Source organism: Pieris brassicae, chromosome 4, assembly GCF_905147105.1.
Source record: "Pieris brassicae chromosome 4, ilPieBrab1.1, whole genome shotgun sequence".
NCBI lineage: Eukaryota > Metazoa > Arthropoda > Insecta > Lepidoptera > Pieridae > Pieris > Pieris brassicae.
Genome location: NC_059668.1, coordinates 11,780,171 through 11,901,954, shown reverse-complemented (window position 1 = coordinate 11,901,954; position 121,784 = coordinate 11,780,171). Strand labels below are relative to the sequence as shown.

General features: G+C 34.1%; 15 protein-coding genes, 1 long non-coding RNA gene and 2 pseudogenes across 24 annotated transcripts; 5 read left to right on the top strand and 13 right to left on the bottom strand.

Annotated features, from left to right (window-relative positions):
- Positions 1-339: 339 nt before the first annotated feature.
- Positions 340-21,329, bottom strand: LOC123708480 (START domain-containing protein 10-like). The gene is made up of 6 exons (XM_045659210.1): positions 21,143-21,329; positions 11,760-11,907; positions 5,923-6,055; positions 4,145-4,264; positions 3,627-3,777; positions 340-2,080 (listed from the first exon to the last, which is right to left on the bottom strand). Exons 1-6 carry the CDS (start codon positions 21,311-21,313, stop codon positions 1,712-1,714), a joined length of 1,092 nt encoding a protein of 363 aa, XP_045515166.1. The 5' UTR covers positions 21,314-21,329; the 3' UTR covers positions 340-1,711.
- A 3,849-nt stretch (positions 21,330-25,178) lies between these two features.
- On the bottom strand, positions 25,179-26,834 carry LOC123708353 (lysozyme-like). Its single transcript, XM_045659030.1, is given in 3 exon segments — positions 25,179-25,309; positions 25,611-25,769; positions 26,711-26,834. Coding segments are annotated over 3 exon segments (414 nt in total).
- Positions 26,835-28,107: 1,273 nt separating this feature from the next.
- Positions 28,108-29,565, bottom strand: LOC123708889 (lysozyme-like). Its single transcript, XM_045659886.1, has 3 exons — positions 29,402-29,565; positions 29,045-29,203; positions 28,108-28,352 (listed from the first exon to the last, which is right to left on the bottom strand). The coding sequence occupies exons 1-3, from the start codon at positions 29,526-29,528 to the stop codon at positions 28,222-28,224; spliced, it is 417 nt and encodes a 138-aa protein (XP_045515842.1). The 5' UTR covers positions 29,529-29,565; the 3' UTR covers positions 28,108-28,221.
- Positions 29,566-33,465: 3,900 nt separating this feature from the next.
- LOC123708294 (golgin subfamily A member 6-like protein 22) lies at positions 33,466-36,052 on the bottom strand. Its single transcript, XM_045658955.1, has 8 exons — positions 35,827-36,052; positions 35,592-35,743; positions 35,093-35,356; positions 34,899-34,991; positions 34,409-34,791; positions 34,097-34,276; positions 33,795-33,957; positions 33,466-33,590 (listed from the first exon to the last, which is right to left on the bottom strand). Exons 1-8 carry the CDS (start codon positions 35,834-35,836, stop codon positions 33,516-33,518), a joined length of 1,320 nt encoding a protein of 439 aa, XP_045514911.1. The 5' UTR covers positions 35,837-36,052; the 3' UTR covers positions 33,466-33,515.
- Positions 36,053-36,307: 255 nt separating this feature from the next.
- On the top strand, positions 36,308-41,917 carry LOC123709065 (N-acetylgalactosaminyltransferase 7). Of its 2 annotated transcripts, XM_045660163.1 has the most exons (7): positions 36,308-36,617; positions 37,097-37,256; positions 37,432-37,603; positions 37,872-38,808; positions 40,025-40,175; positions 40,244-40,414; positions 41,506-41,917. In XM_045660163.1, exons 1-6 carry the CDS (start codon positions 36,422-36,424, stop codon positions 40,392-40,394), a joined length of 1,767 nt encoding a protein of 588 aa, XP_045516119.1. In that variant the 5' UTR covers positions 36,308-36,421; the 3' UTR covers positions 40,395-40,414; positions 41,506-41,917. The 2 variants fall into 2 exon arrangements, with proteins under 2 accessions (XP_045516119.1, XP_045516118.1); XM_045660162.1 differs by lacking the exon at positions 41,506-41,917 and having other exon boundaries at positions 40,244-40,988.
- Positions 41,918-42,046: 129 nt separating this feature from the next.
- LOC123709068 (tubulin-specific chaperone C) lies at positions 42,047-44,566 on the bottom strand. Of its 2 annotated transcripts, XM_045660167.1 has the most exons (4): positions 44,301-44,566; positions 43,865-44,105; positions 43,308-43,398; positions 42,047-43,248 (listed from the first exon to the last, which is right to left on the bottom strand). In XM_045660167.1, exons 2-4 carry the CDS (start codon positions 43,964-43,966, stop codon positions 42,260-42,262), a joined length of 1,182 nt encoding a protein of 393 aa, XP_045516123.1. In that variant the 5' UTR covers positions 43,967-44,105; positions 44,301-44,566; the 3' UTR covers positions 42,047-42,259. The 2 variants fall into 2 exon arrangements, with proteins under 2 accessions (XP_045516123.1, XP_045516122.1); XM_045660166.1 differs by having other exon boundaries at positions 42,047-43,398; positions 43,972-44,105; positions 44,301-44,563.
- Positions 44,567-46,015: 1,449 nt separating this feature from the next.
- On the top strand, positions 46,016-48,664 carry LOC123709069 (annotated as a pseudogene).
- Positions 48,665-48,751: 87 nt separating this feature from the next.
- LOC123709066 (spondin-2-like) lies at positions 48,752-53,628 on the bottom strand. 2 transcript variants are annotated; one of them, XM_045660164.1, is made up of 10 exons: positions 53,566-53,628; positions 53,191-53,364; positions 52,470-52,678; positions 51,539-51,730; positions 50,715-50,921; positions 50,265-50,519; positions 49,553-49,718; positions 49,347-49,401; positions 49,109-49,280; positions 48,752-48,913 (listed from the first exon to the last, which is right to left on the bottom strand). In XM_045660164.1, the coding sequence occupies exons 1-10, from the start codon at positions 53,588-53,590 to the stop codon at positions 48,806-48,808; spliced, it is 1,563 nt and encodes a 520-aa protein (XP_045516120.1). In that variant the 5' UTR covers positions 53,591-53,628; the 3' UTR covers positions 48,752-48,805. The 2 variants fall into 2 exon arrangements, with proteins under 2 accessions (XP_045516120.1, XP_045516121.1); XM_045660165.1 differs by having other exon boundaries at positions 49,347-49,398.
- A 200-nt stretch (positions 53,629-53,828) lies between these two features.
- LOC123708785 (spondin-2-like) lies at positions 53,829-63,434 on the bottom strand. Of its 4 annotated transcripts, none has more exons than XM_045659669.1 (9): positions 63,072-63,434; positions 62,219-62,430; positions 61,667-61,858; positions 61,345-61,551; positions 60,786-61,040; positions 60,031-60,229; positions 59,637-59,736; positions 59,010-59,181; positions 53,829-54,089 (listed from the first exon to the last, which is right to left on the bottom strand). In XM_045659669.1, exons 1-9 carry the CDS (start codon positions 63,244-63,246, stop codon positions 53,973-53,975), a joined length of 1,629 nt encoding a protein of 542 aa, XP_045515625.1. In that variant the 5' UTR covers positions 63,247-63,434; the 3' UTR covers positions 53,829-53,972. The 4 variants fall into 4 exon arrangements, with proteins under 4 accessions (XP_045515625.1, XP_045515626.1, XP_045515627.1 ...); XM_045659670.1 differs by having other exon boundaries at positions 59,661-59,736; XM_045659671.1 differs by lacking the exon at positions 63,072-63,434 and having other exon boundaries at positions 61,667-61,866; positions 62,219-62,359.
- Positions 63,435-70,431: 6,997 nt separating this feature from the next.
- LOC123708231 (engulfment and cell motility protein 1) lies at positions 70,432-72,990 on the top strand. Its single transcript, XM_045658830.1, has one exon. The coding sequence runs from the start codon at positions 70,543-70,545 to the stop codon at positions 72,739-72,741; it is 2,199 nt and encodes a 732-aa protein (XP_045514786.1). The 5' UTR covers positions 70,432-70,542; the 3' UTR covers positions 72,742-72,990.
- A 99-nt stretch (positions 72,991-73,089) lies between these two features.
- Positions 73,090-77,121, bottom strand: LOC123708232 (transmembrane protein 87A). Its single transcript, XM_045658831.1, has 10 exons — positions 76,841-77,121; positions 76,537-76,597; positions 76,285-76,373; positions 75,569-75,733; positions 75,067-75,216; positions 74,782-74,957; positions 74,374-74,700; positions 74,182-74,302; positions 73,608-73,755; positions 73,090-73,341 (listed from the first exon to the last, which is right to left on the bottom strand). The coding sequence occupies exons 1-10, from the start codon at positions 76,940-76,942 to the stop codon at positions 73,127-73,129; spliced, it is 1,554 nt and encodes a 517-aa protein (XP_045514787.1). The 5' UTR covers positions 76,943-77,121; the 3' UTR covers positions 73,090-73,126.
- A 4,012-nt stretch (positions 77,122-81,133) lies between these two features.
- On the bottom strand, positions 81,134-85,106 carry LOC123708867. Of its 2 annotated transcripts, none has more exons than XR_006753663.1 (2): positions 85,076-85,106; positions 81,134-84,113 (listed from the first exon to the last, which is right to left on the bottom strand). It is a non-coding gene; the product is annotated as an uncharacterized LOC123708867 (long non-coding RNA). The 2 variants fall into 2 exon arrangements; XR_006753662.1 differs by lacking the exon at positions 85,076-85,106 and adding an exon at positions 84,424-84,524.
- Positions 85,107-85,506: 400 nt separating this feature from the next.
- On the top strand, positions 85,507-89,003 carry LOC123708866 (mesoderm induction early response protein 1-like). The gene has a single exon (XM_045659805.1). It carries the CDS (start codon positions 86,519-86,521, stop codon positions 87,695-87,697), a length of 1,179 nt encoding a protein of 392 aa, XP_045515761.1. The 5' UTR covers positions 85,507-86,518; the 3' UTR covers positions 87,698-89,003.
- A 698-nt stretch (positions 89,004-89,701) lies between these two features.
- LOC123708865 (KIF-binding protein-like) lies at positions 89,702-92,727 on the top strand. The gene is made up of 2 exons (XM_045659804.1): positions 89,702-91,006; positions 91,295-92,727. Exons 1-2 carry the CDS (start codon positions 90,052-90,054, stop codon positions 92,125-92,127), a joined length of 1,788 nt encoding a protein of 595 aa, XP_045515760.1. The 5' UTR covers positions 89,702-90,051; the 3' UTR covers positions 92,128-92,727.
- Positions 92,728-92,861: 134 nt separating this feature from the next.
- On the bottom strand, positions 92,862-101,305 carry LOC123708352 (UDP-glycosyltransferase UGT5-like). The gene is made up of 4 exons (XM_045659028.1): positions 101,045-101,305; positions 94,636-94,864; positions 94,075-94,291; positions 92,862-93,138 (listed from the first exon to the last, which is right to left on the bottom strand). Exons 1-4 carry the CDS (start codon positions 101,303-101,305, stop codon positions 92,862-92,864), a joined length of 984 nt encoding a protein of 327 aa, XP_045514984.1.
- Positions 101,306-102,999: 1,694 nt separating this feature from the next.
- LOC123707999 (UDP-glycosyltransferase UGT5-like) lies at positions 103,000-114,043 on the bottom strand. 2 transcript variants are annotated; one of them, XM_045658411.1, is made up of 4 exons: positions 113,167-114,043; positions 108,018-108,243; positions 106,327-106,543; positions 103,000-104,957 (listed from the first exon to the last, which is right to left on the bottom strand). In XM_045658411.1, exons 1-4 carry the CDS (start codon positions 114,019-114,021, stop codon positions 104,681-104,683), a joined length of 1,575 nt encoding a protein of 524 aa, XP_045514367.1. In that variant the 5' UTR covers positions 114,022-114,043; the 3' UTR covers positions 103,000-104,680. The 2 variants fall into 2 exon arrangements, with proteins under 2 accessions (XP_045514367.1, XP_045514368.1); XM_045658412.1 differs by lacking the exon at positions 113,167-114,043 and adding an exon at positions 110,466-111,401.
- A 2,186-nt stretch (positions 114,044-116,229) lies between these two features.
- On the bottom strand, positions 116,230-117,240 carry LOC123708000 (annotated as a pseudogene).
- A 1,564-nt stretch (positions 117,241-118,804) lies between these two features.
- Positions 118,805-119,760, bottom strand: LOC123708580 (UDP-glucosyltransferase 2-like). The gene has a single exon (XM_045659360.1). The coding sequence runs from the start codon at positions 119,711-119,713 to the stop codon at positions 118,850-118,852; it is 864 nt and encodes a 287-aa protein (XP_045515316.1). The 5' UTR covers positions 119,714-119,760; the 3' UTR covers positions 118,805-118,849.
- Between the last annotated feature and the right edge of the window lie 2,024 nt (positions 119,761-121,784).

The following is a 121,784-nucleotide window of genomic DNA, read 5'->3' as shown; positions in this document are numbered from 1 at the left end:
TAAATAAATATGTCTCAGTTTAAGAATACTGATCGAAAACTTTGTAAGTAGAAATAGTTAGTACATAGCTTACAATTTTTTTTTATAGAACAGAGGGCAAATGGGCAGACCTGAAGTTACCTGAAGTTAAGTGGTCCCGCTGCCAAAGGACCCTCAAGGCCAGAAGGCTCGCGAGTGCGTGGCTGGCCATTTATTTATTTAATAACTATTTGTTCGTGGTACAGCATTCATCATATAATAAGTGAAATTCATGATTTATTAAGAATTTCTTTAACACCACATTAACTTAACCAAATTTATTTCAATTATTTTTATAAAGCAAAAGAAGTGACTTGTACCGTACGACTGGCTAAGTGTTTAAAATTGAATTAATTAATATACATGATAAAATAATACAACGGAAGTTCGTGGAAGCTTTACTTAATTTAATAAAAAGAGTTAAGGTAAAATGTAAATACTTTTACACCCGCTATAGCTATTTCACGTCTTGAAGTATAAAAAGAATATAACTTTATAAAGCTCATTACAAAAGCCTTTATACATTTAAGCTACATCCACTGGTCTTATGAGTTTGGTATAGTTTTTACTTATAAACACCTTTTAAGTAAGTTTTAATTTATCTACAATATTTAAATGTAGAAATAACAAACTTACAATCTTTGTACCTAGTTACCACGGCCAATGTCTGATGCGCAGACTTGTAACATTGGAAAAAATTTACCAAATTGTATATAGATATGTTTCTCAAGATTTAGGTTTAAAGATGATGCATACTATGGTGAAATTGTAAATAGTAGGGAATTATCAGAATAGGTTTCGTTAAGTTCCTCAATTTTAAAAGAAACAAAACACACCATAAATTCATTAGCTTTTTTGCAATAATGAGAATCAGCCGACATTCCCCTTGATTTCTGAAGGTTCACTAAGCTTAATCATAATATAGATATGTTGCTAGATAAAGAGTGAAGATAGTATATTTTCAGCCAACCACGTCACTGAACACCTATAACTCTACAAAGATGGAGAATTGCACTTATAAGTGCGTTCCAATCCAAAATGTTAAGGCGCTAAGCGATAAATCATATTTTGGTTAAAAGTAGACAAGCCAGAAATTTTGCTAAAGATGGCATTTAATAACTTTAATGCATTAAATACTCAGTTCACAATGTTAAGCCATCCTCACAGAAGAATACGTGTGAAACTTTGTATAAAATGTAATATATAACTTTTACACATCCAAACAACATCACTACATCAACATCAAGTAGGGCGTATAAAACCGGCTACAACGAACAATTCACTTAAATATTCCTTTAACATATACGATCACAGTAAATGGTAGCAATTCTACTATTCGGTACTCATGAACAAGTTTATGTAATGACGTGGGAAGTAATAAATTTAAACATTTTTATGAGTTATAAAATATCAAGCTAATAACAAAATAGTTTGTTTAAATTAAATATTAAATTAAAATTCCAAAAAAACAAAACACAAATATATCATGTGCTCTTTACGTTCCCGTAGTTCGTAGCAATGCCGGGTACCTGAATGCTACGCTTTTGCTACGAGACCCATCACTAAACCATTTCATTACATATACGACCTTAAATGAGTACCCATATATAACCACGAGCTCAATACACAACCGAAACATTTCTTTACTTAGAATTCATACCATTATTTATTACTTGACTCTTAACGAACAATATCAATCTTCCCGACCCCTACTCAAACTGAACCTACGATGAAACTTAAACGGCTTTTTCTTTTCCTGCTTTTCCTCTGGCTTCCCATCAACTAGATTATCTGTGCTCTTTGTCACTTGAACGCTTTTCCGCCTATTCTTCATTGATTTGACTAGTCTATAGAATTTTCCTTTTTTCTTCGTAGGGTCTATGTTGAGGTCGGAAAGTTCTTCAACTTCTACGCTGAACTCTGATGATATGTCTCCCAAGTCTTCGACACTCTGACTCTCTACTTCCTTGACTTGTACTTGTGGGACCGAGAGTTTCTTGGATGTATTTGGTTTTGGTTCCTGCGGAGGAGCTGGCGGAGGCGGAGCATCCGGGTCAATGCACTGAAAATATTCAAAAATACTATTATAATCTATTAGTTTTCATCTGGCATTTATTAATCACAAGTTCTCGACATCTCAATTGGAAAGTGAATCTCACATAATATAAGGGATATTATTAGCCATTTAGACACATAATAAAAGTTGTTAGCGGGTATAAAACATACTAAAAGACTATATATAACATACTGTACATACACGTATAAAGTTTATAATATGAATGTATATAATAAAATACTATACAGAGTATAAATAAAAGATTATTATTATTATTTGTTATTTTTTATTGCCAATGGCAGTGGCCTTTTCACTAGTACTTATATTAGAAGATTTGAATGTTTGTTTGTATTTTTATATTGAATAGACCCTTAATAAGAAAATTAGTTCACCATTAGAACCCTTCGTTATTACTGATGAACATAGGTTGTTGTAATTTTGGAGTTAAGGCTCTGTATGAAATTACGAGGTGTGAAAAATAATCATTGTTTTTAATCACTTACGCTGCGGTAACTATTGTAAATAGAGCAATGTTATGTACTACACATTTTATAGAAGACATCAACATCTACAAGTCCTCGATACCATGTGTCTAACAAAAAATATTTTTGCATTTAAAAGCCTTTTTAGCGACAAAAACTTTAAACATCTATAGACTACGACCGAATTAATTCAGGTGGAACCGCAGAACACAAAAAGTTAAATATAAATTTATAACAGGCGATGTAAATTGTTTACAAACCATTTACAGATAATTATCTCAATTCAAATGCTGTTTATTTTATCAAAAGCAAACATTAAAAGCAAAACCCTTTCAAAGGCCTCCACTCTTTTCGATAGCTCAAGATCTCTTGAAATGTCGACAACAATCGAAGCGTACAAAAAAATAATGGATAAAGCTTGGAAAGCCGATTCTCCAAATGAGATACTTCGTAAGTCTGCAAACTGCGGTTGTGATACAAGGAACTCCTCAAAGAGAAGGAAATAAACCAATAAAGGCTTATTTCCGAAAAACGATTACTTTAAAAGACGATGCTAACTTATGTGAAGTTAGTGTAACCGGGACTCGTAAAACAGCTTTTGTTTTGTAACTCACTCGATCACTAATATTTCTTTGGAAACTTTTCCTTTGAGTACAAAACGTATTTATTTACATTTTTAATGATTCTTAGGTTGCAAGTATGACAATTCTTACACCTCCCAATATAGAAGAAACATTTCCCCCTAAATTAAAGAAAAGAAATAGGGACATAGCTTTTTGCAAATAAAGACTCAATTAAATGTCTCCCGACATTTGCGCGTTCTGTGTAACACGCACAAAACGCGCATATCTTAAAACGTTGATATGCTATGCCCCACTATTAGTTATTACTAACCATTACATAGCAACTAAGATCGAATTGTTACTAACTCTAACTAAAACTACATATCGGTATAATCTGAAATCAGAAATGATTATTATTTGTGCGTACCACCAGTCAAGTGGTTTAGGTTAATGCATATAAAAACAGCTTGGAATAACTGCTATTGCTAATATCGCCAAAGCACTTACATCTTCAAGTTTAATTCTATATGAGGGAACCTGTTCAGGGTGTCGCCAGGGCTTGTGGTAAGGGTGATCAGTTAGTGCCTTCCACCCGGGATAGCGACGGGCAGCTGCTTGTAATTGATGAACTAATCTTGGAGCGAGCTGTGCTGTTACCCTGAAGAAGATAATATTATTTTTATGAATTTTCTTATATATTACGACATTTAATTAACTGTCTAGAGATTCAATTAACTCTCTGATTTAACTACTTTACTGCGACAAATCAACTACTTATACACTCACTAATATTATTAAATCTCTGACAGGTTTATTTTATTATTTGTCATGATTAGTAAGAAATATTTTTGTCTAAAGAAAAAATATTACCAATTTAAATTCTTGTTATTTTCTAGAATAGGACTACAAAGTCATTATGACATTTTGGTTAAAATAATCTCGGCTCGATGATGTCAGCCAGTGTTTGAACACGTAAGAGACCTACATAAGTAAGTAAGTAATATAAACATTGCAATAACAAGGACCTGTTGACAAGCCAAGCGGGCAACGCGCCTCTCGGATCAGACCGAGACACATAGCCCAGCCAACTACCCGGACCGACTGTTCTCGAACGAACAACGAACCCGGTCAGCAACGATAAGGCCCTGGAATTAAAGATGAACTTATTATTACTAAAATTATTTAATATGAACTATTGTTGGCCTAGTAGCGTACGACTCTTAAAAGTAATCCAACAATGAAATTTTCTGTCTATGTGTGCATTTAACACTCGCTCATATGGTGAAAGAAAACATCGTGAGGAAACCACGCACAAGGCACGCCTCAAAAAATTCGATTTCAAGTGTCGGATACAGAAAGATCACCTACTTACTTGCCTATTAAAAAAGCAAATGATCGCAAAACAAATTCAGAAATCTGACGAATGGTTGTGGCGCCACTGGTTTTTTATATAATTTTTTTATTTAGAATAAGTTTGTATTAATACTCATACTTGGATTTATCCAATTATTTTAATAATTTATACCATTTCTAGTGTACTCTTCATATTTATTTCTTTAACACAAGATGGTTAAAACCAAAACTATGAAGTTATATCAAAAAATATTCAGCTCGTTTTGTTAGACGTCATAGACAACGTCATAGTAAATAATGTTTAATGTAAACAAGTGATTGACGATGTAATCGTATATATTAGTTGCCTTTTCACAATAACTTATAATTATAGGTAATCATAAGATAAAGCCAACAACAATTTGCACGGTTTCATTTTATTACCTTAATCTCCATAAAATACTGTCCATTATAATTTATACTTCCATGTAATGTTCATGTCACGTAAAATATTTATTCATCAATGATGATATAATATTTTGTGTACACTTAAAAATGCCTAGTCTACATAAATTGAAAAGTTTGCTAAACCTAGTTTGTGAAACTTTTTTAATAAAAAGTTAAGAGTGTCAGAGGAAATGAATATTTAAGCCAGCTTTTATCCCAAGTAACGGAACTGACAAAATTTCCTTTCTATTTTTTTTCAAACTTTTATACTAAATTGCATTTTTTACTTCAACATCTTTAGGTTTATTCTGGACTGTACTTGTTTTATTACGCTGTATAGTACTTGATTGATATATCAGTCACTTTCCTGTTTAACGTTGAAATTAACCATATTTAACAATGTAAAGTCAATGAAGTCTGTGAAAAATTTGAATCTATCGGGTACAAGGTGTACCTTGTGCTGGTTGACCTAATAATGCTAAACATATGGCACTTTAATAATAATAGACTACACGTAGATATTATGTTAGTTCATTAGCATACATTTCTAAATTTCTTATTTCTATTTTTAAGATAAATTTCACTCTTCCTTCCTGAAGAATAGTACAAAAAGTGACATCAAACAATCATTCACTCGCGCACACCACGGGATCTATCATTCGGAGTGTTGTGTAATTACTATATATTGAGAGATATAAATTAATCATCGGGTATATTAAACTGGCAAATAGTAATGAGATTTACAGAAGGAAAACGAATCTAAATAATTACAACGCCAATGTCATGAACTCCACAGTACATTCACCAAGGCCGATACGGATTGAGGCATATCTTATCTAGAGTGGCATAATGAGATGCGATCGAATTTGCCACGCTTTTTTGTATTATCTAACAATCTATTAAATATAGTGCCTTGAAGCATGTTTACTATTTGAAATATTTCAAATCAAACTTAGGCTTTAATAGGGAATAAGCATATCTTTTCATCAAAGTCAAACTAGAAGGAAGAGAATAATAGCCTTACCTAACAAATCCTTTTCTTGGTGGATAGTCCTTGTGGTACACAGAATGGTTAAGGATCATCTTCTCGTCACCCGTGTCAAGCCAGGAGCGCTGCAGCACGAAATCACGGTTCTTGAGCGGCGCTGGACATGACACTGAAGAGAAATGTTCATCATCACATTGGTTTCTAAACTAAAACCATTCTGTTTTGATCCAAATGTTTATTTTCTTTACGTATAAAGTAGTGTTTTCGTTTATTATTTTTACTTAAATAAAAAATGATGAATGATAATGAAATAATTTATATTTTAGAGACTTGTCAGTTTGTTGACTTTTTACACTGTATGTGAGTGTTTTATAGGAATGAGACAGAATAAGAAAATCTGCCTTGCTGCCACTGCCTTATAAAAAAATATTTATAATGTATTATTATCCCTTATACTATAAATAAACCTTAGCAAATTTTTCAATCTTATATACCTATCACTCGAGAATACCTACTGTGTTTATAAAAAAATTAAGTTAAAATAAAGTGAGTAATCACGAAAGGATTTTACAATCATAAAATGAATATTAAATCACCTCGCGTTCCACATTAAATAGGTCAAACCACATAATTGGAAATGTAATTATCGAAAGCATCTATTGTAAAATAATCTCTTGAAATAACCACTGATATTTTATTATTCATAACCATTGTATAATGTGGACTGAATACTTATATTACGAATATAACGACTTTACAACACAATATCAGTACTGTAGAACATATTTCAACTATCGGATACTTTTGTTTATTTCGCAATAAATATTTATAACATGAATTGTAGAGTTATTGTGTATATTTCATTAAATTTTTTGGACATTATCGAATTGGAATTATAACTGTAAGGATTTACTGTATTACTGTACTTTTGTGAATAAATAAATAAACATTATTTCAGTTAGCAACTTGTATTTTGTAACTCCTACACACTATTTTTGAAATCAGTGCAATTTTTTAAACAATAATTCCGTCTCTTTATGATATCGTTAACACCATTTGTCAGCAAGAAAATACTTAGTATTTTAGTTCAAACGTCGTTACGTTTGAGAAACGCAATTTTCTGACAGGTTTCTATGTTTCCAATATTGATTTTACGTAAAATTTACCTATCCCAAGTAATTCACATTTTTCCACCACCGTCCTTATTCATGATATTAAATTTTAGTTTGTTATATAAAGTGTATAATATGAAATTGCGATAAACGCGGTTAATACATACGTAAACTCCCTTTGATGTAATTTGGATATAAAGTAAATCCCCGACCTTTACGTATATTGTTTATAGCCGAATGATCAGCGGATTGGTTTTGAAAATGCAATTAATAGGAATTGCTACTGCTGTATTAAAGATTTCCTCACAAGGGAGGTAGAATAGTAGTTTATGCAGCTGTCATGTGATAGAGGGTATTAAAACATAAATGAAGTTGAAAATAAGAGTACACGAGTGTTTTAATACCTAATTATATGGAGTTGCGTACACTACTTTATTTAATCTCATGGCTATCGGTAGCTTCATTATATAAAATGCAATATAAAAGAAACAGATTATTTATTATAATAATTATTCACATTTTGAATATTGCAATTATGAACCTGAATACCAGGTTGGGAGGCGCTATAAGAGCTAGTCGTTGTCGGGGTTGACAACGGAACGTTTATATTAATTTAATTTTTATTATTTTCTATGGAATTGAGTATCGAATTGGATATTAAGATTTTGTTAGTTATAGAATCGTCTATGTAGCCTTCTGCAGCTGCTGTTGACTGCCACCCTTCGTGACGCTTTAGTGCTGTTATGTCTCCGCCAGCATCAATAAGGTCGTAAAAGTTCTGCGGAAGCAATGTCCCGTGTACGAATCTGAGTTTGGAAGATTAAGATAACTGGTTGTCGTTTTACCCAACATTCCAAATTTGTTAATACCAACTCTTTGTTGGGTGCATTTCCCAGAAATGTCATTCAAAAAGAAGGAAGGATTGCTACATAAATTTGGTCGCAGTTCTATGTATTGTTTACATAATTGCTAATATTTGCCCGTTATGGTATATATTATTATATATTAGTGCAATCTGTTACAATAGTATAAGTACTTAAGTTATATGAAGCCAGTAAAAATCTATGTATAAAGCAATTACTTAGTGAGATGGCGTTTAGTAACTACTATATTCTATTTAAATTTCATATATATCTAATAAATCAATACTTATTACCTTCGTTGGAAGATATAATTTATCGGGCACTTTCTTACCTTTATATCCTTGTGATTAACGTTTCAAAAATGATACAAGTTTTGAATATTTGGTAATATCAATTTCGCTGTAAATACTCAGTGTACTTTCAATCTTAGAATATTTAGACCATAAGGACGAACACTTAAAGTTATCCGATAACTCTTGAAAGTAGGCTAACAAAACGGAACATTTCGGAAAATGAGTTAGCCTTTTTGTTAATTTTCCAAGTTATAAAGTCTTGGAAACATTTGTCGTACGCCTTTCTTGGTTTTTCTGGCAAAAGACTATTCGTCAGTTTCGTAGCTGTTTCTAGAATGTCAGGTGGAGTTAAATTATAAACAGTATCGTCGGTGTTGCTTGACATTTTTGCCACTAAAGTTTTATCCAACAACATATTACTCAAATTCGTATGTACGAAATAGCGCTAAAATGGAAAAAGTTTGTTATTGGTCTGGAACCAGCACGTTGCGCGCGCAGCGCGCTCCCCACATTTAATGTGTACTTAAATTGAATTGAATCCTCCTTGGTCGGCACATTGTACTTTAATAATTAAAAAATTGTTTTAAAGCATTGTTTTGTTAGGAGAATAATGCATTCATTTAATTTGTTTCTTAAAGAAGTATGTTAATAATATGCCAATAAAAGTCTGTATTTCATTTCATAATTAGAATATTATGTAAGAATTAGATTATATAAAAGTCATTATAGAAAATAAGCTTTATTAGTTTTAAAGGATAGGGGGAAACTGACTAAAGGCTCATCCGACGTTAAGTGAAACTACTCATAGATACTTACAATGTTAAAAGGATCTCGAGTGTGTCGCTCTTTTAAGAGGTGGTACGATGGTGGTGATTTTTTAATACTAAATGAAACGACGACTCCACTGACGCGTTTAAAGCGAAAAATGTGTTCATTATAGAAAAATATACACATACAGGAATGATTAAATAAAATAACTATAAATAACTAGGTGTTCCGTGCATTTTTATCCGCTTTATGTCGTAAAAATGTTAAAGATAACCTATCAAATGTACTAAATAAATGTCGTTAAATTCAAATACCGTATGAGATAAACTTTACTAAATTTGGTATGATTCCCAGAAAATGTTACAAATTGCACTTATGGCTGTCATAAATACATAAATCAACATCCTTTGTTATATTTATTATCGCATATGAAACATGTTAGACAAATCATTTAAAATATGCGATACTCTAAATTGTGTGCAATTTTTATTTCGGTCGTATGATTTGGGTTGGAATTATTGGCAACTGTACTGAATCCAACCAGTCTTTTGTTCCGGGTCACTCTTGCGTGTTGCAGTTAACGTATTGAAGTTTTTCAAACGTCAAAAAATCAGCCTTCTATGGCTGAGTTACAAAGCAATTAAACGCTTAAAGCTATTTATAAAATTGACAGTCTTAAAATCATTTGCGACTGGTATTCTAAAGTATTAGCTAAACGGAGGCTCATATGATGTTAAGTGATACCGTCGTACGTACAACTACATCACTGGTATGCTCTTTTCTTGACGGAAAGACTATCTTACAAAGATATAAGAATCAGATATAAATAACATTTTTATTCCAATAAACATTAACACTACCTTTGATTACGTCCAAACATGCTATATTTTAATAAATGTATGAATATATTTTATAAAAAAAGAGCTTTTTTCTGTCAAGTACACCAGCTGTATTTCGCATAAAGCTAGGAAGCCCGCATTGCAACAGGGTCGCATTCACTACCTAGAGTAATTAATATTTATGAATCTCGTGCATTACTTTTCACTCTAATTTAAAAGCTCTTTTTGTTGTAAATAATACAAGTTTATATTTATTTTAATTTTCGTCTAACATCCTCTTAAAAACTGAAATACGTTCTGTGTTTATCTATCTACCACATTTCTTCACCGAGACATCGTGGAATTTGGGCTCATACATAAATATATATATATATACAGAATTTGGTACAATTTATTGTATGCACTTACACACTACGGCAAGCCATGGAGCTAACTTTTGTTTAGTCAAACATTTAACGCAAAATTTGTAAATATGATTATAGTGCGTAAGTATAAAGATTTGACTTAAACATTATAAAACATACGTGCATGATTTTAAAACGCGAAACGTAACATATATGTTAAAATGAATTAAATTCACTGTAGATATTGTATATGTTTCTTTTAAACTTTAAATATAGTTCCTTTCATGTTAACCATTGTCACAAAATTTAATATTCTCTTAAAAACAATATTATTATTGAGATAGACATACCAACTCCTCCAACGTTTTTTCTAGAAAATATTTTTGATTAAAATAAATTTCATGATCATAAATTTTAATGTGTCTCTCAGTTCGACTCTGTAACTCGCATTCCTGAATCACAACGCTATCACGTTTCATACCTGCAGTGGTATTCATGCCTTGATGCTTTTCATGCCTTCACGTCGCCTATTTACATTCATGCCAACGTTGGCTATTTGCATTGTCATCTGCGTTTAGCCGCGCTTCGAGACTAACTCATATTGTTATCTGATGGTCTTTCTGGGCTTACCTAACCTTTTGATGTGTAGATAATTTGGCATACAATAAACTTCGTATATAATTTAAAATTTTATAAATATGCCCTAATATCTAATGAAACAAGTTAAACTAATCCACTTTTAGAATACATAAATTGGAACATTGTCATTGACACGAGATATAACAGTGATTGTAGATTGTCCTTATTTATATTTTCTAAATTTAGTCATAGAATTTGAGCAAGCATTAGCTGAGCTTGCTTCTATTTAGGTCTGAACTGAGTGTGTATTTGCGTTATAATGTTGGCTGTCTTCCTTAGAATCGAAAGAATATTTGTTTTGTGTCAACACAGTGCTTCTGTTTATATTGACATAATAAATATAACTCAGCAATGTGCCTGTGGATGTATTATATTTTTATCTCAATTTTTAGTAATAAAAAGAACATGAATATTTCGAGCAAAAGACATTGGTTGATTAACTATGACAATTGATAAAATATGACTTTTGCAAAGATTTAATATAAAATTAAGAAAATCGAATTAAAAAAAATGTATTGTTTATGGAAAAAAATCTTATCTTTTATAGGAATACTTGAAAACATTGCGTTCCTGTGAGTAGATGCATAAAAGGTTGTAGGACTAAGGGGGATTGACAAAGCCGCGTGTCTAAAATTGCACCCTTTCTCCTCATCCAGCTCTGTAGCATGCTCAGGGGACAATAACCTCACCCTCCTTCGAGATAAAACTGATACCACCCTTAAAACTTACGTCGTTAAATAAAAATGGCCTATAAACTTACTGTTCACCACAGAATATGAATTGTAATCTGACACCTCATAGCTACGTCAAATTACGTCATAATATTTTTATTGTTTCTGTTTGTTTTACTGTTAATGTCATTATATATATAACCGAGAATGAATCGAAAGACGAATGTCAGGACCATACCAAGTGGAGATCCGTGGTCTCTGCCAATGCCTTCGGGAAAAAGGCATGATAATATAAATGAATATAAATTGGGGAAATTTTTCGGTATACAAGTCTTGTTACTCACTGGCATAGTACCCAACGTCGTTGTTGACATTGATGTGGCCGGCGTCCTCGGCCGCCAACATATGCGTGTCCCACACTGACCGGTACTCTGGGTCATGGAGCACGTCGTAAAGTGCATCCGGTTCCACGTCTTCGAAATCCGCAACCACCTGAAATAATAAAAAAATCAAAATCTGCGAATGTAAGAAAGAACACAAAAATAGCTATTATGTATTATGTAATAGCTATTTTTGTAATTCACTAAAGAATTAAAAGAGATATTGTTGAAATAAAAACCTTTCGTATTACGTATTGGTTAGTTGTGTTTCTGCACCATTGAAAAATATTAAAAATAATAAATAAAACACAGTAGGTTTTTATGATTGTTTTAAACCTTTTAACTAGAAAAAACCTAGGAATATCAAAATACACCTCCTTAAATAAACCAAATATATATATATAAAGATATAAATATAGCTACCATAAAAGTGGATAATGTGAATTTAATGAACGTGTATCAATGATTACCCTATCAAAAACTCTTTAAAGGTAAGTGATACATGCTAACTACCGTCATAAATAAACACATTTTTTTAAATATGAAACGCCAAAAAGGGCGTCATCGCAGACCATGAACACCCATTTTAATGGATGCATTCACTGCCTTCGCGGAAGGAGTATTTTTTCTAAACAATTAAAGGTCGCCCAGGGATTACTCCCACCGGGAGTCGTTTTCACGGTTCGCTCGTACACAAAAAATAGCATTATCTCTCTCTTTCTCAGATTACACATATTATACCAAACTGTATAAAAGGAATTAAATGACAAAAAGTGTATACTAGTAACCTTAATAATGTTGTATATTGGGCCTAAAGTTGAAACGACACTTATTATATACGTTTATCGATATCTAGAAGAGGGAAATGGCTCACAAATTGCGGTAAACCTTCTCCACTATCGATCTGCGTTTAGACCATCGGCTCTATAGTCGACATAATTAAAACTTTGCCACTTCCTCACATGGCGTGACGTGAAAAGTTTATAATTATTTCACATGATTTATTTGTCTATATTTTTAGTTAACATTTTAATGAAAGCCTCTATTTTTTAATTAGTTTTAAAATTATTGAGTTTTCGCATGTTGAGACTTGGAATGAAGCCTCGAAGGAATAGACCACTGTATAAATTGAAATGGAATTAATGGTTTTCCATATATATATAGACCGATATATATCCTATTATTAAATATATAAGACTACATGGTTATAGAGTACAGTTTTAAAAGCTTGCTTATTGAACCCTACTAACCCTTAGATTTAAGTTATTAAGTTGTAATTACTAACATAATTATGGAACCATGTTTTCCGAAATAAACAATTGTATTTATTATTATGATTTATTTTATTCTTGCCAAATCGACGGAGATAGTTTGCTGATCACGATGTTTATAATAATATCATCATCTTAGTTAATAATTAATTTTGAAAAATTATTACTACTGACGCCTATTAAATTCTAACTTTTCTTAATAAAGCAACATTTGGGTATATTCTTCGTAAAATAGCAGTAAAAATATCTGTACACGGTAATAGATAAAATATATCTTCAACCCGATATTTTCTCCTGTATAGCCGAAGTGGAAAATGCTTAACGCAGTGCTACTGAATATTTTATAATTTCTCACAACCCATAAACGTTTTAGTTTTTTAGACTTAATAAATATAAATTTGTTATATGTATACCAATTTAATTTAATTTACATGAATGTCTCTGTATAATATGTCCATTATAAAAAAAAATATTTGAACATCTTTCAATTGTTTCTAAAATATATATAATCAACATATATATTTTATATGAAAAAGCAGAAAAGAAACTGTTACAAGAAAACTGTGTTTGTAAAATATCAAAAAGCAGGAAACTCATTTCTGGACTATTTCCCTGGCGAGTAAGTGTTCATAAACAAAACTACAATGCTACGTCGCAACGTAGCGTTATATCTACGAGTTCTGAGTTTGTCAGATGACATTATGAAGTGTATGGTTACTAGAACAAATTAAGTATATATAACAATATGATTTTCTTCCGGTTCCAGCTAGTTTTCGAGGAAAAGACTTAATACTCATAGAGGAAGTAAACCTTCTTGTGTTTATATTACATTTTCTTGCTTTTTTTCTCTTGAATTGTTACTTGGCTCAATCTATTTGTAAAACTTTGATTGTAGAATTAAATTAATTTATGTATATTTTGTATGTATAATACGAATAGTAACCTCGCCTAATAATCCTTCAATCGTAAATATAATAAAGTTTCTTAATTGATATCTGGCCTAGTGTATGTGGACGTTTTAGTTTGCAGGACATACTTAGGTAACACTGGAAATGTTTAGAAAATGAAAAATGTCTTAATGTAGACTGTTGCCAATACTTTTTTTTTTTCGAAGTAATCTCCGTTCCTCTCTATACATCGTTGCATTCGATGGAAAATTCTTCCTCTTCAATGCCATTTTCGTACGCTTACGCCACATTTTCAGGGCTGGTAAAGCGACGCCACGAAATTTATTTTTAGTTCTTGGGAATAAATGAAAGTCGCAGGGCGCCAGGTCAGGACTGTATGGCGGATGACTCATTATCTCGACACCTGCCATAGTAAAATATTCAACAGTCCGTTTTGCGGAGTGCGCTGAATCATTGTCGTAGTAAAGAAGGATACTGCTTCGAGGGCGCTGCTGTCGAATTTTTTCAAAGACAACAGACAAACAGTGATTGACATACCAGTCTGTAGTAACGGTCCTTCCATCTTCTGGAACTGTCACGTAATGACCTTTCTTCCTTAGTTTTTTCCTTGTTTACCTTAGTTGGCCAATCCTCTAGAGGAAACACTCACTGAGCTGATTGTCTTTTGGTTTCGGGTTCGTAGAAATATATCCAGCTTTCATCACCTCTGATGATGTCAAATACAGCATTTGAGGTGTTTCTGGTCGTCAGTAAAAGTATAGGGAATCCATCTGGGACAAAGCTTCCTGACTTCCTGACGAAATGTTCGTGTAATATTTTTTTACTTGACTCATACCAATGCCTATGCTTGCCCATATCTACTGATAGGTCACTCTCTTATCTTCCTTTATTATGCGTCAAACAGCACTGATGTTATCTTCAGTAGTCGCTTTTAAAGGACGTCCATCACGGGAATCATCATTGAGATTGCTAAGTCCACGCTTAAACTCGTTAAACAACTTGTAAATAGTGCCACGAGATGGAGCTTCATTAAGAAATGCTAATCGCAGCCTATCATAGCTTTGTTGTTGGGAAAGCCCACAACGAAAGCCATTATAAATCATTGACAGAAAATTATCTCGCATTAGGTTCATTTCACGTGTAACAAGAGTTTTAGTTTTGCCGCCAATTCACAAAAAGAAATAACAAATTATACAGTAGGTTAAAAAAGCGTTCTAAAATTGAAATTCAAAAAAAGTTTTCATTAACAATGTTTCTAAGTGGCCAGTTCTAAATATTTTCAGTGTTACCGACGTACTAGTTCCATTGGAGAGTAGACGCATACTCATCTAGTACTAGATAAGTATCTATATACCAGACGATCTTTATTGTTAACACTAAACCAGTAAAAGCAGCGCTTAAAGAAGAAAAATATTTGCCGATATTTACCACCCATTTTTTTAGAGCTTGGAAATATATATAAAATAATTAAATAAAAAAATCTTCTGTCGCAATTTGATTTCATCATTAATTCCAGAAAGTGTTCAGTTGAATAAACAAAAAGAATAGCGAATCGTGAGTTCATTGACACGACACGAGTTATAAAAGGCTGTATTACTTGAGGTTTCTGGGTTTTTGGATTTTATCCAATCCAACAGTGCATTATATTTATTTACAGCTATTCGTTTATATTGATCTAATTATATGGCACAGTTTAAAATAATAGAATAACTTATTGCTGAGAATATTGTCATCTGGAGTAATTTCAATGTAAACGTCTAAACTAGCAACATAAACCAAGCATATTTGATACATACCGAAGCACAGTAAAGCTTCATGTCTTAAAAGCAATCGAATAAATTTGACAGTCTGGCCAAACATTACCAGGAGTAAGAGTTTTTTTACTATTCACATCAAAAATAAGACCATAATTTAATAACAGCACACGCTACAATAGTCTGCCAAGTTATTAGGAAATCTTTTCTTGATTTCGACCGCAGAGAATATGTTGACTCACTTAGGGCTACCAAAGTAAAGGTCAAATAAATTTAGACTTGGGGCTTATTTAAGATAACAAATACTATAAATATATAGCGATGTGCGCATGTAATATAAGATAAAAAGATATCTACCCAATAGTAATAGGAGGACGGTACAACATTTATTCTCACAAACCTTACGCTTTGCTTGACTTAGTTCGTTTTGTTCGCCTCAATTAGCCGGAAGATCACAATCCCATGAAATAATTATTATTGCTTTGCACAAAAGATAAATTAGGACAGTAGTAGATGCAAGATGCATAAAAAAACGGTACCGGTAACGGTAACGGCGGTATCGCGTAACATCAGGTGAGCCTCTTGCCAGTTTGCCTCCTATTACATAAAAAAAATGTTTACTTCATACATCATTTAGTAAACTTAACTAACTGTTAACACGATCTTTCAGGTTTAAAAAATATATGATTTTTAAGATTGTAAATCAAAATAATGAGATTGAGATCCCAGAAACACCGAAAGTATTGTCATGTTAATGAAAGGAAACCACTTCAGCCATTCAATCACTTAGAATCATTAATTTCCTTGTAAATTAGAAGTGGTAGCCCTACGGTTGATGGCCGGGCAAAATTGATTCAAGTTCTTTTAAAGGCAATCTTCTCCTCGCCCCCAACGGATGCGACCTCGACTAGTGACTATTACATTATGGGATAAAATTATTGACACAGCCTTCGCTGACATTTTTAATAGTTTCAAAAGTCCTATATATTTTCAAATTAGGCCATTTGAGTTATACACTATACTTTATGCATTTATATTTCCAGTAAATATTTCCAGTAAATAAAAAAGGTTAAATAAAAGATTAATATTATATTCGAATTAGTTATAAAATGGCGCAAGTTTTATCTTGGCCTGCGGGCTGGATGCTGAAATATTACACTCGTTGCGAAGCCGGTGTGAGCTGCTAATTTAGTACTGAATGGACAAATTTAAATGTGGTGTAATGTATTTCATTTAGTTGTCTATAAATTTATAAGCTAAGTAAACTAAATAAATGATACGAAGGCAGACTTTATGAATGAACATTGTAATTTATGGTATATATAATCAAAGCAGCTTCTCACTGTTAATCTCGTCTTTAAACTCACTTAGTGGTGTACTCGTCAGTCTAAAAAAGTCTAATCGACCATTTACTTAAGTGCTAATGTAATGTTTTTGCTACATTACTTATATAACCTAACATTAGCTAACTTACATGTGTATTTCAGTTAAGAATAAAGAGCGATTTATACGTAATAAATAACCTCATTTGTTTTCATACATCCATATAGTTTGAGATAACATTCCTATTCTCCGTAATTTAAAATATGTTAACATGTCTTACATTCGTTGCAGGATCACTTAGTTTTTTGAAACAATAAAAACCTTAAGTTACAGTTTTGTTAATCCAGCGTCGCAATACCTAATTTTATGTTGGTTATCAGGTTTGTTCTACACCATTAAAGATAGTTAACACTTAGCTACGAGCACTGTGTTTCATTTTGAAAGTTCACCACCTAACTTATTTCGCGTAAAAAAAATTTTCCTCTTGTATCTTTATACTAAAATTAAGCATTAGTAAAGGGTCAAAAAACCCCACCTTTGACAACACCACAGTCTCATGTGTTTATTATATTGGAATAATTAAGTAAATAGATATTATAAATTCTTTAACGAATATAAATACAATTTCTTCACAGCAGTCGCGGCCTTAAAATAAAAGTAGTTTATACCATCTAAAGTTTTAAACATAAATATATATTACAGAGTTTTCAAGAAAGATTAAAATTAAATATCTTAAATGTGATTAGAATAGAAAATGCAGATGCACGTTTAACGAGAGCAATGAAAATTTAATTTTCATACATTTGCGTTAAAATCAAATGCATTTTCCTAGAAACTCGTCGTATTCAACAGATCGTATTTAATTACGCTTCGTCGGTAAGACAAGAATTGTACAGCACAGTAACGGCTGCTTCGAAATAATTCTCGCTATTGCAGAATATAACAATGTCAGTTATTAAAAACATAAAATATTTAATAGAAAAAGTTTGTGACATTAAGTAGAGTTTACTTATTAAGTGGTGTATATAATTTTATTTCTATTCATGAGTCTACTATTCTCAAATAAAAATTATCATATTTTATTAACAAGTAAATTATTCAAAAAATTATATATTAGAACTTGAATTCGAACCTTGTGTTAGTTACCATAATTAAATAAATAACGACACTAAATTATATCTATTCCAGAGGTTCTCATCCACAAGACTTAAAATTCTTTATCGAAGTTAACATTTACTACGGTCTAACCAATTGCAAACACTTAAATAGATTCTACCTTCTTTTAGTTTAAAAAACAATAAACATCTAATGACAAACAACTTAGCCAATTTATTAATAAACTGGAAGGCGTTTAAGATACAGGTTAGGCATAGGTAAAACGCTAGTTCTCATAAAATTATATTATGTACAAGGTTAACCAAAATGAATAGTGTATCTCAACGATTCGTTGCCTATTGTATGTTCACAACCTTTAGAATGTCACTACAAAATGTAATTGTTTTTTTTGTTTGGATTTTGATTTGTTTTTTAATTTAAAGTATTTGTAAGAGTGTTCAGTCATAAAACGTCCCTATAATGCGTTTATTTATTTACTCAGCATGTTTATACTTTTTCCTAACTTTGGCGCTTAATTCCCAAAACAAGCCCTAACTAACTACTGAGAGTAAGTTACAAAAAAAGCTTTATCTTTCATTTATTTAGTAAACACTAATTTAGGCATGTAAATGAACCCTCCGGAAGTGATGTCATAAAGTAGAATTATGGGGTCAAATTTCCCCTTAATATTCAGTGGTCGATTTCATTTGTGAAACGTTTGAAGAATGTGTTGAAGTAAAGGGACTATTTTCTACTAAACGTATTTTTCATGTTTAATATGGACGGTCTCCTATATATTGGCGATGAAAACTGCTATGATGCCATTAATAATACTTTGATTAATATACTAACTAGATACGCATATTACTTTTATATTGATAACAAAAACTCAATAAAATATAATATCAGATACAGCATTTTATAAAATATATTTATGTAACTTAGTTATTTTTATCATTATTTCTTAATTATATTTTATGCAACTTCATAACTGAGTTTGTTCAACGCACTTAACGTTCACAAGAAGAATTTAATGAATTTTCAAATAAATGAATACACAATTAGCGATAGTTATAAATTTTGTTTGCTTTGAAGACAAAATCGCAACAGCAAACGAATTCTCTGCATAGTTTGACTTCGGAAGTTATGACAACAAACTCGTGGTCTGCATATAATATGAGATAATTCTATGAGAAGATTAGTTGGAAGATGTTGATATTTTGTTCGAAGTTTGTTTTCAGCATAGCTCTGAAATTGTACACGAATCAAACTTCTTGACAGAAGTCAATTTAAGGTTCAAGTTAAGACAATTTCATATTCCTATTAGTTAAATAGTGTAAGTAATTCACTATCTTCATATAAAAATGGGCATGTTATTTACTTCGGTAAATTACAGGAATATAATGTAAAGTTCTGCAGTACCGCATGCGGTAGCCAGATTGATGGTGTGTTAGTGATAATCCTTAATGTAGTAACATAATGTTAAATCAAACTATAGATTTCTTTTCCCTTCTTGTAGAATGTCAGATCTAAGTCAATAAATAAGACAACTTGACCCTTGAAGATTTCTAGATTATGGAAGCCGTTTTGCTTCATAATATTTAATAAAATTTCGGCTAGTAATTATATATTAGCCTCAAAATAAATGTACGTGATTTAATATTTAGTAAAAAGTTATTTACATTTTGTTGTAACGTTTTTTTTTCAGCAGAAAATTGATTATACATTTGCCCAAATATGTTTGTAGCTTATGTGAATATTTTTATTCTGAGCTTTAAATTATAGATATCTTTCCGATCCTTAATAGACTAATAAGAATAAATTCGCCTTATGAGAAAACAAGTACAATAATTAGCTATTGCGCTTAGAATGTTGCTCAAAGTGCCAATTTTTTAAACCTAAGAAATGGGATAAGCAATAACTTGGTCTGAGTTGAATTTCTCGTATCGCAGAATTAAACGCTTGGTTAGTGTTTAAATTGCCACTTAAGAAAGAAAGTACTATTTTGTATTCAGATTTTTTTGTACATTTATAACATCCCTTTTTCTTAGTAAAGTAATGTGAATTTAAAACGATTATTTCATAAATTGGAGGAGTGTTGGCTTCGTAGCTTAAGCGTACACCCCTCAACCCAAAGGTCCTGCGTTCGAATCACGGCTGTACACCAATACTTTACTTTTTAGGTGCGTACTTATTCTTACGGTGAAGGAAAATATTGTGAAGGAACCAGCATGCCTTAGAGCTAAAAATCGACTGCGTGTGTTAGCCACAAAAACCTTCCTTCAAGTAGGTGATAGAGGCGCGGCCTATCTTGTACCGATGCTTTATTTTCTGCTGCTCCTACTTAATGTACACTCGTTTTAATAGATAACTCGAAAACAAAAGTTGTCTATTACTACTTTTAACAAGAGTCATTACAAGTGGGTGAAGTTAGAGACGTGAGGAAACTTTCACATTTTGGCTCCGCTAAGTGTCGGCTCGTACCAAGCGAGTTGCCCTCAATTAAAATTAGTTTTCTCTTATCACATGACACTCTCAACATACTTGTGTCATAGTTAGACTCGTAATGCCTTAGCGTAATTTACGGGTTAAAATAAAAACGTTTCATGACTAAAAATGTGTGTGGCTTTCCAGATAAATCTCATGACATTTTTAATAGAAGATTCACTACGAAACTAAAATATTTTAGTCCTTAAGGACAGAAGTAACCATTCTAAATTCCGTCAGTTTAAATTTAATGCTCACTTCTTTTTAATAGATTTGTCAACTTTTGTCAACACATTCATAATTAAATTGCTACTATATTACTTGCATGGTTAAGGAATATTTTTTTTATAGCTGACAATTGAAGATCCCTTTACGCTAAATACATACATAACATAGGAAATACGAAACTCAAATAAGAGTAATCGTAATATTAGCTCAATATACATATTGATTATGCTAAAAGCTTTTCACCATTATCATTTAAACACTTGTAACATTATTAAACAAACCTTGACGGTCCGAAGCGCGCCATGGGCGGCATCTTCGGCCCAAACTTTGACGCCGTCCCTCTCATACTCCAGATTCCAGCCGATGTCAGAAGCAAGGAGGTTCTTTAAGGTTTGGAAATCAGAGTCGTCTGCCACTCGCGCCTCACCACGCACCCAGCCAGTACCGCCCATTCGCGCGACATCACAGTACGCGGTCCAAATGACACACTACTACCGGCCGCGCGGGACTCGGCAAGGCACGCATGCGCAGGGTAGCTTTTTTCGACCGCGTCCTAAAAGCGCTATTTGTTTGCATATTAACAGTGGGGTTTAAAACTGTTTAGCTTTTATGGAGTTTAATTTTATTACATTGTCTTGGACAGCGTTTTGGATTTGTCGAACTTCCAAATCTGTATTTATATGCAATTTATGCATATATACAAATTAAGGTATAAATATAGATAATAAAGTTAAAATAAAAATAACTTTATATATCCGAGTAAAGAGTTATGCTTGTCGTTTTTCAGTTTCCGTAGTGCAGTCAAACGCACTGCGTAATGCGGAAATTGCCTTTGACACCCCGAGGAAAATTGGTTAATAAACTTGGATTCTTGGACCTTTAATCATATTCCAAACATATTAAGAAGACATGATACAAAAAAGGAGTCATAACCAGATATTTGTATGATCCTGTACTTAACAGTGGGAGATGTAGCATTACATTATATGATATATAGTTTTAATGTTTAAAGAACTTTAGTAGAAATGTTTTTTATTACATGAGAACCTTATTATATACAAACGATATACATGTCGCTAAAAGCCGTCCTAAGTACTGCAGGCATTGTCTGATATGTATCTATGATGCCATTTTTAATTGATTAAACTCGCTAATATTACGAATTTTAGACGTAGATATAATATACAAGATTTTCCTTCATATGCCATATAAAATCAATAATTAAAAATAACCAAAATATTTTTTTTCTGATCAAATAAACAAACCTTTAAATAGTTATTATATAATAATTTAGGTTCGGATCTCTGCTCAAGATAGATATCGCTAAGTTCTATTCTCTAACCACAGTTAATATTATAGGACGGACGGAATGGCATTGCAATGTCAGTTGTCTCACCGCTCGTCACTACCACAGACCACAAATAGATAGTTCAATCGAAACGGAATTGATTTACTGGAGTATAACTAATTCTGTGTATTTCTAAATTTTGACGCCTTCGATTGTAATTTAGCAATATATTTGAAAACAATAGTATTTATTACATATCTACTTCAACTTACGTCTTAGTTCTTAATTACGAGCCACTGTTTCCTTAAATAACATCTTTTTGTCCTCTCTAGGCACGACAGTCATTCCATCGTGCATAGCCGGTTTCAGCGCGAGAACTCAATCACCCTCGTAGTCTTGGAATGCAAGGCTGTGGCTTCCCGACGAACAGAAATCCTTGGAGAAGTGAGGTCACTTCGTGAAGCCTGTGCACTTTACGGGTAATTTTTGATCTTCTGGATGGAGCTAAGCTGGTATAATATATAAAGCAGGTCTTTACGCACAACCAAATGGGCGTCCACACAGCATACATACATACATTTCCAGCATCCTCTATTACTATTACTATTCGCGATGCCTGGAATACATTAGGCCGCCCGTTGTACAATGTATTTTAAGCTAAGAGAAAGAAAATATTTCCTCTTTTGATATATATATTATAATAAATGTAGTTAACTTTGAAGCAAGCAATAAAGAATAATTGGAAACACATTTATCATAGAAACTAATGATAGACCACACCTTTAGTGCTGACAAACCCAATTTCGACTTTCACGCCTCGTAATGCTCTTATACGCGTAGCAACTAGATACGACCTTCCGACCTCCCTCTCACTTCGTTAAGAATGTAATTAATCAATGGTGTCCACTGTTTATGTCAAGAAATTTAGTATGAACGATATCATTTAAATCGTATCGGGTGGCCTTAATTGAGGAGATTTGTTTTAAGAGGTTTTTTCTTTTCTATTCAGTTAATACGAATACCTATATACATTTATATCTCTATCCTGTTTTCACCTTAACATAATTTGTATACAACATAACATGTTGAATTTGGTTTTTAGTATCGGTTAAATGGTAACGAGCAAAGTACAATCTAACTGCAATTTTCTTATGTAGCCAAGTTCACATTTCAAGGATCGTCATGCTCGCTTAAATGTCATTACTTGTGGCGGCGTCCATGCGTCGGGCTGTCTCGCGAAGGGGCCGATGGTTGGCCATGCGTCATACTCGTGAACGGGTGCTACTTGTGGTGACTGGTCGTAGTTGAATTCGTATATGCGGTGATGTTAGTAATTTCGCCTATGTATTTGCGTGTTGTTCCCACGAGAATGTAAGTACGTGCTCCTATTTCACCATACCTTCTGCTGATAGAGGATCTTTGACAATCTGAGACAAAGCTTTGTTTTCAATTTATTTTGTTCTTATTTATTACTTACGATGTCATGTGGAACATGGTGTAATGGTTGCAGCTCCTTACAAACGTTGTGTAATACAAAAAAAAACAGTTTATTGCCTGTTCTTCTCTTCGGTTCTACGCCCTTGATTTGAGAACTGGCAGTAAATGTAAAATTTACTAAAAAGCATTTAATGTATACGTCTTTCTCTTTAACGTTCATAAGTGTACATTGTGTTACCTATATGAATAAACTATTTTTGACTTTGACTTTTACTAAAAGTTAAAATCCAGTGACATTACAACCCTTGGGTATTTATTGGCTTCAGATTTCTGGCTCTCTTCAATTCAAATCTTTACTTAATAGGCAAGTAGGGGATTAGCCTTTTGTGCGTGATACTCATCCTTGCCGTAAAAAAGTCCTTGGATTTTTTTCTCCTTGGGATATTTCCAACGGGATCCAAACGGGAATGTTTCCAATTGCTTACCCTATTGTTTCGAGGTCCTTCACAACTCCATCCCACCAACGTAGCCTCGGTCTACCGGGTTTTCTCTTGTCACGGGTTGTGAGTTTAGTAGGGACCTTGGGGTTCTGTCGTTCGCCATTCGGTGCACATGTCCCATCCACTTGAGCCTGTTGCATTTTATGAATTGGACGATGTTGGCGTCGTCTAGGACGATATAAAGTTCCTCATTATAGCGAATACGCAAAACACCGTCGTCGCAAACAGGACCAAAGATTCTTCGAAGAATCATCCGCTCGAAAATTAGGAGTGAAGTCTCGTCTTTCTTGCTAAGGGGCCAGGTTTCAGAACCATAAGTGAGCACTGGTCGCAGAAGAGTTTTGTACAGAACAAGCTTGGTATTCTTCTTAAGAAGTCGTGATCAAAAATATCTACGAAGGCCAAAGTAGCAGCGACTTGCCATCATGATGTGTCATTATCACTAGTTAAGCTTACGTCGTCCACGACAAGGAGATTCCTTGTTCCAAACAGATTACAGGCCTGTATAAAAGCCAAAAGTGGCCATTTCGTATAGAATATATTTTTTATTTTTTTCTGTGACTTTAATAAATATGTAGGTATACATTTTAATAATATTACATTACTTCATTAAAATGCATTTTCATTTGTAACAGAACTTATGCCTGGTCTACGTAGAATTTATTTTTATAGAACATGTATTTTAATTACAAACTAGTATTTGTCTGATCGTTTAAAATGTCCTATGTAACGAATTCCAAAACACAGTATGTAGTCTCGAATAACTACCGTTTTAGCCCCTATGAACAACCACGCAAAGCCCGAAGGACTTTTGTTTTGTATCTTAATTAAAACTTCTTTTGTTACAGAATATATTTATTAACAAATGATCGAAAATAATTATACCTAATTCATATAATATGATGTAGTTTGATAAAGTCAAAAGCATTGTAAATAATTAATGTTCTTAGATATTAACAAACGGCTATAAGGAAGCTAGTTATTAAAATTTTATTGGTTTTACGCACTCAGAGTTAACTCGAAGATTTCAACTAACTCTTTACACTTATATACTTAAGCTAAGTACTCGAAAGATTAATTTATATATTGTAGTTAACAATGGCCGATCTGCGGCAGGGTGCCCTAGCAATGATCACGCCAGGCGTACCAAGCGGAAAGACCGTGGCGAGCGAATATTAACTTAGCACATCTCGCTGCTGGTCCTATGTCTTCACTTCTTAGTTCTGAAACATTGTATACTTTAATACAAATCCACGAATTATATCATATTTCACCCATACAATTCGCAGAGGCGATGAGAACTTGAGGAACCTCTTTGTTGTTGGTAAAACAGAAGGCAAAAGATAAACGTGGCCGTTCAATACTCATTGTCCTTAAAACTATGCACTGTTATAAGAGAGGCACTGGACAGAAACCTGTGGAAACAGATTGTCGACTCCTGATGTTTCCTTGCTGCCACGTCGCTCAGACATGAGCTACCGACTGAAGAGAGAGAGATTTTTAATAAATTCAAGTTATACTCACGATCACAGGTGACATGGCATTCTTTACCAGGCCAGTTACTTTTGTTGCATCAATAGCGATCATTTATCTGAAACAAGCCATGATCCCAGGAGCCATCTGTATTCATGATACCCATGGCATCATTTCTTCGACTGCTCTCTTTTTCGATAATACAGACCCCTATGAAAATAATAAAAAATCATTCAAATAAAACTTACGACATTACAAATATAAAACCAGGTAGGCCTGTGTATCTAAAAAAAGTCCATCGGTGCATAGCCGAGGGGATCGAACCTACGACCTCACTGATGAGAATCGCACTCAGCAGCTACTAGGCCAACACTGTTCATTACTAAGATATATGCTGCAATTTTTATAAATTTTTTTATAGTTGCTAGTTGTATTAGCACTTAATTTTTATAGTAATAAAGCACAAATAGTTGGTTGCGGCGCTCTCTTGCCTCCGTCAATGTGCCAGCCATTTTGGAGGGATCGCAAGAGAAGATGGCAAGCGGCCCAATGAGATGTCGTTGATCCCTTGGAAGATGGGCTTTGGTATGGACGCTACTTGTGTGGACACGTTAGCCCCGTTCTACCTCCTTCGGACGAGCAAAAAGCTGAAGCGGCCGCACAGCAGACGGAAACTGCCACAGGGACCAAACTTTTTAAATTTACTTTTTATTAATTTTAAATTATTTTTATTATTACTATGTAGGTTAAGAAAATGGTATACAGTATATTTGGTATAATGAAACGTTATTAATTACTGAAACGAATAAATTGGTATTTCGATGGCACATTAATAATGCAACAGTATTCATATGCGAGGAGGTTATTGAACTTATAAACCCAAATGACAAGAATGTATTATTTTAACACGCGTTGAATGATAACAGTTTAAGATTTATTCAAGATATATAAATAAAAGGTTTTTCGAATAACAAATTAAAGCTAAAAACGTCATTCGACGAACTCGACGTAAACTATCATTTACTAAAACTTATTCAGCCATAGGATATCCTTTAGGTCAGGACTATAACTCTCCTCCAAAAAATCCCAAAGCTCTTTAGAACTCTCTAGATCTTAAGGTGAAAAGTTAAAAATTTACAAAATATACTCACAATCCCGCATTTTGCTTTTAGGAAAACCATGGTGTCTTAATTGTCTCACTAATTCACATTTCGAAAATTCTCGAGCGGATACCAAATTTAAGACAGAAAAAATTGTAAATAAAAATAATTTCATTTTGCAATAAAATACCCTACTGTTGAGAAATAAAGTGTACAACTTTTGTGGATACAAGTGTCTTATATAGCCAGATTCGGATAAAATAAACCGATACACATGAGGATAACTTTATCCATACGTAATAGAGAGGAAAAAATTAATGTCACAAATTTGTTTCAAATAATAACAAGACTTTGTATGACAAATTTGTAAGATTTTACAGTTTATTATAGATAAAAATAAAATTACCTTATATATAACAACACCTCATTCAAAAATCGTAATACAAATAATAATAATATATCATTAATAATATAATACATATATATGTACAAAATGTTTTAAATGTATATGATGAATGTATATAATTTATTCTCAATTATATTTTCAAAATGTTTATTGTCTTATGGGCGTCCAAATTTTTTTACTATGATAACATTTAAGTTTGTAAATAAAATATATATTTCATATGTGTATGGTACGTATGTTTTTGTATAAATTATATTATTAAAAAAATTAGTTAAATGCCATATTTCGAAGACGGAATAGGCTTGTATTAGATAAATTCAAACGTTTTCCCGTTAAGATCATAAATTAATGTAAAAGGAAATGTCTGTTTAATCAATTTTAAGGAAAAAGGCTTGAGCTAAAACTCAACGGAGAGCAGTAATTAAGAATGCGACTCCCAATCCCGTGGTTGTGTGTTCAAATCCCAAATAAATTATTGGGTACATTGAAAAAAATATTACGATTTTCTCGGAAGGTGAAGGTAACTTATTGAAGAAAGCATGACTTAGACCTAATAATCGATGGCATTTTTCGGATACAGAAGGCTCATCACAAGCTTGTTCATTTAAGAAGTTATTAAAATACAGATACGAGACTATGAGATTTCTTACTATTATTAATTCTTCGGTTTTTAAGAATACTGATAGATGCACGAACACGGAAATACCGTGAACTTGAACGCAAGCTACACACTTATACACCTGTATTTCTGTCAATTACCTAATTGACATCAATTTGTTGATTGACAGTTTGATTTCTTTATCCTTCACCTTTCCAATAGTTGAAAAGACCACAAATTCGCGAGGCGACATTGACTGACACAGATTGATTTACAATAATTATTATATTACGAAACTCCGACTCTGATCTGAACCTATGTAATATAAACTAATCTACTATATATAACACACTCTAGTATTTTTTAAAAATGTATTATTTACATATGACTACTGTAAGTTGTAACCAAGAATGCAATTAATAAGAATGAAGTAAAAAGTCAAAAAAATTGCTAAATTATTTTTTATTTAATTAAGATAATACTAATTACATATATTATTTCACAATATTCTATATACGATCGTGTTTTACATAATATTGTATAAATAGAGTAGAGCTTTTAACAAGAACTTATGTCAGGGAGAGAGCCTTGGCAGTGGTTCTTCCAACCATACCAAGCGTTGAATCCATGGCGCTTGAAGATCTTTTTGGCGCAGGTTGCAGCTTTTGTGATGTCGTTGGTTGTCACCTCTGGAAAGGAATTTATAATGACATTATTTAAAGTAACGCCCAATTTAAATCGGAACATTAACCATGTAGGAAAGCAAATTTATGTTAATGGAAGAACTAGTTCTTATACAGTACACTGAGAAAATTCTGTGCCAATGTAAAAAGAAATAGCGCCTAAAGAAATGTTTATCAATATCTATAATTTAAGTTACTGACTAGCATAGGTTATTCTCGTATTTTTACAGAAGGGTTTCTTTAATAAGTCAAAGTCGTAAACACATAAGAAACTTTCAAATGGTACAATAAAAAGCCAGTCCTACCGATACCGAACCAATGGATATATTATATGTTACGTCTCTTAAACATGTGACGAAAGCCATAATACAAAGTGATGGTTAGTGAGTCATGGCGGAAGAGTAGGAGATTTAACTGCGTGTTACGGAGTCGCTAAGAAATGAGACTTAGAGCGAAAATTTAAATATTGGTCACGTCCTATCTCCCGACCTTAAAGATAATAGCAATATTGAGTGAGAACGAGCCGTCTCCCACGATTTAGTGACGCTAAATTAATAATATGTGTGATGTTCAATTACATTTATCAGAGCAACATGGACAACCTATACATATAGTGCCTGGGCACTGGATTGGTTTATGGGAATGGGGGTTTGAAGGATAAGTATTATTCTTAAAATGTAGGTACTAATGACACTTACGCGCACATGTAACATTGCAGTCTTTTCCGGCAGTGTTACTATTGCTGCACCAGTACTTGTCGTTAATTTGGAAGAGACCGTAGTCCCTAGAACCATTCTTGTTCACTTTTCCCACTTTGGCTGTGTTACGGCTACTCTCGTTTTCAACAAGACACACCCCTGAAGCATAAATAAGATCGATTAATCTTTCACATAACATAGACTCTTATTGAAAAAAATCAAAATCATTTATTCATATAGGTAACACAATGTACACTTATGAACGTCAAAAAAGAAATGTATATGCCAGCCAGCCAGTTCTTTAATCAAGGGCGTAGAACGGAAGGGAAGATGTAAAAATAATAAAAAACTACTTACAATCCCTCAGTTTATTTTCTGGAAAGCCTTGATTCCTTAATTCGCGCACCAATTGACATCTTGTAAACGTAACGGCTTCTGCTCCGAACAGAGCGGCAAGTGCAAAAATGAATACTGCTAACTTCATACTTGTGTTCTGTACTCTTGACCAAAGGCGTATGAAGAATAACCGATGTATGGAGGTATATATACCACGCTCTGGGATGTTAACGTAAAAGGGGATTCCTAGGGCTTATCGTACGTGTAATTAATGTCGATAGCGCTGACCATTAATTATAAATAATGTATAATTTTTAGTAGGCCTTTTTGCACAAAAAATAAAAGAGTACCATCTTAAAGTAAAATTGTTTTAAGCTTTTTGCATTTATATTCGGAATCAATAACCATAACTTCTTCCGGATAAAACTAAGGCAATAGTAGGAAGTCGATGATAGTTTGTTAAGACTTATAACCCATAACCTACCAAACCTATTGAAAATTCTTTTGGTTTTAAGTTAAGTAAACCTTTATACATAGAGCTGTGTTGGCCTAGTGGCTTCAGCTTGCGACTCTCATCCCTGGGGTCGTAGGTTCGGTCCCAGTGGTCCCAGCCATTAAACATTAGCTCGAACGGTGAAGGAAAACTTGGTGAGGAAACCGGCTTGCCTTAGACCCAAAAAGTCGACGGCGTGCGTCAGGCACAGAATGCTGATCTCCTACTTGCCTATATTCGATTAACAAATGATCATGATCATCATGAACAGATACAGCGGCCCAGACCTAAAAACGTTGTAGTGCCATTGACTTATTTATTTTTTTAAACCTTCATACAATATTGCCTAGTTCATTACACCCTAAGTAAAACTGTATAATTAGCATAATTACAATTTTCAATTCAAATATTCAGCCCTCATAACTCATTCACGGGGAATTCCCAACATATTTATCAATAATGTTGATAACTTTGCGTTTTTATGTTCTCGTTGACCTAATGAACTGTATATCACCAGACACATTCTGCATCCGTTTTACTGATTTTTAGCATCATCATCATCAACCCGTAACAATTAATGCACAGGACAATTCAGATTTCGTACTTATTGAAGTATTTTCTTTACACAAAGGAAAATAATGTATTTGTTCAATCTAGCCGAGATTACGACGTTAGTAATGGATAATATTGTTTCATTTATAGTATTGTTTTATGAAATCAAGCGTAATATAGAAAAAATGCACGACGTTAATACGTACACGTACGTAAAACGTAATATACAATAATAGTGTTTAGGTATTTCGTAGGTAAATTAATTGGATAAGCAATGTTCACTTTTACATGTACTTTCATAAAGGTATGTTATATTTAACTGCATATAACAATAATTTTGTAATGCGTTGATAACGCTCAGGTCAACAAGCGATAAGATTTGCTTAACGAAGGGGCAATATTACTTAAGATAAAATGAAATAAGAATAAAAAGAAATACTATTACAAAATCTAAATTGAAATTTAAAGTTAATACTAAACCTGCTTGAACTTGTAACAATGATTTCTTTACAACATACTGGAAGTGTAAATAGTTTAAATATACATTTTGTTTTAATTGTCCGTTGTAGTATGTGAGTGTGAAGTCAGAACACTCGATTATAACGTTAATAAAAGTGCGTAGTATACGCTGAAGCAAAAAAAATAGTGTAGGTCAATAAAATGAATGTAAAAAGATTTTTTACTTACTTCGACATAAGGTTTACTCGCATAACTAACCTTTTTTTGAAATTTTCCAAAGTCATGGTAGAGCTGTAGTTAAAGTTAAAGTTACGGGTTTAATTTATTATTTCTTAATTGACGGTCATAAGTGTACGTAGTCGTTCCCAAAGTTCTGTCATAAATGGAAATAATGATAAAAACAAAAGTACTGACGAAACAAAAGCATAAAATTACTCGAAATGATCTCCCTTATTTTTAATACAGGCCCTTAAGCGCCGCTGCCAGTCGTCTATCGCAGCACGCACCATATTCATGTCGATTTTAGTGACTGATTTTTTTAATGACGACCTCTCCAAATTTTTATGGGGGGTTATGACCCGTAATAGGACACTCCTAACCAGACCATTACTAAGAATGGATGATGTCCATGTTGCACCCTCGGAACTTTTTTTCCAGCTTCTTCAGAACTCCTACCGTACACTCTATCATTTATTGCACTTCTCTTCATTATCGATTTTTTTCTCACAAATCAGCAAAGCAGACACCCATCTGCAAAGCCATCAACTTCTGTTTTCGGACAGGATTTCTTTCTATCCGCGCCGTGATAACTTTGATTACTGCTGGTGTTCTTGAGGAGTGGTGTTCTTGTCCTCAACACTGCAGACTTCATTGTACCTATCAATAGTACGGTACACAAACCGAAGCGTTATATTCAAATTTTTGAGCAACTTGAAAATGGTACTCGGCGAGTGCCCACAGCGTTGCAACGCAATAACAACTATTCGGTTTTCTTTCAATGTCGACTCCATCGTGAACAATTACGGAAAGTGATGGTTTTTTGTTTTAAAACCAGTCAAATATTCAAAAATAGAATGCAATATTTTTTTTATAAAATCATGTTCGTAATTTAAAAATAATGTGCCAGTGACAGAACTTTAGGAGTTGGTCCTACAGTTGTATTACCTAAATGAATAAATTATTTTGACTTTGACTTTAAACCCTTGAGTTTCAAATTTTTATATAGCTATAAGTAGATAAAACTAGCATTCATCCTAATACGTGTACGTACTACACTCACAAGTCAATTACAAGACGTATAAAAAAGGTTTTCTTATTTAAAGGTATTTAATTTAAAAAAAACACTGTTAATTTACACATTAGGTATACTAAGACCGAGTAACACTAACTCGTATCTAAAAGTACATAGGAATATAATCTGAAAGAAATAAATTAATAAACACAATTCTTCTACGTCCATTTAGCATCGGGCGGTAGCAGTTCTTTCTTGAATTTAATATTGAGTTTAATAAAAGCCAGAGCACCTGTCATCATGGCAGTGTCAACGACGGATTAAATTAAACATTATGATGGCACGTTTGTCCCACATACTTAAGTCTTGTTATAAAGCTTTGTTCGAATTTTTTAATCTAAAACTGATTTTTTATACGTTTATTAAATTACTTGTTGTTTTATAGTCTTCCTAGATTTAAAGTATTTTACGTGTATAGCGCGGTCAACCATATAAACTCTTCAGCTTTATTTAAACTAGGGCTGTCCCGGGCCCCATTGCAATGCGGACAAAGCTACGCTGTTACCGTGTCCTGCCTCGTGCGATTTTTGGTGGCGCCGTGGGGTTTTAGTTGTATGCACAGTAGCGAGTCCCACATAACCATCCACCACAAGGCAGTCGTGCCCCATTGCAAGACTTCAAAGGCATTTAATGACAGCAGCAAGTATACTAATGAAAATTGAGAATTTGAAGCACCAATTGTGCCAAAAAACTTGGCGAGGTCATAAACAACCGTATATTAGTGTGTACGTATACATGGTGACGTCCCCAACGTTTCTTATTTCCTAGAATGATTCAAAGTCTACTGGACGAATTGAGAACGTGTAATGCATACAATATTCGCAATAACAATATTTACGTTTGCTTATTTTATTAATAGTCTTTTTACCACTATTCGTACCTACAGAGGAACGTGTTTAATCATGGTAGGAACGTCTCGGCGAAAGCGAAAATTTTCACAACTTACATTACATACACCTTACCTTACCATGACTTTTTTTCTAGTCTTGCGGGTGAATCATAGTTAAAACTCATGTTCAAAATATTTTTTTAACGGTGAGCCGTCACAACGTAGTTATAGTATACTCGTCGCCGCTTACTGTTACCACTTACGTTTTGGCCCGTTTTAAATTCTTTTGTTTGATACCAAGGTAGATGCAGTTGGCAGTTGCCGAGGCCAGAGGCGTTTGAGTTTTAGGAACTATCGAAACATATATTACTGTAGTTGTACCTAGTCTTTAGCAAGATAAAGAAGAAACTTAAGATATATTATATATATTGTTACATTGATAGATGTATTATATTATATTATCATTTATTTATGATACAAGGAAACTTAATAAATAACTCGTATGTGAATTTCATGTAAACTTAGATTTAATTTCAACTCCAAATGTCTTCAACGCTTCCATTAATTCTTCAGAGAGTGATGTGATCTGAAGAGAAATTTGAACAGTTAAATATAATTGGGAATATACCTAATAAAATAATATTATAATTGCAAAAGATAATTGATAAAATGGAAAAAATGCAATGAGATCTCATCGTAATATCAAAAAAGGCATGACTACTGGAAGTACTAAAAACTCGTTTTAATAGGCATTATTTTAGCTTTTAAAATTATTAATTACAAGACATACTTGTCTTATTAACTGCTCTTTGATGTTAGCCGGTTCTTGCTGATATAAGGATTCATTCTGTTTGTCATTTGTCATATCCTCTTCTATCTTCTTAAACTGTGACATCTCTTTCTGTGCCTTATCCTTCCATTCTTTTCTTCTCTCATCGAGCTCATGCACTTCCCTATAATTTATAAAATATACAATTGTATATATGAACTATGAGATTAGTTTAAGCGAATAGGTGATTGCCGATGGAAGTCCTAGTAGCGGTAAGGATAACTCTTTATTGAATTAAGGAAATAACAAGCAGTTAAATTGACCTCTCCATGAAAGCTATAATCTGTTGCCTCATTTCGTGATCGTTTTGTCTCTTGTTCTTCGCGTCGCGCCTTGCCACAGATATCTCCGAGAGCTGAGACATCAGCTCCGACAATTCTGAGCTCAAAATCTTTAGTTCTCCCTCTTCACTATCTGCATCGAAGTCACCCGTTTCAGATTCCCTGTAATGAAACGGCTTATGGTAATGTCATACAAAAATTATGTTTGTCCAACTGAGAGCCAATCTCTAATTATTTTCGATAGTCAAAATACATTTTGTTAAAAATGTAATTATTGTGTAAGTATAGACTCACCTCAACCTTTCCACGATTATCATGATCTCTTGCAAGCACTCATTTGCACTTTCAAATATCTGTTTGATTGTTTGCAAATTCATCAGTCTGTTTTCTTTTTGGGTGAGTGCTTCTGACTGCGTATTGCACAATTTCTCAGCGTCTGCCATTTCTTGAGCCATCTTTTTCTCTTGCTCCTTAATATTGTCGGCATCTAGTACTATCTGTGCTTTGCATTTTTCTATATCAACAACTAATGCATCCCTCTGAGATGTTAGTTGTTCAACAAATTTCTGCTCTTTTTGATTTTTCTGCAATATTGGCTGGAGTTCAATGCTCTCAGAGTTAAGAGCTGCCTTTTCTCTTCTTAATTCTTCTTCTAAGGCTACTATTTCTTTTTCCATCTGTAAAAATTGTGTTAATATGTATATTCCTTAATTCCCGTTTTGGTTACATAAAAAACATATAGTTAAATATTTGAATTAAAAAAAACTGAAGACAAGTAGAGTACTTTTTGCATTCTCTGCTCTCTTTCTCCCTTTTCCATAGCATGATTGTTAAGACTCTGTATCACTTCATTTCTATAATCCTCCAAGCGTGAAATCTGAAAAATATTATATTATAGGATTTAAATATTTTAGTATTAAATGTGATGTCATGTACCTATTTAATAGGATAAGATTTCCAAATGGAAATAACAGATACCTTTTCTTGATTTCCTAAAATTTCATCTTCATATGGCTGTAATGTATCCATCTGTTGCTCAATAAATAACAAATAATTGAAAAGGTACATAAGTATTGCGAATGATGTTTGTGGTGTCGGTTGCAAAAGAGATAATAGAGTGACATCAGTTTGCAATGTTTGAGGCTTTATCATTATATAGTTAATTATCTTTGTTACATTAATTATTGGTATTAGATCCCAATAATAACTGGTGTTTTCAGTTCTCTCTTCTTCAGGAGGTGGCTGAAAATAATAAGAATTATTTCAGTGTGTATCAATATTAGAGTGCCTAATCATGAAATTTGAATTATGTTATTAACTCCAACACAACTACCATACTACAAATGTATAACTAATATATTAATTACCGAAAAAAAACGAAATAAGAATTATAACTATTATTGACGATTACTAAGCTATATGTACCTACGTAGACTTAAAATTTTATGTTAAGATATCAACACTTCAAAACTCATACCTTTACCAGCACTTCTGAATCAATATCTAATCTTTTAAACATTAACAATATACAGTTAACAACAGATTGAGGTTGTTTCAAATTATTAGCTGTTATAGTATTCGCAGGAAACATTGTATTCCACATCTCAATAAACTTGTCATACGTAAAAGCTGTAAAAAATATATTTGAAACATAACTTCAATGAAGCCTTAAAAATAGTAATAAATAATAACAAAGCATTTATTAAACTTACGTTGAGCCATTTTTGAGAAATTTACAGGAACACGGTAAAAAACAATTGTAATTGACAAAATAAAGCAAATTATGCAGTAAAATAACAAAATTATTAGTTGTATCTAACTTTATTTTTCTGTAATCCTAATTTAATTGTGGTTTTATTATAAACATCATAAAAATGCAGCTGAGCAACGATTCGTTAAATTTTTGAACTTCTACAAGTTTTAAAGTCACAAACGAACTTTAATTTTTTTTTAATCCATTGTGTACATATACATTACACAAAGTCACAGATAAAAAAATATAAAATTCTGTTTAAAATTTATGAATTTTGTTTTGCCAACATTATGTAAAATAAAATCATAACTATCGAGTGACAATAAAAACATTTAATAGCAATTAAAACACCTAATTTCGATAACCATAGTGTAAATTTTTACATTACTAATGTAGTATAACTGTCATAGTCAATTAGTTTGTCATAACACAAACGTCACCAAAGTTTGTGCTTGTACTTGTAAAATCGGCTTTCGTGGCTACATTTAAAAATATAAAACTATATTAAATATAAGTTTTCTTTGTTATGCGGTAAAATAGTTTTTTTTTCGAAAATGAGAATTACTAACATAAGACGTGGAAGAATTTATCGTGTGGGTGGCTTATGCGCAATTCTAGTAATGGTATTGTATGCTCTTCAAAAATACGTTCGAGCGAACGTTTCAAATGATACTAATGAGATATTGGATATAAATTCAGCTGCTGGGTTTTATAAATCTCACAAGGAAGTATACCCCACTTTAAAAACGGGTAAGGTGTAATAATATTAACTACACGATGTTCTAAAAAATAAGTACAGTTATATGGTCTAGACCGGCGTCTATTATGTTTTGTCACCAGCAATATTATAGTTATTCTAGATTCAACAATGTATCAATTCTTAGTTGAATGAAATATAATAGTTATCTATCTATTAATAGTATCTTATATCTTTGTAGTTATTTTATTTCTATAATATCAATTTCAATGGTTCCTAGTAGTCATTATCAGTTGAAACTTGTTTCATGTTATTATAATCTAATTGTAATAATATCACAATTAATTTTAAGTATCAAAGTTGTTCATATAGTTATTAAAAATGTTCAGGGCTGAATTCCTTTTATAATTTTTCCATGAATAAATTAATTGATAATATTTTTCTGCAGTGGAAAGAAGTTATTATTTTCATAAAATCATCCAAAATGGTTGTTATTATCTGTTAATTCCTGATTTATATTTATTAATTTTAGAGCTAGGTAATTTTGAGCCTAAAATAAAGAAGAATGTGAAAGGGCCTGGTGAGGGTGGGGAGCCCTATCACATGTCTCAGGACAGGGCAAATGACATTGCCGAGTCTGAAAGTGACTATGGGATGAATATTGCTGCTTCAGATGATATAGCAATGAACCGGTATGATCAAAATTATTATTTTACTCATATAGGAGTAATTCAATTCCATTCAACAGAAATCTTGATCATCATTTATTGATAGATTTTACACTTTTGTAATCATATGTTGCTCTTTTGTGTATAATGAACATTATCAAAGTAAATTTGATTTATATTACGTTCTATTGTTTTATAGAACTGTACCTGATACAAGATTGGATGAGTGTAAATATTGGCATTATCCTGAAGAATTGCCATCAACCTCAGTCATTATAGTGTTCCATAATGAAGGCTTCTCTGTTCTTATGAGAACGGTTCACTCAGTAATAGACCGCTCCCCACCAAATATTCTTCATGAAATTGTATTGGTAAGTGATAATTAAAAAAAAAGTATTTTTTCACAATTTCAGATTTTAATGTTTATTTTTCAAGTGTTTATTGAAACAATATCTAATTACAACAATACATTTATTGACAACCTTATGATGATATTTTTAAACATACAACCAGAAGGTTGCCTAAAAGATTCAGTCACAAAATATTGTAAACAATCGAAAACACAAACTATATAAAACACTAATGTCTGTACTAACAGTTTGATAAAAATCTTAACAAATTCTTCTATTACATATACAGGTTGATGATTTCTCTGACAAAGACAATTTAAAAATGAACCTGGAGGTCTACATCAGACGTTGGAATGGTAAAGTGCGTTTGATTAGAAATTCCCAAAGAGAGGGGCTGATTAGAACTAGATCTAGGGGTGCACAAGAAGCCACAGGCGATGTCATCGTATTTCTGGATGCACATTGTGAAGTTAATGTCAACTGGCTACCACCATTACTAGCACCTATATACAGAGACTATAGAATTATGACCGTACCTGTCATAGATGGTGTAGACCACAGGACCTTTGAATATAGACCAGTCTACCAACATGGCACAAATTACAGAGGAATATTTGAGTGGGGAATGTTGTATAAAGAAAACGAAGTGCCAGACAGAGAAGCGAGTCTTCACAAACATAAGTCTGAACCATATAAGAGTCCGACTCACGCTGGGGGTCTTTTCGCAATTAACAGAAGGTATTTCCTCGAAATTGGAGCATATGATCCAGGATTACTGGTATGGGGGGGAGAAAATTTCGAATTGAGTTTCAAAATATGGCAGTGCGGAGGAAGCATCGAATGGGTACCGTGCTCGCGGGTGGGTCACGTGTATCGGGCGTTCATGCCCTACTCCTTCGGAAACTTAGCGAAGAACCGGAAAGGATCGCTAATCACAATAAACTATAAAAGAGTTATAGAAACCTGGTTCGACGAGGAACATAAAGAATACTTCTACACGAGAGAACCCATGGCCAGATTTTTGGATATGGGTGATATCACCGACCAAATCGCTTTAAGAGATAAGTTGAAGTGCAAAAGCTTTAGCTGGTTTATGGAGAATGTGGCGTATGACGTGTACGACAAGTTCCCGAGGTTGCCGAAGAATACACATTGGGGAATGGTCAAAAATAAGGCGACTGGTGTTTGTCTGGATACTATGGGGAAAGCGGCTCCTGCTTATATAGGTAAGCTATCAATACACTCTTGAACGGTTACCTACACCTCGTGTCACTTAAACACACTTTATACACAGAACAGAACAGCCGACACTCAGTAATGGTAATGATCTAATTTGTTTATATAGGGTGAATAATTCTTATTAAAATTACAAAAATATTACACCTATATCTTTTTCATAATTTTCACTAGATTGGTACTGCTGAGTCCTTGTGTTACACATGCTATTCGTAATAATAATACTGAAAAGTGACCCTGTAACTGACAAGTTTTGGCGCATTTAATAAGTATTCTGAAAAGGTGGCCACACATGGCCCTGAGTGACTCTAATGTCTTTCTAGGATCTAAAAAACAAAAACAACAATTGTGAAATAGTAGGAATTTATTAGACAGTGCAGATTACATTCAGAGAGAGGAATTTTGACCGTGTATTGTAAAATGATTTGTTTTTTATACAATCAATTATTTCAGTATTGAGGTGTAGATTTTTTCGAATGTTAAAAAGAATTAGTAAAAAAATAAAAATTTCTTGTATTAACGCAAAATAAATATAACTCTGCAGGGATTGAACTTAAGGACCTCCCGTAGAACATTTTTTTGCAGCTGAGGACCCCATCTATCCCCTAGTTGCCTTTCATCCACGACTTTTTGTCCAACCTGTTTATACCTATTCTGTTAAAAATAATAGTTATAGCATCAGTAACATCGGTAACGGAAGTATTATTGAAATTAGCAATATAATATAATAGTTGACAAATATAGACACAACTGTCGAAATAAAATATTGATTCAACTGAGTTGATTGACTACTCATGCTTTTTGCTCACAATTTATGCATTATATATTATGCACAGCCATCTGAATTGTACAATAAGTAGCTTCTATACAAATAAAAACATTCCTAAAACACTTATTGTTTATAAATTTTGGCTAATTCTGTTAGATTGAAAACGAATGATGCTCATAAAATACGAAAAAAATCTATAATTTCGTGTTACACTTTTGTCATGTTACCTCTCATATTTATATTTAAAATAACAGATTTCAGAAACTTTGTGATCAGTAGTAGTGATTATTTGCATAGTTTAGTTCCCAACGACTGTTAAAAAACTTGTCGAGCACACATAAGTGACAGAAATATGTTGTATTCCCACACCATCACCGTAAGAAGAAAGATCGGTTCTTGCATAAATACAATTTGTTTTAGTATATTTTATATTGCAGGTACATCCTCCTGCCACGGCGCCGGTAATAACCAATTATTCAGGTTAAACGAAGCCGGTCAATTAGGTGTGGGGGAGAGATGTGTGGAAGCCGACTCGGACAGTGTCAAACAGGCCATTTGCAGACTCGGCACTGTCGACGGGCCGTGGAGGTGAGGCTCGCGTTAAAGATATCACAAGTGCGATAATCGATGCTTAAAACGCAATTTATGAATTCCAGATACGACGAAGAACATAAGCAAATAGTGCATCGCCTGCACAGCCACTGCCTCACCCTTCAGCCTCACTCGCGGACTCTGGGGCTGGCTCCTTGCGACGCCAACAATACCTATCAACAGTGGACCATCTCTCACAAGAAACCCAACTGGTGACGGCGGTCGTAGTGTTTGACGTAAGATTGCTCATGTCGGCTGTTGTAAATGCGAAAGTCAATGTCAGTGGTGATGTCCGTTTGCGATATACTTAAAAATGTCAGTTTTGACGAGGATTAGTGATCGGATCCCGTGCGAAGTCGTGACGGGTCGCCAGTATAGGACTAATGATACGAGTTAAAACTTTATAGAACGAACCTTTGGAATTTGTTTTTTTATCATTTTTAATTCCGCCCTACTCCCCTGGGGTGATACGTGGTGAGGTTTAAGACTATTAATGGACAGACCCTTATATGAAGCATAATTGTTTACTGCCATTTAAATTAAATCGTAATGGAAGAATGTACATTTGTATCTATTTATAATTTTGTGGTCAATGAACTTTGTACCATTCAATATGCAAGGAAATACTCTCGCATTTACAACATAAGTTAGGAATATCATCAGATGTGTTGTTCGTTGAGAAGTGTCTTTAACGCGATGTGTTCGTTATGTTACTTTTTAGTGGTAAAAATAAGTATAGAAAAAAATCTCTTCATGTACGATAAAACCTGACGAAATTAAATGAGAATTAAATAAATGACGTTATATTGCTATCTAGTTATAATTTACCTTTCAAATTATTTCCGCCTTCATTCTCTCAGAATTAGTAAGTTATATAGTGAATTCCCTATTTATTCGGACAATAGATGAATGATGATTCCACCTAGATTCAAATATGTACTTAATTATATCAGTATTACTTTTAATATTAGGGTCATTCACCTACGCAAACCTCAGCTGTTTACCTATAGGTGTTCATTGTTGAATATTGTTTAGTCAATATTTCAAAAATAAATATTTGTTACATGATATAGCATACTATGGAACTTTTTTAACTTCCAACAGCTTCCTTTTTCCAAATGACTTTGATTAGATTATTATGATTTTTCTTATATTTATAAGAGGTCGCTTTTGAGAATTACAGATCACACATTGATACATTTTTCCTCACATTTGACCCAAATCAATTTTACACATATATACATTTTATTTATATGTATGATAATATTACTATGAGAGTATTTGGCTTGTAAATTTTACTATTTCAAATCTCATCTGGTTATTTCAGAAGAACTTGTAATATTTCGCTGCCAGTCACGTGAACCCAATCTCTATTCTATGACAGCCACTACTATAAGATATGTCTAATTATGCAGCCATTTGATAAGTTTTTTTAATATAAAATATGTAAATATAATTTATTCACTTACCTAATAATTAACAAATACTCTTTCCAGCTTTTCAATTAAATTTGTCAGAAATTGTACCTTTCTTTGTACACTGACACTTAAGACATTGCCCAAAAGTTTTATGTATAGATTTTCCACAAAAACTTTCATATTTAAGTAATGCTATACTTTTATTTCTGACATCAAATATGTTGATGTTCCAATGTTCTCACTTCTGTGTACTTTAGATAATATAAATATTAGATGTAAGCACTGTGATGTTATTTGAATTTTATGTATTTTCTATTACAGTAGAAATAAACTCTTATACATTGTTAAAGGAACTTTAATTTGTTACCCGAACACAATGCAATATATTAATGGAATTGCTATTCATTAATAAACATTATTCAATGATAATTCATTAATTAAAATAGCATATAATATATAAAATCATTTTATTTGTCATTAGTTGATTTAATAAAGCTAACTAAGATTAACAAGGCTGTTACAACAAATTTTCTACATCTACTCATATGAAACTACCAAATTAGCTGTTAAGACTCAAGCACCTCGAAATAAAAATGCATTTATAAATTATAGTATTAATTTGTATCAAAGAAGCAAAAAAGGGAGGCATCAGCTGTTACTTTGTTAATGAAAATATACTGAGGGCAGCTCGGACCACAGTTCTGTCCAATTAGAAATACGTCGGGTTGACTCTAATATTGACCAATTTGGAGATGGTACATCTGGAGCCAGCCAATTGAAGTCATCTAAAGTATTCCAATTATTACTGTTTTTATCCAAAGATGACATGCTGAAATGCTTTTCTAAATTGTCATAATTGAAGTTATATGGAGCCGCCCGTATTTGTGTACAATCTTCAATAATTCCTTTGCTCGTTACGTGTAAGTATATGTCACATTTAGTCGAAGTGTGCATACGAAGCTGTTGACAGGCAGTCACAATTTTACAATTATTGCATTTATCCACAAACACAGATGAAGTCACTGGACCCGAAAGAATAATGCAGCTCTCCAAATTTGTCAAATGTAAAGTTGCCATAACCCCACACAAAACTACAGTACAATTCTTTAAATTACGTAATGCCACATCTCTCTGATACAGCTCTTCATTGCCTATAGATAAAACTTCATTTTCCTTGGAATCGAAACCAAATAATTTTTCATCCCATTTATTACTGTCAATTTTACCAGTTCCATCATTTTCATCCAGGGAATCTTGCTTTCCTGTGTGAGATTTGGGCAATTTTTTTCTTGAAAACCCAAACTTCTTCCGGGGAACATATCTGTCTTCCAGTTCATAACATTTGGTTTGCAGGTTTTGGACAATACCAAGATATTTACGCAAATTAAATTCTTTAAGAAAAAAGGATGAAGTGACAACAAATTTTTGCAATTCATTAACTTCTCTTTTAATATTATCAAAGTGGGCTGGTAGAATTGTTATTTCCAAAGTGGGGACTTGGGAAAGTAAATGCTCGACAATTTCTGCACGAATTTTAAATGCTCCTGAAAAATATTCTTCATTTTCATTTGATGCATCTACATCCTCCTTTGCTTTGTGTGCTTTTTGTAGTTTCTCAATACGCTGTGCTTCCCTTCTACTGAGCCTTTCTAAAACAGCCGATTTTTCATTCATTTTCCCTTTTTTAATAATTCATTCACTTTCTTAGATATGTCCGAGTCTGGGTTTAGGGCTTCTTGAAGAACTGACACAGTGTCTCGACTGACTTGTCTTGCAGTTGTATGTTTTGAGTCTTTATCAAACTAAAATATTGAATAAATATTAATTAACAAACCAACAAATTATTGACATAGATAATGATATTTAATGAAATTGTTCTAATCTACATATTATTAGAATTAAGCTTAAAGGTTATCTATTGATCAAACATGATGATAATGTAAATTTTCATTATGTTTTACTTTAAATTAATGATGATTTTAACAACCTTGACCACTGATTTTGATACTGTGTATAAATTAGTAGTAACCACAAACATAGAGATTATCCTAGAAAAACAAAATATAGCCCTGATGTTCATTAAGAATACCACAACAAATAAATTTTAAAACAAAAATATCCTCTGATGTAAACAAAGAAATTTCAATGATTGTTTAGTTCATTCCAAATAAATAAAGACAACACAAATTATGTTAAAAATATAAATAAATAACACAAAGTTATAACAAAAAATCAGTGACCAAACAAAGATAATTAAAATTTAATGACCTGCTTAATTAAGTCATCATCAGGTTTGACAAATGTGAAGAGGCCATAACTGATTGTGCCAATGGAGATAATCCAGAAGAGAGACCTAGCAGCAATATTCATCTCACCAGTTATAGTTTCCCTTCGTTTTCCCAAATTTTCTTGTCCTGTTCTCTAGTTTTTAACCCACCCACAGTTTCACCCACGGAATAGTAACCCTCTATTATCCAATTGTAATTTTTGTACATATACAAACGAAAATCTGGAAAGAAACATGTAAATATAATTTTTCTACAATTTATTGAAATATAAAAAAAACATATTGGGAGCTGACACAGATACGAATGTCGCCCTATCGACCCATTCTTCATGTCATGCAAATTGAAATAAAGTCATAAAACACATGATATCAACATTATCTTATTGTTCTTTAATCATAAAAAGTTCAAAAACTCACCTCTTTCAGTATTTAATTTGTACCAGAGCCCGTAAGTAACAGCTACACCGGCAACTTCAAAGACTATTATACTAGCCGCAGCTGCACCAAAAATACGTCTTAACTTTGATTTAGGTTTGTTAGGAAGCATAATATGATTAAACAAAACCGTACAATAATAATTTTTACGTATCAAAACTCATGGAAAATCACGAGAAAGAAAAGAATCAATCAAATTGTTAATCAAATCACAAAATGAAAATGTCGAAGGAATAAGGATGTTTAAAATTTGATGACGTAAGGTAACCACAGACTTAAAAAGACTTAAAAAATTAGTCTGAAATGTATTTTAATTATGCTATTTTACAGATTACTAATATACTTATTTTAAACATCTTTGAAACTGTTATAACTAAACTTTTATTTTATTTATTTATTATTTCGACATTACCTTAATATATAAATATAAGTATTTTAAATATATATAATAAAAACTTAAATAAATAATAATAGCTAATAATGAGAAGATATAACGGAGAAAAAAAAAGCCGAGTCAAGTTTTCCTAGCAATTCCATTATAATATATCTATGTACACATATAATTACCTAAAATATATATAAATATAATATACAAAGTTATGTAATAATATGAGTTATAATTATTATAAGAGTATTCCCATTTTATGAAAGTTAATATTGACCAGTGTATATGTAATATATCTATACCAATATCCTACGTCATTGATTCTTGGCAACCTAGTTATGGCGGAAGAGAGCTAGGCAGATAAAATATGCGTTATGCCTTGGAAAAGTAATTTTCGTGGCAAACCAAAAGAAAAATGGGACTCTCGTAATAAATACACAATATAAGAATGAAAAATCAAGTCTGGTTGCCTATTATCAGAACGTGAGAGGCCTTAAAACGAAATTACTAAAATTCAGAACGAACCTTATAACGCTTATCGGTTTCCAATTGGTCGCTATAACAGAAACAATTCGGTATAGTTCTGTATGTGACGTTAAAGTCATTGATGGTGACTGGTCTATTATTCGTAGTGACCGTGGGCGTCCTGGAGGGGGTGTTATGCTTTTGTCAAAAGCACCCTTACATTTGACGCGTTTACCAGAATATGAAAGCAGCGAAGTTGAAGATATTTGGGTTATGTTTAATTTTATGTGCCAGTACATTTCTATTGTGTTGTCTATTTACCACCTTCTACTCCTGACAAATATATATCCTTCATATAAACTGGTTTGATAATGTAATAAATATTAGTTAGTTGGTAATAGTAAAAAGATTTTAATATTAGGAGTTTTCTGTTTTTATAGCTGTAGTGACAGTTATCATCCACCCTTGAAAGTAACTCTTAATTACAATTTCTACCAACCTGCGTAAACCCTGCATGAACCATCGAATATTACTAAAATAACTGAATGTTACTTTAATGAAGAAATTTTTTATTCTAAAAGACGTAGACTGCAGAGAATTACTTGCTACTGATGATACTGATGAAGCGGTGGGACATTTTAATAACATTCTAAATAGCTCTTTTGATCATTGTTTTCCTAGAAAACAATCAAAAGTTACCTAACCAAAGGGTAAACGTGTATATTTTAGTAATCATTCCTAAATTAAGAACTAAAGCGCAGCTCTATTGGCACTGGAAGTTTCTAATGATAATAACGCGCATTTAGAATTTAAACGTCTTAGGGCTCATTCAGACGAACGGCACGTGCAAACTGCAAGCGTCGACGGCAGGCGTCAACGTTTCGGCGGCAGCCGTCGATGGGTTTTTACGCTTGCAGTTGTTGCGTGCTACGTAACTAATATAGACAGAGAGCCAGTTGCAAAATGGCTTCCGATGAAGAAACACTGTTATTGCTTCTACTTCGCCGTCGTCGCCGACAAAAGCGAAGAAGACAGTCACGTTCATTATGGGTTGAAGAAATATTGATGTACAGAGAACAAGATGGAAACTTATTTACACTCTATCACATACATACACGTTTGCGAAGAAACGAAAATAAATTTTTCAATTATTTTCGAATGTCAACTGCTTCTTTTGATGAGCTAACAAACATTTTGAAAGCTTCAATATCTCGTCGAGATACCGTAATGCGGAAAAGCATATCAGCTGAGCAAAGAATCGCCATCACATTAAGGTAAGAGGTTTTTATATTTAAAAAAAGAAACTTTAAGAATATTTCTTTATTGAGATTTGGCAACATTTTTTACCGTTTCATAGTTAACAGTATAACAGTTAAATAGTTAAATCAGATCTTATACTCCTTTCATTATTATGCTTTGTCTTCACTGAAACAATTGTGTCTGAATCCAAAGATAACAAGCTATCATCAGCTTCAAGTTGACTCTGTGTTATCGTGGAGTAGCCGGAGAAGTTATAATAATGACTTGTCGAAGGCACTGTATTTGGAACAGACTCGTTATAAGAATGACTTGTCGAAGGCACTGTATTTGGAACAGACTCGTTATAAGAATGATTTGTCGAAATCACTGTATTTGGAACAGACTCGAGAGATGGTAAGCTTTCATTAGTTGAGAGTTGACTTTCAGGTCTTACATGATATGTAGTATTAAAGTGGCCCGAGTTGCTTTATGTCGAATATCTCCTTCGAGGGATTGAAAGGGCCTTATATTGCTTTATAACTTTCATCACTTCTAATTTTGCATCTAATTTCCATTCCGCTGAAATTTTTTTGAAGTCACTTACTAGGGACAGTAGAAATAACTTGTCTTCATCTAAAGGAGGTGAAGAACCTCTCTCATCTTTACCAACTTTATCATTAATTTCTTAGTAAATTTTAAAATCAAAGCATCTTCACCATCATTTTGGCGTTTCCGCTGTCTTTTTTGGTCACGCTCTTCATCGATTGATTGAACTGGTAGCGAATTTGTCTGAGATGGAGAATCAAAGTTTGAAAAACTCTGACCCTTGTCTTCTGTGATATATTTCAAAAAAAGTAATTGGTTATACTGTTTTACTGTAGACGCTGCGGAACCACTTTTCTTCTTCAAGGTTCAACAATATCTGGTGTAGCCGTCTCTCAAAGTTTTCCATTTAGATTGTACTTGTATACCTTAAAAGATATGATAAATTAGTATGTAGTTACTGCAGTCATCTTCAATGACACACGAGGTTGGCAAAAAACCTAAGCAATTCCCACAGTATGCACAGTAAAATATGTTTATGATAACTGCCTTTATTTTCAGGTTTTTAGCAACTGGCTGTTCATTTGAAGATCTACAGTATGCATATAGATGCGGATCTTCCACTATAAGCCACATAATAAAAGATGTCTGCCAAAAAGTATGGATAAATATGAGAGATTTTGCCACAACATATAACAGAAGAAAGTTGTAAAAAGATTGCTGATAAATTTGAAAGACATGCTCAATTTCTTAACTGTATAGGCGCTGTTGATGGCAAGCATATAATAATATAATATAGTGACTATAAATGTATATTTTTGACATTGGTTGTTACGGACGACATTCGGATTCAACTATTTTTGAAGACACTATATTTTTCACAAAGCTACAAGAACAATCGCTTAACGCAATTTTGGCAATATATTAATTCTCTTAGAAACCCAAAAGAATTGCATACTCTGGGTATGCAATTCTTTATGTTGAATATTATGGTTGTGACGCGGCAGAGGCATTTGCTAGTCACTTTAAGTCAGTATTTCTGGCAGAACGCCCGCAACTAAATCCAGCAACTGCCAATCCTAACCCAAATGCATACGCTATTCATAAGTTTCAAAATAGAAATTATTATGCGTAGTGTAAATAAACTAAAATCTAAAGCGACTCCGGGTCCAGATATGATTCTTGCTTATATAATTAAAGGAACTGCAGACTATCAAACTTTAAAATTTATTTAAAAACCAAATTGTATTTGAAATATTAAAAAAGTAAATTATTAGTAGTATTATGTATTAGTGCGGATTTTATGTACGGAATATTACACCGTCAAGATTTCTGCCATCACGGTGAATGCACTCTTCAAAGCGGACTAGCGAATTTGCAAAGACACGTCGCATTATGCCAACTGATAGTGCTCTCACTTCTGTCGTTATTTTATTTATTAACACTTCGTTGCAATACAATATAAAACTTGAACATATTTAAATAAAAAAGGAGGGAATCTGGCGGTTAAATCGCATATACAAAAGGCAAGAAAAAATTGCAAATTGGATTCCAAATTTCTTGATTAACCAGAACGCTTTCCTTTTTATCGACCGTACTTACACTGTACTGTTGAGTAGAGACCCTAGGCAGTAGGATTCAAGTGCTCAGGCGCTAATAAAATAATTATTTTGGTAGATAGATAGTAGTTTCCTAGCTGAACGAATAGGTATCGCAATCGGAACAAACTTTTAAAATTTGTTTTAATTTTCTATTGTAAATACTGTACAATAGAAACAGTATTTTTTTATTTAATTTTCTATTTTTTTAAGAATAATCTTTTACAATTTTTCATTTGCAATATTTTATTTTAAGCTCAAGAATCTTCCTCTTGGTTACAAGGTTCTTCACAAGCTTGTAATTCACTGTCTTCATAATTTTCTTGACAGTATCTGGATACTTCTTTATCTGCATACGACGGTCCCTATGAAAATTAGAAAAAGATTACGTCAGATTGTTATGGTATGGGTATGTTACGTTGCATATTGCTTGGGATGAAGCTTATATTCTATATTATCACTTAAATATGATTGACCCATTGTCATGCACGAAGTTCATCTGAATTTCTAGATAAATTTTTAAACTAAAGGACAAAGAAGAATCTCTGACGGAATCTTACATTTTCCACATACTTTCCAACAGCAACGCCATCTACAAGGTGATAGCGGAACCTGCTCTGGAATCCTTGTAGTTTGTTGTCTATGCACTCCCCTTCACACGGCAACCAATCCTCCCATTCCGTCATCGGACAATCTGGAGACGAATCGGGGTCCACGGATATTGATACTTCCCTGAATGAAATGCTGACTTAAAAAAATATTTGGAAAAATTCTAATCCAATCAAAAACATTTCTTACACTGGAGGAGGCGTAGTAGGTTGATTATTGTTAATTTCTTTATATTCATGTTCTTCTGAAACAAGAAAACCTTAATATTTATCAAATTTTATAGAAATATACGAGATATCATAGAATAAAACAAGAAAAATTTAGCAAATTTCATTGAAAATAAATATGGTATTAATAAACATCTACGAATTGGGGTCCAGAACATATATATGTACCTTGTATGTGCGGATCAGATGATTCTTCAGAGTCGCATAGTTTTGGGTAAGTTCTGGTAAGTTCGAAAATTAGTCTGGCAAAAGGTTTTATCTGTTCCTTTGGTATTTCCTTGTTAATCGGCGCTATCGATATCGGTTGTGGGGGCATAGTGTCATCGTTTGATGCCTTAAATAATTAGGAATAATTCTTATTTAAGTAATCTCCTTCCCCTTGAAAGCATTACACGGCAGTCATCTATTACTTAGGAGAGTGATTAAATAGTTTGATAGCCATGGTGTAACATTTTTTTTTAATACAACATGGTGCAACATTGGAGATACAGGCAAGTTTCTTTAAATCTTTTGAATGATTTTGAATACTTTTTTACTGTCATAACTGCTTCTAGGATATATAAATTTGGGACTGACCGTAAACAAATAATATTTAGTATTATACCTATTAATTAAATATTATACCGTCTTTTTATAAAACATAAACAACTGGAATGAAATATAAAAAACAGGTGCAGGACAATGAACACAAAATATTTAATTAATATCAATATAAACTTTACATTCGTTTCGGATTTCATATTATTTACTTACCATTAATATCACAAAAATTACATATGTAACGCCTAAAGTTCTTTAAAATCCGTTAATTTTGCATAAGAAAGGCTACTAGGGTAAGAAAAAGGTGTTAAGACCCACTGGGTCACTAAAAATATGTTACCTCAAATGTAGTACCACTATCCGTCCCAGCATCCAACGGGTAAAGATTTAAGGTCAAATTCGGTGCCCATGTACCTGTCACAGCATCACACAGTTCCATATTGGACACGCCGAGGAACCAATCTGGTGACGGCAGGATGGCTGTCACCAGTGACACTCTATGGTGCTGACGAGTTACTCTGAATGACGTTGTTGTTACCATGTCCGGTTTCGAACGGCCTGAACCCTTTATTACGGTACGGACTGAAGAGCCTAGCTAGAATCGAATATAAGCAGTTGTCATGTTTTTATTGTAGCTCAAAGGATACAATTATTTATATACAAAACTAGTTTCATGACCCATGGACCCGGCGAGAATTGGGGATGCCTTGAGATTTCAGTGCTGTAGTGGGATGAGTTCACTAGACGACACTACACTGTATTGATGGGTTATTTAAAAAAATAACTTAACCTGTGATAATATTTCCATTTCCAGTTTTGTAGTGTTTCCTTGTTCCGCTAACATTTTCAGTCCTGCACTTGCTTCTGAGTGTATTTTATATATGTTAAAACTTTTACTATGGGAAGCACCGACAACATCACTGAATCGGGCAAATTCCTGTGTCTTTGGGAACATGCCTGGATGTGTATTATACGACCAAATACCGTCAAATGTTAGCTAAAAAGCGAGTATTTTTAATAATATATTACTCTTAAAACACAGGTATTTAAATTATTAGAATATGATTTCATTTTTATGGACGACGACGCTCGCCCACGCTATTCTGGCGACGTAGAAGTGTACATCCAAAAAGTTGAGCTCCAGCTTCAATCCAAACTAAATCCAATCTAAACAACCAATCCAAATCGTTTGGATTGACCAGCCTAGAGTCCTGATCTCAGTCCAATTGATCATGTCTGGGATGTTCTAAACTCTAAAGAGACGAGTAAAATCATCAAAACATCAGTATATATTATAAAAATGTTAATATTTATAAAAATGCAAGAATTCACTTCACGTGCATTCATTTACGTGATTATAAGTTTACAGACTACGTCCGAATTGAGTATCAGTTTTAACTGAAACAGACCCTACAACGTAAATTCCTTAGGTTTTCGTTTATCTTGCAAAAGAGTTTATACAACAGTAGTTTCAATGTGAAGAAGGTTCTAAAAAGTTTAAATTAGTCTTACTGTTAATATTAAGTATTTTATTATAATAAAACCTAGTGAAACAGAGTTAAGTTTTGCATTGTAGAGGAAATAATCATAATCTATCTATCTATATCACCTTACCAAATATCTCGCATCTTCACAAGCCTGACAATTATCATTTTCAACAGGCTGCATGTCCTCCATGTTACGCCTATCCTCACACACTCTCTTTGACAAGGGACCGTCGGAATTATACCACACATCTTGTTTTACCGCCAATACTGCGTATATTGTAACGCATTTGTTATCTTTCGCTGGTGCTATCCACACAGCCTATGAAATGTAATAATGGAACATGTTTATTTTTCTCTCTTGATGCTATATGCAACTGTAGCTGTCAAAGTCAATAGTCTTGTGTCGTATTCGCACATCAATTACATTGACAGATTTTTTTATAAACAATTTAAGGACGTGTCACTGTGGTTTACAAATATATATTATAGCTAACTTCTAATATGAGTAGTGTTGGCCTAATGGTTTCAGCGTGCGACTCTCATTCCTCAGGTTGTAGAAACCTGGCTATGTGAGCTCGCTCTTAATAATAATAATCAATGGCGCTACAACCTGTTTAGGTCTGGGCCTCAAATTTCTGTATCTGTTTCATCATTCATTTGTAAATTGAAAAGGCAAGTAGGTGATCCGCCTTCTGTACCTGATGCACGCCGTCGACTTTTTGGGTTTAGACCCAATGAGAAAACCGCGATGTTTTCATTCACCGTTCGAGCGAATGTTAAATGCGCACATAGAAAGAAAATCCATTGTTGCACAGCCGGAGATCGAACCTACGACCTCAAGGAAGGACGAGCGTCGCACGCTGAAGCCACTAGGCCAACACTGCTCTAGCCGAGCTCGCTCTTATCGAGAAGAAAAACTTAGTGAGGAAATTCAATGGCGCGTGTCAGGCACAAACGGCTGATCACCTATTTGCGTGTAATAAAAACAAATGATCATGAAACACATACAAAAATCTGAGTTTTTTACTTGGCTTAGAAACAGCTGTGTTCCTACATACCTCTATCGACTTTTTTGGTTTAATATCCGACTGTATAACCGAATTTTTACACGGACTAGGCACAGAGGGTGCATCTGGCGATACTTTAATGGCCCCGGGATCCAATAAAATAGGTTTCCTTGGGTTCTTCTCGTTGTATTTGGTGTCTTCCCGAGCGGATATGGTAAAGGCTATGAAAGTCGATACACCGTCGTTTGAGTAAAGACGAACTGAAATTTAAGACTATTATTCTGATTTAACAATAAAGAATACAAAAACACAACCATAAGTCCACACAGTCAGTCTGAGCAAGTCGTTCTGGATACCCAAAACTTTAAATTTCAATACTGCTTACCTTTTATCTTATTTTTTTTGCACTGACTATAACTTACACTCTCTTTGATCGTAACGGTACAAAGAGATTAATGTCAGGTATTTTTTGTGTACGTTTTTTCAAGTTGTAACAAATTTTTTCACCATATACCCGGTGATTAGTTTTGGCATTTGGTGAATTTTATGAGTTTTAGGAGTTTTTTTTATTTCCCCGTAAAATACATTCATAACTTGACTTTGACTTTCATGCACTTATTTATTTTACATGTTTATTCACTTAATATTACAAGACATTAATTTAGTGACTCCAAAACCACACACAGTTTATGGAGACGCTGCTTTATGCCCCACTTAATAAAATTGTATTTTAAATTTCTTTATTAATTATGAAAATATGTACTATACAAACCTGTGTACTGATGCCTTGGTATGTACATATCATCATTTATGCCTATAATATCGATTTTAAATCGATTGTCTGGAGGCAAAGGTTCGGTCTTAGTGCCTAAGGGACGTCGATTGCAACCAATCTCACTTTCGTAACATTCGTAGCGATTGAGAGCGAAAATTAAAACTATGAAACCTGTACACAGAAGTAATTCATATTAAATTCATATACTTAGAATTGTTATAAATAGAATTTAAACTGTTTTTGGTCAAACCTCCATATACATGAATCAGACGGTATTATTATCTTTGACAATTCTCGATAAATTATAGGGTAACGTTAAAGCGATGACATGTTGCAAAATCGTTAATATAGGTTTCAATGAAAATTACTCACCAGTAATTTTAAACATTGTCCACATTCTATTTCAACGATGAGACCATGTTCCACAATTGTGATGCAACAACTGAATTCGGTTTAATTTGTTTTAATCGAGATGAATTAACACCATCGCAATTCCAATAAAACTTCTGTATGTTTTTTATTTTTCCTTGTTAACATTCATTTCAAAATAAACCAGGATTATTTATACTAGAAATGCAATTAAGTATTTATATTTAGATGTCATTTTTTTAAGAAATGAAAACACAATATAATATAAGACATTTATTAACAGTACACAGTTTCAATCATATTATTAGTTAACTGCTGATATGCAGTCATTGTACCTACTCTCGAATGAAATATGTCATTAAAAATATCTATAATTAAAATTAAATTAATTATCGTAATTTCTTCTTTTTTTAACGCGCGACTTCATTCTGCTCTTCATCACAATCATCTTCACATTCCCGTCTTTCAAAATCCTCGTAGTGATTCTTGCAAAATCTTGGAACTTCTTTTCTCGTAGATGGATCAACCTATGCGTGATATGCAAACACTTAAAACAATCAACTAAAAATATTAACATGTTAATATGTATTAATTAATGAATAGTTATACATTAAAAAAGTAAATATATTAGAAACGATAGTAACGAGGAAATGCTGGCAGCGATAAAGGTGGACTGTTACAGGTGTAGGTGATTAGTACGTGTCGTCATGAAACAATAATTTGTTCTGAAAAGAACAGTTAATTGCGTTACCGTTAGGACAACTTTTTGCCGCGCCTCGATTTTATTGTCTACGCACCCTTCGCATCTTGGTACCACATGTTTACCACTAGTGGCCAGGTAGGATAATTTTTGTATATAAATCTACAGTTTTTAAAAATTAAACACATTTCCACATTCCATCTTCACCTCTTCTCAACGAATTATTAGGAAGTTTTATTTTAACCAAATAAGGACCAATCAACTTAAAGCAAAACTACCTAAAGTGGTGACCCCGAGAAGAACACCAAGAAAATTGAAGATGACGAACACAGAAAATTCCGGTGCAGAGCGTCAAGTTTCATCACAAGCGTCGAGCCAAGAAGTCTCCGGTATCACACTGTCACTCCGTGTGCCACCTCCAGAACAACAACCAACCATCGACACCCTCATCGGTGAAATAAGAACGTTATTTTTGGAAGTCGCTGAGCTACGAGCACAACCTCGCGACAACTACCGCAACAGTCGTTCTCGCCACCATTCACATTCACAATCACGCTCGCGGAACACATCAACAAATCGCAACGAAAACCGACGAGAGTCACAGATGGAAGATCGAAGCCGGAAAAAATCTCCAATGCCGTACTGCTATTACCATCATCGCTACGGTATGGACGCGAAGAAATGCACACCACCATGCAGTTTCAAGCCCATAAATCAGTCGGAAAACTAAAAGTAACGCTGGCCGCGGCGGGAACCGGCGTTACCGAATCATCACACCGCCTTTTCGTTACCGACAGGGTAACGAAACTTACCTTTTTGGTCGACACAGGAGCCAATATCTCCGTGCTACCAAAGGCAAAAGGCTCACGCGAAAATCCACTGCCGTTTCAACTCTACGCCGCCAACAACACGGTCATTCCAACATACGGAGAGAAGTCACTCCAACTTGATCTTAACCTCCGAAGACCATACACATGGAAATTCGTCGTAGCAGATGTGTCTAAGGCAATCCTGGGAGCAGATTTCTTGCAGCACCACCACCTCATTGTCGATGTAAAAAACCGAAGATTGATCGACGGGAAAACAAAGCTGGTAACAAACGCTCAACTCAGTACTGCAGACATACCTACAGTTCGTAGTATTGACATTGAGAAAAATTACCACAGCATACTAGCAGATTTCCCAGGCACAACCAGAATCACTTTAATGAAGCTTAGTCCCAAACATTCCGTTGAACACTTCATTGAAACAAATGGACCGCCCCTTCACTGCAAGCCACGCCCCATTGCACAGCATCGTTACGAAATGGTCAGGAAGGAATTCCAAAACATGATCGATCAAGGGTTATGCAGACCAAGCAAAAGCCCTTGGGCATCACCTCTTCACGTCGTGCCAAAGAAGAATGGAGACCTACGCGTGTGTGGCGATTACCGAAGACTCAACGCCATAACCAAGCCCGATCGGTATCCCATACCACGTATACGTGACTTCACATACCAACTCGCAGGGAAGAAAATTTTCTCCACACTCGACCTCAATCGCGCGTACCAACAACTGCCAGTCAGCGAGCAAGATGTGGAGAAAACCGCCATCATCACACCTTTTGGTCTTTTCGAGTTTCCGCGCATGTGTCCTGGTCTAAAGAACGCCGGACAGACTTTCCAACGCTTTATTCACGAAGTACTGCGCGAACTCAACTTCGTATTCCCTTTCGTTGATGATCTACTCATAGCATCAATCGACGAGGAAGAGCACCGAAAACATCTACGCATCGTATTACAGCGACTAGAAGAATACGGCATCACCATCAACCCATCAAAATGTGTTTTCGGCCAGCCAACTGTCAAATTCCTCGGTCACCAAGTCACAGCGGAAGGAATACAGCCACCCCAAGAGAAGGTACAAGCTATTACAGACTTTCCAAAACCACAAACCGTAGAAGAACTACGACGTTTTCTCGGTATGATAAACTTTTACCGTGAAAATATCAAAGATGCGGCCACCATACAAGCGCCGTTAAATACCTACCTGCACAACGTCAAGAAGCGTGACAAAACTAAGATCGACTGGACCACTGAATCAACGCAAGCTTATGAAGCATGTAAAGAGAGCATAAAAAACGCCGCTTTACTTGCTCATCCGTCTCACCAGGCGACACTTGCTATATTCAGCGACGCTAGCGATAAAACAGCTGGTGCCGCACTCAACCAATTTATCAACAACTCATGGCAACCACTCGGCTATTTCTCGAAGAAATTCACCGACGCACAGACTCGCTACAGTACCTACGATCGAGAGCTACTCGCCATCTACATGGCTGTCAAACATTTCCGCAAAATGTTCGAGGGACGAGAAATAATAATATTCACCGACCACAAGCCGCTAACTTTCGCTTACACAAAAACAAATACAAACAGCGAATCACCGAGACGCACCCGACAGCTACTTTATATCAGCGAATTTACCACTGATATACGACACGTCAGTGGATCTCAAAATGCAGCCGCAGATGCATTATCACGTGTCGAAGCAATCACCTGTCCGTCGCCGATCGACTACAATCTACTTGCAGAAGCTCAAGAACGCGATAGCGATACCATTAAAGCACTCAGTCTACAGAGCAACTTATGTTTCAAGAAAGTCAACCTGCCCGTCTCAAATATCAAATTACACTGCGAAACTTCAACCTCACAGTTACGTCCGTACCTACCAGAAGAATACCGACGTACCGCATTCAACGCAGTACATAACGTTAGCCACCCTGGAATCAAGACTACGAGAAAATTAATTACGCAACGTTACTTTTGGCCCTCAATGAACGCAGACGTCGGCAAGTGGGCAAAAAGTATGCCTACAGTGTCAGCGCGCCAAAATACAACGCCACACATCAAGTCAATTATCAATTTTTTCACCAACCGAACGATTCGAACACGTTCACATCGATATCGTTGGTCCGCTACCTACCGCGGCCAGCGGTCATCGATACCTCGTGACAATGATCGACAGAGCAACAAGATGGCCCGAAGCATACCCATTATGCGAAATATCAGCTGAAGACGTCGCCAAAGCGGTATACGAAGGTTGGATTTCCCGTTTCGGTTGTCCTGTAACAATAACAACGGACCAAGGACGCCAATTTGAAAGCAGAGTATTTGCATCTCTTTCTCGCTTACTAGGAATCGAAAAAACGCGTACAACTTCATACCACGCACAGTGTAACGGTATCATCGAACGATGGCACCGTGTCCTTAAAGCCGCATTAAAAGCAAGACTACAGACCGCAAGAAGCTGGATCAACGAGCTCCCAACCGTCCTACTCGGATTACGCGCCGCTATGCGAAGTGACACCGGCGTAAGCGCCGCTCAGCTTACCTACGGATGCAACATACGCTTACCCGGTGATTTCTTATCAACGACCCGCAATGACGTCATCATGGACTCTGGCTACATCGATCAGCTGCGCGACGCAATACGTAACTTGCAACCAATGCCGAGTCAACCACACAGCAACACAAAACCCATATTCGTACACCGCGACCTGCAAACATGTGAATACGTATTCGTACGCATAGACGCCGTACAGAAGCCATTACAAGCACCTTACGACGGACCCTATCGCGTGCTGAAACGAGACAGTAAGATATTCACGCTGCAGTTACCTAACCGTGAAATGAATATCTCTATCGACAGACTCAAACCTGCCTACACTATCACCGAGCAAGATGTGCCTACTGATACAACAACGAGTACCTGCAACAAGCAAAACACATCAAGTGCGAGCGAACTACATGAACCATCAAATAGCCTGAAACATCAAAATGACAACAACCTGAAACAACAAGACACTGGGAACACCTCAATACCTACAAGAACAACTCGCCGAGGCCGCGTTATACGCCTGCCGGTACGCTTCGCTAGAGGGGGAATCCTGTAGGTGATTAGTACGTGTCGTTATGAAACAATAATTTGTTCTGAAAAGAACAGTTAATTGCGTTACCGTTAGGACAACTTTTTGCCGCGCCTCGATTTTATTGTCTACGCACCCTTCGCATCTTGGTACCACATGTTTACCACTAGTGGCCAGGTAGGATAATTTTTGTATATAAATCTACAGTTTTTAAAAATTAAACACATTTCCACATTCCATCTTCACCTCTTCTCAACGAATTATTAGGAAGTTTTATTTTAACCAAATAAGGAGAAAATCAACCTAAACCAAAACAACCTAAACAGGAACCAAACTTAAATTTGTTTTCATTTTCTATTTATTAATATAGGTTGGTTATACTACATATTAATTTATAGTATAACCATTTATAATAATAATTATGCAGCAGCATTGGTGGCCTAGTGGCTTCAGCGTATGACTCTCATCCTTGAGATAATGGGTTGATCCCGGTTGTGCACCAATGGACTTACTGCCTATGTGCGAAAAAATCGTAAGGAAAGCGGCTCGCTTTAGACCTAAAAAGTGGATAGCGTGTCTAAGACACAGTAGGCTGATTACCTACTCGCCTATTCGATTGACAAATGATCATAAAACAGATTCAGAAATCTGTGGCTTAGACCAAAAAAGGTTGTAGCGCCACCGAGTTATTATATTTTTATAATAATTATTTATTTATTAAAGGAGACAATCATACGTCCATGGTTATTTTTGCGTTAGTAACAATATTATCCTATCCTATCTTATTACAAATTAATTTTCAGGTCACAATTAAATTTTGAGGTACAACTTTGGACGTACATTAGGATCATATTTCTCCACGGCTACTCCGTCAACCAAGTGAAATCTTTCCCTCCATTGAAAACCCGAGACCCTCCCATTCTCGCATGGACCGTCACACGGAGTCCACTCTAACCACTGAGTCATGGGGCAATCCTCGGACGATTCCGGATCCGTGACCAGAGGGGGTTGGCTGAAAAGTTTTCATAGATAAGGCGATATCTCGACTTCAACTGACGTCAATTTTATGTCTGTTTTGTTACTCCATCTTTTATTTCGGTGATTACTAAAAGTAACACGTTTTATAAAAAATATAATCTAAACGATAAATACAATATTTTATCAATAATTGAAATCGTTCGAGATGCAAATGTACAAATAGACAAACGATACGCCCTTCAACTTTAGCAACACACAAACTTACTAAAAGTGCTAGACCCAAATAAAGCTAATGCAGAGGTGACACGATACCTCACTCCAAATGATTGAGTATATCAATTTTTATACAAATGAAAAACATACCAGTAACACGGATTCTGTAGAATAAGTTTCGTCTTAAACACCATAGATAGAGGGAGTAATAAACCAGACATAGAAGTGTGTTAATGCCCTGTCCGTCATCGGGTGGGTGTGTATAAAGCAGCTCACCCTGTGTTATCTGTGTATCGGTACCTTGAGGGCTCCTCTGGCTCCGACAGACCTTCGGACTCGGTTGATGGTTGCTCCGTTGTTGAAGTTCCTTCCTCAGCTGCGTGTAATAATCAATTCGATAATCGGGAAACCCTAATTAACTCGTAATTATTTCATATACACACATATTACGTCCTTACAAAAAAAGTATATTATGTAATATAAGATACAGGTATCACTTATTCCACGTCATTAAATTTGTATCGCAGATATCCCTACACATCGGCAAAGAAGACAGAGGGCGTAGGCCGAGAAAAAAAGCCAGCATCAAAATATTTTACAACTGTAGAGGCAAATTTATAAAACTAGAAATTTGCGACCCGGTTGAATCAGTTTTAAGAATATCTCTTACTTGTCGTGCTCGACTCCGAGGGCTCTTCGTTTGTTTTACTTGTGCAGTCTCTTTGGTATGTTTTAACTAATTTGATGCGTAACGTTCCAAAAGGATGCATTTCCTTCATATCCATTTCGTAGAATGGGGAATGTTTGTCATACGAGCTGGTCTCTACACGGGAAACGGCCGCTTGGGGGAATGTCGGAAAATTCGCTGACTGAAAATATCAAGGGAAATCTTCCAAACATATTGATGACAAAAATTGTGTGGGAAGGCATTTATGACGGATTTCATTTACATCTGCTACTTAACTTGATTCGTATGTTCGAACCCCGTGCACCAATGGACTTTATTTATATGCGCACATTTTACATTCGCACGAAACGTAAAGGAAAACATCGTGAAGAAACCGACTTGCCTTAGACCCAAAAGTCGATTGCGTGTCTCAGTCACAGGAGGCGGATCACCTACTTGTCTATTATATTGAAAGACGATTATGAAACAGATATAGTAATCTGGGGCGCAAACGTAGAAAGTTTGTAGTGTCACTTTTTTATTTTAACTTGATTACATCTAGTCTGGAAATAGAGGGGACGTGTTTATTTGATGCCCACGGATTCCCATACGTACGTCATTTTTACAATTATAAGAAGATATTACTCAAGGATTATGACCTTCCTTAAAGCTGAAAATTTACCGTTTCAAGAAGTACATGAATGAATATAAAATAAATCATTATTTTTATAGAAGTGACGTTTTGCAGAAGCTCATACCTCATAAGACACTCCATTATCCGTCCCAGCATCCCACGGGTAAAGATTAAGTTCCCTCTCAGTTAGCCAACTGTCACCTTGACATAACTCGAACCTACTGACCCCAAGAAACCAGTCCGGCGAGGGATGAATACCCACGGCGGCAGTAATCAGATGATTGACTTTGTCCGTTCGGATAAATGAGTATGTCGGATAATTCATTTTTAGATATCCGTGACCTTTACCTTTTATTAATGTACGGACACCGCTGCCAATCTGAAAGGTTATTTTTTGAAATAACAATGTTTTACGTTTATTTTAATATTTATGCTGCTGGTCGAGGTGGAGATAAATACAGCAAATAAAAAACCAGTTTTATAAGTGTTTAAAAACCCGACGTTGTTTTAAATATTACGATTAATAATAAACAATGCTTTGATGTTATCTCTGATTCATTTCTTACTAACCAAATGTCAAGACTCTAATTACGAATTTAACAGAGACAGGATAAAAAAGTACCAGAAAAGGTAAACAAGTCGTAGTAACGTATAGTAGATATGTATTCACTCTTGTTTTGTACCTTCTCCCGTATTTCCTGTTCAAAACGTGTTGTATTGGCATACTCAGCGACGTCTTTGACGCCGTCAGTTATCAAGGAACCTGGCGCCCAGAGGATCACGTCTGCCGCATGAGATGCTCCAACAAGGTCACTATATCTGGGTAACCAGTCATTTTCAGGGTAAAACCGAGGATGAGTATTCCTTGACCATATACCGGTGAATGTTATCTAGAGAAAGGCAAAACAAACATCAAATCAAATAAATACATAATATGTATGGTTTTTTTATTCGCTTTTTCTTTTCTCTTTATTAATAGAATAGAAGGAAGTGACAATGACTCACTTCGTATTTAGCTTCATCACAAATCTCACAGTTATAGTTGACTTGTGGAGTAATATCATCTGGCTGTCGCATGTCTTCACACAGATAAAGAGACAAAGGTCCTCCATCTTCGTACCAGCTCTCCTTATTCTCTGCCACCATCGCTCGTAGTGTCACACAACCATTGCCTGACGCTGGAGCATGCCAGTACACCTAACAGCCTTCAGATCAATGAGGTCTGGTATTTTGTATAATTTATTTAGATTTTAATCGGTTTAGCTATCGGAGCATCGTCTTTATGATTATTGTTTACGCATAGTGCGTAGCAATAATAAGCCAGGAATGCATGAATAGATATAAAAAGGTGGGTTATTTTTAATTTGTTTCTGTAGGATCTGTCAATATTTTTTATTATATTATCAGGAAATACTAATACGTTGCTCGATTTAAATTAAGTTACCTATAAACCTGTCAATTGCAAACAAAAATATGTATGTGTTATACAGAAACCGATAAAAATCCGTAAAAGCAATGTTTTTTCCACTTTTAGTTATTTTAGACATAGGTCCAAACCTCTGCTGAAGACTTCGGAGTACCAACAGCGTGTTCGACTGAAAAATGACAGCGGTTACTGAACTTCGTAGTGAGGTAATTCCGAGGAGTCACATCTCCTGGCGAAAGTGTAATCATTTTCCGAGGATTCTTTGGATCTTGACGCACTTCTCCCTCAGCTGATATCATGAAACCAGTGAATCTTGATTCTCCATCCGTTTCTGTTATTCGTACTATAAAATTTTGCTTTTTAAATTGTTGATATTAACATTGTCAAATTTTTATATGAATTTCAAACTCAAACTCAAAATATCTTTATTCATATAGGTAAACAAGTACACTTATGAACGTCAAAAAGAAATTAAATTAATTTGAAATGCTATAATAAAATCTCCACATTACTGCGAAAGTTGAAATACAACAGTATCAATATAGCCGAATTTAATTGTATTTACAATTATATAAAAGTCAAAATTATTCTCGCGTTCTTTACAGTTTAGTCTTCATTGCCAAGAACGCGAGCGTAATGTATGTGTGTATCTTAAAAAAGGCAATAAATGTCGATTCATTATTCATAATATTAAGTCAAGTAAATTAAACTTTAGTTATATAATAATAAAGCCTTTTTTATTTCCATATCCTTATAGTTTCATTTCAAATGTTGTTAGTATTTCCTTATACCTTAACGTTACTAAGTAGGTAATATGTTAGTCACGTAGTAATAATCACGATTGAATTCTGAGAAATATTTGTAGTCCACTAAAAAGCTGCATTGTGCTTCACTTGTTTACTTACCAGGCGCTCGAGTTACTAATTAATTCGTAGTGAATAAAACTTATTCATAAATCTCGAGATTAATTTTTTTTCTACCTACCTGTGTACAGTTGATTTGGAATATAGGTTTCGTCCGCACCTTCAACTTCCAGTTTGAATCTTCCATCAGGTGCTGAGGGATGTGTCAGTGAACCATACGGTCGCCGATCACAACGAAAAGTAAACACATATTGTGCTACAAAGAATAAAAAAATAAATTTCAGAAGTAACTGCATAACCACTGCATATAAATTTTAATCAATTTCGTCGTGTTGATGTCGTCTTTATCCAGTAAACTATGCGAATGGTAAGGAAACTGGAAGTAAACTATAATGTGAACTTCCATTACATCTTAGGTACATGAGTATCAAGTTACTTTTAAGTGATTGATGCGCGTTAGACAATAATACGATAGCCATGACTCTATTTGTTAAAATGGACTTGTGAATTGGTTCAGAAGTGTAGTATTACAAAGCTTAGATTACATATTTAAAATTGTACATACAGGATACCATGTTAAGTTTTGCAAATATTTATTTATTTATTGTATAAATGATCTTATTTATATAGAAAGGAAGTTGGTGTGGTGAAAACACAAACTGGGTACAGTTTTTCTGTCCACCAGGACGTCAAACATATTTAAATCATTAATACATTCACTATAAGATTATAACTATCAATCTTTAGGTAGTTTTGGTTTATGTTGATTGGTCCTTATTTGGTTAAAATAAAACTTCCTAATAATTCGTTGAGAAGAGGTGAAGATGGAATGTGGAATGTGTTTAATTTTTAAAAACTGTAGATTTATATACAAAAATTATCCTACCTGGCCACTAGTGGTAAACATGTGGTACCAAGATGCGAAGGGTGCGTAGACAATAAAATCGAGGTCCTTTTTGTTGTGCGCAACCGTCGAAGGGTACGAACGTGTTCTTCTCAGAACAGTTCGACATCGTGGTATAACGGTAACGCAATTAACTGTTCTTTTCAGAACAAATTATTGTTTCATGACGACACGTACTAATCACCTACAGGATTCCCCCTCTAGCGAAGCGTACCGGCAGGCGTATAACGCGGCCTCGGCGAGTTGTTCTTGTAGGTATTGAGGTGTTCCCAGTGTCTTGTTGTTTCAGGTTGTTGTCATCTTGATGTTTCAGGGTGTTGTCATTTTGATGTTTCAGGCTATTTGATGGTTCATGTAGTTCGCTCGCACTTGATGTGTTTTGCTTGTTGCAGGTACTCGTTGTTGTATCAGTAGGCACATCTTGCTCGGCGATAGTGTAGGCAGGTTTGAGTCTGTCGATAGAGATATTCATTTCACGGTTAGGTAACTGCAGCGTGAATATCTTACTGTCTCGTTTCAGCACGCGATAGGGTCCGTCGTAGGGTGCTTGTAATGGCTTCTTTACGGCGTCTATGCGTACGAATACGTATTCACATGATTGCAGGTCGCGGTGTACGAATATGGGTTTTGTGTTGCTGTGTGGTTGACTCGGCATTGGTTGCAGGTTACGTATTGCGTCGCGCAGCTGATCGATGTAGCCAGAGTCCATGATGACGTCATTGCGGGTCGTTGATAAGAAATCACCGGGTAAGCGTATGTTGCATCCGTAGGTAAGTTGGGCGGCGCTTACGCCGGTGTCACTTCGCATAGCGCCGCGTAATCCGAGTAGGACGGTTGGTAGCTCGTTGATCCAGCTTCTTGCGGTCTGTAGTCTTGCCTTTAATGCGGCTTTAAGGACACGGTGCCATCGTTCGATGATACCGTTACACTGTGCGTGGTATGAAGTTGTACGCGTTTTTTCGATTCCTAGTAAGCGAGAAAGAGATGCAAATACTCTGCTTTCAAATTGGCGTCCTTGGTCCGTTGTTATTGTTACAGGACAACCGAAACGGGAAATCCAACCTTCGTATACCGCTTTGGCGACGTCTTCAGCTGATATTTGCGATGCGTAATTAATTTTCTCGTAGTCTTGATTCCAGGGTGGCTAACGTTATGTACTGCGTTGAATGCGGTACGTCGGTATTCTTCTGGTAGGTACGGACGTAACTGTGAGGTTGAAGTTTCGCAGTGTAATTTGATATTTGAGACGGGCAGGTTGACTTTCTTGAAACATAAGTTGCTCTGTAGACTGAGTGCTTTAATGGAATCGCTATCGCGCTCTTGAGCTTCTGCAAGTAGATTGTAGTCGATCGGCGATGGACAGGTGATTGCTTCGACACGTGATAATGCATCTGCGGCTGCATTTTGAGATCCACTGACGTGTCGTATATCAGTGGTAAATTCGCTGATATAAAGTAGCTGTCGGGTGCGTCTCGGTGATTCGCTGTTTGTATTTGTTTTTGTGTAAGCGAAAGTTAGCGGCTTGTGGTCGGTAAATATAATTATTTCTCGTCCCTCGAACATTTTGCGGAAATGTTTAACAGCCATGTAGATAGCGAGTAGCTCTCGATCGTAGGTACTGTAGCGAGTCTGTGCGTCGGTGAATTTCTTCGAGAAATAGCCGAGTGGTTGCCATGAGTTGTTGATAAATTGGTTGAGTGCGGCACCAGCTGTTTTGTCGCTAGCGTCGCTGAATATAGCAAGTGTCGCATGGTAAGACGGATGAGCAAGTAAAGCGGCGTTTTTTATGCTCTCTTTACATGCTTCATAAGCTTGCGTAGATTCAGTGGTCCAGTCGATCTTAGTTTTGTCACGCTTCTTGACGTTGTGCAGGTAGGTATTTAACGGCGCTTGTATGGTGGCCGCATCTTTGATATTTTCACGGTAAAAGTTTATCATACCGAGAAAACGTCGTAGTTCTTCTACGGTTTGTGGTTTTGGAAAGTCTGTAATAGCTTGTACCTTCTCTTGGGGTGGCTGTATTCCTTCTGCTGTGACTTGGTGACCGAGGAATTTCACAGTTGGCTGGCCGAAAACACATTTTGATGGGTTGATGGTGATGCCGTATTCTTCTAGTCGCTGTAATACGATGCGTAGATGTTTTCGGTGCTCTTCCTCGTCGATTGATGCTATGAGTAGATCATCAACGAAAGGGAATACGAAGTCGAGTTCGCGCAGTACTTCGTGAATAAAGCGTTGGAAAGTCTGTCCGGCGTTCTTTAGACCAGGACACATGCGCGGAAACTCGAAAAGACCAAAAGGTGTGATGATAGCGGTTTTCTCCACATCTTGCTCGCTGACTGGCAGTTGTTGGTACGCGCGATTGAGGTCGAGTGTGGAGAAAATTTTCTTCCCTGCGAGTTGGTATGTGAAGTCACGTATACGTGGTATGGGATACCGATCGGGCTTGGTTATGGCGTTGAGCCTTCGGTAATCGCCACACACGCGTAGGTCTCCATTCTTCTTTGGCACGACGTGAAGAGGTGATGCCCAAGGACTTTTGCTTGGTCTGCATAACCCTTGATCGATCATGTTTTGGAATTCCTTCCTGACCATTTCGTAACGATGCGGTGCAATGGGGCGTGGCTTGCAGTGAAGGGGCGGTCCATTTGTTTCAATGAAGTGTTCAACGGAATGTTTGGGACTAAGCTTCATTAAAGTGATTCTGGTTGTGCCTGGGAAATCTTCTAGTATGCTGTGGTAATTTTGCTCAATGTCAATACTACGAACTGTAGGTATGTCTGCAGTACTGAGTTGAGCGTTTGTTACCAGTTTTGTTTTCCCGTCGATCAGTCTTCTGTTTTTTACGTCGACAATGAGGTGGTGGTGCTGCAAGAAATCTGCTCCCAGGATTGCCTTAGACACATCTGCTACGACGAATTTCCATGTATATGGTCTTCGGAGGTTAAGATCAAGTTGGAGTGACTTCTCTCCGTATGTTGGAATGACCGTGTTGTTGGCGGCGTAGAGTTGAAATGGCAGTGGTTTTTCACGTGAGCCTTTAGTCTTTGGTAGCACGGAGATATTGGCTCCTGTGTCGACCAAAAAGGTAAGTTTCGTTACCCTGTCGGTAACGAAAAGGCGGTGTGATGATTCGGTAACGCCGGTTCCCGCCGCGGCCAGCGTTACTTTTAGTTTTCCGACTGGTTTATGGGCTTGAAACTGCATGGTGGTGTGCATTTCTTCGCGTCCATACCGTAGCGATGATGGTAATAGCAGTACGGCATTGGAGATTTTTTCCGGCTTCGATCTTCCATCTGTGACTCTCGTCGGTTTTCGTTGCGCTTTGTTGATGCGTTCCGCGAGCGTGATTGTAAATGGTAGCGAGAACGACTGTTGCGGTAGTTGTCGCGCGGTTGTACTCGTAGCTCGGCAACTTCCAAAGACAACCTTCTTATTTCACCGATGAGGGTGTCGATGGTTGGTTGTTGTTCTGGAGTTGGTGGCGATGCTACAGGTGTGAAAGGCGTCGCGACGGCAGCGATGTATTGCGACGGCGTGTGGACTTCCATCATTTTGTCCGCGAGCAAGGTCAGGTCGTCAAGCGTCGTTTTGATTTTAAACGCTTCGCTGACGGCTAGCACGGAACGAATGTGTGGCGGCAGATGCTCGAGCCACATCATTTTGATGGTGCTCTCAGGAAATTTGTCCTTGTTAAGCTGCTTCATTTGCCTCATCAGCTGGCTGGGTTTCTGGTCTCCAAGCTCAACTTGCGACAGTAGCTTCTTCGTTTGTGCGCTGTTAGATTCTTCGTATAGCGATATTAAACGGTCTTTAATGGTGTTGTAGTAATCTGCTTCCGGCGGCGAGCAAATGAGATCAGCGATGTTTTGGATATCTCGCTTTTCAAGCTGTGCGATGACCATCTGGGCGAGCTGGGCCTGGCTTCGTTTCAGATCGGCGGTTGCTGCTTCGAAACTGCAGAACCAGAGGAGCGGCTGGTCGCGCCAGAATGGTGGGACACGGAGCGACAGTGAGATACCGGAGACTTCTTGGCTCGACGGTTGTGATGAAACTTGACGCTCTGCACCGGAATTTTCTGTGTTCGTCATCTTCAATTTTCTTGGTGTTCTTCTCGGGGTCACCACTTTAGGTAGTTTTGGTTTATGTTGATTGGTCCTTATTTGGTTAAAATAAAACTTCCTAATAATTCGTTGAGAAGAGGTGAAGATGGAATGTGGAATGTGTTTAATTTTTAAAAACTGTAGATTTATATACAAAAATTATCCTACCTGGCCACTAGTGGTAAACATGTGGTACCAAGATGCGAAGGGTGCGTAGACAATAAAATCGAGGTCCTTTTTGTTGTGCGCAACCGTCGAAGGGTACGAACGTGTTCTTCTCAGAACAGTTCGACATCGTGGTATAACGGTAACGCAATTAACTGTTCTTTTCAGAACAAATTATTGTTTCATGACGACACGTACTAATCACCTACAAATCCATTGAAATTGCACGTAAAACGTCTCTAAACCAATTGAAACATTGACGCTCAATAGATGCAAGAAACCTGTTCTTGACGAGAATTCTCATTCGAATACAGAATGTGTTCCTTTATTCGAATATCAATTAAAAGACGATGATATCTGATTAGGATATTTTTTGTTATGCATAATTTATAATTGTTTGATTTATGTAATATTTTTTCATTTAAATTTAATATTGTTTCTTGTTATATTAGTAAGAAGTGTAGCTGGTAACGAGTTTATTAAATTTGTAATAATGTAGTCTAATGTTTTTTCCCATATAAATTATTTTATTTCGGTAATAGAAATTCGTTTTTTAATTTTCTACGTGTTGAATAATGATAGTGAGTTTTAATTGTTTTGAGGTAATTTTCTGTAAAGTAGTTTTCATTTAATAATCCTAGCTGCACTTTCTCTTGTATGGGTATAATTTTGAAAAATGCAAATAACTTTCTGTAGTCCTCTTTATAGTGTGATTTAAATTTCATAGGAGCAATTGTTTTTAAATACGTATTTGTATTACAAATATTTGATTTAGATATGTTCTTTATGTTATAATGGATTTGGCTATAAAATAATTGTTAATTTTAACATGCAATTAAAATTCATATATTATGCCACATTGCATCTTTCCATAAATTCCGCATAAATCGAAATTTTTTCCGACTTTGCTCATATTCTTATGTCCATTTTGCAGCTTTCTATTGCAAATGTACAAAAATATTGTAAAGTTTTTACTTTTATTTGGTTTATAATTGTGTCACTAAGAATACATTTATTCCAAAGACGAAAGAAAGAATAAGGTGCTACGAACAGCAGCTCGGAGCTACGCGGTCGGCGGTAGTCTGGTAACGTGGCTCTTGTAGTGTATGTAGAATACTTTTCGGTATCAATATGGCTAGACCCGCAGGTGTTGAATTAAAACTGTAAATGAGTATGACGCAATAATCTTTTGTTTAAACCTTAATAAAGGATTATACACTTTTTAAATCTTTCCAAGGTATCGCATTAGAGCCATACCTCACCGAGATGCCATGGTGACGTGGCCAGCGACGTTACCGTGGCTACATCTGGCGACCCTGCGTGCATTCAGTTCTATCTCGACAAAAGTCAAAATCAAAAAATAATAATTATTATTTTATTAAATCAAAATAATTTTTTTTTGTAAAATTAATAAACAGGAGAGCAGTCTTAGTAGAGAGTAGTCTTACTCACAATTTCTTTCAGGATAACTAAGTAAAAAAACATAATTAAGAGATTATGAAAAAGCACAAAAAGTGCTAAGGTGTGCTAATTCGACAACTGGTTGGCGACTGCGTGAGTGATGGAGCATACAAACACGTGCAAAATAACTGGCTAAACAGGTAGCCAACGTCGCCAGTCGCTGGATGATTAGCGGTCGACTCTGGCTACGCTGGCTACTTGGCAACTTCGTAGTGGTATTAGATAAAATTATGTATTATAACATTTTGTAAACTGTATGAACTGCGCATTTTTTTAAATAGCTGGCCACTTACGTGTTCATATTTTTTTACATGAAACACTCAAAGTATACCAAAATTATTTTAGTATCAAATTTCATGTCAAAAACTCAAGTTCTTATTGTTTTTGAAAAAAGTATCATAGATATGTACTTATATTATTTAATGTATCTCTAGTAGTATAGTCTACCAGAAATAAGATGACACCAAAAACGCCATAAATTGCCTTACTTTGTGGCCGTTGTGCACATGAATGTGAAGTAAAGTAAAAATAACATATGTTTTTCTAAAAATAATCATATTTCTCTCACTTAGAATTATTTTTTTTAGATATTTTTTTTCTGAGCGCTGGAGAGCTGTCCCGTTGCGGGATTCAAGGATTATCCATTATTTCTGGGACATTCTGTATATTAGGTATCTTTCTATATAAGAATTGTTACCATAAAAACAGAATGTAACCAATGGATTTCGTCAATGTTTCGTAAACAATTTATCATGTCGACTGACAGTTGATAACTTGACAATAAATAAGGATATCAAATGTCAAGATTTGACAAGATTGTTATTTGCTTAATTTGGTTTGTCCTTCCTGGTCTGTGATGTGATTAATGTTTTCCTAAAGTGTTTTTGAATACAAATTTAAATTCTGTTTCCTGTTCTACGCCTTCGTGTCCAGGAAGTTCGTTGTCAAATGGTGAATAAATGTCTGTAAAGCCAATAAAAATGCCGTCCGTGACGAAAGATTCGACAATTCTGAAGATTGCAGTGGAAATGTTAAATGCACCTGATAAGGTGCCACAGTTGATAGAGTTCGATCAAAGTCAGCCTCTCTCCAGCATAATTCAGCTCTTGTGTAAAGCTTGGGGGCTTCCAGATCCTACTAATTATGCTTTGCAGTTCTCGGAGAGTAATAATCAAAATTATATTACAGAAAAGAATCGGAATGAAATCAAAAACGGATCTGTACTCCGATTAGAACAGTCCCCCGCAAAGACGGTCCAGGACATTTTAACAAAAATAAACACAGGTACAGACTCCGAACAAACACAAGCTTTAATGAAGTTATCCACAGTTAGCAGTGACCTCACTTTTGCTCTTGAATTTATTAATAAAAAAGGCCTATCATTAATAATAAGCAACATAGAAACTGGGAAATTCAAAGGAACTGCATTGAAGTATGCTTTAGTTACTTTTGTTGAGCTCATGGATCATGGCATAATATCTTGGGATATTTTGGAAAATCAGTTTATAAATAAGGTTGTTAGTTTTGTCAGTAATCAGACTAATACACAAGATCCCAAGATAATTCAGTCCTGTCTCTCAATACTTGAAAACATTGTTCTGAATAGTTCTGGAAAAAACTCTCATGTTGAAAAAGAAATAACAATTCCTAGTTTGATATCACATTTAGAAAATTCAGATAGAATTATTCAGCAAAATGCCATAGCATTAATCAATGCAATTTTCTTAAAAGCTGATATGACCAAACGCAAGACCATAGCAGCTACACTATGTTCTAAGCAAGTTCGAAATAAAATATATGAAAATTTGATTACTAACAATGTATCAAAAGAAACTTCTGTAACTGAGCTGGCTCATCAACTGTATGTCTTGCAGACTTTAACTTTAGGATTATTGGAACCAAGGATGTGTCAAAGGGCTGACTCACAGGAACAAGAGTCTCAAGAAAAAATTAAAGAACTAAGAAAATATGCTTTTGAAAATGATGCTAACACAAACATTGAAGTAACAACAAGACGCCAGACTGGTAGTTTATCAAAGGATTTCAAGAAGTTAGGTTTCAAATGTGAAATAGATCCAATAAAAGATTTCAATGAAATACCACCAGGAGTTTTAGCCCTGGACTGTATGCTTTATTTTGCACGAAATTACAGAGAAGATTATACTAAAATAGTATTGAGGAACAGTTGTCGTGCTGATGAGCTTGAATGCCCTTTTGGAAAGACAAGTGTTGAATTGATTAAACTATTGTGTGAAATACTGCTTATTGGTGAAGCTCCGAGCGAGCAAGGACAAACTTATCATCCTCTATTTTTTACACATGATCATCCTTTTGAAGAGTTATTTTGTATTTGCATAGTACTTTTGAACAAAACATGGAAAGAAATGAGAGCTACCACAGAGGACTTTGTCAAAGTATTGAGTGTTGTTCGTGAACAGATAACTAGAGCATTAGCTGCAGCTCCAAAAAGTTTTGATAAGTTTAGGCAAAGGGTGAAGGAATTAACATATAATGAAATCACACACTTATGGCAGCAAGAACGCACAAACAGAGAGGTATGGGAGTCTCATGCCAAACCCATTGTGGAGTTGAAAGAAAAAATAACCCCCGAAATTATAGATTTAATTCAACAACAACGATTAGGTGTGTTAGTTGGAGGCACAAGATTTAAAAAATACTTAAAAATTAATAGAAAAGACAAATTCTGGTTTGTACGTTTGTCACCAAACCACAAAATACTTCACTATGGTGAGTGTGATGAAAAAAGTACACCCAGTTTAGAAGAATTGAGTACTAAGCTAGCTGTTGCAGATATAAAGTGTGTTGTTGTAGGCAAAGAATGTCCCCATATGAAAGATTTGAAAGGTAAAATCAGTAGCCCTCATTTGGCATTCTCTTTAATATTAAAAGCAGCAGAGGTCCCCTCATTAGACTTTGTAGCACCTGATGAGCAAATATTTGATTACTGGACCGATGGAATTAATGCTTTACTAAAAGAAAAGATGACAAGCAAGTCTTTTGATAATGATCTTGAAACTTTACTGTCTATGGATATCAAAGTTCGTCTACTAGACGCTGAAGGGATAGACATTCCCCAAAACCCACCACAAATACCACCAGAACCTGAAGATTATGATTTTTACTATGAAAATAATTAGTAACAGTATTATTCAATGTATATATTAATCTATTGTGAGCACAACTATATTATGTGCATTTATTTAATGCTGGACCTAGCATAAGTTCTTTGATTATTGTTTAAATGACAAAACTTCAGTGATTTACTATAATGATTTTAAGATATTAATTATTAATGAACTTCAGTTTAATTACTTATAATCAGTACCGTTATTGGTTATATTATTCATTGGTAATTTAGTAGTTTATTGAATTACATACATGTTAAGCCAAAGATTATTACCATATTTAAGTAATAAAAGTCAAGAAAAGAAAACTTTTTATTAGACAACCTTTTGCTGGGAATGGGCATAAAATAATTTCTAGATGAAAATCAAAACAGATTAATTGGCATTTGTTTAATATTTATTGCATCTTTGACACCTCAAACTTAGTATTAATTATTTCCTCGTCTGAATCCAGTAAGGGCAGAGTACTTGTCGGAATGTTCTCTTCCACCCATCGCAGGTCTGAGTCAAGTGAAATAGTATTTGGTTCAGGATCCCTGTTGTCAGGCTCACTAATACTCGTCCCACGCATTTTCACACCGTATGCGTCATTTACGAATTGTTCTTCTTCTTCTATTATTATATAAAAAAAAAACAAATTAAATCCAGATTTTATCCTAATAAACTATCTAATCTCTTTTTTTAAAGATAAATTGAAGAAATTATATTTTTTCGTTTCGTAACACGATTAACTTTATAAATTTCTTCAATGCTTGAATGTTTAAGGACAAAAACTAAATACATATTTAAATTAAAGCCGAAAATATTTTTGAGAGAACCCAAAAATTAATTTCGTGTTACACAAATGTGGGTGCTTATACCTCCCCTGTCATACATACCCTCATCATCCTCGGCATTGTCGAGTAGAGGCGTGAAGGCATATCTCTGATTATTATTTGTCGGTCTCCAGAGAACCATAATAACGGTGAGTACACCAGCAAATAATATGTGCCAATAGGCCTCGTCCATCCATACTTCCTTCCACTCCTGAAAATATTTGCAATTTATTAGATATTAATTACTATAAAAGTAAAATCATGAAAGTAGAAATTCAACTATACTTTATAATTGGTACAAATGAATTCTTGTATGAGGCCGTTCAAGTATTACGTAGGTAAGATCCCCCCAATTTATGACCCCCACCGTCCTATTGTCAGCAAAAGTAAGCAAAGCTCTCAAAAATAATATTACATGAACGTATTATTTTTTTGTAGTAATCCTGGAATCCTAAAGCATAGGCAGTGTGTGGGTAATATATGTAAAAAAGTAAATGCATACTATTGACATAATCACCATACCCCCCTGCCCCCTTCAGTGCTAAGGTAATACTTGATCGGCCCCTAGGTAAAGTTAAATGCATGTTAGATCTATAACGTACGTAAAATACTTAAGTTATTTCGGGTCGAAACTTACGGTGATACAAAACTGAATGCGATACGACTTGAGCGAGTACAGCATGAATATGACCGACGCGATCACTGCGAATATCAGCGTGTTGGTGAAGTGACGGTACAGGGAAAGCTTTATGTTGTTTCTGGAACAAAAAGATAAATAGTCTTCAACAGTAATGGTAGCGACGAGACATCTCATTAACGATTGACAGACCTCCTCAGCTGAAGCGTGCGCATGGTGTGCGCCAGAGAGACGAAGACCCACCAACAGATGGCGCTGTCCAAGAGCGAGAGAGGCGCCTCCGACAGCAGCAGATCGCGGTTGGAGTCTTCGGCCTTGTGGTGCAACCGCAGCCAGGCCTCGATGGCGCCCAACAGTGCCCACAACGCCCCCGCCCCGACCACGCGCTGCAGGGCGGGGCCCAGGCGCGGCTTAACGATGCCGAAGCCGAGAGACACGATAATGACGAGCATCCGGGCTAACGCCCGCTTCGCCACCGACACCCACTCCGCGAACATATACGCGGTGGGGCTGAACTGCCTGAAAGCATACAGGTTTTATACAATTGTAAAAATTCCACTTCTGTGAGGAACGACTTCACTCGTCGAAATGATGACAGACCCGCTACTGTTGATGGAGGAGTAGACTCCGTAGTAAGTGGCGCTCTCGACCATCCCGAGTATGGCCACTCCGCCGATCCAGTATTGGATGCGCAAGAGATCTCTCCACTGAAGCCCGCAAACGGCCAGCCACCCGGTGCATAGAAGGGCGTATACGCCACACAATACGCCGAAAAACTGAAAATATTTATCGTAAAACCAAACAACGATAACGACACACAAAACTATACACGCCGTCTATAAGTTGATAAGCTTTCAATTGAAAAGTAAATATGATTTTTCTTACTGGTAATAGTGGCCAGATAGCCGCCGACAGGTAGCCAGAGGGAGCCACCATTTCAATGTGTATGGATGCTTTGAAATTGGTGTTGCTTCTGACGGACATGGTTAAAGCGTATATGCCTTCCCGCTCCACCGTTAGTAGCGAAGGTGTCAGCTGCAAATTCAATCAATTTGCTACATCCAAATCTATCCATGACATTTATTATTCATACTATTTTACACAAATCTAAATTTATAAATTTGATCTAAAAATTCATCAAGCCTACATGTGTAGATTTTTATTAATAAGATTATTTACATTAATATAATGTTAAATGAAGTGTTATTTTTTGTAAAACAAAGATTTTTCTTACGAATTTTATAATGTTTTTATCCGAACAATTGTATGTATGTACTACTATCGCTATATAAGCATTAAATTTTCTGTTCAGAAACAAACTTGAAAATTATGGTAATTTTACTTCTTAGACAGCCATTATTTATTTTCAATGTTAATAATTACTTACAGACTTTTTATTCAATGTTTCCGATGTTTTGTCTTTTTCATTATTGAAAAATATTGGATTTTTACCATCACATGTTACAATTTGTACTACATTTATCATTTGGGCAGTGCTGTGGTTGCTTTGAAAGAATGGCCTTTCAACTGTATTTGAACAATCTACAATTCTCTGAAATAATGAATGAAATGTAAATTAAGCTTTTTAAACATTAATGTTTTTTAATAATAATATTACTTTATTGAATTAGCTCTGGCTAGTGGTTTGTTAGATTAGGGAAAACACACCCTATAATTAAGGTAATGTATAAACATAAATAATAATAATTTATCAAGTAATATAAATAATTATTAAATAACTTAAACCTTTATAAATAAAAAAGGCCTAGTGGCTTCAGCGTGTGACTCTTATCCTTCAAGTTGTAGGTTCGAACCCTGGCTGTCCGCCAATGGACTTTATTTCTATATGCACATTTAACATTCACTTGGATGGTGAAGGAAAACATAGTGAGGAAACTTTCCTCAGACCCAAAAAGTCGACAGAGTGTGAGAGGCACAGAAGGCTGATCACCTAATTGCCTATTAGATTGACAAATGATCATAAAATAGATACAGAAATCTAAGGCCCAGATTTAAAAAGGTTGAAGCACTATTGATTATTTTGTGTTAATAAGTAAAAAGCTTATAAAAATAACTTAATTTTATTATTCAGAATAACCATACCTTTTCAAAAAAGTGGAAATAATCTGGTGAGCATGGTGTCTGCCTCCATGCATATGCCACTGTTAAATTTACTGGTATCTCACAATGCACTAAAATAAAAATATTATCAATAATGTTTATTTTTATATTGGAAATAAATAATATTATTTATTACAACAATGGCAATAGTAAATAAATTATTATAGAAATAATTATGTATTTTTAAGGAATAGGATATGATAAGCTGGAAAATAATCTGTTTGTATTACTTACATACTATTATCAATTTGGAATCCTTAAACAAGGATTTGGCTAGTGTAAAATTGCAAGTTTCCTGAAATCAATTAGTTTAGATTATTTTTAAAACAGTATTAGTATCAAATTCAACCAAAATAAAAAATCTTATCTAATATTAAAAGTTTTCCGATAGTAACAGATACAATCTAAAACTAAAAATGACTCAGTTTAACATTTTGCAGGTAGCCAGAGTAATGAGCCTTGAAAATCGATAATTTCATAACGGATTATGGAAAAAGCATAAACTTAAATAAAAAATTCTCAAGCAGAATCTACTCACCCCATCAAGTTGGAGGTCCCATTTCCCAACATCAGAAAAACTTAACACTAATCTAAAGGCTGCGACGACTAGTATAAATACAGTTCTAAATAAAATATTCATTGTCACCTTTAAGTATCTAAGTTATTTCTTACTAAACAAATATTGTCGGTACATATTTCTAATTAGTTTAAATAGAAAATATATTTGAAATTAAAAATAAAAATTGATAATAATCCTATACATTTTCTAATAAAATACAATGCCGATTGACGTGATACTGTGATAGCCGACTCCACAGACTTGAAAGACTATGGGAGTCCATTTGAGAGTTGCCAATGTCTACAGATCTGTTTGTGATAATTTTTATTATTATGTATATAAACACACTAGCCGCTTAATAAGCGGGTGTGCGCGTATTTACTATATTTTATATTTTTATTGTGTAGAAACTATCCAACCTATTTTGAAAAGAGTTCAAAGTGACAGAATTATTATTCTAGAATCTTTTAACTAATTTTTTTAGAAGATTTTATAGCCTGGTAACGAAGCCAAAAATAAATTATATTATTTATAAAAATAAAAATGAACTCGTCCGAACACAATTCAATCAACATTGATAATCAAACTGTATCTACCGTTGGGGTTAGGTTTTGTCAGACTTATACTAGGATAGCGGCTGGAATAACGCCAGTAAAAACAGTTGAGCCGACGTTATAAACGGTTTGAGTTATTCCGGGTTTATTTATTAGTTGATATTTTGCTTATTCTTAGTTTATTCTTGGTATAAAAACTTATACCACGTTTATTTGTACCACTGCTAAAGTATGAAGCAAAGAGAAAAGAGGACTTGAAATGGTTAAAAAATCCCTACATTTAAATTTCTGACAGAGCCACGCTCGCCAAAACGGTCAACAGTGAGATTCAATTAAAGAAAACGATGTAAAATTATAAATAAACTATTTTAATCAATATAACCTACTCATTGACATCAAAACAATTCGTGCTTTACTGCGGTTTACTTGGCCAATATCCGCTTGTGAGGTACTAGCTGTTGAAAGTGAATGTGCTGATGAATAAATCGGATTCAGTTTAGCTATTTATGGCCGTGTTGTATAATTTTGGGGCTGACTTGTGTAGTAACCATATTGTTCATTGTTACTAAAATATCCAGCGTCAGCCTTATATACGTAGTCGGTCCCAAAGTTCCGTCGTTAAAACAAAAGTACTGATCAGTTTTTCATGAGTGATATATATCAATTTATAGTACACTAATTAAGGAATAAAAGTAGCAGAAAAAATATTTGTAATGACCTCCCTTATTTTTAATACAGGCCCTTAAGGGCCGGGGTTAGTCGTCACAACACGCACCATATTCATGTCGATTTCAGTGACTGCTTTTTATAAAGATGACTTCAGACTCTCCAAATTTTTATGGGGTTTATCACAGACGTTCCTCTATAAGACCTGCCAAATTTTATAACCAATTAGTCTCACTTTTTTTGTTTGACTTCCTCTCTTTAAAACCTTGAAAGCAGAATTTTCATTTTATCTTTGCATATTTGCCCCGATATGTGCAAACTTCTTCCGATTTTTACCGAGGCGTCTACTTTTAAATGTTTATTTTTGAAATTCTCATCCTGGGGATCCCACAGCACAGGATAGTTTCGGTACACCCCGATAAGAGTAAAAAAATTGCCAGGCGACCAATGCATTTAACAGTGCGTAGAGCGTGATATACGACACCTACGCATGTTTACGTGCTGACAGCCTCTGATACCCTGTGTGTTGTCCCTGTGTGTGTGCTCGAAAACCAATGATAGCCATATTAATATGCATATTAAAGTACAAGGAAACGTAAATAATGTATTGCAAGCACGACAAAATTCGTATTTTTCTAAGATTCAATCATTATATGATTTGACGTTAAACCTTAATAGTAAGCAAGCCGAAAAAAGAATCCAAATGGAAACGTCTAATATTCAAGCACTTCGTACTGAATTTAATGACTTCTCATTTAAATATTGAGCAAATGGAGCATAATAATTCTCAATTTACTCCTTTTTTCCACACAGTCCTTTGAGGATCTGTACGCAACCAACCTGTACGTAACGTACAGGGTAAGCTACACGAAATTAAAAGTACTACAGTTGAGGAGAAATTAGATCATCTAAAGCAAAAATTGCCTCCAATTAAATTACCACAATTTAATGGCGACTCAAATAATTGGACTTCATTCTACAAAGCCTATAAATGGCTCGGTACACTCAAATATAACAAAACAGAAGCATTGTTAATTCCTCTAATACATTTTTTTCTTAAACCATCTTTTCATGCACACTATCGCTTAGATTTGTTTCGTCTTCCACAAACATACACAATTACAGTCATCATAATATATTATTATATTTATTATTTTTACAGTACCCTCGTTTTTAAAACAAATTGTGTTGGTTACCCTTGTTGAAACTTTGTAAATTTATAGAACAGCGAAGCTTCCCTGTCATAGGTCTATGACTTACTAGGGAGGCCTCAATCTGAATTCTATTGTAATCGTGTACAGTAAGTAGCTAAACAAGTAAAGAATTTTAATTATTTTGATTTTTTTTTACGGTAGGATCAAAATCACTTGTGTCGAAATCATAACAAATAAAGATTAATAGGATTGTATTGTTTACTTTTTAGATGTTCGAAAGTGTCTTGGAGATATTTAAATGAATCTCAATGTGCGCCGTGTCTACCTATCAAATTGTGTTTTAATTGTAATTGCTATCATGATGAGCGATAATAGCAACCCATAATTTTATTGATATTAGAATCAGAAAACATATCTATAGCAGCGAAAAAGCTATAGCTTTATCTTATGCTAGGAATAAAAATTGCCTTGAATTTGCAGTATTTGCTAGATTATCAAAAAAGTAAAAGTCTCCATATTAAATAAAATACATTTACGTTTAATCACACGTTGAAATTGGGTCAACTTATTGACACAAAAGGAAATTACTTAATCTTAGAAGTTGGAACTAGAGCTGCCGGAGATATCAAAGACAGAATAGAGAACGAAATAATGTAGTTTGGTTACTTCCTCTTTATCAGTTAATAATAATAAATCATAAGATTAACACTTTATTATCAATATTATTATACTTTCGGGGTAGATGGCGGCTATTATTAACTGACCGCTTGAACATCGTTTTATATCACCGCCCGCTTTTGTGTTTTTTCTTTGACTGAGTATTTTTATTTTATGACGTTATTATTTTTAAAATACAACCTGACCCGTCTTTAGAATAAAATGCACTTTTAGAACAAATACAGTATTAAAGTTTAAGTAAGAAACTTACTGGTGTTTACGAGGTTTTTACTCCTTGTATAAGAAAATTCTATTTCTTGTTAGCAAATATTAATGGGTTTTTACAAATCCCAATTTCTTTATTCTTAAGACTTAAGATTAATACTCGCGCACTAGATACTATTTCCCTTCCCTATCCACAACAGTGGTTACACTGTGTGAACAACACAACGTCCATTGTATTTTGACTACATACAATATCATTTAATATCGCTGAGCTCTTGTACGTTATAATTGTAATGTAACCTATGAAACAGCTTGTATACTACGTAGAAAAAACGTAATGGCATTTTTTTATAATGCAAATGGTATGAAGTACTTTAAAGTACGTGGTTGTAAAAAAGTTGTTTTATTTTTCATTTGAAAACATCTTATTTCAAAGTGTCTTGAGCATATTCGGGCGTTTTGAGTTGGATGCCAGTTTAATCTACCCGTACATTCAGTCCATTTATTATTTGAATACGGCTCATTCGGAAAACTAAAAAAAGTGGAAAAGTTATTCAAGTGCTGGTAGACCTATATCCAACGAGCTATAATCCAACTATTTACAAAAGACACGAAGAGTGGCAACTACCTGATGTAGGTAACATGATTCGCAATTTGGTCGGTTAGTCACCTCTTATAAGGATAGTCTTAAAATATGGGTTTGACTTGTGTTTCACAGATCTATCAGTAAGCGGTGAAAACTTGTTTGCCACCAAGGGCTCGGTGGCATACAAATAAAACCCGATACGCAAATAGAGACAGAAAAACTGATCGATTTTGATTTGAAGATTTTGCTCGCACTTAAGTATTTCACGTTAATGCCTTCTCTCTTTAATTATATTATTTTGGAAGCTCATCTAGTTCTATACTCTATAAACGCGCGCTTTCTATATTATTTACTTTTTCTAGAATATTAAGTCGTTACCAGGCCATAAAATTTAAAAAAAAAAAAAATAGAATATTAAGGGACTGACGGGTCTTGGCGGGAAATTGAAAAAGCGCGGTACTATTTTTTTCTAAAATAATACTTTAATTAAAATAAAGATTATTTCTTTGTAAATAACAGTATTAATAGACAAATTAAATATAAACATAGTGTATAAATAATAAAAATGGAAGGAAACGAGGGGGGCGGGCTTGACCCGCCCAACTCAAAAAAGAGACCACGACGGCGGCTCGAAGATCCCCAAAATGTTTCTGATGCTGGCGGCGGAGGCGGTGAGAAAGACTCGTATATCCCATATCTCAAGCCAAATTATAAAAGACTATATCCAGAAAATTCTGCTAATATGGAATTTAAGGTTTTTATTGAAAACAAAAATATTCAGGATAGGCTGGGAAATAAAAGCCCAATATATTTAAACCACATATTCTCCGAAATTAAAGGCATGGTGGCAATAAGGCGAATTAGCGCAAATAAAATTGTTGTCATATTTAAACAACATAATACAGCTAATAACTTGATACACAATATACATTTTCTTGAGAAACATGATATGAAAGCATACATTCCAGCAGCTCAAATTGAAAAAACTGGTATTATCAGATTTGTGCCTGCAAGTATATCAAATAAAGAACTATTTACGAAATTAACTTCTACAAATGAAATAATTGGAGTTAGGAGATTTATGAAAAAAATTGGCAATGAATTAGTCGGAACACAAACTGTTAGTATCACATTTTTGGCAAACTCTTTACCTGAGAGTGTCCAATATGATTTATTTTTTTACAGAGTGTTTGAATATATACCTCCTCTCCAACAATGTTTCAAATGTATGAAATTTAATAATTATGCTAAAATTTGTAATGGCAAACAGCGTTGCTCTATTTGTTCAGGTGAACATTCTTATAAAGACTGCAATAAACAAAATGAGATTTGCTGTGTAAATTGCAGTGGACCTCATTTAGCAATATCCAAAATGTGTCCAATAAAAATGAATAAAATCCTAGAAAAGAAAAATAAAATAACATATGCAAGCATTGCCAGCACAAAAGATAACAATGAGTTCCCTCCTCTTCCACCACGCTCCAACCCTGTAAATAAAAAAGTGATTAGTGTAAATAATGCACCCAAACATGTAAATAAATCTGTAAATATTAAGCCTGTCTCACAGGCTGTAAGTATTAATGATATAAAATCACAAATAATTGCAAACAGTGATGTACTTATGGCCCTGGTACAAACACTGGTTCAAATAGGTAATAAGAATGATAATGAGCCTATAACTACAACATTTATTAAAGATAATATACTTATTAAAAATTTGTCAATATAATGGATACACAACCATATACAACATCATCTCTACGTATTGCGCAATTTAATGTTCAAGGTGCAAATCATAAAAAACATCTTCTTACAAAATTCTTAAATGAAAATAATATTGATATTTGTTTACTAAATGAGACATGGTTAAAAGACCATCAATCTTTTTATATTTCTACAATAAAAATTCAAAAAATCCTCGTAGTGGTGTAGGAATATTAATTAAACCATATTTGAAACACAATGTTATAAATACTACTTTTTATGAAGATATTCAAACTATAGCCATAAGTATATACACAGAAAATACTACACTGTCTATTCTTTGTGTGTACTGTCCTCCGTCACGTAGGAGTATAAGAATGAATAGAATGCACAATATTATAAGAGAATTACCGAAGCCACTTTTTGTAAGTGGTGATTTCAATGCACATCATATTGCTTTTGGATGTCTACGAAAAGTCGAGGGAATAACTTATATAATATAATTGATGAATGTGATTTATGTATTTTGAATAATGGTAGTAAAGCTACCATTATTCAAAATACATAAATAAAAAAATAAATTATCCTACACGCAACCCCTCAGCAATAGATGTAAGCTTTGTTAGTCCATGTGTGGCTCCTCTTTGTGAATGGTCAGTACATGATGATGCTATGGGTAGTTATCATTATCCAACCATAACAAACATTACAATATGCATTGAAAGATACACAATTAATAAACATGTTGACAGATTTTTATATGATAAAACAGATTGGACAAAGTATAGTGAATTGTCTGGTTTGGTCTTCCATGACATGATGGTTAGCGAAGAGAGTCCAATAAAATCTTATGATGAGTTTTGTAACCGGCTCAATAAACTCAAACTCATGGCAGTTCCTAGATTCACTAGGACTAACTTTAGGAGTAGACCACCAGCCCCTTGGTGGAACAGTATATGTGAACAAGCCATAATACAATCTTACAAAGCCTTGAAATTGTATAGAAATGATTCAACAGAATACAATTACATCAACTATAAAAGATTAGATGCTTTAAAAAAACGCACTATAAAGGAGCAAAAAAGAATCAGTTGGAATGGTTTTTGCAATAGTTTCAATAGAACTACACCCATCAGTAAAATTTGGAATCTCATTAAAAAGTTTAAGGGTATCAGAATTGGTAATAAATCATATAGGGATGAATTTGTAGAGCCACTTTTAGATAAGTTATCAGATAGTAACAATTTACTTGACCCAAATTCATTAGACAATTATTTTAATATTAACAATGAAAATCCTCAATCTAAATTTTTATTGGATTCTTTTTCATGGTCTGAACTTTTAATGAGTATACAATCTAGAAGAAATACTAGTCCTGGTTTAGATGATTTTCCATATTTATTAATAAAACATCTATCTGAATCTGTACAAAAGCTATTTTTGAATGTTCTTAATAATCTATGGCATAAAAAACTCATACCAAGTTCATGGCAAACTCAATGTGTAATACCTATATTAGAACCAGATAAGTCACCTGAACAGATCAGTTCTTATCGTCCAATCTCGTTATCATCATGTATTGGAAAAATATGGTGAAATCTCGACTTGACTGGTATGCAGAATCCAATAATGTCATTCCACACATTCAATATGGATTTCGCAGAGGAAGAAGTTGTGTTGATAGCTTCATTTCTCTCATATCGGATCTAAAAAATGCAAGAAAAAAAAAATTACACACAGTTTGTGTATTTCTAGATGTGCAAGGTGCATTTGACAGTGTGGATCCTGGCATACTGGTGAAGGTACTCAGTAATTCTGGTATACCTGGACAATTATGTAAATGGATTTATGATTTCCTTAATAACAGAATACTATATGTTAGGCATAACAATATCTTATATGGACCTAGAACTTCATCAAAAGGTACTATACAAGGTGCCACATTATCACCCTTGTTGTATAATTTGTATACTTGTGAGATATGTAAATATGTTAATATTAAAAATGTAAATATACTTCAATTTGCAGATGATTTAGTGTTGTATAGTTCAGATGTAAATTTAACAGTAGCCATTCAAAATGTTAACACTCCCTTAAGGCAGTTAAATAATTATTATCAACACACATTAAAATTGAAAATAAATGCTGGCAAAAGTAATTTAATGCTATTTGGAAAGGACACACCAATAGTGGATGTTGTCTATAATGGTGATGTCATTCAAAGAGTTTTCACACACAAATTTTTAGGTATTATCATTGACCAGAAATTGTCATTTGAAGAACATATTAAATATGTATCTAGAAATGCATTAAATGGTGTTAACATTTTAAGATGTCTAGCAGGTGTTACATGGGGTGCAGATCCCAAAATACTTTCATTATTATATAAATCTATTGTAAGAAGTCATTTTGATTACAGTTCTTTAGCTTATTTAAATAGCACTCATGTACATAAATTGGATATATTGCAGAACAGAGCTTTGAGGATCATATCAGGAGCAATGTGTTCGACTCCCATAAGGGCCATGGAAGTCGAAACAAATATGCCATTGATATTGAGACGACTTATGCTTGCAGAAAGATACTGTCTGAAACTATTATCATCAAATAATATCCAAATTATAAATAGGATAATACCTCACCCAATCAATATAGATGGTCCACTCACTTCACCAAATGATCTCCTGAGAGGTACATCTTCAACTCTGTGCCAGATCTTCTTAGAAATACAATCTCATTATTCGAACATCAAAAAACTTTCACACTGGTCGTGTTACACTCATTCATACAGTTGTATCACTCATCCTATTACGATTTTATCAAATTCAATCGAAAATAATTCAGATTTACTAGCTATTATAGAAGAAAATAATAAGTATTATACAATCTACACTGATAGCAGTAAAGGTAATGATTTTGTGAGAAGTGCGGTAAATGATTCCCAAAAAGATGTTGCTCAAAACTTTGCTCTCGATAAAAAGTGCTCCATATTTACAGCAGAGGCATATGCAGTTTTTGCCGCTTTAAAATCTGTAATTTCTATAAATAATTGTAAATATTTTCTAATTTGAGTCTTAAGCATTCTTATGTTAATAATTTTAAAACTAATTATATTATTTATTTAATTAAAGATACTGTCTTGCGGTTGCATAAAAAAGATATAACTGTTGCCTTTATGTGGGTACCCTCACATAAAGGTATTACTGGTAACGAAAAAGCAGACAAAGCTGCATATGAAGGGATTAACACTCTTAATGTCAGAAATGTGGTACAGGTATGACTGATTATTATTATTATATCAATAACTCGATAAAAAATTTATGGACAACATTATGGGAAGAAGATCAAAAATTGAAAGGAAAATGGTATGGTAGTATACAGGAAAATTTACATATAAGACGCTGGTATGATGAGTTGAATACTAGCTGTATCGTGAGTCGTGAGTTCGTTACCACAATCAACAGATTGCGCTTTGGGCATAACACTGCACCCGCGCACCTCGCTAAACTTAATATTATAACTAACAATATTTGCTCTTTCTGTAATAATAACGAGAACGCAGATATCAACCATAACTTTTTAAAATGCCAAAACCAAATATTCATTTTTAATAGACTAATATTGGCAAGTGAAATAATGGAAATTAGTGATCCCTCCCGCCGCCAGTTGTGTGATTTGCTCAAAAACAAAAAGTGTTATAGTGCATTATATAAATACATCAAAAATACCGTGGGGAAGATTTAAGAAAACAAGTGAAACGATAGAATAACATGTGAATTAGTGACCGTAAATAAGACTTGGCTTAAAGGTCTCGTTATCAGGCCATAAAATTATTAAAAAATAAAATAAGGGACAACATCTGACAATTGACGGACATTTGACAACTGACGTTGTCAAATGTCATATTTAATGGCAACCTTGAAGTGTGTGATGCGTTTGGTGTCCAAATATTTTTGTTTTTATTTATTACATTTTCTTTAAAAACATGCATAACATATAAAAATTATAACACAAAGATTTTGTTATTCAACAATATAAAATGACACTGTAAGTGAGATCGAAAATTGTCATGTTTTCGGTGAACTGCTTCCCATAGTCCGTGGTATTAGTCATGTCAGATTGCGCGCTGGTGTCCAGTGTAAACGAGCACGATGCCAGTATGGATGTGGGGAACGATAAATCTCTCTTTGAGCCTACTGTTGAGATGATGGTAAATGATTTTGATGACGAAAGGACCTTAGACGAAGAAGAGGCCTTGGCTGCTGGGGAGCACCAGGACCCTAAAGCGGAACTTAACAATTTGCAAAAAGAAGGGGATATGCCCCTTGAAGAATTATTAGCATTGTATGGTTACAATAGAAACATGGACAAACCTGTTCCAGAACAACCACCAGAAGCAGTTCCAGAAGAGACTGAAAAATCTGAGTCTGCGTTACAGCAGCTTTATACTGAAACAAATAATCCAGAAGCAACTAGGTGTTTGCGATCTGGTTCTAGGCCACCATCTGAAGAGGAAGATGATTATGATTACAGTCCAGATGAAGATGATTGGAAAAAAACTATAATGGTTGGTAGTGACTACCAAGCTGGTATACCAGAAGGATTATGTAGCTATGATGATGCTTTGCCATATGAAAATGAGGATAAATTGTTATGGAACCCTAATATATTAGATGAAAAAGTGATTGAGGACTATATGAAAAAAATATGTGCATTGAATTCAACTACTGGTATTGATGCTGTACCTTGTGGTAAGCAGTTACGTGATGATGAAGAAGCTTTATTTCTCCTTCAGCAGTGTGGGCACAATGTAGATGAAGCTTTAAGGAGACGACGCATAACCTCTCAGACTCCAGCTCATGCAAATGTTTGGTCAGAAGAAGAATGTCGAAACTTTGAAAGTGGTATTAAAATACATGGTAAGGATTTTCATTCAATAAGACAGCAAAAGGTTAAGACACGGTCTGTGGGAGAACTAGTACAATTTTATTATATCTGGAAGAAGACAGAAAGACATGACATCTTTGCCAATAAAACTCGATTGGAAAAGAAAAAATACAATTTGCATCCGGGCCACACAGATTATATGGATAGGTTTTTGGAAGAGCAAGAGGCAACAGGAAGTGTGGTTCGTCCTGTGTCACCCTCTATGATGGTATATGTACCATCTCCTGCTACACAACCGGATCCGTTAGCACTGGGAGAAAAAGAAGTATTCTCTCAATTAGCGCATACATCACCGCCTCGAACCTTATCAACAGAGGAACCAGAAATGGAAAATGTTTCCTAATACACAATTGGTTGTCATTTTTTTGTAAAATGCTGATGCCTTCTACAAGAGAATGTACTAAAATATACATTTAGGTATTTAATATATAATAAGTAAAACGAAACATTTATAGGGTTAAAATAATATTGAATTAAGGTAAAGTTTTTTAAATGGTTTTACTGATATTGCTTTTAGTTCTATACTATTTGTTGATTATAAAATTAAGCATATAAGATATTGAAACTGTGGAAAATGTAATATCAGAAAAATAATTCTTTAAATGTAGATAAGATGGTTGAAGAGTGAACAAAGTTCAGTAAGCAATTTATAAATTTGGATTTACAGAATCTTCATTTAACCATAGTAGTTATTTTACCTCAATGTTTTTCTACATAAAGATGTTAATCTATAATGTGCTCTACAACTACTGGTACTTAATGAATGTAATTTTTTTAAAATAAAATATCATTATTCTGTTCCATTGTACTTTACCTCCGCTGTATAGTTCGCTGAAACAGATAGATTCAATTATTATACTTCCAAGCCCATACCACCAATAAATATTTACCCTGGAATTCATTACTTTTATCCTTATATTTACAGGGAATGTGAAGGTACTGACTGGCCTTAGATCATGTTGGAAAGCACTAATTGTACATTTTGCTAATAGTAATATTTCCTCACCTACTATCAAACATGTTTTGTTAACTAGAAATATAATTAAAAAAAGATATAACCTGCCTTAAATTTGTAACAATGTGTACATAGAAATAATGTTAAAACCAAACTAGGTGAGGAAAATTTTAAATATAATATTAGGTCTACTAATAATAAAATGGTGTAATAAATTGTATACTGTAAATTAAATTCTCTGGAATAAACTGTGCAATTGACTACCACATTTGTTACCAGAAATGTCAAAACATTGTTTAGTTATATTCATACTATTTAAAAACAAAAAATAACATAAGCTCCATCACTCAGGATAGGCTTAATAAGATAAAATCATTGTTTATATTCTAAGGCAGTCAATTGCAACAGTGTTAGTATTATATATATTATTTGTAAGTTATGTTTTAAATATTTTTTTAATTACAAAAAAATGAACATTTACAAAAGACATAATAATATTCATAAACATGTGTCATATTTTGTCCCCATGCTAACCAGGGGGTTATTTATATAAGATTCATAAATAAGTTGATACATGATACACTTTAATTTATATGTGCATTTTACATATAATGTACAATTTGTAACAATAACTGCAAAGTTTATATGTTGAAATAAAATAAGCCTAATGGCTGTTAAATTTGTATTATACTGTCCTATGCTTATTATTTATACAAATGCCCCTATTAATACAAATCTTTATAGGTTTACAAAACTAAAGTGCTAGTCTTTAGTTTTCTTGTACCATTTAGTTGTTATTTATAAGGTCAAATTGTGTAATTTATAGCATACCTTTACAGCATTTCCCACCACTATGCAGCGTAAAAATGTATATACTATATACAGGGATTTATTGTAAAACATTAAACCCATTATATTTAATAAAATTGACTGCTTTATTGTACAATAACCCATAGCAATTGTTGCAACCCTACAAAGTAAATTTTATTTGGATTGTCATATTTTATTGAGACTAATTCTGGCTTTAATTAATTTCATACCATTACATAATCCAATCTAGAGATTCTCGTACATAATACATTAAATGAAATGAAAAAACTAAGCCGTTTTTTTGGATATACCCAATTAACTATTCATACTCTTAATATGAATGACCCAAAAAAAGATAAATCTTGTATACATCCATAGGTATCCAAATCGTGACTTATTTAAATCTGTTAAGAGTATTAAGCGTACAACACAGTTAAGTTGTTAACTTGCTTTGTTGAAGTGATTTCAATAGAACAGATTATGTATATATAACTGTGATGTTACTCGTGTTAGATTTAATTGTTTTTTTAGCAAGTACGATCTAAAGGTAATTTGAATAATTTCACGCTTCAAACTAAATTATATTGAAGGAAAATATCGGCTACCAAATATATGATTATACTCTGTTTAGAACTTCTTTTTCCTCACCAGTGTCCAATGCTAATTGCCAGGTGCCACTGTCCAGTGTCAACAATCAAGTGATTTTTTTGTATGAAAGGTTTTCAATTTCAATACAAACCATAGATGTATTAGAGATTGTGTTAAACTTTTCAGTTTTTCCAAAAAATATTATGCTGTTCATCTCTTAAATATGAATTCATTTGTATTTTAATTAATATTTTGTAATTAAACTATTTTAATCACAATAAAGTAGTAGTTAAAATCTATTTCGAGGTAGTCAATTTCTATCTATTCATCAGGCCAATAAAAATATGATCGTAACAACAGACATGACGGCGAAAGAAATGATGAACGATTTTAAAGAGACCTATGCTAAAGTGAGAAAGTTACTTGATGATGATGCACCTAATGATCCAACTAATGAACCATATTTGTCAAAGTATAAAGCAAAAGATATCTTGAATAAAATGCGAGAAGCTCTTATGATCACAAAAGGCTCTGAAAGAAATTGGGATAATGTAAAAATTGATGCTATGCTTGGCGTTGTCCTTCTTAACATAGGCATTATCGACATGGAAACTGATGACGCCTCAGCAAGTGAAAAAGTATTGACTGAAGCAGAAACTCTTCTCCTACCACATTCATCAAAGCCAGAAGTAGTATCCACTTTAATCAACATTGAAAATCACCTTGGCTTACTGTGGTCAAATCGGGATGAGCCAGAAAAAGGCAAATCCTTTCTTCTTAAAGCAAAAGAGTTTTATGAATCATTTAAATGTACAATGCAAATGCCTATATCTATAGAAAATATAATACATGACAGAATTACAAGTGATATTATGTTACTGGAAAAACCTTACACTCTCACTCTTTATTACTTAGCTCAAGTTTACGGTTCTTTAAAAGAGAATTTAAAATCTGCTATTTATTGCCATGTAACATTACGTAGGCAATTGCAATATAATGATTATGATCCAATTGATTGGTCCTTAAACTCTGCTACTTTATCACAGTTTTTTGCTGAGAGAAATGGTTTCTTTCAATCACGACATCACCTTGCTGCCGCATCAACTATATTGGACCAGTATGAGGCTAGGCTGCTTGCAGATGAAACCAATGATGAGGTATTGATGGCTAAAAAAGAACAGTTTAATCACAGATCAGCTGATGTGGCAAGATGTTGGGCAAAATATTGTATTATATTGATGACTGCCTCAAAAAATAGACTTATGAGTGACCCTGACAATTTAGATGAGGCAATTACAGGTAAAAAGATATCCTTCGCTTTAATTGGTTTGCTTCTTTTTAATAAAAAACTTTTAACTTGTATTGTAAAAAATAACATGATGTATGCCACACTATCCACATGAGAGATGGGGCAACTAGGGTTGGAAATTTGTTAACTACACTTAAATCACCAAATACACAGTAAATGGATAACTTAAATATTCACATTAGAATTTATGACTTGTTTTGTTTGATAGGCCATGTTGTCACCAGCACTCACAGAGTAAAACTGTTTCTTTACACATTTACTTTTTATTTACCTTGCAGATTTAACTAATCTTCAATTAGAGGACAATGAAAACATTTGTGGTGGAGATATAAAGAACCTAGTTTTTCCTGATCTGGATGTTTCGAAACATGAAAAAAAAATTGGCCATAAGTTTCTTCTCACTTACCAAGATGCTAGGGAAGTTTTTCTCAATTGTCAGACATGGCTAAATAAGGCAAAAGAGTATTATACACCCGATACTCTAGCCTCTGATTATATCCAATTGGTTCAAGATAACTCTGAAGCATACTCATTTCTAGCATTTTTTGAAGAAGATGATGGAAGAAGGGCTAAAATGCAGAAGCGAAGAATAGATATCATAGAAGATTTGCTGAAAGAAATAAACCCTACATATTATCTACATTATTGTCAACAGCTGTGGCATGAACTTGGTGTAATATATTCTGAAATTTTGGACATTAAACTTGATTCAGTAAAAAAAAATGAGGGCAAACCAACACCTCACCTTTTGAAAAAAATCAATATGCTTTGTGAAAAAAGCATTGAAAACTATGAAAGATTTATTGAATCTTTTAAAGATAAAAATGGAATTTTACCTTTGAGAATGGAAGAAGAATTTGTTAGACCACTTGTTTGTGCATATGCATTTATTGGAAGAAATAGTATGAAACGCATTGCGTTAGACAAACAGACCCAACTAAGTCACGTGAAAAAGAGCTATGAATCATACCAAGCAGTTGTGGATATTTGTTCAAATGATAAAAACTCAGCAAAAATGATGTCTGTAGAATACAGTTTATGCCAAGAAATGGTTAAGATATTACCAATTAAAATTAAGAAGCTTGAAGCTGAAATGGTTACACTAAAATAATCTTAATTTGCTCCCTTCCCTTCATCAACCGTGCATTAGAAATCAAACATGTCCTCTGTCAAGGGCAGTACTTTACATACACATAGTCATTATGGTTTAATTGTATGCTTGCTCTTGCATTTCTAATAATGATATACATGAAATTGAGTGAAACCATTAATTTTTCTTATTATGTTATTAGATGAGGTTTTTACACAAACTTTATACAATTAATCTATACATAAAACAGCATTGTTTGGCTAAAATGAAGATTATTATATCTTATATATAATTAAATATTATTGTATTTATTCGGATTTGTAGAACAAAATTGTCTTCAAACATAATCAGGCTGTCGCGAAGTAAGTCATAATAAAATTTATGTTGTGCTTTTAACTTTATAGCATCTATAATAATTTGTGATTAAAAATTGTTGCTAAATGCTGTTTTTATTCACTGACCAGATCTTAAAAAATACAATCATTTTAGTTTAATTCGCAGATTACCTAGGCCTGTATAAATATTTGTACATATTAAAATGTGTGACAAGGTTAGTTTCGGCAAAAAAGGGTATGAATTATTCTTGGCATTACGAAACACATTCAATTAGATTTTAATTGATACGAATATATGTGTGACAAATTCAATTTGTGGTTCTCATTATGGTAAATTATATTGTATTTGATAATATTATGAATATAGTTGTTTTAGTAATAGAAAGACAATTTATATTTCTAAAAATACTAAAATCTGTATTAATGAATTTTCTTCTTTGTTTTACTTCTTGCAATGATTAATAAATATTTTAAAATATAAACAGATGTAACAATGACAGTTATAACAACCATTATTACAAAGGCGGTGACATCTAGGAGCGCGTATTGGTAGAACGGGAGATATTTCGCTTGTGAATAAAGTTGTGACTGGTTGCCCCATCTTATTATCCTCTCTGTCCAGTACACAGCTGTGTCTAATGGGGGTCTTTCTTTGTCATGCCACATTGACGATAGAAGACGAGCTCTCTCTTGCATACTAAAATTAAAAATAAATATCATAAGTAAATACTTTTACTGCATAGTGCATACTGCTAATAGGTAGAAAGAAAAAGAACTTGCTTTTTAATCTGTGTTTTTCGAATAGTAAGCAGGTAAGTTGGTGACACACTAAAACTAAACACGAATTCTCTTCATAATCTTTGTGATTTGTGTAGTTTTACATTGGAAAATTTTAGAAGTTTGCTACTATGCACGCGATTGTATGTGTAAAGGCCAAACAACTGTAAAGACTACGAGATATTTTTTTACAAATTTATGAAGTTGAAGGTTGCGATATGGAACTCGCAGGAAATAATTTAAGGTACGAACACGTAAGTTTCTTAATTACTGCTTCTTATTATGGTCCGAATATATAAAAATAAACCACGGAAGGAATCAAAAACAGCAAAAGCCCAGTCCAATGCCTGAACTTTAAAAGTAATTGACCCTGAATGACTTGAATATATAAAATAGATCTTAATCTAGGTCAAGCTTTTAAAAAATCTATAATATCAGATAAGATTAGTAAATAGGTACTGGTGCCACAAATCACATGGTGTACATTTTCTGGAATAAAAGGAAAATTTCCATAACTTCAAAAATACATGACTTAATTTTTCTGATAACTGGTGTGGCATTACCTATGAGAAAATTTCGACTTGACGTCGACTTCTGGGACACCCTGTATATGCTCATCTCTACTTACGTTTTTCTATTGTGGTGATACAGAGTATAAGGTAAAAGTACTCAAACAAAATAATGTGTAAAAGGTCTTTTGAACATAAGTAAAGCCAATCGTGAAGTTCAGAAAATCATAAAAGTGCAGTTTTGATACGCCGCATTTACGATTAACTATTATACTGATAGGTGTAGCCAGGTCAGGTTTGAAGCAAATAGCATTGATTAGAATGTAAAAATTTAAACCTCTACTGACCTCGTACTTGAAACAGTTTTCAAGGCTTTGTCTAAGTCTTCCTCCTTTAAATTTGCCAGAGGTAAAATTTCGGCTATCCCTCTATCTTTCAGAGCAGCTGCGTTTAGCTTTTGGTCGGCAAATACTGGTATTATTATCATAGGCTTGCCAGCTGATAGTGCTTCCAGTGATCCTAGCATACCACCGTGGCCAATAAAAGCTTTTATTTTAGGGTGTTCTAAAAATTTACATTCTTTAATCGGCATATGAAATTAGTTACAGATGCATATTCAAAGCGTTTATAGGTAATAGTGCGTTCAATTCCCGAAAAGAAGAACAGAATTGAACATTAGGTCTGATCACAAATTTGTATGCTAAAATATGATCAGTGAAACAAATGAAGAAGGTATGAAATCATATACCGATGTTTGAAGTGTAATTACTGTTTCATCTATTTCTTCTAGAAATTGATGAAAATTGCTATAAAATATTTGAGGCGTTAATTTTTAATTGTATCGTAAATTATTTTCCAATAATTGTATAATTTTAATGATACAAGAACAAATATTGAAAAATGTTTACTCAATAATTCTTTTTGTGGCAGCCATTTCACTCGCAAAATGTTATGAGCTATCAACGTTCCCTCTTCTGCACTGTCGGCATACTTCCATATAACTCGCTCTTTAAGTTTTGAAAACGCTCTTATAAAAATATCCTGCTTCTCTTTCGAAATTGATGTGGAACTTAATTGCGATCCTAAGCTGAACAGTATAACACCATTTTCTGAAGCAGCAACAAATTTCTCGATATGCTAAAAATAGATGGCAATAATAAAATTACATGTAAAACTTGTAATAATTATAGTGTAACCTTAATGAGTACACAATACGAGAAAGTGATTTTTATTTGACTTTACTTATACTTTAAAGTTATACACCTTCTTTTTGAACAATGAATGAATCTCTGGCTGGTTAATGTAAAAGAACATCGAATATTATTCTAATTTTCCGTAGTCCAACGCACATTGTGTACTAATATTAAAAACATTTATATTGACATATGAATTTACGATAAGGTAAACTTGAATACGAAGTTGGTCCAACTTGTAATTATATTAAAAATAAAAAGAATTTATTTTTATTTCAGTACTTACACTAGGTATATTTTTATCCTTTGGATCGATATGAATGCCTCCTATTTCGACAATACCAGGAACTAGCGGATAAACACCGTTTCCAACAAAGAATGAGTTGACAAATAATAATGACATTTTACTAACTTCCGCGTCAAGATCGTTAATTTTTTTGCCAAAATGGCCTTCAATTACCGCCCTTTCTTTCACCCGTGTGGCACGATATTTGTCTGTAAATAACAGTAGGGCGAGGGAATTTTCCAATCGTTCGAAAAATGACATTTTATGAGTAAACGAAGAAGTAACCACTGGTATAAACGACGGATTTATTTCAGCGCCCATTATTGCAGCATCACCCGGCATAAGCGAACAAGACGATATCCCAATAACAGGTGCTTTTATATTATAAATATTTAATAAACCATGCACACATGCACTGTCAAATCGCTCTACGATTACGGCATCATACTCTTGCTTTAAAACTTTATTCAAGGGTAAAAATCTCGTTAGTTTTTCGCAAATTGTCACTGCTAACGTGCCCAAGCCGTCGTGTTGGTTGTATTGATCAAGAACACTTCCTAGAACCGGTATCCTCATAAGGAAGCTCGGGTATTCGTAAATTTCAGCCCCAAACGACTCCAGTCTTAATTCAGCGAGGCTTTGTAGGTTTATTTCTGTGTAATTTTTCGGAGGATTTTCTAGTGGAAAAAACGTTGCCACAGTGACCTCATGTCCTCGTTCTGCAAGTTTTCTCAGTAAAGGGTCGAATACCATCTGGTGACTTTTTCCCGGGTGTGGAAACAAGCCCAAAATACGCGCAGTATGAACATTATTTGTAAATTGCAGGATTATGAAACACAATATGTACAAACGCATGTTGCACCTATCCGGTTCAATTAGATACTGACCTGCTCAATCGATCACAATATATAAAAATATAAGCTGGTCTTGAGGTTATTTTTATACGCGCAGTGCGAATGTCATTCACGCATAGCATTATTTTAATAATAAAAGAATAAACTATGAAAATTTTATACAAAATAAAATTGTATTATTCCATTCAAATATTATTCACTCGGTTGTTACATATTGGGGAAAACTTGGGAAAAACTTTCTTCGCATTTTTTAAGAAAATTCACAACATTTTTTAATAAAGTTTATTTACATTACTTACTGTAGATCATTTTGTTCGATAACTTTTTGCCATCTTGTAGGTAGAGACATGATCCCATTGCTATATAAATTTTGGGGTTTCTGATCAAAATACCGCGACAATTGTTTTTAGCAGTCGTCTCGTGATGTTAACCTGACACTGCCTAAATCATTCTGAAGAGACCGAAACAGGTGGAAATCTGAAGGTGCAAGATCAGGAATATACGGCGGATGCATTAACACCTTCCAGCCAAGATTTCTTAATTTTTATGAGTGACTAAAGATGCGTGAGGTCTAGCGTTATGATGAAAAACCAGATTCTTTCTGTAGATTAATTCCGGCCGCTTTCTCTCAACTTATTGCTTTAATCTGATCAGTTATTCGCAGTAGAGTTCAGAATCGATGGTCCTGCCTGGTGGTGACAGCTCATAATAAATAATGTTCCAATCCCACCACACACACAGCATCAACTTGTTGCGAGTAAACCCCGTTTTCGCCACAGTCTGTAAAGCCTAACCGACCTTTGACCACGACCTTTTTCGCACGTTCTTATCGTACGTGATCCACTTTTCATCACGTTATCAGCTTCTTCAAAAATGGTTCGGTTTCATTAGGTCGTAATAAAGAATCACAAATGAGTACACGGTTCATTGTGTTTCTTTCAGCGAGCTCGTGAGGAACCCAAATATCGAGCTTTTTTGTGTACCCAGTTTTTTTCAAGTGCGTTAGAACTGTTTTGTTGTCAATTCCCAGTTCTTCAGCAACATCATACTGATATGCCGATCTTGCTCCACATTTTCAAATATGGCATCCATTTTATCCGTAATAGGAAGACTAGAGCGACGTGCATCTTTGACATCAAAATTTCTGGATTGAAAACGCACTAGGTCCATAAATGTTGCAATTTTTTGCGGCTTGCGTTGCAATTTTTCCTTTTTTGTAGTAAAATTTTAAAATGTATCGAATTTTTTCATTAGATTCATTCATCTTGACAGTACGAACGTTGAATACAGTCAACTGGAACGATTTGGGGAGCCCACCCAGAGATTAGAACGGTACTTTATGTGGGGCCGAATTGCGCTTTATAATGTGGTGGCCCGGAATGAAATATTATCTCGCCTTGCTGAGCTCACCAAGCCTCTAAGAGCATTTAATTGCAAATAACCGCGAAAGTTAACGTCCCTATAACTATAACATAGGGGTACGCAGGGGTAGGCACATATACCTAATAGGTACTTATTAGGTAGGGTCTAATAATTATAAATATTTTTTATGGAAAAATAAAAAAATATCAATTATTATTAATAAGCTGGAAAGTGATTTTGATAATGAACCAAAATAACAACAATTTAGTTTTGGCCAGCTTTTTGGGTATAATAACCCTATGTGCGTCGTTCGATATGTCAACGCAAGCATACGGTATTGGCCCAGGCAATCTAGTAGGAAAAAATGTAGGTTAACCATGCTTTCTTTTTCTCGCCTACGTCATCCATCCATGCATTCCTTCCACCGCTTACCCTTTTCCTTTTAGAAACTCCACATAACTTGGTAGCCATTAAGTATATAATACTATAGTATATCCTAATGTCGCCCGAACTTTTTCAACCTTCGTCAGTTACCCTTTTATTAAAAGCTTGATCTACGTTATATGCATATTCCTCTTGCAAATCGCTATCTTGCAGTGATTCCACTTTTATTTTTTCAAGTCTATTTGGGAAAAATCGAAATAGGCTTTTCCCAGGTAACATGTGAATATTCAAACGACCAAACATTATTTACACGTAATAATACGTCATTACGATTTTTATAATTTATTTTCCCCAAACCCATTAAATGTAGCTTGTCTCGTCGACGTCGTTTTCGAAGCTATTCGCACGTTCCATGGTTAGGGAAATATAAAATGTTTACCCCAGCAAAGCTCCGAATATTAGGATAAGGTAAAGAGGGCACGTTCACGACTACGCATTCCTCGGCACGGCCACACTTTAAGGCCCTATCCCAGCACGAATTGCTGTGTCAGTGTCTCGGGATGGATTGCGGTACGCAATGGAGAGCTGGAGCGCAGAGGCGCGCCAGCCCGTAGTAACAATTACTTATGTAAAACATTAATTAATAATTTTATAATTGGCTTGTGATAAAATATATCGTGTAAATTTCAAAATCATGTTCTGTATACATTTTCGTCATAAAATGAATTCAAAGTATCAAAAATTGGCTATGTTTGGATTTTTTTTTCTATCATTTCTTGTTATTTCAATCGTGTATCGATCTTTCAAAATGGATACATAAACTACTCAACTCGTGTGTCCACCCACAGCAGCTGCCTCAAAAATGTCACAATAAACTTGTAAGTCTAATTAGACTTCAATCTCTATCCTTCTATCTAATATAAATATTGATGGATATATAATTTTAGCCAGTTTAATTTTTCATAACAATATAAAATTATAATCATTTATGTACTTATTATATACCTAATTTATCTGATCCTTTTCCAAATTCCGATCCAATTTCCAAACCAATAAAATAAATCTAATAACATACTTCCTAACTTTTTGCATGGCCGACGCACAAACCGTGCAGGCCAAGAAAGGAAAAAAAAGTCTAATTAGAAATAGTTTATGTCACATTTTCGAAATCAACAATTATGGTTTAAAAAACTTTTTACTCGTATGTTTAAAAAGGCAATCACTAACTTACGTATCAGCCCGAGATTTGTAGATGTATTCTGCAATGGATTTTACTCGCTTTCGCTCTCCTGCGACTAACGGTGAGCGTTTTGCAATAAGCGCCTTATCGTCATTTCCATTGCAATATTTAATCTTTCAAATTAGGTAGCTAGTTATTTATATGCAAGAAAACACAAATTAATTCTCAATGTTCTTTTTTGGCAAAACCAAACTGCTCATTATTTACTTTTTTCTTTTGTTACGAATTTGATACGGCTATTTTTAAAAAAGTTAATTATATATTTCGTTGAATAAAATACGGTAAGAAGAAGTAATGTTAATAATAAGGTTAAAAAGGCAGCGACATCTAGGAGCGCGTATTGGTAGAACGGGAGATATTTCGCTTGTGAAAAAAGTGGTGACTGGTTGCCCCATCTTATTACCCTCTCGGTCCAATACACAGCTGTATCTAATGGAAGTTGTTCCCTGTCATGCCACATGGATGATACAAGACGAGCTCTCTCGCGCACCCTGAAATGTGTTTAATTTTGAATATAATACATAATTATAACCTAATTTATGTGTGTGCGTAACCTCGGCTTCGAAGTATAAATACACGAAAAGATATTGTAATTTAGAATTATTTTTTATCAGACAGATTTATTTTTTCTATTCAAATAAAAATCTAAATATTGAGTTGAGTAATTACTAGTCATCAGTGAAAGATCTATTGCCTTTTATGAATCAAATTCCTTACCTAACTAACCTAACCTAACCTAACCTTTGTATGTTAATTTCTACGTGACGGAATTCTTCCATGTGGAATTCAAATCATTTTTAAATCAACATTTTCTTCACATGAATAAATATCTTACCATTCAATGCATCTTTACTTTAATTGACGTACATTGTATGTGAATCTTCATCTTAAGATTATATTATTATTGTAGTAGTATTTAGTGATAATAAGTTAGTTATAATTTAGCAATTTCTTTTATGTTTACCTTAATTGCGAATGTTGTAACACCACCTATTTAAGATAACGTTAACATTTTAACCGGTTATACTTGGGCAACTTGAAACACTTTCGTTAGGAAAGTATCCTATAATATAGTAATCATCACCTACCTACCTTTGACTTAGGACAATTTCGATCGCCCTCACAAAGTTATTCTCCTGTAGGTCACTAATAGGCAATATCACACCAATACCCGCAGCTTCCACTGCCGCAGCATTGCTTCTATGGTCGGCAAATACTGGTATTGCGACTATTGGCTTACCAAACGTAACTGCTTCCATTATACCGAGTAATCCACCATGTCCAGCTAGTGCTAGGACTTTTGGGTGTTCTGAAATTAATAGAAGGTGAAGGAATAGTTGAAAAGTAAAAAAAATATTTTTTGTGACAGTCATTATTTTGTTGATTTTACTCAAAAACAATAGTAGTTAATTTGTGAATATTGTATGGCTTTGTAATTTAAATTTCACTCTATATTTCAAAATCGAGTTTAATGAACTTAAAACAAGTCCTTGAAATATGAATAATATTGTAAATTGTATAATACACTAAACAAAGGTAGACTTAAATTTAAAACTCTCAGTACGAAACCTATTATGTTAATTATAAACAAATTACTTCGTTATCAGATGTTTTAATTAGTTACTTACGCAATAGTTGTGCTTGTGGAATCCATTTCACTCTCAATATATTTTTTCCAATAAATGTCCCTCCCTTTGAGGCTTCCGAATGTTTCCAAATAACTTTTTGTTTCAATTTAGAAAAAGACTTAATTAACTCATTTTCTGTTTTTCTAGATAATGACGAAGAGCAAATGAGCGATCCAAAACTGAATAAAATAACTCCGTGGTTGGATTCATTAAGATATTTTTCAATAAACTAAAATGAAACAATAAAGTTTTGTTATGACAATGCAGAGGGGTGTTCGACACTAGGAATGGTTTAGCACTGCCACTAAAATATTAGTGATAAAATTGTTGACAAAAAAATATATAAATGAAGTAAAAAAAGATGCCTCACCGTAGGTATCGTGTCGTTTTTAGGTTGTATATGAATCCCTCCAACTTCTACAATACCAGGTACTCTGGGATACACACCGTTCAAGACATGATACGAATTAACAAGAATCAACGATTGGTTATTGGCTAACTCTTGAATATCAGCGATTCTAACTCCAAAGCTTTTTTCTATCAAGTTCCGTTCCTTTTTAAGTAACGTTTGATGTACTTTGTCAGTTAAATAATGGACTATCGTGTTTTCAACTCGTTGGAAGAACGACATTTTATGTGAAAATGAAGAGGTCACGACGGGAACATACGCAGGGTTGTCATCTGCGCCCATTCTGCGAGCCTTATTAGGTAAAAGCTGAGGGCTAGACATGCCGACGACTGGGGCTTTGATCCCAAAGGCACCTAGGAGCCCAAGCATACAATCTCCCGCAAAATTTTCGACAATCACGAGATCGTACTGTTTCTTTAACGTCTCGACTACTGGTGGGAAACGTATCATCCTCTGACATATTTCGAAAGCATCATTAGCCAGATCTATATGCTGTTTGTATTGATCCCAAATGTTCCCAACGATTGGTATTTTCTTAATCCAACCAGGTTTTTCATAAGATTCAATCTTAATGATATCTAACTTTGATTGCGTAAGACTCTGAAGGTTAACTTCTTTGTAGTTATTTGAGAGTGCCCGATGCGGAAAAAATGTCATAACAGTGATCTCGTGACCGCGTCCTGCTAGTGCATTCATAACAGGATCGAAAACCATCTGATGGCTTTTACCCGGATGTGGGAATAAGCCGAGTATTCGAGCTGATTGCACTTCATTGAGAAAAATAAACACCCAAAATATGTAAAACAAACGCATGACTGCTCGGAAACTAGTTCAGGTGTCTTCTGATAAGTACGTACAATTATTTACTTTTTAAATTATGCTATTAATATGGTAAGCGTTATATACAGAATGTTTCTGAAATTAAGAATAACGGCATTTTTATTTTTAATTATATATATTTCCTTAATACTATATTCAAACCAAGTAACAAATAAAAGTGTTTATATATATTATTCCTATTATTAAAATTAAAATATTGTATTCTTTAATTTACTTTCTTATTTTTTAGCAATAGATGCTATTAACCATACATAAATCACTTAATTATATTTTTTTACAAATGTATATACACACAAACAACCTGGTATTTAACTTTAAGAATATAATAAATTATTTCTTGTTAATTTGATATATATTATTAGAATTAAATTTTCTTTTAAAACTTTTATAAAAAAAATATTATATATATAATAACTAAAACAAATAATAATCCATTTAACAGACCTACATTTTCTGCTTATCTATTATAATGTAGAAAGTAGCATTACAGTGATGTTTTAATCACTTTATTGCTATAATAAAATATACATAGATAATTAGAAAATATATTAATACTTATGAGCTTCCAACATCAACGTTGGTCACAAGGTGCGGGCTGCAGACAGTCCAAAATGGCTCTGCCAGCAGTCAACCGACAGCTTACCAAACAACTTATAAACTTGAATAGAATAAATCTGAAAACAATGATAGGACAATTACGGGCCATTGTCTCCTTAATAAACATCTTTATGTCCTAGGCGCGACAGACAGCCCCCTGTGCAGAGGCTGTTTCAGCGCAGAGGAATCAGTCACCCACGTAGTCCGTGAAGTGTCGCCACCGCCTGCGAGGTGCCCAGGAGACTTCTGTGCTTCTGGAAGGAGTTAGGCTGGCTTAGTTAGCCAGGACTTTACGCACAACGGACCTATTGAGCGTCTAAGTGCGGAAACAGAGTCCACACATACATACATACTTATGAGCTTATTTACACTTAATATTTCCAAATTAGGTTTTATAACAGTGTAATTGTTAGTAAGCTATCGTCATGTATAAAAAAGGCTTAAATAGAAGGTAACTTGATATTTAAATAAAACAACTATAACATTTAATAAATATAATTTAACAAAGCAAACTTTGGTAACATAGTTTCGGCAGGCTAACGCCCTAATTTGAATTTTCCTACGATATAAAACTGCGCATATAATGGAAGACCATATATTCCTTTACAATTATGTAATTTAAATATAATTGTTACAGGATTCTTACTTTTAACCATAACAATTATAAACTTAATAATTTTAAATACATACAAATATAATTATACATTTGCATTTTTCAGCTCTTAGCTATTTAAATCGAATATATGAGGGTAGCGCTGGAAGATTGGAATGGATGCATTTTGATTGAAAGCAACAAAATCGAAAACCTCCGATACGCAGATGACACGTTATTTGCCTCTTCGTAACGAGAAATGGCGGAACTGTGCAGCAAGAAAGCGAAATGGTCGGTCTTTCTATTAATAGGGTAAAGACAAAAGTCATGCTAGTGGATCAGACTGGACTGGACCTGACTGGACACGTCAAGAAGAACTTGGACTTGGAATTTGTAGACGAATTTGGATATTTCGGATCATTCATAAGTAACCAGAGCAGGCTACAGCAGCAATTAGTAAAGTGTAAACTGACCAGAATATGGCTAAATAGAAACGTGTCAAATATTACTTGGAGCAGGTTTTGGTGTTCGCAGGTTCAGAACTTTGTTGTTTTCCATTTTATTGTACGAATTAGAGTCTTGGTCAATTCGTGCAGCGGACCAAAAAAAGATAGAGGCGTTCGAGATGTGGTTTTGGAGGAGAATGTTGTGAATACCATGGACAGCAACAAGAACCAATAAGTCCATTCTCGACTAATTAGATCACAAAACTGTCAACTATCATTTACTAACGGGTGCTTAGGTACTTTAGCCATATTGGCAGGAGAGAATGCAATGCAAATTAAGACATTTATGGGTCTCAATATACCTAATGCAATGAGACAAACTGAGGATAGAGTGGATGGAGGCAGCAAATCGACGTATCGGTTAGGGCTTTTTAAGACAAGTCCGACCTTGAGTAATGACGACTACAAAGAATAAGAAGCAACTTATAAATCGTAATGAAATTGGCTTAGTTAATAACTGATAGTAATAACAACATTACGTGAATGTGTACAATACGGTTGTATGTTTCTACTTTTTATATTGATTTTCTAAATTTAGCTAAAACTAAATAATATCTTTTTAAACAATGATAAATTTGTAAACCTTTGTTTAACACATGTAACAACATATTGATATAATGAATCCACAAAACTTATATCAATAGTTTTTTAGCACCATAATTATAATAACTTCAAAATATGCTTAATAAGTCAAATATAACATTAGTTTTTAAAAAGAAGTATTATTATTTTCATGATTTCATTATAAATAAGACTTAATTCTTATATTTGTTCTATTATACAGACACAGCTTGTCACCAACTACACCACTATAGTCCTATTATTGGCAAAGCTGTCATTTTGTTTTATGTAATGATTTAATTCTTTTAGTGTTGTAACTCTGGAGGTTGGAATGTACAGTTGAGCGAAAGAACAATTGTTTTGATTGTTTTCACAACTAAGCGATGTATATTGAGGTTTGGTTACATCGTGAATTCTAAACCCCAGAAAGACAAGAAAGAGTCTTTATCAATGTATCTAAGCTTAAATATAAACATAAAGCAAACCAACAAAGCTAGTCTGTTAATGCATCTTCTGCTTCCGGTCCTTAACAAAGAGCCTTGATATCCTCGTAAGAATAAACCAAATAATAACAACAATGGCAATAACAAACGCGATAAAAGCCGCCATAACGTCCAGCAAGGCAAGTTGGTAGAGAGGCATATCCCTGGCTGGAGAATGGAGTTTCGCAGCTGGACCCCAACGAATCACCCTCTCAACCCAGTATACGGCGGTCTCGAGTGGCGGGGATTGTCTGTCATTCCAGATATTTGAGAGTAGACGCGCTTGCAAACGCATTCTGAAAGTGAAAAATATTGCTTTAATAAACACAATTTCATAGAAAGGTACGAAAGAAAACTTTTGGTAAAACTGTGCAATTACAGGGATTTAGTTTTTATGTAATAGGGGCGGGGCGTAATATTATTATTAAGCACTTTGTAGGAAAAGTTGATTCCTGTGAAGATTTACAGATGAAACTGATTGACACTTGGTCTGAATTATACTTCGGAAGTATAACTTCTCTTTCGAGGAAAAAAAATCTATAAATATAGTGTTTGGGACTAGAAGCCACACAAGTTAGCTACTAAAGTAGTTATATATATATCGATATAACTTCCGCATATAATATTGGCATTGAGCCCAAAACTCTTGCCAAGGGCTTGTAATGCATGGCATAGATGTTACATTATGTCAATTATGTTTGTAGATAAGGTGTAACAAGTTTTAAATAATTATCTTTCTATAACAAGTTAAACTAGGCGTTTAAAATTTTCATGTTCGTTCGATCTACGCCCTTGCTTTGATGTAATGTGCATTTTGTTAAGATACCTACATAAATAAATAATATTGTAATGGTTCCTAAGCTCGTATTCTCAGGAGTATCTCAAGGTAGAGTAGCTATTTACTTAAGCTGTCATGCTGTTATGGTAGCAGCTCCTTACAAACGTTGTAAAAACAAAAACTTGGCGATTAAAAAGAGTGGCGGAGAGTTTTTTTGCCAGTTCTTCTCTTCCGTTCTACGAGTTTGATTTGAGACCTGGCAGTAAATGTAAAATTAGAAGCATTTTATATACATTTCTGTTTTTGACGTTCATATGTGTACATTGTGTTACCTATATGAATAAATAATTTTGTATTTCGAAGTTAATTTACAGTTTGTGCAAGGACTGATGCTGGTTTAATAGCTACTCTTGTTAAAACGTTCGTGTTTGATATTCAGAAAATATACATTAGTCATCAATTAACATATTTAATTTATGTTAAAATTGCGTATCAATATCAAATATAATAAAGACAGGTTATTGTATCATTTTCTACATATTTAATATTATAATCAATACGGTCGCATATGACTTATCATAATTTAATGAAATTTTTAATGGCTGATTCAATTTACCTAGATTATAAGTTATAAATACAGTTTATAAGATTGCAATAATCTAATTTATAATCTTACTAATATAATAATCAAATAATAAAAACAAATATAGATCGTATATTACCGATGCAGATATGTACACATATGTAATAAGTTTTGATAAGAAGTTTACGCCTACTAACAGCTTAAGGCAATGTTGACGTTGCAAGTAATGTCGTCGACTACATAAATAATAATATGTTCAAAAAAATAAACTATTTAACTAAATTAAGTATAATGAGGTACTCACTCAGCACTTAAGACCTTCTCGAGGGCAGCACTTAAAGATTCTTCAGTAAGATCATAGTAAGGGACAACTATAGCCAACCCTGCTGCTTCTGCCGCAGCACCGTTGGACGGTTGGTCTCCGAAGAATGGCACAACCACCATGGGCTTACCAGCAGATACCGCTTCAGTCATACCCAAAAGGCCTCCATGTGCCAAAAATGCTACCACCTTTTTGTGCCCTGAAAAAAATTTCATTATTTAGATATTATTTTAATACATATATTATTTTATCACATTGCAAACTAACGCTAAAGGATATTTTAAATAATCCAATTCAAAATTCCTATTGGTTCAAATTCATTTGTTTATTTCAATAGTTGAAAGAAATTAAACCCGACCGAGTTTTCATGACTTGTTCTTCCCGGACGGCGGACGGTACGCGACACTATAAAGTTCGAAGTGATCATGTATGACGCTGTATATAGCTAGTTTATTAGGTTTTATACAAAAATACCTTAAATTTAAAGTTTTTAGAATATAAAAACTCATTTTGATTGAATTAAACCCATATAACTTCTAACGTAAAATCCTTTTATAGCCGCCGGATGTACTTTATTAATAATTTACTCTTACAGTTTATTAAACATATCATAAAGAAAATACGTATACAAGAACAACAATAAGCCCATATTGTACCTTAATAGATGACATGAATAGTAATGACTACAAAGGAAAACCATATAACATGTCAACGTGCCTTTAGCAAGGTTCTTCCTAAGTGCCTATTATATAAAATCTTTAAAGAACCAATAATGGATGTCCTTGAAGTAAATGATATGCGTTTACACAAATCAATTCAATTGAACTTAGATGACATCTTTGGGTAGTAACTCTATACATTGAAAGAAAAATTATCAATAAAATAAAGCCTTCCTTTTCAAGTGGGTTCAAGTGAACTTTGTAGAGTAGTTTAAAATTATTATATTTTATTTATTATATTTTTTTATTATTACATTTTATTAGGTATTTTTTCCTTAATATCATTGTAAGCTCATTAGTTGTGAATACAACGTATTGTGTCTAAATATAGAAATGCCATATAATTAGCTTGAAAATACGGTAGGTAATAATTTTACAAATCAGAAACACGATTCTATGAGGTTTTACGTGAACATGACATTTGAATTTTCCTCGGAATTGCGTTATTTCTGCTAAATTACAAGACGAGATATTTTCCTAGAGTTGAACATAAATCAATTATGTATTTATAGCTTTATATATATACATATAGCTTCCGTTTGAACAAAAAAAATCGGCAAAGTTAGATTTACTGAAGACAAAATGTATGTAAGACATGACCAATTAAAAAAAAGTTTTACAATTTTATAATTATTTAATATATTTATTACAATGCAATTACTATCACGCTTGTCTAACACTATTACAGTGTAAATAATAACCTTGATAATTAACTGTCTACCTCACCTAACAATATTGTTTCGACAACAATATGAAGTTGTTTTTTCATGTTAAGTGTTGTTTAGACTTTGTTCGTATTTATAATTTTGTTAGAAGTGTTTGTATATACGCAAATGTAAAGGATTCTATTAATTTTTTTATCAACCGCCCATTGTAATATTATTAGATAATCCTAAAATATGTATATTTGAAGTAAGTTAATTGATATAATATAACTTAATGAAAAAAACTTACGTAACAGTTCGTACTGAGGCAGCCACCTCACCCTCAAAATGTTTCCAGTAAGAGTACCTTCCTCTGCACTGTTTTCATACTTCCAAATCACCCTCTGCTTCAACTTGGAGAGCGCTCTAGTTATTATCTCTTCTTTGTATTTAGGAATCGTAGCGGTCTTGATGAGAGAACCGAAGCTGAATATGACCACGCCATGCTCGGATTCGTTGAGGAATCTCTCTATATACTGTAAAAGGATGATGTTTGATAATTGAGGATTAATATAATATCATTATTTCACATAATAATAATGCACATATCAAATTGATTAACAAATAAGTAGCTGACTTAACGAATAACTTATTCTAATATAAGGTTTTATTGTATTAAACAAAACGTATCTTCCATTAGGGCAAACAGGTAAAAGATATATGCTTTTTAATAAAGTATGATTCTACACGACGGACCCATTTAAAAGTATGATAAAAACTATGAATACACAGAGTTACTGTTATATGAAATACATCTCATAGGCACAAAAAATGATACTGTTACACTTTTTACTCTTGATGAAATTTTGCAATACCTATGTTATGCCTTCGGTCATTGAACCGGTGACTGACCTCTATTTGCAACGATATATTATAATATAATTTTATCGTAATGTTTTAATAATTCATTTCTTTGCTCGAACGAAATTATATGTATTATATTTTAGGTGTATCAAGAACACATAATAATTATAGAGTACGCATTAAGCACTGCCTTCTAGTTTTTGTATAATCTATGTAAATTAATATATCTCTAATTTGTATTAGATGCCATATACGTTTTTTTATAAATAAAGTTAAAATTATTGTTTATTCGACAAATAAATGTGGTCACTTACTATATCTAATTCTCTAGTGCTCTTTCGTTTATAGATTTGACCTCGATAAACTGCTTAATTGATACTATTATAGAACCTATTGAGGCAAATGATCTAGCTTCGTACGTCAGTGTCTATAGATTGCATGCAATGAAAACTATTGAAATAGATAATTTGTGTAGACAATAGTTTTATCTTATTTAACGTTATACTATTTATAAATGCTTGGTTTAGGTAGAATGATATCTCCCTTTGTTGTAAATGCACTGCGAATTAATTCCTAAGATTAGTCTTATTTATAAATGTATGCCGTAATTAGTTGACGTACTATCATTCGTTTATTTGTCGAAGTAATGAGGACGAAACACTAAATATTTATAGGTATACATATATCCATTGTTTGATATCGGTCATAAGCGCAGAACTGTAATCAAAGTAACTTACTTTAATTGTATTTGTTTTAATATATATTAGATAATATGCCAACATTCTACGTCTTTAAAATTAACAACGAAGAATTAATTGTAATTAACAACATGACAACAAACCAACTGTATTTCCCCTTAGATTCAAGACATGGGAAATAATGAAAAGCCCTAGAAGGTTTTGATGCGACCTAAAAACAGATTATTGTAAGTAGAGTATTTGTGAAAATTGAATAGTCATTAACCCAATAAACTGATAGTGTAATAAAGTTAATGCGTTATTGAGCGACAAGAAGTTTCTATCGTTATGACAATAAGAACGTTGTAGTCGGTGAGTCAGATGTAAGAAAGGTCACAGTCGATAATGTTAGAAAAACTTCGATATTATATTAATATTAGAGGCACTTATCAGCTGTTATTTGTGTATTTGGGTAAAAAAAACTTAGTATATGTATTAGTTCAGATAAGATATAAAATAGTAATGAGGTTATCAAAATATGGTTCAACTTAAATATTAATAATAAAGATGCAAAGAAAAACAAAAAATTGTTTATGATCACGGATAATTTTTAGCGAAATAATAGCACAACATCTTCTTGTCTTTATAATTTATTCCCAAGATAAAAATTAATGTATTTGAGAAATAGTTATAACTAAAACAGATTAAGGAACAGGTTTTGGACATTAAGAGATATATATTGTCACTGATAAAGTAATATTTATTAATGGCGTAGGTATCTAAAAAAACAATCGTTATTGGTATTCGGTATTTTTATTAGTGACCTTTAAAATGTTGGCAAGGTAGGTAAAAAGATTCATTACGTAAAGCCTTATTCTGGTTTTTGTATTAGTTTTAATGAAATTTGAGGTGTATATTCATAGACAATAACGCAACATACAAAAATACATTTTACGCTTGTGTTGTAATTTTTTATTTAGTATGCCAATAATTGTTATTCAAGAGTCCGGGGATCTTAACCTAAGCGGCCTTTGCGAAAGGCCACTTTTTGATTTCGATATCAAGAAACGTTATAATGTTAAGAGAATAAGACCGGAGGTGCTACAGGAAATTTTTTGGGTATAAAAACTTCTTCACTTTTATCGAAAGACAAGAGCATAAATATAATCCTTGAATTTTTTAAATAATTATCATAATATTATTCTTGTGGAACTTACCCCCGGTATGTGCTTTCTAGTATCATCAAGATGCATACCACCAACTTCGATCAGTCCCGGGACTGCTGGGCGCACACCATTCAGAGGATGAAACGTGTTGACCATCAACAATGTTATATTTTTGGCCAAATCTTCAAGAGGCACTTTAAGGCCATAATGCTTTTCAATTAACGACTTCTCCCTCTCTTGAACATCAAAATGAAACCAGTATTTTAAAAGCAGATTCGCTAACGTATTCTGAACCCTTTGTAAATAAGTCATCGGAGTTGCCCAACTTGCACTAAGCACAGGTAAATATGCCGGATTATCGACAAAACCGATACGCTCTGCAGCCCACGGCACTGCATTCGATGACGACAATGCAACGATCGGTGCTTTAATTCCATAAACATGTAACAATCCCAGCATGCAATCACTGTTAAAGTTTTCTACAATCACGATGTCGAAGTCGCCTTTCAAAGCGTCCACGAGCGGGGGCCAATCTATAGCCTTCCCGCAGACGTTTAAAGCCATTCCGCCGAGAGGTTGAAAACCGGCAAACTGTTTTAAAATTTCACCCACAAACGGCAATCGGAAAACTAAACTAGGATTTTCGAACCATGACATATCCAATGTCTCGACACCAATACCAGCGATACCTTCAAAACTGACATCAGTATAATTTGAAGGTGGATTTTTTAAGGGAAAGAATGACGCAACAGTCATTTGATGTCCACGTTCAGCCAGCTGCTTTAGAAGGGGTTCAAAAACCATATGATGGCTCTTCCCCGTATGTGGAAATAGACCGAGAATTTTTGCGCTTTGAACATGATGGAGCGCGACGAACGCCAATATTATCGTGAGTGCACGCATCGCACGCTCTTCCCGGTAGAGAGGCGAGTAAAATACTGGCAGACTGTGCGAGCAGGCCGACACTGAACACTCCGACACTATTTTCAGAATGTGTTACATTATATCCGCGGCGGACATAACGCACGACAATCGAAGATTATTAAGGTTGGATCTCGACCCTTTAACCTCGATCATGAACTACTTAGTTAAGGTTTTAACAGTTTAAAATATACTAGTAATTTAAAATAAGAAATGAACAATTTTAATTAGCCGTTTAGCCAGTAATTATGATTTTTTTACTGAGTAACATCCGAAATAATTTGACTGAAACTTATTATTTTTTTAAGTTTGAGCCATGGTAACTGACCTCACAGAATTGTTTGTCTCTAATTATTTTTATATATTAGAGACTTTTACTTATTTTTACAAATATTATTTAAAAATCCTTTGTACTATAGAGCAACTTACAATGTCGAAAAAAATCTTTGTTGTAATGTTAAATTGCAATGGTTGTCTATTTAATACCGTCTATTTGAACTTCAATTGAATCTTCGCAAAATAAAATTAAAGAACGCCAAATTTTTCTTGATATTAAAACATCACCAAATTATAAGTCATAATCATAATAAGTGCAAAAATGCGTATGTAAATTTCTTGCGTTATAGTTGAATAGACTGTATACAAAAAAACGAGCATATTCTCATGTTTATATAAAATATTAATAACATATTATAGACCTAGTTTGCCTCTCAGTGAATAGGTGTCAAGGATCGTAGCTATCTTGTGGAAATCGGAAATGCACTGCATATGCCTGTCTTTATAATATTAATATACTTGCGACAATATTTCCGATGCTTTCGCCACTAAGCAGTAGTGATACGATTTAAAATATTCTATGATATTATGACTGCCAAAGAAAAGGGGTATTTTGCTGAGAGTGAAATCAATTTATTAATTATAACTATATTTTGGTCATACTTCCATTATTTTATTTAGATTATATGTGTTAGCTTAGTCTCCCGTGAATGTTTGAATCTATTCTTTCTCGTATTATTACTCAAAAACCGGTCAATAATTTACTTGAACAATGCTATGTACTATCGTATGCATAGGTTTATATTAATAATACATAGTAGGAAATTAGCAAGTCATTCATTCGAGTACTGATATTGCTTGACGATTGATAAGGCAAGACATTGTGTGATTTATAAAACATAGAGGCCTTGACTCATAATTGCATCATATTAAAATTAATGAGCCTAAATATAGTACACCAATACAAAACTCAGTTCGTATGTTGTCACGTGTAATCCGTTTAACGAGTTATGTTGATTTAAGAAGATGGTGAGAATCAATTATTTTGCCCAAATTGTATATTGCCTAATATTTGTTACGAAGTCTATTTCCGGTATATTGATTTAATTGCGGTAATCTAAAATAATAGCGGATACAAAGACCGTATCATAAATCAATATAATAACAAGGATAAAACCATGAGCACGCTTGCAAATTCAGAAGAGATTTGGCTGACAATAGAAGGTGTATAGCCGTGTGCTAAGTGTGCTATAATAATAGTAATATCTGATACTACACATGACCAAATTGTCATAAAATGAACTTTTAAACTGCGCATGGGGTCGCGTCTGATGTTCATAGGTGATTTTTGTCATAGAAAATAGTACAATTTAATTCGACTCAGCACGCGTCGCGTTTCATCGGGTCGCGTGGCGTTTTAATAATGTGTTTCCTCCTTAAGACTATTTTCATCACAAAATAAAAGAAACGAATGGAGTTAAGTTCTTCGGTGAATATAAATGCGATTAACTTTATCGTAATAAAGGCCTTACATTAACAAACATTCTTAACTCACCTGTGGAATCTCCTTTTCTTCTCTATCAAGGTGCATACCGCCAACTTCCAGCAGTCCTGGTATCAACGGGCGTACCCCGTTTAATGCATGAAACGTATTTAACATCAATAAACTAATATTCTTCGATAGGCCGTATAGAGGCACTTCCTTACCATAATGCTTCTCAATAATTGCTTTCTCGGTGTCTTGTACATTTTGCAGGATGCTCTTAAGATATACATTCAAAACGGCGTTCTTTACTCGTTCTATATACGACATGGATACAGTCCAAGGTGAAAGTATAATAGGGACGTAAGATGGATTATCAACAAAACCTAAACGTTCTGCCGAAGATGGAAAAGCGTTGCTAGATGAGAGCGCTATGACTGGGGCTTTGATGCCATATGGGTGTAAAAGACCCAGCATACAGTCACTGTTAAAATTCTCAACGATGACGAGATCGTAGTCTTGTTTTAACACTTCAATTAGAGGCTTGAACCCCATTAATTTTTCACAAATAGTAACAGCGCTTCTGGCAAGCGATCGTACCTCATCACGTTGTTTCCAAATGTCTCCGATAAGTGGAATGCCGTACTTCAAGGGCGGGTTTTCGTACATAGCCATATCTAAAACTTCTAGGCCCAAACCGGCGAGACCGACAAAGCTTAATTCGGTGTAATTCGCTGGGGGATTTTCAAGTGGGAAGAACGAAGCGACTGTCATTTGGTGGCCGCGCTGAGCTAATTTTAGGAAAAGAGGTTCGAACACCATGTGGTGGCTTTTCCCCGGTTGTGGAAAAAGGGCGAGAATTCTAGCACCGTCAACATGGTACAAACACGAAATTAGGGTAAAGATATTATAAATAACCGGACGCATCGTTAACACTGTTCACCGTTGTACTATATATTACTAGCCAGATACTGCGTTAAATCACACTAATATAATGTTTGCTTAACTTATCAGCATGTAATAATTTTTAAAGATGATTACAAAAAACGTTACGATAATTCGTGTGTCAATCACATAATTCATGTAGACTTTAGACACGAAATAATAATAGGAATTGATTTCTCTGCTCCGCTTACATGATATACCTATTTATTCAAATAATTCGACGCAAAATATCATAAGGTTTATTAGGTATTTATGAAATCTCAGAAAACACCAACACAGAAAACCCGAATTTATTTAAATCATATACTTAAGTCTATCTACAAGAATCGAGATCTTCATTATGAGAAAAAATATACATTCCTAACAAATTATGTATGTGGTATCGGTAATCACCTTTTTATGACGTAATAACTTCCGTATATTATTGCTTTTTAAGTCTTCATATAATGTTTACCACTACAACTCAATCCCATTTTTCACAAATCATAAAATTACAATTACCAACGCACCCACCAACTCTTCCATTTGTCTGTATGTGCAAAGGAAGCCAATGTATTCAAAAATGAAGAGCAGCAAATAAACTCGATATATTCTAACATACAATGTCAGAATCCTGTCTTTTTAGGCCTCTTGCAATTAACAGATGCACTCAAAAATATAAATGACGATATACATAACGTATGCGACAGTCACCGTTTTACTCAAGCATATTTGAGGAAATTACACGACCCGTCACACAACGCCACCGCCCCAGTCACATTTCCATGTAGCCATGACTTTTCCGGCTTCCAGTTAATAAAACTAAACCTTGTTAAATCCGCATGTCACGCATCTCCCTTCCTCCAGGCCCAACAAGCTGCCACGAGAAAGCAGCACCACAAGACAGCAAGGACAAAGAACAGTTCGCCAACATTCGCGACAACACTGTATCGAGCCTTGGATCTTGCACATCATACATTTAAAGTTATGGCGATATGAATACCAAAATATGCCAACGTAGGGCAAATAAAATACCAGGAGCTCCTTGGAGGAGGCCTTCACTTGCGGCAGAATTCATTAGTAGATAAAGAATATTAAAACAAAATAGTGTAATTTAAAAAATAATATAATTAAGTTTACTTAGATTTTTTTGCAAAATATAAAAAAAAGTTTTTTTATTATTATTATGTTTATAAGTAATTTCTACTTTTACATTTGAACGGCTCTGAATCTATATTTGTATTTCGTAATTAAAGACACTTCATATGAATATCTCTATTAGTTTTACAGAGTACTCTTACAAAATATTCAAGGCTACTACTACTAACACAATTCATGTCACAAAGTTGCAATTATTTAAATATCTTAGAAAATGACGGCATTCATTAAAACAAGACTTGATCCTTATTAGCAATCTCCTTTACATTCTACCAATCAGTATTCATCTAAATGACTTTTCATTTCTTACAAAAGCAATGTTTGTTATGTTTAACTGGCTAAACTTAACGGAGAAACATGACATCACGGACTATTTGTACCTTTAAAATCTTGTAAAAAGTAACAATTGTAGTTATGCCTACTAATAAAATATACTCATTATTCCTAATTCATTTTAGCTTCTCAAAATTGCTGCAGAGATGGGAATAAGAACAATTACTTTAATTCCATGACACTACTACTATATAAGACTTGGGTAGCGGTTGTACTATATAAGACATGGGTATGGGTATCTTATCTAGTACGTGCCGAAATACTGATAATAATTAGTAAATCTTTTCTTTCCCCTATTTTTGTTCAAATTCCGGCCAAAAGTTCAGTAGATACATACATTCGTATGCGTAGTTATCTATTTAAGATATTAAGTGGTAAATTAGCAAGTCATTCATTTGCGTACATTGTTTGGCTATAAGGCAAAACATTGCCTCATAATTTAATCATTAAGTTGATTAAAACAATTATTAACACGAATGAGCCTTAATATAGTATGCCAATACGAAACTCAGTTCGTAAATAGTATGTTATGCTGTCACGTGTAAACCGTTTAAAGAGTTATGATGATTTAAGATGGCAAGAATCATTTTTTTCGGCCATATTGAAGTTTATTTGAGTGTGTTGACGTAATCAGCAAATAAGATAATCAAAGACCCCCCCCCCCTCTCGCCCCTATATACATAGTATACACAAGTGTTTATGTATACTTGAACTGGCCCATGAATATAAGGATATAACCAAGAAGTACATGAGATAAATGAAAATACATCATATGATGATAGAAATGAATGGAGTCAATCTCTTCATTAAATATGAATGCATTATACATTAACAAACATTCTTAACTCACCTGTGGAATCTCCTTTTCTTCTCTATCAAGGTGCATACCGCCAACTTCCAGCAGTCCTGGTACCAACGGGCGTACCCCGTTTAGTTCGTGAAACGTATTTAACATCAATAAACTAATATTCTTCGATAGGTCGTATAAAGGCACTTCTTTACCATAATGCTTCTCAATAATTGCTTTCTCGGTGTCTTGTATATTTTGCAGGATGCTCTTAAGATATACATTCAAAACTACGTTCTTTACTCTTTCTATATACGACATGGGTGCAGTCCAAGGTGAAGTTATGATAGGGACGTAAGATGGATTATCAACAAAACCTAAACGTTCTGCCGAAGATGGAAAAGCGTTGCAAGATGAGAGCGCTATGACTGGGGCTTTGATGCCATATAGGTGTAAGAGACCCAGTATACAGTCACTGTTAAAATTCTCAACGATGACGATATCGTAGTCTTAATTTAACACTTCAATTAATGGCTTCCAGCCTATCAATTTTTCACAAATCGTAACAGCGCTTCTGGCAAGCGGTCGTACTTCATCACGTTGTTTCATAATGTCTCCGATAAGTGGAATGCCGTACTTCAAGGGCGGGTTTTCGTACATAGCCATATTTAAAACTTCTAGGCCCAAACCGGCGAGACCGACAAAGCTTAATTCGGTGTAATTCACTGGGGGATTTTCAAGTGGGAAGAACGAAGCGACTGTCATTTGGTGGCCGCGCTGAGCTAATTTTAGAAAAAGAGGTTCGAACACCATGTGGTGGCTTTTCCCCGGATGTGGAAAAAGGGCGAGAATTCTAGCACCTTGAACATGGTACAAACACGAAATTACAGTTAAGATATAATATATAATAAGACGCATCGTTATCACTGTTCACAGACCTATTGCTAACCAGATACTGCGTTAGATCACACTAATATAATGTTTGCTTACCTTATCAGAATGTAATAATTTTTGAAGACGGTTACAAAAATAAACGTTACAACCTATAACCAGCTATTCGTGTGTCAATCACATGATTCATGTAGACTTTAGACATGAAATAATAATAGGAATAGATTTCTCTGCTCCGCTTACATGATATACCTATTTATTCAAATAATTCGACGCAAAATATCATACAGGTTTATTAGGTATTTATAAAATCTCAGAAAACTTTCTACTCGAATTTATTTAAATTATGTACTTAAGTCAAGTCTTTCTACAAGAATTGAGACCTTCATAATAAGAAAAAATATAACATTACTAACAAATTATGTATGTGGTATCGGTAATCACCTTTTTATGACGTAATAACTTCCGTATATTATTGCTTTTTAAGTCTTCATATAATGTTTACCACTACAACTCAATCCCATTTTTCACAAATCATAAAATTACAATTACCAACGCACCCACCAACTCTTCCATTTGTCTGTATGTGCAAAGGAAGCCAATGTATTCAAAAATGAAGAGCAGTAAAAACTCGAAATATTCTAACATACAATGTCAGAACCCTGTGTTTTTAGGGGGCCTCTTGCAATTAACAGATGCACTCAAAAATATAAATGACGATATACATAACGAATGCGCCAGTCATCGTTTAACTCAACCATATTTGAAGAAATTACACGACCCGTCACACAACGCCACAGTCCCAGTCACATTTCCATGTAACCATGACTTTTCCGGCTTTCCAGTTAATAAAACTAAACCTTGTTAAATCCGCATGTCACGCATCTCCCTTCATCCAGGTTCAACAAGCTGCCACGAGAAAGCAGCACCACAAGACAGTAAGGACAAACAACAGTTCGCCAACATTCGCGACAACACTGTATCGAGCCTTGAATCTTGCACATCATACATTTAAAGTTATGGCGCTATGAATGCCAAAATATGCCAACCTAGGGCAAATAAAATACCAGGAGATCCTTGGAGGAGGCCTTCACTTGCGGAAGAATTCATTAGTAAATAGATAAAGAATAGTAAAAAAAATTGTGTAATTTAAAAAATATTATAATTAAGTTTAGTTTGATTTTTTGCAAGATATACAAAAGTTTTTTATTATTCTATGTTTATAAGTAATTTCTACTTTTACATTTGAATGGCTCTGAATCTATATATATGTATTTCGCAAATAGATTCCATGGGAAAAGACACTTCATAAGAATATCTCTATTAGTTTTACAAAGTACTCATACAAAATGATGATTTAAAATGGCAGGAATTATTTATTTTGGCCATATTGTATATTGCCTAATATTTATAGCGAAGTCTATTTGAGTTTTGTTGACGTCATCACCAAATAAGAAAATCAAAGACCCCCTCCCCACTCGCCCCGATATACACAGTATACACAGTATACACAAGTGCTTATGTATACTTGAACTGCCCCATAAATATAAGGATAAAACCAAGAAGTACATGAGATAAATGAAAATACATCATATGATGATAGAAATGAATGGAGTCAATCTCTTCATTAAATATGAATGCATTATACATTAACAAACATTCTTAACTCACCTGTGGAATCTCCTTTTCTTCTCTATCAAGGTGCATACCGCCAACTTCCAGCAGTCCTGGTACCAACGGGCGTACCCCGTTTAGTTCGTGAAACGTATTTAACATCAATAAACTAATATTCTTCGATAGGTTGTATAAAGGCACTTCTTTACCATAATGCTTCTCAATAATTGCTTTCTCGGTGTCTTGTATATTTTGCAGGATGCTCTTAAAATATACATTCAAAACTGCGTTCTTTACTCTCTGTATATAAGACATGGGTATTGTCCAAGGTGAAGTTATGATAGGGACGTAAGATGGATTATCAACAAAACCTAAACGTTCTGCCGACGATGGAAAAGCGTTGCTAGATGAGAGCGCTATGACTGGGGCTTTGATGCCATATGGGTGTAAAAGACCCAGCATACAGTCACTGTTAAAATTCTCAACGATGACGAGATCGTAGTCTTGTTTTAACACTTCAATTAGAGGCTTGAACCCCATTAATTTTTCACAAATAGTAACAGCGCTTCTGGCAAGCGATCGTACCTCATCACGTTGTTTCCAAATGTCTCCGATAAGTGGAATGCCGTACTTCAAGGGCGGGTTTTCGTACATAGCCATATCTAAAACTTCTAGGCCCAAACCGGCGTGACCGACAAAGCTTAATTCGGTGTAATTCGCTGGGGGATTTTCAAGTGGGAAGAACGAAGCGACTGTCATTTGGTGGCCGCGCTGAGCTAATTTTAGAAAAAGAGGTTCGAACACCATGTGGTGGCTTTTCCCCGGATGTGGAAAAAGGGCGAGAATTGTAGCACCTTCAACATGGTACAAACAGGTAATTAAGGTCAAGATATTATGAATAATCGGACGCATCGTTAACACTGTTCACGGACCTATTACTAGCCAGATACTGCGCAAGATCACACAAACGGAATGTTTGCTTACTAATGATTTTTGAAGATGATTACCAAAATAAACGTTTCAAGTTATCAACAGCTATCTGCTCGTGTGTCAATTAGATGATTCACGTAGACTTTAGACTCGAAATAATAATAGGAATTGATTTCTCTGATCCACTTAGATGATATACCTATTTATTTAAATAAATCAACGCAAAATATCATACAGGTTTATTAAGAATTTATAAAATTTCAGAAAACTTTCTACCCGAATTTATTTAAATCATATACTTACTTTGTCTATCTACAAGAATCGAGATCTTCGTTATAAGAAAAAATATACATTCCTAACAAATTATGTATTTGGTATCGGTAATCACCTTTTTATGGCGTAATAACTTCTGTATATTATTGCTTTTTAAGTCTTCATATAATGTTTACCACTACAACTCAATCCAATTTTTCACAAGAATACAATTACAATTATTAATAAGGCCGGTCCCCGCGGGAGAGCCAGACCACAACCCTCCAGTACATTCTCTATTTGTATGTATGTGCACAGGAAGCAAATGTATTCAAAAATGAAGAGCAGCAAATAAACTCTATATATTCTAACAAACAATGCCAGAACCCTGTCTTTTTAGAGTGCCTCTTGCAATTAACAGATGCACTCAAAAATATAAATAACTATATACATAATTGGATTATCGGAAACTCGACGTTTGGGAACAAAAATTGATGAATATAATAATTGTATACTCTGTAATGTTGGACTTAAGTATGGTCAATATGGAGTCGGCTTTTTAAAAAAAACATTGAAAGCTTCACTGAAATTTCTGAAAGAGTCGCACTTCTAAACTAAATTTGCAGGGCACTAAAATCTCTTTTATACAAGTCTACGCCCCCACAGAAACAGTGAAAGAAGACGAGCTCGAAACATTTTATACTAATTTCTAAAAATAAAATAATATAAAATATGTTTATTATGGAATATACGATACAGGTATCACTTATTCCACGTCATTAAATTAGTGTCGGTAGAAATCCCTACTCATCGGTAAAGAAGACAGAGGATGTAGAGGCCGAAAGAAAAGCCGGCGTAAAAAAATCTCGATACTCTTTAAAAATATCAAATCATCCTACAAAATGACTATGGTAAATATAGATAGAACAAACCAGAAGGAGGGAGATACGGTCCGCTTTTTATTTGTATCAAATTACAAAACTGAACGGAAACCTCGCAGTCCAGTTTCCGGAAGCGGCTGCCACGAGAAAGCAGCACCACAAGACACCAAAGACAAAGAACAGTGGTGCCGAAATAGCATGCCGCCATCATTCGCGACAACACTGTATCGAACCTTGGATCTTGCCCGAATATATATAAATTTATGGCGATCTAAATACCAAAATATGCCAACCTATGGCAAAGGAAATACCAGGAGATCTTTGGAGGAGACATTCACATGCGGAAGAGTTAATTAGTAAATATAAAGAATAGTAAAAAAAGTGTGATTAAAAAAATATTATAATTGAGTTTACTTTGATTTTTTTGCAAGAAGTACAATTTTTTTATTATTATTATGTTTATAAATAATTTCTACGTTTATATTTCGGCTCTGAATCTATATTTAAGTATTTCGTATTTAAATTTCTTACAAAATGACGGCATTCATTTAAACAAGACTTGATCCTTATTAGCAATCTCCTTTTAATTTTACAAATCAGTATTCGTCTAAATGACTTTTCATTTCTTATAAAAGCAATGTTTATTTTGTTTAAATGGCTAAACGTAATGGAGAAACAACTTATAAAATCTTCTAAAAAGTAACAATTGTAGTTATGCCTACTACTAAAATATACTCATTATTCCTAATTCATTTTAGCTTCTCAAAATTGGTGCAGAGATGGGAATGAGAACAATGACTTTAATTCCATAACACTATGGGCGGCTGTACTATATAAGACATGGGTTTGGGTATATCTTATCTTGTACGTGTCGGAATACTGATGATATAGTGATAATAATTAGTAGGGCAGATATGGCC

What these genes read in the sequence shown, in the direction of transcription:
- LOC123708480 (XM_045659210.1), bottom strand. Translation starts at nt 21,313, where the DNA reads ATGGGCGGTACTGGCTGGGTGCGTGGTGAGGCGCGAGTGGCAGACGAC. An exon ending in GCGCGCTTCGGACCGTCAAG is followed by an intron (nt 11,908 to 21,142) that starts GTTTGTTTAATA and finishes TTATTATTTCAG; the next exon opens with GTGGTTGCGGATTTCGAAGA. An exon ending in CGACGTTGGGTACTATGCCA is followed by an intron (nt 6,056 to 11,759) that starts GTGAGTAACAAG and finishes ATTTCTCTTCAG; the next exon opens with TGTCATGTCCAGCGCCGCTC.
- LOC123708889 (XM_045659886.1), bottom strand. Translation starts at nt 29,528, where the DNA reads ATGAAGTTAGCAGTATTCATTTTTGCACTTGCCGCTCTGTTCGGAGCA. An exon ending in AGAAAATAAACTGAGGGATT is followed by an intron (nt 29,204 to 29,401) that starts GTAAGTAGTTTT and finishes TTTATGCTTCAG; the next exon opens with GGGTGTGTCTTGTTGAAAAC. An exon ending in CTGCAATGTTACATGTGCGC is followed by an intron (nt 28,353 to 29,044) that starts GTAAGTGTCATT and finishes ATTCCTTTCCAG; the next exon opens with AGGTGACAACCAACGACATC.
- LOC123708294 (XM_045658955.1), bottom strand. An exon ending in ATTATAGCTTTCATGGAGAG is followed by an intron (nt 33,958 to 34,096) that starts GTCAATTTAACT and finishes TATAAATTATAG; the next exon opens with GGAAGTGCATGAGCTCGATG. An exon ending in AAGAGCAGTTAATAAGACAA is followed by an intron (nt 33,591 to 33,794) that starts GTATGTCTTGTA and finishes ATTTCTCTTCAG; the next exon opens with ATCACATCACTCTCTGAAGA.
- LOC123709065 (XM_045660163.1), top strand. Translation starts at nt 36,422, where the DNA reads ATGAGAATTACTAACATAAGACGTGGAAGAATTTATCGTGTGGGTGGC. An exon ending in TTCTTCATGAAATTGTATTG is followed by an intron (nt 37,604 to 37,871) that starts GTAAGTGATAAT and finishes TTACATATACAG; the next exon opens with GTTGATGATTTCTCTGACAA. An exon ending in AGCGGCTCCTGCTTATATAG is followed by an intron (nt 38,809 to 40,024) that starts GTAAGCTATCAA and finishes TTTATATTGCAG; the next exon opens with GTACATCCTCCTGCCACGGC.
- LOC123709068 (XM_045660167.1), bottom strand. Translation starts at nt 43,966, where the DNA reads ATGAATATTGCTGCTAGGTCTCTCTTCTGGATTATCTCCATTGGCACA. An exon ending in ATGATGACTTAATTAAGCAG is followed by an intron (nt 43,399 to 43,864) that starts GTCATTAAATTT and finishes TCAATATTTTAG; the next exon opens with TTTGATAAAGACTCAAAACA. An exon ending in CCTAAACCCAGACTCGGACA is followed by an intron (nt 43,249 to 43,307) that starts TATCTAAGAAAG and finishes AATCGGCTGTTT; the next exon opens with TAGAAAGGCTCAGTAGAAGG.
- LOC123709066 (XM_045660164.1), bottom strand. Translation starts at nt 53,590, where the DNA reads ATGTGGACAATGTTTAAAATTACTG. An exon ending in ACCAAGGCATCAGTACACAG is followed by an intron (nt 52,679 to 53,190) that starts GTTTGTATAGTA and finishes CTTAAATTTCAG; the next exon opens with TTCGTCTTTACTCAAACGAC. An exon ending in ATAGTGGTACTACATTTGAG is followed by an intron (nt 49,719 to 50,264) that starts GTAACATATTTT and finishes TAATTATTTAAG; the next exon opens with GCATCAAACGATGACACTAT.
- LOC123708785 (XM_045659669.1), bottom strand. Translation starts at nt 63,246, where the DNA reads ATGCAGTTACTTCTGAAATTTATTTTTTTATTCTTTGTAGCACAATAT. An exon ending in CTCCGAAGTCTTCAGCAGAG is followed by an intron (nt 61,859 to 62,218) that starts GTTTGGACCTAT and finishes GAAGGCTGTTAG; the next exon opens with GTGTACTGGCATGCTCCAGC. An exon ending in AACAGGAAATACGGGAGAAG is followed by an intron (nt 61,041 to 61,344) that starts GTACAAAACAAG and finishes ATAACCTTTCAG; the next exon opens with ATTGGCAGCGGTGTCCGTAC.
- LOC123708231 (XM_045658830.1), top strand. Translation starts at nt 70,543, where the DNA reads ATGTCTGTAAAGCCAATAAAAATGCCGTCCGTGACGAAAGATTCGACA.
- LOC123708232 (XM_045658831.1), bottom strand. Translation starts at nt 76,942, where the DNA reads ATGAATATTTTATTTAGAACTGTATTTATACTAGTCGTCGCAGCCTTT. An exon ending in TCCTCCATCAACAGTAGCGG is followed by an intron (nt 74,701 to 74,781) that starts GTCTGTCATCAT and finishes GTATGCTTTCAG; the next exon opens with GCAGTTCAGCCCCACCGCGT. An exon ending in CAATGCCGAGGATGATGAGG is followed by an intron (nt 73,342 to 73,607) that starts GTATGTATGACA and finishes ATATAATAATAG; the next exon opens with AAGAAGAAGAACAATTCGTA.
- LOC123708866 (XM_045659805.1), top strand. Translation starts at nt 86,519, where the DNA reads ATGTCAGATTGCGCGCTGGTGTCCAGTGTAAACGAGCACGATGCCAGT.
- LOC123708865 (XM_045659804.1), top strand. Translation starts at nt 90,052, where the DNA reads ATGATCGTAACAACAGACATGACGGCGAAAGAAATGATGAACGATTTT. An exon ending in TTTAGATGAGGCAATTACAG is followed by an intron (nt 91,007 to 91,294) that starts GTAAAAAGATAT and finishes TTTACCTTGCAG; the next exon opens with ATTTAACTAATCTTCAATTA.
- LOC123708352 (XM_045659028.1), bottom strand. Translation starts at nt 101,305, where the DNA reads ATGTCGTTCTTCCAACGAGTTGAAAACACGATAGTCCATTATTTAACT. An exon ending in AAAACGACACGATACCTACG is followed by an intron (nt 94,865 to 101,044) that starts GTGAGGCATCTT and finishes ATCTATTTTTAG; the next exon opens with CATATCGAGAAATTTGTTGC. An exon ending in AAAACTGTTTCAAGTACGAG is followed by an intron (nt 93,139 to 94,074) that starts GTCAGTAGAGGT and finishes TTTTAATTTTAG; the next exon opens with TATGCAAGAGAGAGCTCGTC.
- LOC123707999 (XM_045658411.1), bottom strand. Translation starts at nt 114,021, where the DNA reads ATGCGTCCGGTTATTTATAATATCTTTACCCTAATTTCGTGTTTGTAC. An exon ending in AAGAAAAGGAGATTCCACAG is followed by an intron (nt 108,244 to 113,166) that starts GTGAGTTAAGAA and finishes ATCCTTTTACAG; the next exon opens with TATATAGAGAGATTCCTCAA. An exon ending in GAGAAGGTCTTAAGTGCTGA is followed by an intron (nt 104,958 to 106,326) that starts GTGAGTACCTCA and finishes TTTCACTTTCAG; the next exon opens with AATGCGTTTGCAAGCGCGTC.
- LOC123708580 (XM_045659360.1), bottom strand. Translation starts at nt 119,713, where the DNA reads ATGCGTCCGATTATTCATAATATCTTGACCTTAATTACCTGTTTGTAC.